This window comes from Monodelphis domestica, chromosome 4 (genome assembly GCF_027887165.1).
Source record: "Monodelphis domestica isolate mMonDom1 chromosome 4, mMonDom1.pri, whole genome shotgun sequence".
NCBI lineage: Eukaryota > Metazoa > Chordata > Mammalia > Didelphimorphia > Didelphidae > Monodelphis > Monodelphis domestica.
In genome coordinates this window covers 268575359-268719537 of record NC_077230.1, presented here as the reverse complement: position 1 = coordinate 268719537, position 144179 = coordinate 268575359, and positions in this window count along the sequence as shown.

Below are 144179 nucleotides of genomic sequence, written 5' to 3'. Positions count from 1 at the left end.
ACTGTTTACAAAGGATATTCTTTGTGGATGACTCCCAAATCTATATTCCCTACCCTGCAATTCAGTTCTTTAACTCTTAACAGTAGGATGGACATCTCCAACTGGTTGGTCTGTTGCCTCTGCTGATGTCTGTAAACTATAATTCATAATCATTTCTCTAAAAACATGCCATCCTCCAGACTACCCTCACTATATCAATAACACCATACTTCTTATCTTTGATGTAAGACCTTGGAATCATCCTTGAGTCTTTTTTTTACACACATATCCAGTTCTTCCTATATAAAATACCTTACCCCCCTCATTTCTCCCCACTCTTATTCATCCTCAATACAGCTATCAAAGTAATCTTCCTAAAACACAAATCTGATGTCACACACACACACACACACACACACACACACACACACACACACACACACACATTGACTTCTGTCTTCTCCATTAGAATATAAGCTCCTTGAGAACAGGAGTTGCTTTTCCCTTTTCATATATCCCTAGCACTTAGTATAGTAAATTAACATTTAGAAAGCATTTAATAAATCCTTGTTGATTAATTGATTTTCCATTCATACTGATTTTGCATTCGTCTAGCCCTATATCCCTTCTCGCATACATACTAGCTGCAATTTCTCTCCTAACAAGAGTCTTTGCTTCTAGTCTTTTTCCCTTCTAGTCTGTCTAGCACACCATTCTCAGATCAATCTTCCTAAAATAATCCTTGGCACATTTCTTTGTCATACTCAAAAACTTCTAAGTGCTTCGATACTGAAGTCCAAACATCTTGGAATCTTCATAATCTAAACCTAGCTTAATTTTTCTACTATTCCCCTACACAAATTCTTCCCTATAGCTAAACCATTCTATTATTCATTACATTCAAAACATTCTAGGCACATTCCCACCTCTAGGACCTTTGTTCACCGTTAGCCACTCATACATATGCACACACACATATGTTATACACACTCCCCTGCTAATTATCCTACACATACATACTCACATCTCCACTGCCCACATAGCTAAGTTCTATTATTTCTGTCCAGGTCTGTGTCAAAGCCTACAAATGAATTCTCCCTACATTGATCCAGCCCTTATAGGTTGATCTCTCCTTCCTCGGAATTCTTATAGGATTTGTTGTCTGCACTACTGTTATGCTATTGATACTATCTTTTGATGTATATACCCTTTTCCCCAATAGATTATTTGCCCTCTAAGGAAATGGCTATGTTTTCTCTCTTTTCTCATCATACCTCTAATGATGCTAGGCACATAAGCAGGCAATGAATTTGATTGATTATTCTGCTGCTGATACTTATGATGATGATGATGACAGTGATGATGATGGTCAAGAATGTGGCTCATCATTTCCTTTCCTCTCTGAAGATGTTCACTATTCTCATCCCCTTCCTAGATATCATTCCCTTATTTCTTATAAAGCAATTAATACCTCCCTCGCTTGAAAAAGACTGGCTAAATATTTTAGGATTAATAAGACTAATAGAATATAAACTCTTTAAGGGCAGAGAATATTTCTCGTTTATATTCATGTCACCAGATCCTAGCATAGGGACAGGAATGAAGGAGAGACCTAAGACATGTTTGTTGAATTCATTGGACCATAGATCTTTTTTTTTTTAAATCCTTTCCTTCCCTCTTGGAGTCAATACTCTGTACTGGCTCCAAGGCAGAAGAGTGGTAAGGGCTAGGCAATGGGGGTCAACTGACTTGCCCAGGATCACACAGATGGGAAGTGTCTGAGGCTAGATTTGAACCTAGGACCTCCAGTCTCTAGGCCTGACTCTCAATCCACTTAGCTACCCAGCTTCCCCTCATAGGACCATAGATCTTAAAGCTAGACAGAATCTCAAAGGCTTTCTAGTTCAAACCTCTCATTTTGTAGATAGTGAAACCAAGACCCAGGGAACTTAAGAATTTGCCCAAATTCACACAGTTATACAACAAAGGTAAAATTTGTCCCCAAATCCTCTGATTCCAAGCCTAGTGCTCTTTCTATGGAAATATATTTCCTGAATTGAAGTGCACTGAAATGGATGTGTAGAAGGGATACCAGATTGGCCCAAATGACATATAAGGTTCCTTCTCTCTCTGAGATTGTGTGATTTGAGTTACCCCCTCCAAAGTCAGTGGCATCTCAGGCCCTTCTCCTAGAGCCATTTTCCTATACCAATCTGATTTCTACCACTACTCCTTGTCAACCCACCTACCCACAAATGAAATCTAACAAGTTAGACAAGTAGTGTTTCAACAACTTAACTTGCAGTAATTTTCCCTTTGGGAAAAATAAGTAGCAAGAGCTAAACTACTGATTTAATTATGGTGCCATACCCGGTCTTTTTTAAAATCCACTAGTTTTTTAAAAATCCAAATGGCTGGGCCATGAAAAAGACAACATGGGCCACATTTCCATTAAAACCCCCAGCTAAGTACTATAACAGAATCCTTTCCAAAAGGCAAGGATGCCACAGTGAAATTGGGACATCTCTCCGCCTTTATCCAGAAGCCACTAAGAGACCTTGGATAAAGATGTCCCTTTTGTCTTAAGCCTGTCCCCAAAAGCCAAGCTGTTTTTCTTGAGTTGCTTGAAAATTCTGCCACAATCCTTTCTGCCTAGACAAAGCCTAGATTTTGCTGGCATTCTTCTGTCAGGCCAACAAAAAAGCATCCCTTCAAAATTCCTCCCTCACCAAGAGATTAAGAGGCAGAATCTTTTAAGAGCAGCTGAGCTGAAATTGCGCTCTCAGGTTTATTTCCCTAATGCAAGTGCATCTCTTCATCTGGATCCCCACTCTCTGGCAGAGTTAGAGCAAACAGGAAGCTGAATGCCTCCTAGAAAATATGGGGGATGCCATCCTGTCAACTGAAATTCATTGCTGCCAACCTCACTTGTCACATCAAAAGTGACCAGAGGCAGAATCGTAGGCCACTAATAGGATCTCTGAGCATATCCCTGAAGTGAGCCATCATGAAGCTCTGCGAGCAAGTGTTTGCTGATAGGAATTTATTCAACACTTTGGCTGAATATTTATTGAAAAGAGCAGGAGCAAGAAGAGAGAGGATTGAAAAGGTATACTGAATGAAAATTGGAGGGTGGGAAGAGTAGGAGGACAGGAGAGTGAACTGTAACTAAAAATGAGCAGTGGAAAGGGGAACTCAATGATGGACACATTAATGTTGCTTTGTATAAATGCACATCTTTTTGATGCCAGAAATTCCCACTCTCCATGGCAGGTTGGAATTTTATTTTGTAATACATGATGCCAAGTCACATGGGTGGGTGGTGAGAGTTTCAACTCCAGGTCTCTAGTGGACAGTAACACATGGAGCACAATTTTCAAACCTCGTCTAGGGCACCCATGTGCCTTTGTTCTCACTCTGAGTTCCAGCAAGCTCTTAATTTAGCAACACAGCAGTGATTTAGAGAAATTACTGAATAGTAATATAGCCCTGAAAATACAACCTAAGCAAACTGAAGGCATGCTTTTCGTGTGACCCTTTTCCCAATGGGAGTTGCCTTCAAATAAACTTCCATAAAACAAGGAAAAAAGGCAACATTCAGTGCCAATTATTACTTAACATTTCTTTCCTTAAGCCAAGCAATGAAGCAGAAAATTCTTCTCATGTTAACCCTAGGTCCATAGTCATGTTATGCATATTTTGCCCAGTTTCCATGTACTCCCTTGTCATTCTTAGCTCCTAAGGCTATATGTAAGCTTGCTCAGACTTTAGCTCTCAAAATGTTTTTGGCTCTTTCCAACTGGCAGAAAACCAATTCTGGGGCCCCAGGGGATATGTTCTTGACTGAGGCAACCTACTTTTGCCCATTCTTAGGAATAGAATAAGAAGCAAAGAAAGAGAAAGAGGGGGAGGAGGAAGAGGATTAAGAGTAGGACTGAGTACATTGAAAAGATACTACTAAAGAACCTCAGAACCTTCAAATTCAATGATCTGTGGTAGAACTGAACTAAGATTCAGGGCACTCTGCCACTAACTCTCTTATCATAGATGTCACTTAACTTTTGAAAGTGAAGTCTCTTAATCCAAAAAATGGGGATAATACTTGTCCTTCCACAATACCAAGTCCTTTTGACTTATGTTAAATAATAGATTTTTTTTAATTTTGAATATCAAAAGATAAATTAAATTTGTCAAATATACATGAGTTCAGCTCTATATCTCGAGGAATTGAAACAATCTCATACTACATAATCTAACTCTAGAGCAGGAGTCAAAAACTATATTTAAAAATATAAAAACTATTTTTGATTCACTTGCTGTCCAACAAACAGCAATGGGCTAGATTAGGGCCAGACCTTACTAGTCCCTACTTTAGAGTATTTGTTAATAATATAGCAACCATCATTGACAGATGCAAAAAGAATGCAATGATCCTTGTCTGATCATCTCTGCTGGCCATATAGTCTTTGTGCCACCTATTTTTTGTCCCAGAGAGCAAAACAGTTCAGAAAACATGACTAAGTTCTGTCCAGAACTATAGGCTGATTGAAATTACCATTGGATAGACTTCGGGATTTCAGGTCAGTAAAGCTTAAGTTCAAATCCTGTCTCAGAGACTTACTCTCTACATGATCCCAGGCAAATTGCTTAACCTCTCTATACCTCAATTTCCTAATCTGTAAATGAAAAAAATAAAGGCATTTACCTCTCAGGTTGTTTTAAGGATAAAATGATAAAATAAAACATTTTTAAAACTTTTAAAGAGTTATATAGATACTAGCTATTGTCACAATTTCTAAACTCAGCATAATAAAGGTAATAGAAGACTTTTTCCAAATATATCACAGATCCTTAGCACGTTCTCAATGCTATGAGTATGGTTTCCCTAGATTTCACCCAAACTTTGAACAAAGAATCTCCTACTGTTCTTGTGAAGAATATGGAGAGAGATGGATTAAACCACAAAAGATATGAGTTCAGAGCTGTTTGGATGAACAGACTCAAAAAGTCAATGGTTGTTAATGGCTTAATGCCAGTGTGGCAATAGATGACCAATGTTATACTCTGGGAATTGGGGCTGGCCCCAAGTTATTTCACATTGTTATCAATGATTTGGATAATGAAATATATGGCATTCCCATTAAACTTGCAGATGATACAATGTTAGGAGGGAAAGCTAACTCATAGATGACAGTAAGCAACAAGAAGGTGATAATTCTCTTGTGCTCTATCCTTGTCCAACTTCATCTAGAGTGTTCTGTTCAGTCCTGAGATCCAAGAATTAAGAAGAGCATTGACAAATTGAAGTGTCTAGAGGAAAGCAACTAGGATAGCAAGAAGCCTTGAGCCCACACGAGGATCAGAGAAGAGTCAGGAAGAAAGTGAGAGCTGGATTCAAGTGTCAGTCATATGGAGAATGGATTAGAATTGTACTGTTTTTCCTGGGAGGATAGAAGCAAGAGCTGTAGGTGGAAGTTGAAGTAACAAATTTAGGCTCAATGTCAAGAAAACCTTTTGGATGAGTATAGCTGTCCAAAAGTGAACACCAACTTGAGAAGTAGTAGGTTTCCAGTCCTTAGAAGTTTTTACTCTTTGAGGGCAGAGTGTCGCCAAACACCACACACAGATGTGAGGAGTTGGGATGAAGAGAAAGAAAGGGAAAAGAAGGATGAGTAGGGGAATGACTATGAGGAGAAGGAGAAAGAGGAAGAGAACAAAGAGTATACTAATGCTTCTTGACCTCTCTGATGACTTAACACTGGTGACCCAGTGCTTCTTGATACTTTCTCCTCTCTTAGTTTTCATGATACTTATCTCTCTTACTTCACCTGCTACTTTTGTGCCTGCTCTTCAGTCTCTTTTGCTGGCTCATCATTCACATAAGAGTCCCTAACTGTGGTGTTCTCCCAAATTCTGTTCTGGAACTTCTTATAACTCTCTCTTGGAAACTTCATCAGCTACCAAAGAGTTTAACTACTATCTCTATGCATATGAATCTAATATCAATATATTTAACCCATAATATGCCTCCTGAACTTCAGTTTCCATAGCACCATTTACCCATAGGACATTTCAAACTAAATATCTCAGAGGTATCTTAAATTCAACATATCTAAAACCAGATCCATTATCTTTCCCCCAAACCTTCCCCTAGTTCCAAATTCTGTCCTAGACATAATCTTTCTAGCATCTGGAGTTCACAATACTGATATTATCTTTGAATTCTTATTCTCCCCCTCCTCAAAAATTCAATCAGTTGCCAGATTTTGCCATTGCTATGTTCATCATAACATGTCTCACATTCAACATTTTTTTCTCTACTCACAAAGTTTCCACTCAGATCCTCATCATGTCTAGTCTACATTATTGCAACAGTTTCCTAATTGGATCCTTTCCTCAAATTTCTCACAACTCTAATCTATTCTTCACATTGCTGCCAAATTAATTTTCCTTACATATGAATAGGACCATGTGACTCCCCTACTAAATCAATTCCAGTGGTTTCCTATTATTTCTAGGATAAAATACAAACTCATTTGTTTAGCTTCTATTTTTCAACTGTTATATTTAATGTTTATCTTCATTCAACTCAACCTTCTCAGTTTTCCTTTTTAAAAATTTTAAAAATTTTAAAAATTTAAAAATTAATTTGTCCTGTCCCCTACCTGCCCCAACCCACAAATTTTAAATGAAAAAATAAAGCCTTCAATTCATAATTGCGTGATCTAGCCAAAAAAAATTCCCACATTCACAAACTCCAACAAATTTCCATATCCAAAAAGAGATGGCATTTTCTTTATTTTAAGTTCATCATCTCTTTGTCAGAAGGTGAGTGGCATGTTTCATCTTTATTCTTTTAGACTTGATTCATCATTGGGTTGTTCAAAACTCTATAGTCCCTCAAAATTGTTTTTAATTACAATGCTGTTATTCTCTTAGGTCTGCTCACTTTACTCTTCATTAGCTCATACAGGTATTCCCAGTTTCCTCTGAAACTATCCATTTCATCATTTTATGGCACAATAATATTTCATTACGTCAATATACCATAATTGGTTTAATCATCTCATGACAAGAAACACACCCTTGTGTTTCAAATTTTGGCTACCATGAGAAGAGCTGTTAAACTTATTTTCGTATACAAAGATTCTTTTCCTCTTTCTTTGGGTGTCTTCTGGATGTAAGGTTAGTAATAATGGTTGTTATTCTGCATACTCAGAGAGTAACAAAATGTCATCACTGAGTGCTGTCTTTTAATTGACACAAAAACTGGAATTAAGAGAGGCAGAGTTGCAGAAAGTAATAGTCATCAGCCTTACTCTCTCTTCCAAAGACATCAAATTCCAGTGGCATGATGGAAGTCAAGACAACTGGTGATGGCTTGGGAGGCAGTGGATGACCTTGACTTCTTTAATGTCTAACCAAACTCTAATTGCTCCACAGTGCCTGGTTTAGTCATCTTGATGTATATTGGAATAAAATGTTCTCACTTTCCTCTTCCTCTGGGAAAGTCTTCACAAGACTAGGGTAGATACCCCTATCTCACCAAAAGGTTTGAGGTCTGTTGGTTACCCTCAGTTTTTTTTAGCTCACCTGCTGAGACAGTTTACTAGGGTGTGGCCACTGAGCATGCAAAATCTTCTTAGGCCCAAGTGAGAACTGGATGGATGGCAAGTGAACACCAAAGGAGGAAAGCAGCCCTAAAAAGGACTCAGCAAGCCCACACACAAGAGATACCAGTCTTCCCTAAACACCCTATCTATCCCTAGTGATGATATACATGTGTCAGAAGGTATGCACTTTTATATACCTTGGGCAGACTTTAAGATTACTTTCCAGAATGTCTAGACCAAATTCTATTCTTAGGCATTAAAGTTCTCCACAATCTGTTCCCAATTTCCCTTTCTAACCCCAAGGACATAACTCTTTATCCTAGACTCTACACTAATCCAGTAAAATTAGTCTTCTCTCTAACTCTCATACACAATACTCCATCTTCTGTCTCACTGCTTTTTCACTGCCTTAAATTTTTGCTCATCATCTCACATTTTTTTCCATGAAGTCCTCTTTGTATCCTTCCAAGAGATATGCTCTCTTACACGTTGGACCTTTCATAGTATACACTATAAACAATGGTGTGCTGGAGCCAGCTTGTATCAGCTTTGAGAGCCACTTCTATAGTACTTTGATGGAAAAAGTGATACTCAAATAGAATCTTGAAGGATGGGTAAGATATTGACAGAAATGAGAGGAAGGCAAAAGGTTGGGAGATTAAATATTTACAGTGGAAAGAACAAGAGAGATCGGTGTCATATTGTCTGACACATGAATCCCCCATGCCAAAAGTGCCATAACACTGTTCATTAGGGATAGGAATAAGAAATAAACTCCACTTTTTGAAATCTTAAAGATAATCAAGAAGGATATTCTAAATTTATATGTTATTTTTCTACTTATACAGAAAAACTTAACATTCATTTTTTTTTTAATTTTGAGTTTTGAGTTCCTTCTCTCTCTCCCTTCTCTCTTCTTGAAAAGGCAAGACATTTGATATATATTATACATGTTTAGTCATGCAAAACATATTTCCATATTGGCTATGTTGCAAAAGAAAATAGACCAAAAAAGAAAGTTTATTTTTTTTAAATATGCTTCCAACTGCATTCAGATTTCATTAGTTCCTTCTCTGGAGGTAGATGACATTTTCCATCGTAAGTACTTCAAGAATTGCCTTGGTCGTTTGCACTTCTGAGAATAGCTGCCATTCACAGTGTTATAAGCAAGAGAGGGTTAAAGCAAGTTGCAGAGGCATGAGACAAACAGAGAGAGAATTCTGAAATGGGAAAGTAAGGGAGAGACAATTCACTAAGGTTTAGGGGTCTTTCTCTGGTTTCTAATAACAATAGTTGATCATCAAACAATATTGCTATTATCATGAACAATGTTCTTATGATTTTATTCATTTCATTTTGCATCAGTTCATGTAAGTCTTCCCAAGTTTTTATGAAACCATCCTGCTCCTCATTTCTTATAGCACAATAGTATTCCATCATAATTACATTGTGCAACTTGTTCAGACATTTCCCAATTGATGGTCATCCTTTCAATTTTCTATTGTTTGCCACCACAGAAAGAAATAATATAAATATTTTTGTTCAAACCTGGCCTGAGACATTTCTTGGCTGTGTGTCTCTGGGCAAGTCACTTAATCCACTGGAGAAGGAAATAGCAAACATTCCAGTATCTTTGTTAAGAAAATCCTATAGACATTGATCTATGGGGATCATGAAGAATTAGACATGACTAAACAAAAAAATTATATACCTAATCTATTCCACTGATTCCATTTCTTAGCCAGTATGAGATTGTTTTGATGGTTACCTCTTTGTAATATAGCTTGAGATCTAGTACTTCTAGGCTACCTTCCTTTACATTTTTTTTCACATTGATTCCCTTAATATTCTTAATTTTCTGTTCTTCCAGATGAATTTTGTTATTATATTTTTATCTCTAAAATAATTTTTAGCAAATTGATTGATATGGTACTAATAAGTGAATTAATTAAAATAGAATTGTCATTTTTATTATATTGGCTCAGCTTATTCATGAGTAATTAATATTTCTCTGATTATTTAGATCTATATTCATGATAAAATATTTTGTGATTGTATTCATATAATCCCTGGGTTTGACTTAGCATATAGACCCCCAAATATTTTATGTCATCTACCATTATTTTAAATGAAATTTCTCTTCCTATCTCTTCTTGCTGTACCTTGTTGTTAATATATAGAAATGCTGGTGATTTCTGCACATTTAATTTCTATCTTGAAATGTAGCTCAAGTTGTTATTTATTTCAACTACTTTTTAGTTATTTCTCTAGGATTCTCTTAGTATACTGTCATATCCTCTGCAAAGAGTGATAGTTTTGTTTCTTCATTGCTTATTCCAATTCCTTCAATTCATTTTTCTTCTTATTGCTATAACTAGAATTTCTAGTTATAATAGAATAATAGTGGTGGTAATAGATATTTTTGTTTAATTCCTCATCTTACTGAAAAGGCTTACAACTTATCCTGTTATGAATAATGCTTCCTTATGGTTTTAAATAGACACTACGTATTTGGTAGTAATAGGGATAAGACTGAAGGGGTACAGGTAGCATAGGGGAAAGAGTGACAAGTCAGGAGTCAGGAAGACCTCAGTTCAAATTCAACTTCAGACACTTGGCTGTGGGACCCTAGACATGTCATTTAACTCTCATCTGTAAAATGAGCTGGAAAAGAAAATAGTTAACTACTCCCATATTCCTGCCAAGAAAACCTCAAATGATAGTCATGAATTGTCAGACACAACTGAGAAATGATTGAACAATAACAAACAGTGTTTTAAGGAAAGTTCTACAATCAATAAGCATTTAGAAATTCCTACTAAGATCCCTTCCAGCTTTAAATATGCCCTGTATTATTCAGAATGAATGACTTCCATTGCCATAATGATGATTAATGGAAAAGGCTGATGACTAATATTTATTCTAGGGCATCTCTGACCTGATAGATCTATATAATATCATTTTTTCATCTCTCTTGGTATCTCTGCCATACTAAAAATATATTCTCTTGTTCAAGTGAGGGAAGGGAAAGTGGAAGGTAGTTACCTTGGATATTTAATGTAATAAACAAGAATGAAATTTAATTTGCTTCCTTGTGTTTTTTTTTTACCTTCTTCTGATTACTTTCCAACTTCTACTGGTCTCCCCTTTATCTTCAATCCAAATATTCCATTACTACCTAGAAATCTACTCTCTATTTCAGCCATTCTTCACCTCCAGTGGTGATCAATATCAGCATCCACAAAGCTATTCATATTCTACCACCCTTTCTACTTTCTAAGACCCCTAAATACCTAGGAAGAATTCCAGCATTTTTAACCTCTCTCTACATGATCCATTCATACTGTTAAGAGAATAAAGAAATCTTCCCTATGCTAAGAAATTCAGCACCTGCCATCATATTCTGCCTTCCAACCTCATCATGCCCCAATTATCTGATAGCTACTTTGGCTGAATGTGTTCCATGTTGATAATGAGCTCAGAGAGATAAGTCTGGGATAGTAATAATAATGAGAGCTTACATTTACATAGCACTTCATAATTACAAAGTATTTTCATAGGCTTAGAGATTTAGAATGGAAAGGAGCCTTGGAAACAAACAAACTCAACCCTTTCATCATACAGATGAGGAAACTGAAGTTTTGGAAGGCTGAAATTGCACATGTTCATGTTGCCAGCAAGACTCAAAGGGACACTTCGAATCCAGATCTCTAAGTTCAACATTCTATCCACTAAATTACATTGCCTATCAATTTTCATATGCCTTATTTCATTTAACTATCACTTTTTGTTGTTCACTCCTTTTTAGTCATATCTGACACTGTGACCCTATTGGGGATTTTCTTAGGAAGAATACTGGAGTGCTTTGCTATTTCCTTATCTAGTTCATTTTACAAATGAGGAAAGTGAGCCAGACTTAAGTGACTTGCTCAGGAGCCTAGAGCTATTAAGTGTCTAAAGATGGATTTGAACTCATGAAGATGAGTCTTCTTGAGACCATGCCTAGTGCTCTACCCATGACCCCAACTAGTTGCCCTAACCTCCTACTACCTTGAGAGGATGTCAGTTATCTTCATTTGAGGATGAGGAAATTATGGCTTTAATAGAAATTAAGTATCTTTTCAAAAGTTACAATACATGTTAGAAAAAAATTGAATCTATTTAAATATGAATATTTGGGGGATATTATCCATCTTTTATTTTTCTTTATATTCTCAGCTATTTTAATTTTTACATGTCAATACAATTTTTAATTGCTATTTTCTGATGTTTTGTGATCCAAGTTTTCTCCCTTTCTCCAGTGCTCTAGGGAAAGAAGTTTCAAGAGCAGGAGAAAAAGGAGTAACTAAGTATTAAGACAGCAAAGAAAGCCAGAGAAAAGAGGTAGAGATAAAGAAATGGAGCAAAGGATTGTATGGAGTTCTCTGCAAACCAAAGAAATTCAAGCCTGTCAAAGTTTTCAAGGGAAACAGAATTGTGACTCTCTATTCCAAGGATATTCTTGCCCATGGGGAAACAGCTGTTATTGATAAACACTGAAGCTAGTCTGTGGGTATATATATGCCCTAAGAAGGATGCTCAATCAGATATACAACCAATGGACTTAAACTTTGGGAGTAGGCACACTTGCTAGTCCAACCAAATAGAGCCTTCCGCTTTTCTTCACACTCAACAATCCATCTACCATCTCTGTACCATTGCTCTTACTGTCTCGCATGCTTAGAATGCACTCCTTACTCCACTATCTCTCAAAATCCCTAGTCTCCTTCAAAACTCAGTTTAAGCTTAAAGTTTAATCTTTAAAACCAGCCAAATTATTCTCCCAGATGCTAGTAGAGCCTCCCCTAACCCTTACTACCTTGTATTTATTTTGTATCTTTTTTATATGCTTCTACATTGTCTTTCCTGATAGAATTATACAACTTGAGAGCAAGAAGTGGCATTTTTATCTTTGTATTCCTATATCCCTAGGATACAGCTCAGTTTCTGGCATAGAAAGGATGTTTAATAAGTATTAATGATTGCTTGACTGATGGAAAGTGCACCAGCCTTCACTCTCTGGAATCTGGTCCTCCACAATTGTCTGGGGTATCTCCAGTGCAAGTGCCTTAATTCTCAGACTGTCTAAATTAGTGACATAGAGGGTCAAATTCAGCCTGGTTCCACCTGCTCCACCTCTTATGATTCCAAGGATCTTAAAAACTTTCTCTGGAGCTTAGGTCAACAATCTTAATTCACCCAGTCCTTGGTCTCAAGTAGTGTACATATTTCATGATTTGCTTTACTGCATTCATTGCAATCTTTAATTTACCTGTGCATTTGGCTAGATTGTTATTTTCTGAGGAAAACTACTTGAAAGTATGGGGATAGTTTTTTGAGAAATAATTCACCCTTTTGGTTACCCTCTTTAGTTACCTTTTGCATTAATTCTTTAAGGAGAGGACAATTTAATAAATTCTACTTGGTTGCTTAGAGGAACATTTCCCAGGCACCAATACTTTGACTAAATTAATTTATTAGAGACCAGGGCTGGGGAATGAGTAGCTGAAGTAAATAATTTATGATGTTTGATATAAATTCGTCAAGATTGTTCTGCTTTTTCTGAAAAAAAAATGCATAGTAATGCTCTCAAGATGTCTGAGTTATTTTTTGCAGCTTCGATCATGTGCTTCTTTTCATTGCCCACAATTGTGTTTTGAGCGAGATATTTGCCCAGGTATTTGATGCTTTATTCTAAAAATATTTTGTTGGGATTCTGCTTTATTTTAAGCCTTGCAAGATCTTTCCAGAATGTAATATAGTAGATTGGCTGAAATGAGGCAAAGATTTTTTCAGAGTGCCCCAGTGCTTGATAATCATTGATCTATTATCTTTCTGTTCTTGGCGGTTATCTTTAAATTACACTCATTTGGGAATTCCTCCACCATTCACTGGGCATTTTAGTGCATTGTTTCCTAGGATTCAAATGTTACTGTAACTAATCTGAGTTCCCTCTATTATCTTTTTGAAAAGAGGAACTTGCCTTTGAAAAATGAGCACTTCTAATTGCAGAGCAAGTTTATGCATGATTCAATCCAATAGTCTTTCCACTTTAATTCAATATGAGTTTCATCTCCTGCAAAGACACAGACATAATTTTCTATATTATAGTGGTTTTGAGGGGGTGGGATTAGGAGAATCAATGTAGCTATATCATGTTTGGGTTTCTTTATTTTTAAATTCCTTTATATTTAAAAAAATGAAAATTGTAAAAGAAGAAAATGCCTTATTAGCATGCAATGCAATAACTACCTAAAAGCAGCTAGAAGGCTCAGGTAAATAGAATACTGGACCAGGAAGGAGAAGATTTGGGTTCAAATAGGGCTATAGATATTTACTAACTTTATGATCCTGAGAAAGTCACTTAATTGCTATCTGCCTCAGTTTCTTTATCTTTAAAATGAGATTTAAAATAGCACCTATCTCCTAGGTGGGGATAAAATGAGATAAAATTGGTAAATTACTTTGTAAATCTTAGTAATATAAAAATTCTACTATTATTATTATTAACCTACTGCATTAACTAGAAGAGTGATTTCATTTCATATAATAAAATCTTGATGAGAAAACTATCCCCACCAATGCATTTCAGCATCTGAACTGAATTTCCTGGGGCACTGAGAGAGTGACTTGCCCAAGGTCACAAAGCAATTAATATCCACAACAATACTCAAAACCCAGATCTTTCTGACCTTGAAGCCTGCAATCCACCATACAACACTATCTCTTGATTTATAATACCTACTTATTGTAACCACTATCCTAATAGACTCTAATGAGTTTAGATTTTCTTGGAGAACTGCTACATAAAGTAAATTGACTTGATCACCTATTCTCCACATATTATTAAGATCTTCTCCAAACCTTTTAGTACTCTGCTAGTTTGTTTGTCTTTTGTTTTGTTTGTTTGTTTTTACTTTCAAACATTATTTTATTTGGTCATTTTCAAACATTATTCATTGGAAATGAATACTACTCTGCTACTTTTTGTGGAAGAAGATTGATCAGATATGGTCACTTCCCATCAAAGGTCTTATAGTCTAGTATATAAGACAAAACATAGAAGTTAATAAAAATAGAATTGCTAAGTCTCATAACTCTCTACATACAAACAATTAGTAATAATTGATAGTGGATTTCAAGCTTGAAGGAACCTTGGCAATTATCTATTCCAACCTCCTCATTTGACATTTTAGGAAACTGAGTAAATATGACTTCCAAGAGGTCAAAAAAGACTTACTCAAGTCACATAAGTAGCATATAAGAAAAAAAGAATTTTATCTCAAGTTCTCTTACTGAATCCCATACACTTTTCATTTCATTAGGCTCCAGTGTACTTTTCTCTAAGATGATTTAAACATATACTGATCACTTATGACTAGGATTGGAAAAGACTTCAAGGAGGAAGTGTTAAGTACCTTCTGATGAACTCTTTCCTCTCCATATCCCCTTGTAATTTATTTTATGTATTGTCTTCCTCCATTTGAATATAAATTCCCTGAGGACAGAGACTGCTTTCCTTTTCCTTATTTGTACCCCTATCATTTATTATAGTGCAGAGTATGTAAATATTGACATGACTACTGACTATTTCAACAGGTGGACACTTTAGGTTGACGGAATGGTGAGAGCAAAGGCAGCAAAGCACAATGAGAACTAGCAAAGAAAAAACAATATGTATATATTAAGCATTCTACTTTGTGCAAGTCACAGTATAAAGTTCCACTTCAATACTTTATTTCAGTGAGGGGTTGACTCTGGCTTCTTGAAGGCTATATGAGGAGTGTATAAGAAAGATATACCATGTGTCCCATGGGTAGTGGATAAAGTGATGGGCTTGGACTAAGAAAGACCTCAGTGCAAATCCAGCCTCATTCATTTATTGGCTATGTGACCTTGGACAAATCATTAAAGTTCTCTGGGCCTTCTCCGAAGTGAAGATGAACTAGATGAATTCTAAAATTCCTTTCTCCACTAAATCTATGTTCTCATGATTCCATGTATGGTACTACTGATAAACTATCTTCCAAGGGCCAAACTAGCTAAGGATGGAGAAATAATGCAATGAAGTAGTTGTTCATAGCAACTTCTGAAGTCAATAAAAAGCATGGATTTGGGGGTTGTTTTATCATCACACAATAAAGTTCTGATGATGAGCATTTCAAAAGCATCGCCTTGAAGAATTCAGTTTATGAAACTGTTTCTATTGTAGAGAATTAGGAGAGAAATTCTAAGAAGAACTCAGTAGGATTCTCCAAATAAAATTAATAGATATTGTAATACTCATAGATAAGGGATATAAGGAAGCTAGGATATTGCTTATGATTCTTCATTTGACTAAAGGCTACATAGGGCATGATCCTCCCTCTGTAATCCTCCTTACTGAGGTAAGTGCCAGGAGTCATCAAAGTACACGCTGTTTGACATGGTCCACGTGGAAACTGTGGACTGTAAAGCATCCCCCAGGAAGGATGGAAACACTCACTGAAACCCCCCTAAATGACTTTCATTATTAATATCCCCTTATTATTAGAATTGCTATGATTATTATTCTTACTTAGCCCCAGGAAAAATAGATGAGAGCAACATGCTTGCAGGGTTAATACAGATGTCCCACTCTGTCCCCCCAGAATATTACCAGGAGAGCCCAGTTATAAAATTAAACCTAAGGATCCGTATATACCTACTTAGATAGGACCCTCTTTTCTAGGCTTAAAAACTTTGGGCAAATCTGTGCTCTGAATTCCCTAACCTATATCTGGGTCATGTTGATTCTACCCACTGATACTGCCCTTAGCAATAATGTTTCATTGATTATCTCCCTAGGCTTCATGTCTGTTGTTAGGTTCCATGGAAACATTTATGTTGAGAATGAAACTGTGTGCCAAATAGATGTGTGATCATAAGGGTATAAAATAAAGTCAGTCCTCAGCCAAGGTGGAACTGTGAAACCTGTGCTGTAGGTTGAATGAGAAAGTTGTGTCCCATCCATCATTTCACCAACACTGTCCCACCTCTAAGACCCCTGTGGGAGGCTGGTCCACCCCACAGCAGGTAAGAATAAATTTCTTAACAAAAAAGCCATCTCAAAATGGAATAAACTTTCCTGGAAGGTAGCAATTTCCTTCTTAATAGAGATTTTTAAGCAAAGATTAAATATTGTAACAGACACTCTCCTTGAGGTAAAAGTAGAATTAGATGATCTCTGAAGTTCTGTTCTCTGACATTCAAGGATCTGTAAAGTAGCATAAAAGACACCATCAAAGACATGGGTAATTGGAAAGTTATAACATCTTTCATGCCACATCCATCATCTTTTTTTTTATTTGTAGCCTCTATGGGTCTTTGTAATAATAATATCATTTCACAGTTGAGGAAACTGAGGTTCAAAGAGCATGAGGTGACTTGTTCAAGGACATAGAGCAAGAACCTGGATAAGCATTGCATATGGTGAGAAGACATGGGTGGGCTATGCTCTATACTATCCTTTGGAAATTGTATCCACAAAAATGAGATCATGTATCCATCAAAGTACAGGGTGAGTGGTGATAAAGTATTAAATTAAATATAATAATGTGTCCAAAATGGATGGTTCAGACAATAATTGTTATAAATAATCAGGATGGGATGAGATCAATGTTGGCTGTACTTAGTAAGTAAGACTTCAGGAGAAAAGTCAAAGAAATAGGCTGCCATAGTAAAAAATAGATTGACCTGAAGTCAGAAGACCTCTGTTTTGCTCTACTATTCATTATTCATTTGTCTTGAGCCATACAGTTTCCTAATCCGTAAAATGGTGATAATAAGAACAAGACTCATCACAGGCTTATGAGAATCTAAGATAACAAATGTAAAACATGTCATAACCATAGAGTTACAGTATAATAACTTTAGGCAATAAAAATTTATTAATCATCTACAGTGGATAGAATGTTGGGCCTGGAAGTAGGAAATTGCTGTTGTTGTTTTTTAAAGTTGTGTCTGACTCTCTGTGACCTCATTTGAGATTTTCTTGGAAGAAATACTTGGCTGTTTCCCTCTTGAGTTTATTTTACAGATGAGGAACTAAGGCAAACTGGGTTTAATGATTTGTCAAGGGTCACAAAACTAGTGGGTGTCTGAAACTGGGTTTGAACTCACAACGCTGAGTCTTTTGACTCTGGCACTCAATCCACTGTACCACCGACCTACCCTAGGAGTCAGGAAGGCCTGAGTTCAAATTTCACTTCAGATATATACTAGCTGTGTGACCCTGGGCATGTCACTTAATCTCTATTTGCCTTAGTCCACTGGAGAAGAAAATGACAAACCATTCCAATATCTTTGCCACGAAAACCCCAATCCAGAGGGCCAGATGGCATAGTGGATAGAGGGGCCAGGCCTGAAATTTGGAAAACTTGGGTTCAAATCTGGCATCATATACTTCCTAGCTGAGTGGCCCTGGGGAAGTTACCTGACCCTGTTTGGGTAGCCCTTGCCTTTCTGTCTTAGAGTTGCTACTCTAAGACAAAAAGTAAGGATTAAAAAAATTGTGGACAGTATGGTCCATCAGGTCAATGAGTTGGGCACAACTGAACAATAACAGCAAAATGTTCTCTGTATAGTGATGAGGACTAGGGTTATCTTTCATATCAAATAGATGCTCCTCACTGAAGCACCAGTTGTGCTACCTTTTCAACTTAAAGAAAGTCTAATCCTCATTAATAACCACCCCTTGAGAGTTCCCCCAAAGCAATGATTGTAACTGGTCAGTGGAGACAATTGGCAATAAGCATCCAAAAGCCAATAGGTTGTAAATGCAATTTATGAAGAAGCCAAAGAAAGGCACAAACCATATGTTTCCAAGGAGACATCAATGGAGACTAGATCTATAATTTCATCTTTTCAAAAATTCAGATAGAAGATGTCCTCTATCAATGCAAGTCAGCACCTTCTCTGCCACTCATCTTAGAGCATTGCCAATAATTTCATCTATGTGGGTAACCCCTCCACTGATATGAGACACATATTCATTCATGATTGCTTCAAGACTTTCTCTGGATAAAAGCATTCATCATCTCGTGGCCAATTCTCTTTGGATGAGCACCCCCAAATTTATCCAGGCTTGATTCATGGAAAACAGATAGATTGTTCATTGCTAGGTCTCTAGTGTTTGGTATTATGTGCAAGAGCTTACTTTCTTCTCGAACAATCTTCAATAACACAACATCACAGTGTGGTGAAACACTACTATAATCCCTGTTACCGTGATGCCTGACCCTAATGACTACTTGATTCTGAGTTCTGAGACACAATAGGACTAAAACATGATTAGGTGTCCACACTAAATCCAATACCAATAAAGCACCAGATTGGGAGCAAAGGAGCACCAGATTGCCTAAGAAGTAGTGAACTGTCCCAAATCAAAGAGAGCAAATCAAAGTTTCTATGCTGAGCAGCTATAGGAGTGGGCCAATGAATGGTCACAGTTCTAGGTAAGATAGGGACATACAATCTTAAAAACAAACAAACAAAAAACAAAGTTACTTTCAAACTATGAAGAGATATAAAAGTAGCACTTCAGTGAAAGATAAGGAATACAGTGTCTACAATGACAGAAGTGATATTCTGCCTTTAGCAAACCATATCTGAATCATTGTATTAATTTCTAGGTATATAATTCAGATGGTGCATGACTAAATAAGTTCATATCTAGTGGAAGAGGAAATGTTTGATCTGGATAACAGAAATCTTGTAAAGTGAAAGTGAAACTCCAGATCCTGGAAGGATTGTTAACCATGAGAGAGAAGGTTCATACAAAGCTTGGCCCAAAAGGGAAGACCTAAAAAAAGAAGTAGAACATACAAGAATATAGATCTCTGTTCATTATAAGAACTTCTTGATATTTAATTGGTAATAAGAACTTAATCATTGATGTTCTTCATAAATCAAATGGCTATACCACTGTTGGGTTTATACCACAAAGAGATAATGAGGAAAAATACTTGTACAAAAACATGTATAGCTGCACTTTTTGAGGTAGCAAAAATTGAAAAATGAGGGTATGTCCTTTGATTTTAGGGAATGGGTGAACAAATTGTGTTATCTATTGGTGATGGAATATGATTGTGCTAAAAGCAATAATGAACTGGAGGAATTCCAGGAGGAATACATTGTGGTACAATCAAATGTAATGCACTTCTCTACTAGCAGCAATGCAATGATCCAGGACAATTCTAAGGAACTTATGAGAGAGCACTATTCACATTCAGAGGAAAAACTGTGGGAGTAGAAAAGCTAAAGAAAAACAACTGCTTGATCACATGGTTCAATGGGGATATTATTGGGGATGTATACTCTAAAAGATCACCCCAGTGCAAATTTTAATAATATGGAAATAGGTCTTGATCAATAGCACATGTAAAATCCATTGGAATTACGTGTTGGCTATGGGCAGGGGTAGGAGGAGGAGAGGAAAGAACATGAATCATGTAACCATGGAAAAAATATTCTAAATTAATTAAGTAAATAAGCTTAATTTTTAAAAAAGAAAAAAGAAATTAAATGACTTCTTGTCAGAGACATTGTTGACAAAATTTATGTTTCAAGTAGAGTTTGGATCAGATGGTCTTTGAATTCCTTTTAACTTTAAGATTACCTGAAATGAAATTAGCACCTTTGGTATCTATAGAAAGAAAGATCCCTTAGATGTCAAGCATTTGAGTGTAGTTGAATGCCCCCCCCAAAAAATATATATATATATATAATTTCTATTGCTTAGAGGGGGCCTTATACTTTTAAAACTTTTTTTTGTTTTAATTGGTTCATTTAATCCTCAGAGTAACTCTGTGAGGTAGAGGGGGTTGATATTATAATCCCTATTTGACAATTATACTGAGGACAGGAAGGGTTATGTGATTTGTCTAGTGCCATGCAGTGAAAAAGGGACAAAAGAAACGGAATCCCAGTTTAGCAATCTTTCCACTATGCCACACTGATTATTCTCAAAATTTCCCAGTCTTTACCCCATATCATGCACACATCTTTAATCTCAACAAGTTATGGTTACAATTGATGCCTCTCTGTCTATACAAAGTCATCAAACCATTTTTAAAAGATAATCAGGAAATCTGGAAGGACAGGAGTGCCCTCTTTCTCCATTATGAATGGCTACTCTTGCACTTATAACTGGATCCAGGATTCATATTCCAATGACTATATGTTATATTAAACTACATGCTCCCTGACATTTGCTAATGGAGGGCATTTTTCCAAATTCTTGCCCTCGGTTATGCTATAATGCTTGACTGGTATTTTGATGTTTTCATGTTTTCATCGATTAATTTCAATGAAGCTTCTCTCCTTGAAACTGTTGTTCTAATTTTCCACCATCTTTCCCAGAGAGTAATTTACTCATTGAAGGATTAGGGCAATTCATACTGCTATCAGTGATAAAATTATGCAGCATTTTTCTTCTTTGAAACTAAAAGGACTTACATTTTCTGCTCTATTCACATGCCTTGCTGACAACTCAATTAAATTGAACCTAATGTAATTCATAGAATCATGGAAGAATTGTAAAGCTGGACAGAACTTGATTTCACAAGTATTTATTGGTGTCTCTGACTAGCAAAGGCATAAGATATACCTCGAGATTCTATCTTTTCTTGGCTAGTACAACATTGTACTTTCCTGATCTTTCTTATACCTCTGAAAACTAAATTTCTATCTCCCTCTCTTCTTTCCAAAATGGTGTTACCTAAAACTCAGTACTTAGACTGCTGCCCTCTCTATGCCTTTCTTTCTTTGCTAATGGATCTACATTATAGTCTAAAATAGTGTATCAAACTGAGAATTCTTGATTTTTCCTCTCTGGTCTCAAATTCTCACCTGCACTTCAGTCTTTTGTATACAACTATCAGCATAAAATCTCCAGTTGCATGTTTTTCTTTTTTTTCTGATTCTAAACATTTTTATTTCCATATTATTTATTTATTAAGTGAATAATCATATAAAACCAAAACTCCAAAACATACCAAATTAAACAAGTGATAAATCATATACTTTTCATCTGCATTCCTGCTCCACAGTTCTTTCTCTAGAGTTAGATAACATTCTTTTTCAGAAGTCCCTTAAAATTGTTCTAGATTGTTATGTTACTGTTACTAGATAAGTCTATAACATTTGATCATTCTACAATATTGTAGTTACTATATATTATGTCCTACTGGTTCTGTTTATTTCACTCTGTATAGTTCATGTAGGTCTTTCCAGTTTTTTCTGATTCTGTTCATCATTCCCTATATATCACAATAATATTCCATCACCATCATATTCCACAATTTGTTCAGGCACTCCCCAATTGAGGGACCTCTCTTTAGTTTCGGATTCTTTGCTACCACAAAAAGCACAAATAAATATTTTTGTATAAACATGTCTTTTCCAAATTTGTTCTCTTTTGGATATGAACCTAATAGTGGTATTACTGGATCAAAACATATGCATTCTTTTATAGTCTTTTGGGTATAATTCCAAATCACACTCCAGAATGGTTGGATCAGTTCACAACTCCACTGCCAATGCATTAGTTTCCAATTTTGCTACATTCCCTACAACATTTATCATTTTCTTTTACTGTCATATTGGCCAATCTGATAGGTAGGAGGTCATATCTTAGAATTGTTTTAATATTTATCTCTTTAATCAAGAGGGATTTGGAATATTTTTTCATAAGATTATTGATAGCTTTAATTTCTTCTTCTGAAAACTGCCTATTCATATCATTTGAGCATTTATCAATGGGGAATAACTTGAGTTCTTTGTGAGATTTAAAATGGTTGAGGTCTTAAACTGTAGTGAGTTAAAATGGTGGAAGATATAAATTGTGATAGATATAAGAGAGAGTGAGTAAATTTGACCGCAGAAATATGTTTCACTACAGTGTCTTGGTTTTTAAATCAAATATAAGGTGGTCGCCAGGAAAATATTCCCAATTATTCAAATACCCATCAATTGGGTTTTATAGAGATTTTAATTAATAATACAATGAGTAATCAAAGAAAGAGAGAGAGAGAGTAAGAAAGGAATAAGTATGAAGGGCCTCAAGCCAATATGGCCTAGACCTGAGCCTTAAGAGAGAAATCAATCAGTTTTTTAACACTCACCACAAGGTCTGACTAAACAAGGATTTTAGTAACACCAGGCCAGCTCCATCTCAGCTGACTTCACCAGAGAGCCTTCCAGCGAGACCTCCTTAGAGATTGTCCTCCAAGAGCTTCCCTTCTCCAGAGCCTCTCTCAAGAGATTCTTCCCAAGCGGTCCTCATCAGAGATCCTCCAAAAGGAATTCTCCAAAAGGATATATCTCAAAAGGCTATCTCCTCAAGAGATTCTGCTTTTTCTTATATAGGAGTTTTTCTCCCATGTCACCTCCCCTAATTCCCTACATCTACCAATCACTGTAGACACTTTCCAAAGGACTGCCCATCTAAATTCCTGCTAAGTCAACCAAGATCCTCAGTAAGTCTGAACTAGAGAAAACACAGCTGAGTCAACTAATCTCATCAAGAGAAAACTTGCCAGACCCTTTTAGGTACCTAGCATCCCATTGCATCAATTCTAAAAACAGGCCTGGCTCAAAGAACTCCTTGCCCCATCATAAGCATGGATCCAAGTACTTTCTTTGTTTAGCAATGAGTTTTCTCCCCTAAAGCAGTCTTAAGTATGGGTGGAGTAGAGGTCCTCCCATTTCTGATCCTGGCGAGTTCCCACATCAAAATGGGAAATGTTTCTCAGTAGGGAATTTGTTCCAATTAAGAATTCCCTGATGGGGAAATTTTTAACATTCACAAGTCTGAGAGATTTCAAGATTTATACCTTATAAATTTTACTTAGTTCTTTACATACTTGAAAAATGAGACCTTTAACAAAGAAGTGTTTTCTAATTTTTCTCAGTTTGTTGTTTCCCTTCTAATCTTTGTTGCATTAGTTTTGTTTGTACAAAACCTTTTTTTAATTTAATTAAATCAAAATTATTAATTTTATATCTTGTAATATTTTCTACCTCTTATTTGATCATAAATCCATCCCTTCTCCATAGACCTGACAGGTAAACAATTCTATGTTCCCTTAATTTATTTATCATATCATTCTTTAGGTTTAAATCATACACCCATTTTGACCTTATCTTGGTAAATGTTGTGAAATATTGATTTAAATCTATTTTTTATATTATTTTCAAAAATTTCCAGTAGTTTTTTGTCAAATAGTTTTTATCACCAAAGCTGGGATCTTTGGGTTTATAAAACACTCAGTTACTAAGGTCATTAACCCCTAATCTATCCCATTGATCTACCCTTCTGTTTCTTAGCCAGTACCAGATTGTTTTGATGATTACTGCTTTATAGTACAGTTTAATATCTGATACTGCTAGCCCAGCATCCTTCACAATTATTTTTATTAGTTCTCTTGATATTCTTGACCTTTTCATTCTTCCATATGAATTTTGTTATTATTTTTTCTAGTTCTATGAAATAGCTTTTTGGTAATGTAATAGGCATGACACTGAGTAAATAAATTAATTTAGGTAGGATTCTTATTTTTATTATATTAGCTTGCCTACCCATGAACAATTAATGTTTTCCCAATTATTTAGACCTAACTTTATGTGTGTGAAAAGTGTTTTAAAATTGTATTTATACAAAAGAAAAGCATTTCCATGATCACGTGATCCAATGGGGACTTGATTGGGGATATAGACTCTAAATGATCACTCTATTGCAAATATTAATAATATGGAAACAGGTGTTGACCAATGATACATGTAAAACCCAGTATTCATGGCTATAGGATCGAGTTGGGAAAGAACAGGAATCATGTAACCATGGAAAAATAATCTAAATTAATTAAATTAATTAATTAAAAATATATAATTGTGTTTATGTAATTCTTATCTTTGTCTTGACAAATAGATTCCCAAGTATTTTATATTGTCAGGGGGATTTTAAACAGTTTTTTCTTTCTAAGTCTTGTTTCTCAGTTTTGTTGATAAATATATAGAAACACTAATGATTTATGTGGGATTATTTTCCACTTGTATGTTTTGACATTTCCAAATGTACTCATAATTTTCCTTCCAAACTACTTTTCTTCATCCATATTCTACTTTATCTATTAATTACACTATATTGTGACCTATTTATGCTATTTACTGATTTTATGCATTACTTTTATCTCTGAAGGTCACCACTTTTCTCCCTTAGGTCTTAAATGTCTGAGCCATCTTTGATTCTCCCCTTTCTATACATTCACTGTCATCATGTCCTATCATATGTTTCTCTCAAAAGGTCTTTTTCACAGTTTCCTTTTAAAAATTATTTTATTACATTTTTCTCAGATTACATGTAGATAAAATTTTAGCTTATACATATATTATGATCTAACATATATTTCCATGTTCATCATGTTATGAAAGAAGATATTTGTTGCATACACTAAAGAAAAAGTCATGGAGGTAGTAAAATAAGGAATAAGGTACCCTAATTTGCATTTGGACAAAGTCTGTTTCATCTATGGTGGTAGACATCCTTTTTTGATATGAGTCTCTTACAAATGTCTTGATTCCTTGCCTTATTGATAATAAAGTCATTTACAGTTGATCATCACACATTATTGTTGTTACTGTGTACAATATTCTCCTACTTCTGCTAATTTCACTTTGTACCACTTCATAAAAGTCTTTCTAGAGGGTTTTTTTAATACCCTTGTTTGTCATTTCTTTTGGCACAATAGCATTCCATTACAAGCCTATATCACAACTTGTTCAGCCATTTCCCAATTGATATATATCAGACTGCCATCATAATGATAAAGTTCTTGGGAGTTAACATGTGTCATCTTGCCATAGAGAAATGTAAATGGTTTAACCTACCTGAATCCCTTGTGATTTCTCCTTCATGTTTACCTTTTTATGCTTCTCTTTCAGTTTTCTGTTTGAATGTCAAATTTTCTATTGAACTCTGGTATTTTCACCACAAATACTTGAAAGTCCTCTATTTCACTAAATAGTTACTTTCCCCCAAAGGATTACACTTAGTTTTCCTTGGTAGAAAATTCTTAGTTTTAATCCTAGTTCCTTTGTCTTCAAGAATATCATACTCCAAGCCCTCCACTCCTTTAGCATGGAAAGAGCTCAATCTTATGTAATTTTGACTATGTTTCTACAATATTTGAATTGTTTTTGTTTTTTTCTAGTTGCTTGCAATATTTTGTCCTTGACCTGGGAAGACTGAAATTTGGCTATAATCCTGGTATTTTTCATTTTGGAATTTCTTTGAGGAAGTGATAATTGATTTGTTCATTTCCTGTTTTATCCTATGGACCGAAAATACAGGGCCAGTTTTCCATTTTAATTTCTTGAAATATTATGTCTAGGCTTTTTTAATAACCATGGCTTTCAGGTAGTCCAATAATTCCTTTTTTAATCCTTTACTTCCATCTTAGATCAGTATAGTATATTGGTTCCAAGGCAGAAGAGTGGTAAGGGCTTTAAGCAACTGGGGTTCAGAGATGTGCTTACAGTCACATAGTGTCTATTACCAGATTAGAATCCATAACCTTCCATCTCTAGGCCTGCTTCTTAATCTACTGAGCCACGTAACTGCCCCCTATTCCAATAATTCTAAAATTATCTCTTTTCATTGTGTTTTCCAAGTCAGTTGTTTTTTGTTTTTTTTTTTAATGAGATTTTCACATTTTCTTCTTTTTTTTCATTCTTTTGGCTGTTTTATTATTTTTTAATGCCATGGAATTCTTAGCTTCCACTTGCCAAATTCTATTTTTAAGGATTTTCTCTAGTGACTTTTGTACCATTTTACCATTAGAGTAACCCATTTTTAAAAATGCTATTTTTTTTTGGTATTTTGTGCTCTTTTTACTAAGTTGTTAATTCTCTTTCATATTTCCTTGCATCACTGCCATTTCTTTTTCCAATTTTTCCTCTACCATTCTTATCTCTTTCTTTAACTCTTTCAGGAATTCTTGTTGGCTTTATGTCCAATTAGCATATTTCTTTGAGGCTTTGGTTTTATCTATTTTCACATTGTTGTCTTCTGAGTTTGGTCTCTTCATTGTCACCATAATAGCATTTTACCAATGGACACATTTTTAAATTTTTTGCTCATTTCTGAGCCTATCTCTTGACTTCAAAATTTATTTTCAATTTGGAGGCTATTCATTTTAGGATGTGCAGGCACTGTTCCAAGCTTCAGGCTTTTCATGTTATTATTTTCAGAGTTAGTTCTGGGGGTATGCAATTTTTCATTGCCTCTTCCAAGGTAGTATCATTCAGGAGAAATGTGGTCATTCTGGTCTGGGCTCCGATCTTTACACAGGAAGAGCCTCTGCTACCTGGAAGCCACAACCACTAGTGCTCCTCTCTGCCTTGGAAGTGCAACCAGAATCCCTACTCCCCTGTGACCAATCCCATGTACTCCTGACCTGCCACCCTGGAACTGCAACCTAAAATTGTATAAGGGTAACACAGTTTCCAAACAACACAAGGTCCTGAACCTAGTTCCAGCAAAGAGTTGCCTATAATCTTTTTTTGATCAGTTGTCCTTATCATCCCTGAGCTAAGAATTTCTGAGGGGGCTACTGCTATGGCTGCCTCCAAAGACAAAGCATCTGGTGCTGCCACCTCTATGGTGCCAACTTGCCCCTACTCTGGTGTCAAAAACATCTCCTTGGCGGGGGGGAGAGGGCAGCTGGGTAGCTCAGTTGATTGAGAACCAGGCCTAAAGACAGGTCTTGGGTTCAAATCTAGTATCAGACACTTTCTAACTGCAACCCTGGGCAAGTCACTTAACCCCCATTGCCTAGCCTTTACCACTCTCTTACCAATACACAGTATTGGTTCAAAGACAAAAAGTAAGAATTTTTTTTAAAAATCTCTTGGCAACCCCCTCTGTTGTCTTAGGCAGTAAAAATGTCTCATCCCAACCTTTTGTGGGCTCTGTCACTCCAGAGTTCAGTATGAGACAATATTTTTTTAAGTTGTTTGGAGGAGATACTGGGAGAATTTGACTGGATTTCTGGTTCTATTCCACTATCTTGGCTCCCATTTTTCTATATTCTTTTTTAAATTTTTAATAATATTTTATTTGATCATATCCAAGCATTATTCATTAAAGACAAAGATCATTTTATTTTCCTCCCCTCCACCCGCCATAGCCAACGTGTGATTCCACTGGGTATCACATGTGTTCTTCATTCGAACCCATTGCCATGTTGTTAGTATTTGCATTACAGTGTTCATTTAGAGTCTCTCCTCTGTCATGTCCCCTCAACTGCTGTAGTCAGGCAGTTGCTTTTCCTCAGTGTTTCTACTTCCACAGTCTATCCTCTGCTTATGAATAGTGTTTTTTCTCCTAGATCCCTGCAGATTGTTCAGGGACATTACACCGCCACTAATGGAGAAGTCCATTACGTTTGATTATACCACAGTGTATTAGTCTCTGTGTACAATGTTCTCCTGGTTCTGCTCCTCTCGCTCTGCATCACTTCCTGGAGGTTGTTCCAGTCTCCATGGAACTTCTCCACTTTATTATTCCTTTTAGCACAATAGTATTCCATCACCAACATATAACACAATTTGTTCAGCCATTCCCCAATTGATGGGTATCCCCTCATTTTCCAATTTTTGTCCACCACAAAGAGCGCAGCTATGAATATTCTTGTACAAGTCTTTGTGTCCATTATCTCTTTGGGGTACAGACCCAGCAGTGCTATGGCTGGATCAAAGGGTAGACATTCTTTTATCGCCCTTTGGGCATAGTTCCAAATTGCCCTCCAGAATGGTTGGATCAGTTCACAACTCCACCAGCAATGAATTAATGTCCCTACTTTGCCACATCCCCTCCAGCATTCATTACTTTCCTCTGCTGTCATGTTAGCCAATCTGCTAGGTGTGAGGTGATACCTCAGAGTTGTTTTGATTTGCATCTTTCTGATTATAAGAGATTTAGAACACTTTTTCATGTGCTTATTAATAGTTTTGATTTCTTTATCTGAAAACTGCGTATCCATGTCCCTTGCCCATTTATCAATTGGAGAATGGCTTGATTTTTTGTACAATTTATTTAGCTCTTTATAAATTTGAGTAATTAAACCTTCATCAGACATTTCTATGAAGATTGTTTCCCAATTTGTTATTTCCCTTCTGATTTTAGTTACATTGGTTTTGCTTGTACAAAAGCTTTTTAATTTGACGTAGTCAAATTTATTTATTTTACATTTTGTGATTCTTTCTATGTCTTGCTTGGTTTTAAAGTCTTTTCCCTCCCAAAGGTCTGATATGTATACTATTCTGTGTTTACCCAATTTACTTATGGTTTCCTTCTTTATGTTTAAGTCATTCACCCATTTTGAATTTATCTTGGTGTAGAGTGTGAGGTGTTGATCTAAACCTAATCTTTCCCACACTGTCCTCCAATTTTCCCAGCAGTTTTTAGCAAATAGTGGATTTTTGTCCCAAAAGCTGGGATCTTGGGGTTTATCGTATATTGTCTTGTTTAGGTCGCTTGACCCTAGTCTATTCCACTGATCCTCCTTTCTGTCTCTTATCCAGTACCAAATTGTTTTGATGACTGCTGCTTTGTAATATAGTTTGAGGTCTGGGACTGCAAGGCCCCCATCATTTGTGTTTTTTTTTAATTATCATTTCCCTGGATATCCTTGATCCTTTGTTATTCCAAATGAACTTTGTTATGGTTTTTTTCTAAATCAGTAAAGAAATTTTTGGGGAGTTCAATGGGTATGGCACTAAATAGATAAATAAGTTTGGGTAGGATGGTCATTTTTATTATATTGGCTCGTCCTACCCATGAGCAGTTAATGTTTTTCCAATTGCTCAAGTCTAGTTTTAGTTGTGTGGAGAGTGTTTTGTAGTTGTGTTCATATAGTTCCTGTGTTTGTCTCAGGAGATAGATTCCTAGGTATTTTATTTTGTCTAAGGTGATTTTGAATGGGATTTCTCTTTCTAGTTTTTGCTGCTGAGCTGTGTTGGAAATATATAGAAATGCTGATGACTTATGTGAGTTTATTTTGTATCCTGCAACTTTGCTAAAGTTGTTGATTATTTCAATTAGCTTTTTGGTTGATTCTCTAGGATTCTTTAAGTAGACCATCATGTCATCTGCAAAGAGCAATAACTTGGTCTCCTCCTTGCCTATTTTAAGGCCTTCAATTTCTTTTTCTTCTCTAATTGCTACAGCTAGTGTTTCTAGTACAATGTCAAATAGTAGAGGTGATAATGGGCATCCTTGTTTCACTCCTGATCTTATTGGGAAAGCATCTAGTTTATCCCCATTGCAAATGATATTGGTTGATGGTTTTAGATATATACTGTTTATTATTTTTAGGAACAACTCTCCTATTCCTATGCTTTCTAGTGTTTTTAATAGGAATGGGTGTTGTATTTTATCAAAGGCTTTTTCTGTGTCTATTGAGATAATCATGTGGTTCTTGTTGGTTTGCTTGTTGATGTGGTCAATTATGTGGATGGTTTTCCTAATATTGAACCAGCCCTGCATCCCTGGTATAAATCCTACTTGATCATGGTGGATGACCCTTCTGATCACTTGCTGGAGTCTTTCTGCTAGTATCCTATTTAAGATTTTTGCATCTATATTCATTAGGGAGATTGGTCTATAGTTTTCTTTCTCTGTTTTTGACCTGCCTGGCTTTGGAATAAGTACCATGTTTGTGTCATAAAAGGAGTTTGGTAGAACTCTCTCTTTGCTTATTATGTCAAATAGTTTGTATAGTATTAGGATTAACTCTTCTCTGAATGTTTGATAGAATTCACTGGTGAATCCCTCGGGCCCTGGGGATTTTTTCTTCTATATTCTTAAAAATAGCCACGTCTGTAAAAAATTTGCTCCCCTAAGCATTTAATTTTCTCTGATTGGCTGGTTTCTTCCCATATTTCCATTTTAAGAAGGAAACCCAAACCCACCATGTCTTCATTCCCTTCCAGCCTGCATCTGTGATTCTTGTGTGACCTTTACCATTAATCTAGCATGACCTAATACTATGTACATTCCCTTCTCCACTTGTGCTTCCTTTTATCTGTGTCATCTTCTGTCATTAGACTATAAGCTCCTTAAAAGCATAGTCTTTCTTTCTGCTTCTATTACCAGCATTTTGCACAATGCCTGGCCTAAAGCAAACAGACTTGATTTACCTTGACAATTCATATCCGTGGAATTACTTGTGCTCCAGAAGAAGCTAACAATCGGTAATTGTGATAGCTCAGATTTGGGCATGGAAGCAAAAGCATATGTAGTCAGAGATGACTGATCCAAGACTTTTCTTTTAGATCTTTTGAAAGAACCAGGAAATCATTATACACAGAGACTGATACACTGTGGTACAATTGAAGGTAATGGACTCCATTAGGGTCAATGCAATGTCCCTTAACAATCTGCAGGGATCTAGGAGAAAAACACTATCCACAAGCAGAGGATAAACTGTGGGAGTAAAAACACCGATGAAAAGCAACTGCTTGACTACAGGGATGGAGGGGATATGACTGAAGAGAGACTCTAAATGAACACTCTGGTGCAAATACCAACAACACGGAAATCGATTTGAATCAAGAACACATGTGATACCCAGTGGAATCATGCGTTGGCTATGGGAGAGGTGGGGGTGAGGGAGGAAAAGAAAATGATCTTTGATTCCAATGAATAATGTTTGGAAATGACCAAATAAAATAATGTTTAAAAAATTAAAAATTAAAAAAAAGAAAGAACATCTCATCAATAAACATGTGGCATGGTTGTGTCATGTCCTGGCTATAGTCACCCTTCACAAGGCTGTTAACCTCTCAATGTCCTAGGCAAATTTTTAATACTATTAATAAAGAATATGGTGGTTCATCAATTGTGAAGATAGCTTCTTCACTGGAAATTGCCTAGACCAGAGGTATCAAATTTAAAAAGAAATAGATTTCTGTGGGCTGCAATTTGACTTCGAAAAGTGCAAATGAATTTTTTTGTGTTCTATTATATTTCAGTTATTCTTTTAAACATTTCCCAATTACATTTTAATCTGGTTCTAGTAACACTTGGAAGTATTACTGTCTGCACACACCTGGAGGCAGCAAGTTTGATACCTTTGCCCTAGACCAATGACATGACAGGTCTAACCCCCAACATTATCAACAAACTATTATATGTATCAGTTCTGTAATTCTATATGTCCCATTTACACCCCCATTCTCTCTAGTAGAGAACAAGCCAGTAAGCTGAGGTGTTTTAGCTAGAGGAAATTAATTCATCTTTCTCATCTATCACTAGGAAGGGGTTCAGACCCTCAGACCCTATATACTGGGCCACTAACTATTGTTAAATCTGTCTTTCTTCCTCCACATCTAGCCCTATTTTTATAGTCCATATTTATTCTTTTTTCCGCTTAGGTCTCCCTAGCAAAGGAAATTCCCCCACCTCCTTTAGTAATTCCTTGCTCCATCATATCACTAGCAAATTTAGGGGTTTTTTTTCCATGCATCTGACTTTTACTTCTCTACTGCAAGTGTGATCTTTGGTTCTGTCCTTACCTTAGTAGCAACAGAGAACATGCATGTCCCTGAACTGCTCCACTTACCCCTGTCACTCCTGATTTAAGAATTTGATTTATACTATTTTCTTTTTCAGAGGGAAGCTTAGAAGTTGGTTAGTGAATAAAATCTTCTCATGTGAAATGAATCTAAATGTTACTCTCAATGTTTCATTAAGAATTCACTTGGAATTTAGGAAAACCTAAATTTATTTTGTTTAGTTAAGTCATCCAAGTATCAGATTTTTGTTGTATTTTCTAAGACAAATGTAGCTATTACTAAAATTGTGTTTTTGCTTCAATAACATTAATTTCTAATACTCTCAACCATTTATATAGACAGATCATGATGTTCAAGCAAATAGGACCAAACCCTCTGACAGAAAACTTCCTCAGAAAGCCAAGGGTAGAGACAGAAAGACTGGAAGCTTATCTCCTCTAACAGTCAGACTTCTTTCCTGAGTTAGGCTGAAATCTAGAGATGATTTTCCTTGTTAAATAATGCCAAGTCGAACACTTGACTTGCTCAAAGTCACACTGTCCTCCTGGCTTGCAACAAAGGCATTGTAATTATACTGCTTTGTTTATATGGCAAGTCACTAGATAATGGGTTCTTAGATGTTCCCTGTCTTCTGAATATCTCTGGGAGGTAAATATAAAAGGAAAATAGAATTAGCTTCTTCTGGATAGAGAAGAAAAAAGACATGGCATGAACTGCATTCATACTTATTATGGCCTAACATCACATAGATAGGTAGATAGATAGATAGATAGATAGATAGATAGATAGATAGATAGATAGATAGGTAGGTAGGTAGAGACAAAAAAAGGGTAGTAGTAGAAGTAGAGGGAGGAGGATTAATAGGGGAAAGAGAAAGATGGAGACAGAAGTGGTAGAAATAGAGATGAAGGGTGGAGGTAGAGGTAAAGAGATAGAGATATATAAAGTTGAAGTATATAGTATCAAAAGGATTTGGATTAAGGAGAACAAAGTCTTCATCTTGGGTCTATACCTTTGGACAAGTCATTACACTTGTCTGAGGATCATTTTTTTAATCTATAAAATGAAAGGTTTGGATTAGATGATTCCAAAGGTTCCTTCCAACTCTTACATTCATGCAAGTGAATTCATCAATTGGCCAACACCTAGAAAACAAATTCTTTTCTTAGATGATACATTCATATAGGTTCTTTAAAATGTTTGCTCAAAAACCTAGGCACAGAAATTAAGCAGATATTGGGGGCAGATATTCTTCTAATCTATTTTGTTCCCTATAAGATTTCACCATAATATCAGTCCTTTTCTCCTTATTCCCCAACATTCAGATTTCTGAGCCTTCTGCATGCCCCATGGACAGAAAGGATGTGATGAGTAATTTCAGAAGGTAGGATCCAGGGATGAAGCTTTTGTTGACCCTCCAGGACAAATTAATTATAAGTCCTCATCAGGAGTTCAATCTACTCCCTCACTTCAGGAAAATTGGTAACATGGACACATCTACAAAATTTTCAGTGCTTTCAGAGGACATTATTAATAAGACATGGAAGACACAAGGGAAGTGTAAACCTTAAAATTTCTTAGACTTGTGAATGTTGGAAATTTCACCATTGGAAAGTTTCATACCTGGAAAAAATTTCCTACTGATAGTAAGAACTCTATTGGAATGTGAACCCCCTTGGCATGGGAGGATCCTTCTACTCCCTACTTGGGACTGCTTTAGGACAGAAACCTTTTACTGAACAATGGAAAGGCCTTTGACCTATGCTTAAGCATAGAACAGGAAGTTCTTTGAGTCATGATTGATTTTAGAATTGATACAATAGAGATACTTGGTATGACAGAATCAGGTCTTGGAACTTACAATCTCCACCCTACTCAGCCTAACAGGATTTAGGAAGGGCTGCAGCATAGATCAAAATTTAATTATTTGAGAATATGACCTTCAACAGACATGTGCAAAGGGGGGAAGACCTCTGGGCGGTCCTGGGTTAAGCTAGAGCCACCATTGGCACAGGGGAGACATCGACAGTGATTGGTAGATGTGAGAACTGAGGGGAGGGGACTTAGATGGTTTCCTTAAAGATAGCAGGGTCTGAGGACAGGGGGAGGCTGGAGGTTTTGCACTGAGGAGGTGGCTCTGGAGGAGGACTGAGGAGGTTGCTCTGTGGGAGGACCAGGATAGAAGGCTGGCTCTGAAGGAGGAGAATTCTCTGGAAACATTTCTTGAAAGGAGGCTCTCTTGAAGGTGGAGCCTGAGGTTGGCATGAGAAGCCTTACCTAGAGAGATCTTGGGTGAGTGATAAAACCAACTGACTGATTTATTCATTCTTATTCCTTTCTTACTTTCTCTCTTTTTCTATTGATTAATCAGTGTATTATGAATTAAATTTCTCTATAAAACCCAGTTGGCTTGGGCATATTCATAAATTGGGAATATATTCCCTGGCGACCATCTTATATTTATATAAAACCAAGACACAGTAGAAAACATATTTCAGTGGTCATAATTGATATATATATTTCCCTTGCCCCCAAACATTTTAATTATCACAGAAGACACTCTAAATCTATCCCCTATACTTGTGTTCATCTGTTGTGAGGAGTTCCAGCTTTTATATTTCCCACTTTCTCCCAGCATTACATTATGTGGCTCTACAAATGCAAAGATAAGAAAACTCATTTCTACATACTATCAGAGAGGGTTCTATATTTCCTGTGTGTGTGTGTGTGTGTGTGTGTATACACAGTGCAATAAATATATATATATATATGTACATATACATATATATTACAGTTGAAATCATCTTTAGCATTGATAAAAGAGTGGCATATTACCAATGATTGCTACTCCCTTCCTAGTGAGGCAGCTAGGTGGAGTGGTGGATAAAAGGATGGATTCAGAAAGATTTACATTTAAATCTGGCCTCGACCACTTACTGTCTGTATAACTCTGAACAAATCCATTAACTAGTTTACCTCAATTTCTTCAACTACAAAATGGGATTAATAACAGCCTCAATCTTCCAGGGTTGTTGTAAAATGAAATATTATTTGTTAAAGCACTTAGCACAGTGCCTGACTCATAGTCAACACTTTTAAAAATTTCTCATTCCCTCCCCTTTTTGACCTTCAAATCCAATTGCTCAGCCTTCCTTTATATGCTAACTCTGATTACCCACCCATTCTCTATAGCAAAACTACACCTGGAAAATCTTTGAAAGTGGAGATTATGGATTGTCTATCCTCACCCCAAAATGCTTAAAATGATACTTTGTCCCCAACAGGCTACCCAGTAAGAATGTTAGTGATAAGTTTAGCCATACTAAGAATAATTCACATTTCCATAGCCCTTTCACACATTATCTTACTCAAGCCTCAGAAAAAAACCTCATGATCAAAAATAATAAGTGACCACAGTCCATGGTATTGTATAAAAGAAAAAAGAGGATTGTATATAAAATGCATCTCTGCTATGTATATTCCTCAGAAACTTGATAAGAATATAACCACTTTTCTTTTTAAGTAGATAATAAATTTAATTTTTAACATTCAAAGATATCTTGCCTTTCTGATTCCTTCTACAACTAAGATCTACTAGCCTTTAAGTGTCAGAGGCAGGATTTGAATCTAAATCATCCTCTTTCTACATCTAGCACTCTTTCCACACTGTCCCTCAAGACATTGGTCAATAAAGAATTCGATCAACCTTTACATTAGAAATCCTTTGAAAGATAGTTATCATTATAAACTCCTTGCAGGGCAAAGAATTCAAATGACAAGGGCAAGATCACCATTACTACCATTAGGTGGAAATTTGGGAGTTGGCAAAGAATTCCCTTACAGCCAGGAGTTGAGTGAATGGTTTAATAACTGGACAGGGAGCTCTTCCACAAGAATCACTCATTGCTTTTAAATTATTTAAAAACCCTTCTGGTTTGAAAATCTTTTCCATTAAAACCATGAAGTATAACTGGCCAAATGTTGCCAAGCTACCCAGCATAGCCTACTGTATAGGCAGGCAAAAGTAATCTGAAGTGAACTTGATCCTATATTATGGATGAAACATAAAATAGCTTTAAAATATGCTGAGGAAAGAATAAACTCATGCTCCAGCATTCTCAGCAGTGATATGACTTGTAGGGCCTATATGGTGATTTGCTAGTAAATGTCTAATAATCAGAAGCTATCAAAAATGTTTACACCTCACCCTTTTATGTCTAATTTGCATTATTTACATTTTCTGCAGCTTTCTTAAGTCTAAACACCCAACAAAACAAAAAATCAAGCTCTGACTTGTAGCCCTATTCATTTCCAGGTATAAGATACAATCTGGCTCCAGCACACCTCTGGTATTGGCCTCAAACCAAAATATGCTGTTAATCAGTACTCAAAAATACACAGCAGCAAGGTATGTGACAGATAGCCAACCCAACAAAGTAAGGGCTACTTGGATAGTATGACAGTCCATAAAGACATCCATGCTTTTATCTCAATGGAAAAAAAACTGTATTTATACTTTGACTTGAGAGGAAAGAAGGAAAAGAGGTGAATATCACCCAAGGACAAAAAGCTCCCTACCAGAGACATCCACATTTGCTCCTTGAGTAGGGCCATGGGCTTCCTATATGCCTTCTATCATAAGTAAAATAAGTTCTATTTTTTCTAAAGTGCTCCACTTCCTTTTTTGATACATTGGCATTCTTTGTAGTCAGACTCTGCTAGTAGCAGTCATCATTCTCTGTGTGAGGATTGTGGGTTGAAGAACTGAGCACTCAAGTAGTCTTTTTGTAGTTGTTGTTTGACATTTTAAGGAATGACATTTTAAGCTACCAAGATAATATGCAACTCTGGAAAAATGCTGATAGTCTTGATGATAGAACATGAAAACTGAGCTTGTTTGCATATGAATTATTAATCTAACTCATCCTTAAACTCATTCATAAATTCATTCTTCTTCATCTTCTTTTTCTATTCATTGAATTCAATGGACTTTTAGTAGAGTCCAGCAGATGGCCACAGTCAGGATGACAGGGCAATAGATATATAGAGAGAGAGCAGAAAAAAACAGCTGCTCTGAGCAGTTATGGTACCAGCCTCTCTTCCTCTCTAAAGATACTTAGCTAGCCTACAAAGGCAGAAGTAGCCTAAATTTTGAGGCTAGTATTCCTAAACAGAGTCTCCTACCAGAGTTAACCATATTGTCAGGAGAGAAAACAAAAAATTCAAGTAAGAATTCTGCGTGGCAGTGTAGTACAATTCTAAGATGTCTAGTTACCTAAATGACTTACTTTGTGATTGCTTCTGTTCCCATGTTGTTTGTATGAACCAATCTCATCATTAAGCCCCTGCTATTATGTGCAAGGAACTGTGCAAATCTGAGAGGTTTGTTGTTGTTCAATTGTTTTTCAAGCTTTGGGATGTTCTTAGCAAAGATTTTGGAGTGGTTTGCCATTTCTTTCTCTAGTTCATCTTGCAGTTGAGGAAACTGAGGCAAACGTGGGTAGCTGGGTGAGCTCTCTTTTTCTTTAGCCTTTTTTATTTTCCTTTTTGCTTCAAGTTATTATTAATAAATCTTATTAAATATAATGCTTATTTTTGGATATTAATTTTTAATCTACATAGAGGCCAGATTTGAACTCAGGAAGATGAGACTTCCTGACTCCAGTCCAGGCCCTCTATCCAGTATACCACCTACCTGATGGATCCTAGGGATAAAAAGACCAAAAAAAAGTCACTGCCTTCAAAAATCTTAGATCTGTGAGAGTTTCATTCAGAGTTGTACTATAAGCATCAAAAGGTCTTAAGGCAAAGTTATAAATAAATCAAAGGACACTGCTGTATAACCTATTGACTGAATACTTGACAAAAATATCCTGAGTCCTTCGTTGCTTTAGGAAAGTCTATATAGGTGTGCAGAGAACCCTTGTAATGACATAATCAAAATCAACACAATAGTTATTTTTTATTTTAGATTTATTTATTTGTTACATCAAAATACACAGATGAATCCCTCCTGCCCTTCCCTTCCCTCATTAGAGAAGGCAACATGACAGAAAGATATCTGTATGTATGTATGTATGTATGCATATGTATATATGTACATATATATGTAAACTATGTCTTGCTTGTTTCTATTTATCAGTTATTTTCTGGAGGTGGACATACATAAGTCATTCTTCAAACAATATTTCTGTTGCTGTATATTTTGTATGTATGTTTCTTGGTTCTGCTTGTTTCATTCTTTATAACTTCATGTCAGTCTTTCCAGGTTTTTTTAAATTAACTTACTCTTCATTTCTTACTCCTCAGGAGTATTCCATCATTACCATGCCATAACTTATTTAGCCATTCCCCAATTGATAAGCATCCCTTCAATTTCCAGTTATTTGCCACAAAAAAAAAATTCGTGGAAGTACAAAATAGTTCTTGTTGATATAATTGCTACCTTATTCTGATGACCAAATTTTTGCCACCTAAAATGTGGTGTGGTGGATAGAGGACTAGGAAGTCAGAAAGATGAGATCAAATCCAGCCTCAGACACTAACTAGCCATTTGACTCTGAGAAGTCGTTTTACCCTGTTTGCTTCAGTTTCTTCATCTGTTAAATGAGCTAGAGAAGGAAAGCACAGACTACTCCAGAATCTGTGCCAAGAAAACCCCAACAGGGACCACAAAGAGTCAGATACCACTAAAACAACTGAAGAACAACAAAAATGTATTAAACAAATAGAAAATATAAATTCCATGGACAGGACAGCCCTTTTAAAGGGTGGTTTTCTCTATAATAAAGCATGATGGCAAGAATGTTGGGCATAGAACACCCTAGATTCAAATTCTAAAAACTTACTAGTTGTATAATCCTGAGTATCTTAACCCCACTCCCATGACTTCAGTTTCCTCATCTATAAAAAGCATGGATTGAATTATATAACTTCTAAAGTCTTTCTAGGTCTAGTCATTTCCAGATCTATCACTATGATTTTGTCCAGCTCTCACAGCCTCAGTTTCTTCATCTGTAAAGCTAGAATAATAATAATACTTATCTTACAGGACTTGTGAAAATAAAGTGATGTATTCAAAGCACTTAAGTCATAGTGACATATAAATGTTGATTTTTTGTTCCATTATTACTATTAATATCATTAACTCATTCCTTAACTGAGAGATTTCATTACAGGGATTATTTTGCAAATGAAAACATTGAAAAACCAAACATGAAGACAAGCAAAACATACTTCTCTTTCCTTTCACTAAATGTTTAATTTTCCTAAATCAATTTATTAAATGAGAGATTCAAAACATTCTAATAAAACTTACTTATTTTTCAGGTATATAAATATTCACATATATAGATGGATATTCATATATGCATACAAGAACTGAAATGAAGATTTTTTTTTCCATCACTCGCCTTTCAAAAGGGAATTTTCTGTCTAATTATTTCCATTTCGCCTATCATTGGTATCTTGGTGCTTTGACAAATGCATTCACTTAGAGGCAAAACATACATGCCAAGAAAATTACAGTTACTGTCAAGTTTGAGGTAATCTGTGAGTTTACACTTTTCTACTAAAAGCCCAGAATATACAGAAGTTGTGATGAGTCCAGGGTCTCAGATTAAAACTGTGCTTCTCCAGGACAGTATCTAACAGTTCTCCAAGCCAATCTTCCCTTATCTGATGTGAAAGCCATCAAGTACATGTTATCTCCCTCACTCCCCTTTCAACAGCATGATAGAGTGGGGAGTATTAGCTCTGGCATCAAGGAGATCAAGGTTCAAATCCCACCATTAACAGTTAAGAGCTGTGTGACTGTGGGTAAGATATAAGCTCTTTAAGTTTGTTTCTTCATCTATAAGATAGGGATACCAATACCTTGGATCATAGGTTTGCATAGGTGAATAGATTCAGAGCTAGGAGAAAACTTAAAAGTTATTAAATCCCACTCTCTCAGTTTACAGAAAAGGAAACAAAAGCCCAGAGCCTGGTGAAGTGACTATGTGACGAGGTCACATTGTAATGTATTTGAATCACTATTTGAACACAAGCCTTCCATCTTTCTTTGCTCATTCCATGGTATCAGATTTCCTCTCCAGGATGCATGAAAAGCCCTTGATAAACTTCAAAGTGCTCTACAAGTGTCCATTATGATCAACAGTAGAAGAGACTACTCATGGGATTTTCCACTGGTGGATGTGTCTATTGTGTTGCTTTAATGAAGAAGAATTTATTTCTCTTCCAACTTCAAAGTAGGTAAGAAAGTGCTGTAACATGACCCAAGGTCTCTCCAGTGGGGACATATTTATCTGCTGCTTGACTAGGGCTATGAGCCCACTGTGGGTCTTCAGTAAACCTGAGTATCTTCACCTTTATATTTGCTACCTCCACTGCAGTGAAAACTTATATATATATATATATATTTATATATATATATATATATTAAGATGCAAAGCCATTATAAATCCACAGCAAATAAACTAGCCAGAGATTAATACCAATGGCAACAATATAACAACAGCAGACATAAAAAATACAGCTGGAAACCGCCATAAACAGCAGAAACTGAGCTCTGCAGAGTACACCACTATTCAGTTCATAAAAGACCGAATGCTGTCAGCCCAGCCACATGAGGACAATCAAACAGGCTTTCCCAGACAGCCATGGCAGTTCATTGATCAGCCATGTCACTTTAGACAGCATTAGCAAAGGGAAATAGAATTCCTCTCTACGGACCATGAAGAAAACCAAACTGGACTATTCACCATTCCCTAAACTTGATATTCCATCTCTCATCTCCCATAGCCACAGTGCATTCCCTTAGCTATCTGGCATGCCTGAAATGTGCTCTCATCTCTGCTTCTAGGATTCCTTATGTTCCTACATGTCTGGGTTCTAATACCTTCTCTATGAAGCCTTCTCTGATGCTCCCAGTGGTCAAGTTCTTCTCAAGAGAACACCTTCTAAATAAAATCACTCAATTTCCTCCCATACAATTTCTAGTGTGTGCATTGCCAAACAACCTCCTTCATAGTTGCTTTGTATGTGTTCATGGGTGCTCCTATCTTCTCCAGTAAAATATAAGCTTCCTAAGGGCAGAGATTATCTAATTTTTGTCTTGTGCCTGGTACAGAGTAGGCAAATAATAAAAGCTGATTGGTAGATAATTAATCCCATCTCCCTTCTCAAATTTCTTGGTACCAAACTTATTTGCATACTGATGTAAACCCCAGGAGACTATAAATTCTCAGATGGCAAAAATAAACTGGTTTCATTTGTGTCTGTAGCCTCAGGACATAAATCATTTGTCATTATTCAGTTGTAATCAACTCTTCATGGCCCCATTTGGTGAAATAGTTTGCCATTTCCTTCTACAGTATATTTTACAGATGACAAAACTATGGCATACAAGGTTAAATGACTTGCCCAGGGTGTCCTCCCTCATAAGTGTCAGAGGCCAGATTTAAACTCAGGTTTTCCTGACTCTGGCCTGGCACTCTATCCACTGAGTCATCTAACTGCCCACCTAACAGCCTGCAAGAAATATCTGTTAGATTGGAATGGCTTGAATTGGATTGAATGGGTTGGATTAGACTAGATTGGATAGAATTATACTGAACAATGGAGAGGAAGAAGAAAGAGGACCTACTACACAGGAATATAGTAAAAATTAGGGAGTCTTATTCAGATAACTCTCCTGGTAAATAAACCATTAGCCACTGAAACACTAATTCCATTCAAAACCCATTCCTTAAGTCTATTAGATATGGCTAGATGGAGCTAATTAGGATGCATAAGGATAAATATGGTAAAAAATAGAATTTAATGAGTTCCAATTGCATCCTTCACTGGCATATACATATATTTATATATTTCACACATATACATACACATATGTAGTAGGTCATAGGATCACAGATTCAAATCTGAAAAATTGACTTTATTTCCTTCTTTTGTTCTTAGGAGTTTAGTTGTTATTGAGGAGTAAAAAGCTTCTTCTTTGGGCAATTAAGTATCTCAAGGGGATAGAATATAGGACTGAAGTCAAGAAGATTCATATTCCTGAGTTCAAATCCAGCCTCAGATACTTACTTGCTGTGTAACCCTGGATAAGTCATTCTATGCCATTTGCCTCAGTTTCCACATCTCTAAAGATAACAAGAGAAGGAAATGTCAAACCACTCCTGTATCTTTGCCAAGAAAACCCCAAATGGGCTCACAAAGCATCAGACTACAACTGAAAATGACTGCACATCTATGTTTCCTTGGTCCATACTGAAAACCAGGGAGGAACTGATGGTAAACCCAAAGCCTGCCACATTATCTTGCCTTGACCTCAGCTTCCATTGCTGCTTTCCCAGCAGTGATTTTATCAGGTAGTTTTACCACACCAGCTGCATTGAATTGCCCAGCAAATTTCAGTGATATTTGCTACAACAAGATCACAGTCCCAGCTGTTGGTGTCACTTCTTCATCTCCTTTAATTCCCCCTCCTTAAAATGGGGGAAAGCTGCCTAAGTATAGCGATACAATCTCTCACTTTTTCCTATTCTCCACCTGCTGTTGCAGGACATTTTCATCAGCAGACTCTCTCTTTAAAATGGAAGGACATGCAGCCCAATAATTAAATTTGCAGATGAGGCTAAACTAAAAGGCGTTGCAAAACCACTGAGGAGAAGGAGGAAACATAAAGGGACCAAGAGAGCTTAGAAATATGGGCAGGAAATGAGCAAATGAGTTTCAGCATGGAGTACTGAAAACTAATACAGCTGGGGGAAAGGAACCAGAAAGTGAACTATTTCATTTTCAAGGGAGAGACTTGGAAATCAGCAAGGCCAGAGAGAAGAGGGGGAAGGAAAAACAGGAAGGTGATATCAGACACTTAGACAGACTCACAGAGAAATGGGGCAGAAGTAAAAAAAAAGATACAGTAGGTTTTACTAGTTGCAGAAGGGTGGCACTTGGGACTGCATGATCACTTTCAGGTGTTTCATTAATGGAAAGGAATAGGTGAAGGAAGGTTACAGTCAGCAACAAAAACCATCCAAATCTAGTGTTGAATTATTAAGAAAGAATTTTAGATGAATATAGATCATCTCACCAAATAGTATAGGACAGTCCAAATAGGAATGAATGTTTGAAATGTGCAGTATTTCATACAGGAGGAAAATCATACGTTCTGGTGGTGATGGATAAAATTAGGTAGAAACAAAATAATCAAATGTTGATTTAGAAATTTGATAGGCACTTACAATTAGACAATTATGGCACAATCTTTACAAAGGAGTTTATTTTTGGTTAGTTTGTTTTTGTAACCCAGATCTGTGGTTTTACTAGTGCAGGGAATTCTTGGTATGGAAACTTCTTGCTCTGAGACAGATAAACAACTCATCCATAACTTGAAGTCTTATAGAGTTGTCTGGAGCACCAAGAGATCAAGGGACTTGTGCAGGGTCCCATAGCTAGTATAATATCTCAGATGCAAGGGCTTTAACCCAAGTCTTCCTGAATGCAAGGCTAGCTCTCTGTCTGCTATCTGTAGGAATTGTTATGGGATTATAGAAAAAGCATTAGACAGTATAAAAAAACTGATGATTTTAAAGTCCCATCTTCATAACTTACTATCTCTGACTTCAAGTAAAGTGCAAGTCTGCTAACCCGCTTTTATCATTTGTAAAATGAGTATTAGTCTAGAGGATCTCTCAAGTTTCCTTCTAACTCTAAGATTCTAAAGTTCTTTACATATCAATAACCAGGACAAAGTATTATGTTCATGACATCTAGAGAGAGAAAAAAAAGTAGTGATCAATCAAAAGGGCTTTGCCTGTTTGGGAGAAGGGGGGAAGGAGGAAGGGGACATGAGGAGAAAATTCACATTGAGGAGAAGAAATAACAGAGATTTTCCTAATCCATATTGTGAGGAAATATTGGTAAATATTAGTCCTAGTACAAAAGGGTTACTAAACTGACAACTCAGAGGAATGATATAGATATAACTTACCCAGATTTTTAGCAATGAATTTGAAAAAGCCTATCATGTTATTCTTGTGGAAAAGTTAGAGAGATGTGGCTAATTGATAGTATAGGTAGATGGTAATGTGGAAATGTGTTTTGCATGACTGCACATGTATAATGTATATCAAATTGCTCCCTTCTCAGGAACCGGGAGGAGAAAGAAGGAAGAGAGAGAATTGGAGCTCAAATATTTTTTAAATGCTAAAACCTCTTTTTATATATAATTGGAAAAATGAAATGAATTTTTAAGATAGCATAGGAAAATGGATTTGGAACTGTATGAAAGATGAGAACAAAAGAGCATTGATAACTATATATCTCCTTGTATTAGTGTGTCCATTTATGAGCACCACACTTTGGGAAGAATAATGATAAGCTGGAAAATTTAAAGGGTAGGGCAATCAGAGAAATGAATGGTCTTGAGTTTATATTACCTAAAGATTATTTAAAGGAATTGAATATATTTGGCCTACAAAGGAAGGGAGCATCATCTTACAAGATCATTTTTTCAGCCCTGGAACTCACACCTTATCAATACCTGCTGCCCTGAGGAGCCTCTTCTCTCATCAAAGAAGGTGTAGTTGGAAAGCCCCTTCCAGAACCTCCATTTCAGGAGACCATCCCCAGTCAGTCATTTCTTCATTTCCCATCTGATTGAACTCCTCTGAACCTCACCATTTAGGTTCCCATGCAAGGTACTTCCCCCTCTTCCTTGTCAGCAGCATCCTTTTGAGTGTTGTCTTCCCACATCAGATTGTTAACCTTTTGAGAGAGAGAACTTTCTTTTCTTTTTTTTTTATTCTCAGTGCTTAGCACAGTATATGACATATATTAGACACTCAATAAATTATTGACTGATTGATATAATTATTATCTTCAAATCATTTAAAGCCTGTCACTTGGAAGAAGAATTAGATTTTTTTCTACTTGATCTTCTATGTGTACATTGTGAACCAATAGGAACTATGTGTAGAAGTTACAAAGAGGCAAGCTGAACCTTAATAGCAGAGGAAATCAATTAGCAATTATAACTCTGCAAAAGAGAAACAATTTACTTTAGAAAGGTAGTTTAGTAGAGGCATCTAGATCACACAGGAGCTAAGTGGCCTGGCCAGAATTTAGGAGAGCAATTTTTTAAATTAAATTAATTAAGTAAAAATTTAATTAATTAAATTTAAAAAATCAATTAATTAAAAAATGAAATTAAAGGTCTAATTAATTTAATTTTTTATTTAAATTTAATTTTTTTTAAAGATGACATAAAGGATAGAGCATTAGATTTGAGGTCAAGAATACTTGAATTCAAATTCTGCCTCGGACTCTTACCAGCTTATGTAACCCTTGGCAAGCCACTTGACCCCTGTCTGCTTCAGTTCCTTCAACTATAAAGTTATTCATCTGTGCCCAACTCATCATGACCCCATTGGGGTATTCTTAGCAAAGATACTGGAATAGTTTCTCATTTCCCTCTCCAGCTCATTTTACATAAGAGGAAACTGAAGTAAACAGAGTTGTTAAATGACTTATCTGGGGTCACATAACCATTAAGTGTCTGAGGCCCAATTTGAACTCACAGATGAATATTCCTGAGCAAGTCACTTAATCCTGTTTCAGTTTCCTCATCTGTACACTACTGAAAGTTAGTGAACAACAGGCTAAAATGCTGGGATTAAATCCTATTGTCCACTGCTTTTAGTTGGCTCAGAATGAGTACTGGACTATTTATAAGAAATTCTGAGCCCTTGGGACCATCTTGCACATGTAAAGTGCTACATGTCCTCATGGTATTCCTGCTCTGAAAACATATGCATCCCTTTGATGAAAACCATGAGTGACAACCATGCCCAGAAAGAGAAAAAAGTATAGGCTCTTCTTCCCAAATTTCCCTTGGCATGACATGAGATGGCTTATTCTTTTTTAATGAGTTGGTACTTTTTTTCATAAAAACTCAAAAGACAAATCAATGAATATGTCAGTATTTGTGATATCTTCTTATGAGATTGGCGTTGTGGAGGAAGCAAAAGGAAAAAAATCTGACACAATCTGTCCTTGCCAACTCTAAAATCTTACTAGGGAGACATTTACACACATACACACAAACAAAAACATCTAGAAACATGAAGAAACAACTAAAACACTTTATAAAAATAACAAGAAGTCAAGTACAAAACTATGTGACATACCTATTCTTTAGGACTGTTAAAGAGACAAAGTTGAACAGTCATTCAGCCTGCAAACACTTCTTGTTGTTACTGGTGTTTGTTTTTCAGTTGTCTCAATCATGTCTGACCCTTCCAGACCCAAATATGAGTTTTCTTTGCAAAAAGTTGGAAGTCTTCTATTTTGTTGAATGCCCATACTTTCCCTTGGAAGTATATAGTCAGTTTTGCTGGGTAGATGATTCTTGGTTGGAGACCCAGCTCTCTTGCCTTTCTGAAGATCATGTTCCATGCCTTACGATCATTCAGAGTAGAACTTGCAAGGTCTTGTGTGACCCTGATTGGTATTCCTTTATATCTAAATTGTCTTTTTCTGGCTTCCTGTAGGATTTTTTCTTTTGTTTGATAGCTTTGGAATTTGGCAATTACATTCCTGGGAGTTGTCTTTTGGGGGTTTAGTGTAGAAGGTGTTCTGTGAGCTCTGTCAGTGGCTGTATTGCCCCCTTGTTCTAGAATCTCTGGGCAATTTTCTTTGATTATATCTTGTATCACCATGTCCAGTTTGGTGTTTATTTCTGGCTTTTCTGGGAGTCCAATTATTCTTAAATTTTCTCTTCTCCCTCTATTTTCCAGATCTATCACCTTGTCGGTGAGATATTTTATGTTCTCTTCTAATTTCTTGGTGTTTTAGCTTTGCTTTATTAGTTCTTGCTTTAAAGCCTGGTTTTCTTTTACAGTTTGGTCAAACTGGTTTTGTAGATGCATGAATTTCTTTTGCATTATTTCCCACTTTTCCTCCCAGAGGGCTTCCATCTTTTTGGTCATTTCTGATTCAAATTCTTCATGGGTTTGTGGAGAGTTTCTATTTCCTTTGGAAGATTTTGGAGAATTTTCTTGTATATCTTCTTCTATCTGCTCTGTATTTTGTATTTTGGCTCCATAGAATGTGTCCAAAGTCGCCCCTTTCTTCTTATTTTTCTTGGTATTTTGGGGCTTCTGTGCTTCTGTGGAGTTTGTCATCTCTGAATGTGGAGGATTAGCTTTTCTTATCTCTGTCTGGTGATCAGAGGCTTTAGTCCTGGGCAGATTGTGGGTTCTATGAGCTTTCCCTGGGTTAAACTGAATATGCCTCACTGGAACTGGAATGGAAGGGTCGGACCACGAGGCCACACTCTCCCCCGGCTCCCTTTCCGGAAGTTGCCTTCAGAATCACTGGCCGTGAGGCTGTTTCGTCGGCCTGCGGGGGGGATGGGCTGCAGCTTTCCCAAGCTCTAGGGCAAGGACTTTCACTGAGACTTGGATAGCAGGATCCAGCCCGTGAGGCTGTCTTGCCCGCCCTGAGGGTTGCTGTTGTTTAGACCAGCTCTCTGCAGCGGAAGCCCCAGGCAGTAACTTTCACTGGGACTCGGGTAGAAGGCGCTGAGGGTTCTGCTCTCTGAGCCCGGCCAGGCTGCGGCTTCCAGGAGCCTTGGACTCTGCGCTCCTACCCCTGAGGTCCGAGGGATCTCGGGTTCTGGCTTTTGAGGGGAGCCGTACCTTTTGAACCGGGTCCAGGTCCAGGAGGAGGGTTCCCAGGGTCTGTGCTGTTGATCGTTTTGAATTTCGGCGCCTTAGGAGCTTATCGTTTGAGATCGGTCGGGAAGGGTTTTCCGGAGATCTGAACTTTAGCTTTCTCTAAGCCGCCATCTTAACCGGAAGTCCCAAATATGAGTTTTCTAAGCAAAGATACTGGAGTGGTTTGTCATCTTCTCCATTTTTCAGATGAGGAAACTGAAGTAAGCAAGGTTAAGTGACATGCCGAGGTCAAATAGCTAGTAAATGTCTCAAGCAAGATTTGAACTGAAGTACCACCTAGCTGCCCATTCCTTAAGGATCCTCAAATTGTCACCAGGGAACAGATCAAGATCATCCTTCTTATCTGGACTTCCATCAAATTAATGAGATCATCATCCTCTATATATCTTTTTCTTATCCTCCCGTCCGCTCCTCCTCTACAAAACTCAGCCACAATCTTACCAGCATCTATCAAACATCTACTATATTCAAGGTGAACACCAAAGGTAGATGCACAACCCTAGAAAGGGCACAGCAAACCCTCACACTAGAGGTTCTAATTTTCCTTGAATATCTTCTTTTACTGGCCCTCAACTCCCACCTGTGGCTCCAAGAAGCTCTAGCACGCACAGCAACCATACCCTATTGTGTGCTACATCTTGGCCAATGGACTGAACCAAGTTGAGGGCAACCAGTGGGCCACAAACTTGTCAGTGTGTCAGTCAGTCAGTCAGTCAGTCAGTGGACATCTGCTATAAGCATGTGAAATTCCTCCAAATGAAATGGACAGATGAAAGCACCAGCCATGAAGATGGCTGAAGCAGGCATTGTGGAGTGCAGAGAGCTTGGGTAAAATTTTGAAGAAGCCATGGTCACCCACTGCATCCTGGGCCATCAGCAGTCATACTGACCTTAGTCTTGCCACTGGACTTTGATGACTCTGGAAGAAAGAATGAGGTCAATGACTATGCGCAACTCTGCCTCACTTAAATCCAATTCTCATACAAGTCAAGATATCATCCTATAATATTATTGGTCATCGTTGAAAAGGGAGGATAAACAACAACATGTACAAGGCGTTGTGCTGCCTGCTGAGGTTCCCTATTCTAGTGGACTAGGTTAGAAAGTATTATATTAGAAGTCATAGGATCTGGGTTCAAATCATGTTGCTGACACTTAATACCTATGTGACCTTGAATAACTATTTAACCTCTAAATCTGTTTCTCATCTCTGAAATGAAGGAGTTGGACTAAATAAGCTCTTGGACTGGTTCCAGCTCTTGAACTCTTATACTTCTGTAACTCTCATACCTCCCTCCCACCACCAACCAAGGTGGCTCACGGTCACCCGTTCCATTTGGCACAAGACTCTCATTATCACCTTCTTGGTCTCTGCTTTTCTTCTTTCACATGTCAGACGCACAAGATTTCTGTTTTTATACATTCTCATCAACATGGTAGGTGTCTCTGTCTCTTAATTACTGTGTCTTTATGCAATTTGTTGTATTGATCAGGTTACAGCATTTTGAAATGCTAAATCTTGCCTAGCATCCCTTGGACAGGGACATTTCCTAAGCAGACATTCCATATCCCTTTACCTATCAGGATGTAATTATTAATGTTCAATGAGGAAAATGATATAGCACTAAGCCAACCAGGCAGCTAACAAGGGAAGCAGAGCCTTACACAAACATGCAGGGAATGTGCCATGAACATTCTGTGCTTGATTTCACGTTAGACCTAGAATGAGAGATTTAGAGATGAAGTGGATATTTAAGGTCATGTAGTCCAACTTCTTCATCTGACAGAAGAGAAAAATTAGGTCCCAATCAGGGTAGCAATTTGTCCAAGGCCACATGGGTAGTAAATTAGAGTTAGAATTTAAATGCAGGTCCAAATGTAAATGAAAAATTCTTTTCATTATATAAAACAGTAGGGCAAAGTTTGTTGATAGTATCAGCACTAGGGGAGTAAAATCAGGCATAAAGGAAAATAAAGTCTTTATGATGACTTTGATGATGCTAATGGAGATGATAATAATGAGGTGATGACAAAATGCACATTTTTATTGTTTTTTGTGGTTTACTATGTGTTTCCTCACAACAATCCTGTGAAGGAGCTAGGGTTGCAATTATTACTCCCATTTTACAGATGAGAAAAACTGAGATAGCAGGTAATTTAAATGAATTGTACAGAGTCATATATGTTGTAAATATAAGCTCAAACCCTGGGCTTCTCATTCTAGGGCCAGTGCTCTTTCCACAGGAATAGGGTACCCCAATAGTCCTCACCTAATGTGGAACCAGATATGATAATCATTCTCTGGACTTCCTGGTTTCACCTCTGCAAATGCAAAGGTGGTGTCTCAGAGGAACTACAGGAATTTCAGGGGCCTCCTCTATTTAAATCCCAACCTTGTGTGAAATGATCAGTCACTCAGTCAGTAAACATTATTAATAAGATAATTCTGTTAATTAATATGTGCCAAGTAGTAAGCTAAGCATGATGTTTGCCAATAAAGGCAAAAACAGTACCTGTCCTTATTTTCTGAGTGAGATAATATATGGCTAACATTTAAATATCCAGGTACACACACATAGAAATAGAGAGAGAGAGAGGGAGAGAGAGAGAGAGAGAGGGAGAGAGAGAGAGACAGAGAGAGAGAGAGAGAGAGACAGAGAGACAGAGAGAGAGAGACAGAGAGACAGAGAGAGACAGAGAGAGACAGAAAGACAGAGACAGAGACAGAGACAGAGAGACAGAGAGAGAGATTATGACAATCCGTACATATAGAAAACTGTTACCAGATTTGAGAAGAAGGAAAACATTGGGAAAACATTTTGGTCAGATATTTGACAAAGGTGGATAGAATTCTAGACATTCAGGAAAACCGGACACCTATCAGCTGTTCCTGGGTATCATTTAGCCCCCAGTTTTGTCATTTGTGAAAAGGGAATAATAATAGCATCTATCTTTGTTTTGAGGTTTAAATAGCACATTTGTAAAGCACTTTGCAAACCATAAAATGCTATATAGAAGTTAGCTATGGAGAATGCTCAAAACTGCCATGGTTGCATAAGTTCATCTCTTCAGTATTTGTTCAGTGATTTAAAATGGTTGGGAATCATAGGACACTATTATTTTCTAACGATCAATATTATAATTTAGTGGGCAATGGAAGGATATATGATAGGTACAAATAGCCTACAGCCTTTTGTCAACAATGATTTTCATATAAGAAGGATCATGCAAGGTATCATCAGGTCATATAGGAAAAAGGGGAACCCCTAACAGGCCAAGTGATAATAGTTCTCTGCTATGCTAAAGGAATCCCAGGAGATGCCTCTAGCAAATTAAATGAATCCTTGAAGTATGGTGTTATATGAGAGAAAAAAATTATAAAAATAACAAAACATGGAATAGAATCATATAATATGGAAAGGATTAGAGAGGTCATATTCTGTACCAGGGACAGAAGTTCCTAAACTGATGTAATGTTGGGTCCATTAAAGCATTAAAGTACAGGACTCTCAGTTATATACACATAGAAATAGAGATAGATATGTGTATGTATCGTGTATAGGTCTAGCTCTATGTCTATGTCTCTCTCTCTCTCATCTGTCTATTAATTTTAGGGCACTAGAAGCATATTGTCCATCTTCTTTATATGTACGTATATAGACAATACTTTATGTACTATGTTTAGGTAGTAGGAGAGGAGCTAATGATCAAAATATAGAACAAAATCTGTTTTCTGCCATTTTGATTGATCAACAAGCAATTATTGAAGATCTATTATGTGCCAAGCCCTGTACAGGATGCTGAGGATAAGAAGACAAAAATGGACCAATTATTTCTCTCAGAGGGATTATATTTTATCTATTTTTAGAGACAAATCTGGGGTGGGGGAATCACCACTACTACCCATTATAGCCCAGTTCATCAGGAAAGGGATTCCCTTCTTTCTACTTATTGTGGGTAGAGGGGAGGTAAAGTGAAAGACAAAAAAAGTCGATAACTCAATTCTAAATTTAGTCCACTAAGATCCTTACGTGGTCTTGAGGCACTATATAAAAACTGAAGCATATCCACTGTAGTAGTTTACACCTGCCAAACTGAACTGCTACTGCTCTAGAAAAAAACAGACTGCTTGAGAAAAAAGAGTGTTTGTAGCCACTCCTTATGGGTCTATTTTCATAGAAGATCTTTACCATCAAAGGTGAGCAATACATTCTCTTGTGGTCTAGAACAATCTCTGATCTGATCCTCAAAAGAAACTAAAATTTTTGGAGTTTCCCTAAATACACCCAAAAAGAATTTCCAGTGTGAACCTGCGCCTTTCCGGGCTCCACTACTTAAGAATGTAAATTATTTACTTGTTTGGCGTTGATGTGTTGTTATTATATCTTGTTACCGCCAATAGGGATTTCTTGCACTGCATCTTTCCTATGGAGATACATTTTAATAAACCGTAAGAATTTTCAACCCTCAATTATTCATAGTTGCACGGGGAATACTTAAGATTCCCTTCACCAGAAAGGATGGAAAGAATATATGCAGAGGCATATGCATATGCTTCATTGCCTGGGGGAGTGCCACGTAAGGGGGGCTTCTGATTTGCATAGTCTGAGAGGTTGCTGCCTCAGATGCCTTAACCAGGCTCTTAAAGCTGGCTTCAGCAAGTTCGGGTTTGGAATATAGGGGGAAATATGGAACACATTTCTGAAATGTTACATGATGAAAGTCTTCAGAGGGTTCAGAAGAATTCTGCTTTGTAAGCTTTTTCTTTCAAGTAAGAAAGAGGGGCAACATGGCTAATAGATGGGAATTGAATTCTGGTTGGGTTTGTGAGTGTGTATGCAATGTACACATACATACATGTATGTAATGCACATGCATGTAATGTGTGCATGTGTGTTACATGCGTGTACACATGTGTGTGTGTGTTGCCTCTGGTAAATACTAGCTCTGTGGCTTTAGGAAGATCATTTAAACTTAGTGACAAAAGACCATACTCTAAGACTCATGGAAGATTTCCATCAGTGGAAAGATTTTCCACACCAGGAATTCACAATGAAATCCCAAGCTTACACATCATTACCCTATTTACCACACACAGGAAGGAAGGAAGGAAAGAAGGAAGGAAGGAAGGAAGGAAGGAAGGAAGGAAGGAAGGAAGGAAGGAAGGAAGGAAGGAAGGAAGGAAGGAAGAGAGGGAGGGAAGGAGGGAGGGAGGGACGGAGGGAGGGAAAAAAGAGAAAGGTAAGTCAGTTGGATAGGACCAATGGAATACACCAAATACATTGATTTTTGTGGGCATTTTATTGAGTTCAGAGAACCTAGAGAAATATCTGAATTGAATTGGAGACTTGACCAAGATCCTCAGATTAATTTTAATATTTAAATGACACTCTAAATAATAATTTTAGAATCCTAGAGACTTTGTGATGGGCACAATTTCAAAATCTAGGAATTCATTAAATTGTGGAACCTATAAAAACCTTAGAAGATCATCAAGTCATCAGGCTTCATATATATTATCCTAAATCATTCCAAATAAATAAAATATTATAAATAGGAATATTGTTATAAAATATACTGTAAAAATTATACCTAGGAATGATAGAGCATGGAAAGTTTGCAAAGCACTTTACATATATTATCTCATTTAAGCTTCACAAAACACCTGTGAGGTAGATATTCTAGGTATTTTACAGAACAAGAAAAAATGATACTCAAAGAGATTGTCCGTCATCAGTGGTCTCACAGTTAGTATATGCCACAGGGAGAATTTAAACCCAAATCTTCCTGACTCTGGGTCAGGGACCCTTCTCATTATGCCATACAACCTTATCTTGTGTTTCTTTAAATAAAAAACCTTAGAGAAAATAATGTCATAAACTCCTTCAGTAAACCTTTTCCAGAGCTGTAGATCAGTTTATTGGCTAAGTAAGACATGAGACTAGTCTCTTTCAGCTTTGTTATTCTAAATGTGTTTCATAAAAACAAAATGCATATGTGATTCAAAGTGGTTTATATGAAAAGGATATTAAAGGGCAAGAGGTAAACCACTAGACCACCATCACTGGGCACTCCAACTACCTAAAAATTCACTCTGTGTTTTGTTTTGTTGGGTTGTTTTGCCAAATATATACCAAATAAAAAAGTTAAACCAAGTTTTTTCACACAGTTTGACTAATTTGGGTCATTGAATTCATATATCAACCACTTGCAGCTGCTTTGGAGTAGGAACAAATATTATTTCCCTGATGAAGGAAATAGCTATAGAGAAAGACTGCCCCATCCCCATGAGATGGCAAATTCTTTTTGGTTGCCAGGATACATTCTCTTGAACTCAGGTGTTTGCATCCCAACCTGCTGTGTACTAATCCTTCTAAAGAAACTGCCCTATGGTGTTCCATCTTGCCAGATCTGAAGGACCTGGAAATGATTTCTCACTGTAGACTTGTCCAGGGAATGGCTTCAGCGAACATTCAGTCATGGGGACCAGAGCCATGGCACATGGCAGAGTAGATCAATGAATGAATGCCCCATGTTTATAAAATCAAATGAGGGTCCAACATTTTTCTCCAAAGCAGAGGGGAAAGAACCTCTAATCTGCCTTTGTCATTCTATAGTTTGCTGCAAGGCAAGTATGTTCTTCCAAAATTAAATATTGCTATTTCTACCACTGAACCTATATTTAACTTTAATTTCTGATCAAACTCACTGCCTGTGGAATGACAGAAAACTCATTATTACTCTGTAAAAAGCATTTCTCTTGATGACATGTACCTGAGAGAGAGTGAGAAAGAAAGAGTTGTATGGAAATCACAGGCTTGTTCAATTTTAGGCAAGTTCTGTGTGCATCTCAGAGATCAGTGATTTCTAAATATATGCAAAATGATTCCATAACTTAATATATGAATATTTAACTGAAGAAATTACTTTAGCCACATAGCCCCATTTACAAATGAACAATCTGATTAAAAGAGGAATTGATGTGTTTTTCCCAGAATTTCAAAAGAAATACGAACCAGATATTTTTAAGTTTCCTCTTGTGCCCCATTTTAAATCTGTCCCTAAAATGTCCTAACCTCCTTTCTCAATATATAACACATAGTGGCATTTGAAGTGAAGGGTGACTTTGTTTTCCTATACTCAGAGCTTGGAATCTCTAGGGCCCTGTCTCCTCGGCCCAAATTATCCTCAAAGTGAAAGTGCCCTCAACAAAGTAGAAATCCTCTGTAATCCTATTCCTGGGTCACTGGCATCTGTTTTGCAGTCTAGCTATAGAATGCCAGTCTATATTACATGAAGCTGTTATATTCTAGGGATACAACTTGACCCATAGAATATATGAATTCATGAAAAAAAAAAATATATATATATGATTCTACTGGATTTGAACACAAACCAGAAGCCTACCAGGATTTTCCAATTATCTGTATGCTTATGAAATCTTATTCTCATGGTCTCACCTTTATATCCTTTTCCCTATCATATTTTTTTCTATGTGCTCTCTGCTGCCATCATAGGATCCCATTCCTATGCTATACTCTAATTTTACTCTTCTTGTGGTCTTCTTCAAGCCTCAGACCTCATACTTACAACTCATCTCTTATAACTCTACTGAACCTCTTTCTAATACTCTACCCTTTTATGTTGAGTTTATTCAAGCCCTGGGTCTCAGATTATTAGTAACCAACCTAGAGAAGGGGTTCTCATATCAGTCTCTTTATCCCCAATTCACTGCCCAAGGTTAGGGAAAAAACTATTCTATCTATTCAAAATCTAAGAAAGAAATGACTCTTCTTCATCTAATTTATTGCCTGGAACTAAAGAGTAGTCATTAGTGATTCTATGTCAACTTGGAGGTTGGTCTCTAGTGGAGCACCCCAGGGATCTGAGCTTGGCTCTGGGTTATTTAACATTTTTATCAGTGATTTACATAAATGAAAAGATGGTAGCCTTCCTTCAAAAATTTACAGATGACATAAGCTGGTAGGGATAGCTAAAATTTTGGATTATAGAGCAGGGATACAAAGAAATCTTGGCAGGTTAGAATGTTGTTGGGTCATATTTAATGAGATGAAATTCAAATTTAATGAAATGAAAATACGTGCAAAGCCTTATGCTTGGGTTCAAAAAAATCATCTTCAAAAGGAAGAGATAGAAAAGATGTGATGAGATAGCAGTTTGCAAAAAAAAAAAAAAAAGGAGTTATCAAGTAGACTACAAACTCAACATAAATCAATAGTGATATATCACAGCCTAAAAAGTGAATGCAAATATAGGCTACTCTGAGAGGCAGAGTGTCAAGGACTAATGATGTCACAGTTCTGCTATTGTCTGCCCTGGTCAGATTAAATCTGGAATACTGTTTAATTCTGGATGCCTCATTTTAGAGTGGGCAGTTGTGAGCAGGAGAGACCAGAAGAGAGAAAGCAGAATGGTGAAAGACTTTGAGATTCAAAGCATATCAAGATCAGCTGAAGGAACTAGGAATGTTTAACCTGGAAAGAAAAAATTTAGTGGTGGATCATGATAGCTTTCTTTGGGTACTTGAAAAAGTATCATGTGGAAAAGACATTAAATGGTTTTATTTGATTCTAGATGGCAGATTTAAGAGAAATAAGTCCCTAATGAAGATTCCAATCACTTCACTAGTTCAGGAGTGCCTTATCCTGTTTCCCTTCCCTCAATATTGGATCTTGAAAACCCTAAGTCATGACAACAATAACTGCATAGACATACAAAGTTATTGATATCTTAATACTTCTGTTACCAATAATTGGGCAAAGCCATTTTGCCTCAAGGTTACTTGACATTTTAAGTAGACCAGCATCAAAATTCAGCAACATTTTAAAGTTGGTGAGTTGTGGCTCCACCTGCCCCAATTATTTACCTTTTAATTCTTAAGAAATTCCTCCTCTGCTTTCCAAACATTCTATGGGCTTCTCATCTTTTAGAAGGCCCCAGAGTTCCTCATTGGGACACTTCATCCCTGGGTGCTATCCACCTAGGTCCCTCACCTTAAAACTTCTCTCCTCTCTGTTCCATTCCTTCATATATGTTCTCTAATTTTGGATAGTTGTGTAATAACACAAGTCAATGCTAATGGGAAATAATGTAGTTCCATGTTATGTTTTCCCCATAAATGTGTTTTCCCATTTTTATTAGGACCTTCTTTGGCAAGCCAAAAGAGTCAATCTAGTGATGGGAATTTCACGTAGAACTTTGGGGAAAATGTTTCAAGTCAGGTGGCTGCAGAGGCAATGCAGTTTAGTGGAGAGACCTGGAACTAAAGTCAGAAGATCATGGAAATAGATCTGGAAGAGACCTCAGAGTCCATAGAACCTGATATCATTATTTTACAGTTGAAGAAACTGAGGCCCAAAGAGAATGAGTGACTTACCTTGGTTCATATGGTCAGTATGAGTCTTAGGCATGACTTGGGAACTGATTTTCATATCCTAGTTCTGTCCCTCTCAGTGTGTTCTGTAAAAATTAAATTTAGCCATCAATAATTAAAATATTATATGTTTAAGTTTTATTAATATCATTAGAAATAAAGGAATAAAAAGGTAACAAAATAAAAAGCCACTTGCCTATGGCTAATCAAACTGTTTAAAAACTCTGCTTATCACCACGGTTGCAATCCAAGAAGCAAAGAGGTCGAGACCAGGAACCCCAAACAATATATGTACCTATCTACATCACAACATATCGACAGAAAGTCAGTGGGCTCCTGAGAAATGCCATTTTAGGGTAACAGATTTCCAATTATAAATCCCCCCCCCCAGAGATCTGGTGGAAAACTGGTCTCTCCAATGGATCTTATAAACATAACCAACTTTTAAATTACAATAATTTGGGGATAAAAGGAAAAAGAACAAAACCAATTATTTCTAGGCACATTGACAAAAAGGCAATTAGGGGGCAGTTCCCTTTGGCTTTAATTTTTACAGTTCTTAGAAAAGTAATTCAACTCTGCTGGGTTGAATTTCCTCAACTGTAAAATTTCCTGAAAGTTTCCTCAACTATAAAATCAAAAGGACCAGATCTCCTCAAAGGTTCCTTCTGAGCCTATGATTTTATGATTTCATCTCTGACTATATCTAGAGCCATCCCAGGGCCTCAGGAATACATTTATTCCTATTATATCCTTGAGAATCATCATTCCTAGATGATATTTATAAGCATAAACTTCTAGAACATAGATTGAATTGGAATTTCTTTTCAACACACAGATGTCAACATTTTAAGAGAATCCAGGTTTGTTCTTTCTAGATAGAGGATGGAAATCATCATTAAATATAAGGACAAGAGTTGTTCTACTCATGAGCACAACTTTACCAAACCTCAACATTTACTGAAATCCTGAAGAGGGTATCCACACTGACTGTGCACTAGACCATGAAGAATAAAGCCATATATGTGCCACGGGGCAGACATATTATAACTTAACATTCTTTTCAGTACATGCATTTTGGATCAGTAATGTTTTCCTCCAGTTCCAAGGCCCAAGTGATTTATAAAGAAATAACTACACTCATAAAGATAGGAAACTGTAAACCAGCATAAATGTCAGTTTTTATATTGATATTTACATTCATCCCATCAAGAGACTGAATTGTTTGGTAATATGATTCAATATTTTGGGTCAAATATTTTGGTAGCATTTACAGATCAATAAATTAAACTCATTCTGAGTAAATGAACCAAAATAGCTTTGTTCTCCAACATGGAGCAAATTTAAAGTTTTTAGGAGGGAATGTTCCCTGTAGAATTGTTAATTGCAGTGATGCTATAATAATATTACATCTTAGCTACAACTGTGTCAAATTTTCAAGCATCTCAAAGGTTGTAAAATAGCCATTAAAATTCATTCCTGTTGGCAGTTTGGTCTGTAGAGCCTTAACCCACAAAAGTGCATGTCCAATATTTATGTGATTTCCATTTTAACACAACTATCTGAGTTACTTGCAATGCTATATCTCATATGACTTGGGTCTATTGTTATCCTCACAACTGGAATGGCAATTCCTTTCTCCCCCACCACCAACATATTTGGAATTTTGGAAGCAATTCTCACCATTTGGAGATGCTAAGGTAGAAAAACTGCATGTAAGAAAGTTCCATTTTTTCTGTGATTGCATGCAGTCAGGAGCCATATGATGGAACTGTATCATTCAGAGTCACTGTCAAAGGGTGCATTTCTACAAAGAAAAATGAGCAAAGTCCCTGTGGGAGGATGTGTACTGTAATGTGTTTCTTAAAGATAGCAATAGAACATCCTTTTCTTTATTTGGCCAACACATATTAATATCAGAAAAAGAAGGATGTCTGCTGGACTAACCCAAATATTATCCATGTGTCTGTTGGCAGAGAAAAAATCAAAGATTTGATCATAATCAGGGAGGTAACTTAAAGAGTCAATCCAAGATTGCCTCTTCCTTCTGTTCCATGTTGATTCCAGTTTATGAGATCTTATTTTTTACAAATTAAGTCAGAGCATGTTTATTTCTGGTAACTCCCTATATTTCCATGACCTTGTGTGTAAGAAAGCAATAGAAACAGCAGAACAAGAAAGAAAGAAAAAGTCTACTTTGGTCAGTGAAATATTTGTGACCTAAAAATATTTTGGGGACATTTTTTTTTTCTGTGTAGTAACCAAAAACTAAAAACAAAGTCAGTCCCCATTGCCTGGGGAAAGGCTAAATAATTTGTAGCATGTAGAAATAATGGAATATTATTACTCAATAAGAAACAGAAAATTATGGAACTAAAAGAAACTTAAGAGGTTTATAAGGGGGGAAGCAAAACCATGAAATATATATACTTTAAGATCACAAAAACATAAAAGTAAACAAAATTAAAAGAATTCAGATTGATATAATGACCTATATTGATTTCAGAAAATGATAGGAAAACATACTTTCTCCTTTCAGTATAGAAGTATGGTCTCAGAATGCTGCATGTACTCTCAGATGTGGTCAATATGTTAGTTTTTCTTTACTAGAATATCTTTTGGGAGGGGTATTATTTTAGCTCATTTTATGCTGCATATTGTGTGTCATTCTGTATTCCCATGTCTCATACATTTGTTTATTCCCTCATCAGTTCTCACCCTTCCACTCTCAATTAGATAGTAGATTCTTTGAGAATAAGATTTATATTTCCCAAAGTGTTTTTGAGGAGTGATTGCATAAGGTCAATAAGAAAGCTAGCAACTCTTTATTGCAGGACCCCTGCTCTTGGAATATGGGCATTGATGGTCTTTTCCATTTCGTCACTTTCTATATCTACTGGCATGACCTATTCTCTAGTCACCACCCTCAACTTCACCCCTGCACAGGTATCTTTGTGAGCATGCTTGGAAAGGAACAATGGAGAGGTTAGTAACATAGCTATCCAACTCTAGCAAGGAAACTTCTAGTTATTAAGCTCCTATTTACTTTGGCCTAGAGCCACATAATATGGTATCAATATTCTTCCCTCTTTTGCAGCTCTCCATTTACAATGAAGCACACAAACCAAAGTAGCTATGAAAGATCTTATATTTATCTAAACTGATAAAATGCTAATTAAAATAAAAAATATAAATGCATTTCAAAGAACCTAGAGAAATGTAGGGTCAACCTCAACCATTTTGGATGAGGAAAGGTGGGAAATAATGTGCATAGTTTCTTCAGAAATGAAAGAAGAGTACAATCAAATCAGTCTCTCTTCTCAGCTGGAGGAATATCCCAATAGATCATAGTGGGCAATGATGACTCTCTAAGACCCAAATGTGAGCCAATCCTTGCCACCACCTTTTTACTTTGTTTCTTGTCTTTCTTGTCACTATCCCTCAAATCAACCAGCATTTCTCCAGTTCTCTCAACTCCTCAAACAAAAAAACAAAAGTACTGCATCTGAATTCTCGGACAAGTTACTCACTTCTCACATGTTGCTCCATTTTTGCCTTCTGAAGCAAAAGACTAAAGGTTAGAGGTAAAATTAAAGGTTAAAGACAAGAATTTTGAAGAATTACCCATTCCCCTCTTTAGTGTAAAGGCTGTGACTAACCAAAGAATTCCATTCTAGACAGCAACTTCCTCCCAATCATCTTATTTCTCTATTTCATAGAGGTGACAATAATTACATTAATTTTATCTTTTTCCCCCAATGCACAATGCTTTGAGCACACTAGGTTTGCTGGGCTATTTAAATTGAATTGAATGCTAATCCCTATATCTGAAAGTCTATTAACTTGCCTTCATTATCCAACCAATCATCACCCTAAGCTAAGACTAGTCTTCAAGGTCAATCAAGCTGATCTAGGTACTAGCAGTCAATTTTTCAGTCCTCCCACAGATGGTGTTGGAGAATGGGTTGGCATTCTGTAAAATTACACCTGCAAGTCCACCCACCTCTAGTCATATGCCCTCAGTAACCTTGTAATAAATACATCTGAAAGGCCATATCCTCCACAAAGCCTACCTCTTTACCCACAACTCATTTCTTCAGCTACTCTTTCATCTGGGTAGGGGAAGGAGGAAACAGATTTGAATGGGGGAAAAAAGACAAAGTATCTAGCACTTAGCTTTTTTCATTAGATTAGTAAAACCCTACAACAGGGATTACTACTCTAGCACAGATTTGGCACACAGCTCACTGTAAATGAGTCAATTTATAAGAGTGTTTTATCTTGCCTAACCTCAAAATGATAAAAGGGCAAGGTGAGGAAGTGTCCAGCAAATTCCCCTGTCTCTGATGAAGTCATCCAGCCTGGTGCTTTGGGTCTTTTGTTATAATTAGAATTTCAGGAGAAGTTTGGTATTTACAGTTGGGAGTATTTCCCTGCTGGTTTGCAGTTCATTTTGTTTCTCATTAACCTTTATAAATATTCTAGTCGGAAATATGCTTTTATTTAGAATACAACATTTCTTTAAGCAGAAGAGAGTTTCAACTCTTTCTTTCATCTTCTTTCTCTCTGTGTGTCTCTCCTTTTCTAGATGTTTATCTGTTCCTTCCTTCCTTTCCTTGAGTCTCAAGGAGTATTTCAAATTATCTTTCAGATTATCTCTACACTTTCCCAAACAGGCACTACTTCTGTGGGGAGAAGGCATTGGGAAATCTCTTCTACAAAATGTAGAATCCAGTACTGCTTTTTGCTGCTGCCTTCCCCATCCTCAGGGCATAGACTGGGTGAAATGGTTTCCAAAGCATCTTTTCTTAGGGTAGTTATAGATGCAGGGCCTCTAGTCATAGAATTATATGCTTTTTTCAAAACCTACTGGTTCCATCTTCAAACATGAAAGGAGCAGGAAGGAAATCCTCTAGGTACCATCTATCCCTTTAGTCATTATTTCCCTGGTTTCTCCCTTGTTTTAGGGAAAACTTAAGGGGTAACTTCAAAGCATTGCTACATATTACAACAATTTTGAAACAGTTCATAAAGAACACATCATTGGGATATAGAGCATTTTGGATGATAACAAAGAAGCTTTTAGAGTCAAATAAATAAATACTAAGGGCTGAAATTTTCTAAGCACCTATCAAACAAGAAATAATCATCCATTTAGTTGGGAATAATACAATACCAATCTTTTTTATGGCCCTCTTATAGAGAAGGATATTCAGGATCCAGAGAATAATACCTAAATTGGCTTTCAAGTATTTATGCATCCATTTAATTAGAGCCAACAAAAAACAACTGTTTGGTCAGAGAGTGGTGCTTGTGATAAGCAAATGAGATAACATGTAAAGCACTTTGCCAACCTCGGGACAAAGCAAATCAATTCTACCTTCATAAGTTTCCCAGATATGTATGTCCCCTTCTCTCCTCTGAAATTACCATCATCCTGGTGCAGGACTTCATCACCTCCTGCCTAGACAATTACAATAGCCCATTGGTGGATCTTCCAGTCTCAATTCCCTTCTCTCCCTCCTATCAGCTGTCTAATTGATCTTCCTGAAACACAAGTCTGAGTATGTACTCCTAATCACCTACAGATTAAAAATCTAAAACTTCTCTTTGGCATTCAAAGCCCTATAAAACCCTTCTACTGTATAATTGAATATGTAGTTTTTTTGTATGTACCTTTTAGGGTAACAGAATTTCAATTTTGATAGTTTATATTTCATCCAGAAGTTATCTTTTCTCTTTTGTTTGTATTTTTTAATATTTATGGTTCCTCTTGCCTACTGATTCATATACCCCATAACTCAGCGATGCATCCCTAAGTTATCCCTGTGTTTTTCAATCACCCTCTTCCAAGGGTACATATAAATATTATTATTTTAAGTTGCAAATTCAAATTCTTTTTGAGAGTAATTTTAGGTTAAGAAACACACTACCTTTCCAAATCCAGAAAATGAACTGTTTGGAGAAGGCACCATGAAGATGCCTCCACAGACCACAAGCTGCAAGAGAAAGATCAAGAATGAACTTTGGGTGTGGTTGATTGAACATTTAATTTGTATGTATACTCTTATGCCAAAGGAGACTGCCCCCTAACTGGCTTTTTGTCAATGTGCCTAGCAATCATTGGTTTTGTTCTCTTTTCCTCTTATCCTCAAATTATTGTAATTTCAAAGTTGGTGTGTTTACAATACCCAATTGGAGAGACTAGTCTTCCTTGGCTCTTAGGGAAAATTGTATAATTAAAAAATCTGTTACCCTAAAGGAGAACTACATTTCCAGAGAGCCCCTGACTTCCTGTCATTACGTACTTCCTGTATATAGGGAATAAATATCCAGGGGGCATTGGTGGTAAGGTGGGGATTTTAAAATGGCTAATCAGCCATGGGCATGTGGTTTTTACTTTGGATCCTCTTTATTCCTTGATTTCTAATGACCATTTTAATAAACCTCCTACAATGTAATATTTTTTTATTATTTGAGATTAAATTTTAAAATTTACTGTACATTTCCAGTCTTCTTTCACCTTACTCCCTGCAATATACTATGTGAATCAATAACACTGACTTCTGGTACTGGCTAAGAGACAGAAAGGAGGATCAGTGGAATATACTTGAGGAAGTGACCTCAGCAAGACTGTCAATGACAAGCCCAAAGATCCCAGCTTCTGGGACAAAAACCCACTATTTGACAAAAACTGCTGGGAAAACTGGAAGACAGTGTGGGAGAGATTAGGTTTGGATCAACACCTCACACCCTACACCAAGATAAACTCAGAATGGGTGAATGACTTGAACATAAAGAAGGAAACTATAAGTAAATTAGGTGAACACAGAATATACATGTCAGACCTGTGGGAAGGGAAAGACTTTAAAACCAAGCAAGACATAGAAAGAGTCACAAAATGTAAAATAAACAATTTTGATTACATCAAATTAAAAAGGTTTTGTACAAACAAAACCAATGTAACCAAATTGAGAAGGGAAGTGTTATAATTAAAATGGTTGATGTAAACTGTAGTAGTTAAAAGAGTTAAGGGTATAAACTGTGATAGATATAAGAGAGGGTGAGTAAATTTGACCACAGGAAATATGTTTCCACTACAGTGTCTTGTTTTTAAATCAATATATAAGGTGGTCGCCAGGGAAATATTCCCAATTATTCAATATACCCAAGTCAACTGGGTTTTATAGAGATTTTAATTAATAATACAATAAGTAATTAAAGGAAAGAGAGAAAAAGGAAATAAGTATGAAGGGCCTTAAGCCAACATGGCCTAGACCTGAGTCTTAAGAGAGAGAGATCAGTCAGTCTTTTATCACTCACCACAAGGTCTGTCTAAGCAAGGATTCTAGTGACAGCAGGCCAGCTCCATCTCAGCTGACTTCACCAGAGAGAGTTCCAGCCAGAGTCCTCCTCAAAGAGCCTTCCAGCCAGAGACTGTTCCAAAGGGCCTCTCTCCAGAGACTCTAGAGGGACAGAGTCCCCTCAGAGGAGCTCCAGCGAGACCTCCTTAGAGATTGTCCTCCAAGAGCTTCCCTTCTTCAGAGCCACTCTCAAGAGATTCTTCCCAAGCGATTCTCATCAGAGATCTTTCAAAAGGATTTCTCTCCAAGGATCCCCAAGCCTCTCTGAGCCTCCAAGGATCCCTTGCTCAAGAGATTCCTTTTCTTATATAGGAGGTTTTTTCCTATGTCACCTCCCCTAAGTTCTTCCATCTACCAATCACCGTAGATGTTTTCTAAAAGACAGCCCATCTGAATTCCTGCTAAGTCGACTAACCTCCTCAGTAAATCTGAACCAGAGAAAACACAGCTGAGTCGACTAATCTCATTAAGAGAAAACTTGCCCGACCTTTTTAGGTACCTAGCATCCCATTGTATCAATTCTAAAAAAAACAGGCATGGCTCAAAGAACTCCTTGCCTTATTATAAGCATGGGTCCAAGTACTTTCATTGTTTAGCAAGCAGTTTTCTCACCTAAAGCAGTTTTAAGTATGGGTGGAGTAGAGGTCTTCCCATTTCTGATCCTGGCGAGTTCTCACATCAAAATGGGGGATTTTTCCAGTAGGGAATATGTTCCGATGGAGGATTCCTCAATGTGGAAATTTTTAACATTCACAAGTCTGAGAAATTTCAAGATTTACAGAAGCAACCAATTGGGAAACAATTTTCATAACAAAATCCTCTGACAAAGGTCTAATTACTCAAATCTATAAAGAAGTAAATCAATTGTACAAAAAAATCAAGCCATTCTCCAATTGATGAATGGGCAAGGGACATGAACAGGCAGTTTTCAGTCAAAGACATCAATACTATTAATAAGCACATGAAAAAGTGCTCTAAATCTCTTATAATCAGAGAGATGCAAATCAAAACAACTCTGAGGTATCACCTCACACCTAGCAGATTGGCTAATATGACAGCAAAGGAAATTAATGAGTGCTGGAGGGGATGTGGCAAAGTAGGGACATTAATTCATTGCTGGTGGAGTTGTGAATTGATCCAGCCATTCTGGAGGCCAATATGGAACTATGCCCAAAGGGCGATAAAAGAATGTCTGCCCTATGATCCAACCATAGCACTGCTGGGCTTGTACCGCAAAGAGATAATAAGGAAAAAGACTTGCACAAGAATATTCATAGCTGCGCTCTTTGTGGTGGTCAAAAAATGGAAAATGAGGGGATGCCCTTCAATTGGGGAATGGCTGAACAAATTGTGGTATATGTTGGTGATGGAATACTATTGTGCTAAAAGGAATAATAAAGTGGAGGACTTCCATGGAGACTGGAACAACCTCCAGGAAATTATGCAGAGAGAAAGGAGCAGAACCAGGAAAACATTGTACACAGAGATACACTGTGGTACAAGAGAATGTAATGGACTTCTCCTTTAGTGTCAATACAAAGTCCCTGAACATTCTGCAGGGATCCAGGAGAAAAAAACACTATCCACAAGCAAAGGACAAAGGGTGGGAGTAAAAACACCGAAGAGAAACAACTGCTTGGCTACAGGGGTGGAAGGGACATGAATGAGGAGAGACTCTAAATGAACACCCTAATACAAATACCAACAATATGGAAATGAGTTTGAATCAAGGACACATGTGATACCCAGTGGAATCGTGCATTGGCTAGGGGAAGGGCGGTGGAAAAGAAAAGGATCTTTGTTTCCAAGGAATATTGTTTGAAAATGACCAAATAAAATAATGTTTAAATTGAAAAAAAAAAGAATAAAGGAATTATTCCTTTAAAAAATATATTTTAGAACAAAAAAAAAAATTCTGGCCTCCTTTCACCTTGGGAGACCTTGAACTAAATACTCTACCTCTCCAATCTAGACATTTTCCTTCTTTGTCCCCCATACCTAGGTTTTGGTCCTTCCTTATTTCCTCTTCCTCATTTTTCAGCCTTCTTTCAAGTCCCAGGTAAAAATCTGACCTTCTACAAGAGGACTTTCCTGATCACTCTTAATGCTAGGATTATCCCTCTGTTGATCATCTCCAACTAAACCTGCATTTATCTTTGTTGTCTCTCCAATACTTATCACAGTGACTGCACAGAACATATACTTGATAAATGCTTCTCGACTGACTAATGCTGACTGATACAAGGTAGTCTAGACATTGATCAGTGTCATATAGAGTAAGTTAGGAAAAAGAAAGCTATCCGTAGAAGACATATTCTCAAGTAAGCCTTTGATGGAGTCATAGGATCATGGATTTAAAGCTGGAAGGGATCTTAAAGGTCATCTAAGTCATCAGCTCTCTGATTTTATAGATAATGGGCACAGTACACATTTTTGCAAGATCTCAGAGCCAGAAAGGCTTAGACAATATTCCTGTAATTGGTCAAGTTTGAAGTGCACACATGAACCCAGCTGAGTCTAGGCATGTTCCTAACAAGGAAGTTGGACACTGTCAGAAAATGTTTAAAGTCTTGGGGATCCAAGATTACTGGCATTAATTTAATTATTATGAGATATATAAGCAAAGACTAGCCTAACTGATAGTCAGCCTATATGAAATCTTTCAGATAAGACCTGCTTGAATGCATAAAGGAATGAATGAAGCATCAAATAAAATGAGTAAAGTAGAAAATTTGATTCATGATTAGAAGTTAATTAAATAAAAGTCCCTATAAAATGTTATTGAGTTTAAAGAAAAATTGTGCTAGTTGAAATGTTTGCTCAGTAGAAGTATTTGGAATGAATGGAATTAATTTAATTATTTTGACCTGCTAACATGTTTTTTTTTTCTTTTTAAAAAAATTGAACTAGATAAAACCTAAGATGTCTCATACCTGGGGCAAATTCATTAGAGGGGATACCCCAACTCTCAGGAGAGTTCATAGCCCAGGTCCAGAAATTCAGCATTTTTCCAGACAGAATTGAAAAAAGGAAGACAGGCCAGGGAAAGGAACTCCATTTGACCAAAAAAAAAAATCTCTGCAGGTATTATACTCTTAGATCTGTACTAAGGTTTAATCACCAGGTCATTATTAAAGAGTAGGAGAAAACCATGAAGCAAATAGGATGATCACTTGGAGAGAGTCCCTTACTGGGATGAAAGCCCAACAACCAGGGACCAAACACCTTGTAGATGTCAGCACCCTAGGACAAAGCTTCAGTTACACCACACCAGTTAGAGATCTTATCCAATCTTTCTTACAGTTGTTCAGTGCCTAACTGCACACATGAGTCAATCCATTTTAAAATGGACATAGTTCCATATGTGGGTCTTAGCTTTCCAAAAAGCGATTGACCAGGAAAGAAGAATTTCATTTTGTGAGAATAATCCAACCCCAGAAGTAAAAAGCTACCCAACATTAGAACTCTGCCCTTGGCAAAATGTCTATTTCACATTGTTCTTTTGTGTTATTCCAGAATTATGCTTCATATGATGGTCTTCAAATATCCAATTGCTGCAATACAATGGGAATCAAGGAAAAGAAGATTATTTTTTAGGGGGAAATGTTTTGCAGCTGTAGCATCATTTAATAGCAATTTTGCAAGTGCTACTCATTTTGGTGCTAATAATCTGACACATGCTAGTGCTAGAGACAGAACTTGGACTGTCTGGAAGAAGGAAATAAACTTGTTAATTAGCGCCTTGTTTGTAGGTCTGCTGTGAAGAAAAATAATTTGTTAACTTAAGTAAGACCCTGGGCTTTCAAAATGATTGAAAATATTGAGTGAGCTTAGCCTGCCCCCCCCCCAGGGACTATAAATCCTGTATAATTCACACATACTTGTGGGATTCAAGCACATAATTTCTCACTGATAAGCAGCAAGGACTACAATAAACTAGGGAAAGTTCAGCCTCTAAAAAATGATCACAGTTGACAACAAAAGTACAAACATGACTCTAATTAATGAATTTGCTATTAACTGTTCCTTGGTAAGAAACTTGGTCCAAGTTCATTCTAGTCATAATGTACATAAACCACATAAACTCAATAGCCAGGAGCCCACAGAGACTGACCCATTGAAAATAAAAAGAAAATCAAGATTTAACTTTTTTTTTTTTTAAGTAGGAATGAAACTCTCCAAATAAATCTATTTCATAAACATTCATTAAGCATCTTCTAGGTCATAAATAAGACAACAGTCCTTCCTTGGCCAAGTAGAATCACAGTAGAGCTTAAGTTCTTAAAGCCAAAAGACAGCTTTTCTTTTCTGTTTGTTTCCCTTTTTTAATATCTTCTTAGCACTTGACACCATGCCTTTAACCAAATATGTAATTATTAAATGCTTATTTAATTAAATTGAACTTCATTGAATTGATTTAAATTAAGAGGTGTTCAATCTGTATCCAAAAATTACAAGATGAATTATAATATATATATATTGTTTTATATTACAATATATTGTATCTAAAAGGGGTATAAAGAAAGAGATTTGAAAGTAATCAACAAGGAGAGGAGAGATCACTTGGGAGAGGGAAGGGAGAAGGATATCAAGAAGAATTTGCTTCCTGGGAAAGGTGCCTGGAGGGCATTCGAATCAAAAGGAACAATGTGAACCAGAACAGAGAAGTGGGAAAACAGTGGATTTATATGGTTCTCCCTGAGCTCCTAGAAATATTAACAAATCATTCTAAAATCTAAATCCCTCAGAGAAAAGTCAGAATTTGACTTCTATGGATATAGGGCTACTGCCTTTGTGGGTAGGAAAGACACATAAGCACACTGATATAAAGAATGACTTTGGAAGCATGAAGGTCCTCAGTGTACATTTTAAGCTTATCTTTCCATTTAAATGTGATTACTTTTTCTATCAACACAGTATTAACCATTCAAAATAATGCTGATCAGACATCTCTTTCACAGTGGGATTATTTAACATATATTAGAAATAAGTTTGCTCTAATGAAAAAAGAAAATTCAAGCAAAAACAAAGTTGTTTATTTTTTTTTTGGCAATAACACCAGCTCTGCAAATAACTTCATTAACTAAAACAATGCAAACTTTTCTCCAACTGCAAAAAGATTGGAATTCTCTTTCTCTCTCTCTCTCTGTCTCTGTCTCTCTCTTGTCTCTGTCTCTGTCTCTGTCTCTGTTTCTGTCTCTGTCACTGTCTCTCTCTCTGTCTCTGTCTCTCTGTCTCTGTCTCTGTCTCTGTCTCTCTCTCTCACACACACACAAGTAAAAGAATGAGATTGGCAACTATTTTTAGGCTGGGATATTTTTTGTCTACAGAAAGATTGCATGTAAAAAGTGTATATTAACTCTTCAAAAAGCCTTTATGCCTAGTAAAACAGATTTTGACAACAAAAGCAGAGAACACAGCAACTTGAATAAAAAGATGGTTTTATTGTTAGCAATGAAGCATTTAACAATGTCTGTGACTACTTCTGGAAGAGAATGAGGGAAAGAGGGGGAAAGAAAGAGGGACAGAAGGGGAGAGAGAGCTAAAAGACTTAAGCCTTCATTTGCATCCTAATTTTTACTGAAAATAGAATTTCTATCCCATCCTCACTTAAAATCATGGGATAATTTGGGAATCTAGCTCTGCTTTTTGTGCCTTGATATTACTGAATGGAAAGAAAACAGTCCCATTTGGGAGCTGTTTATTACAATAACTCTTGGGGCTGAAGTGATAGTGGTACAGAAATAGCCAGAGAATGATCAGGACACAGACTGCACCAGCTCGACAAATAACTTTGATTTTGATGATGAAAGTGATAATGTGTAATGGTTGCCTATCATGATGGCCCCTGTACCTGTAATAAATTCTCTGGTGAATGGGCAATATTCCCCAGCAGACAATCTCATCCATTTTGGCAGAGAGGAGAAATGAGACAGATGATAAAACATGTCTTTGGTCCCTAGTATGGTTCTAGCAGCCAGCTCCATGACAGTCCATTTGCTTCTCATCATTTGTCTGATTGGCTGATAGACCTGAAAGCAAAGTAGGGGGAAAGGGGCAATCCGGGAAAGAATTCTATCCATGGAAAAGGGAACCCAGATGCCTGACTTCCCAGAAACCTGTTTCCTTTCCCTTTCCCATATACAACATGAACACTGATTCCCTTAGTTAACTAGCTTTGCCACCCCAACATGCAAATGGAAAATGATCAGATTAATCAACCAATCCAGATCTCATTGACAGTTATCTATCAGATGCCTGGTTAATCTTCTTTTCTTAAAGAATCCAGCATCAAGATCATGATTCTTCTGTTTAACCTTAACCTTATTTTCCCTTATAATAGGAGACATCAACATGAATATTGTCATTGTTGTTCAGTCAAACCATTTGTGGTTTTCTTGGAAAAGATGCTGGATTGGTTTGCCATTTTTTTCTCCAGATCATTTTACAGAAGATGAACTGAAGAAGAGTTAAGTGACTTGTTCAGGGTCACACAGCTAGTATGTGTCTAAGGGAGAATTTAAACTCAGATCTTCCTGACTATACGCCTGGCACTCTAACCACAATGCCACCTACTTGTCTTATACAAGAATGGTGATATTCCCTCAAATACCTTGGCCTCTAAATTCCCTACTTTCCTCAACAAGCAAGACTTAATCCTTCACTTAGTCTACCATACCTAAGGATAGTCATATGCTTGATGTCATCTTCACCGAAAAGTCTTCTTCTTTGATCAAGAATTCTGAAATTCCTTTATCCACCCATAGTCTCCTATCATTCCATATCTCCCTATGTCAATGTTGGCAAACCTTTTAGAGATGGAGTGTCAGGCCCTGTCCTACCCTACCCCCTATATTTTTAAAAATATATCTTTATTTCTCAATAAACTCAAAGCTTTTTTATAAAGTTTTAATACATTTTTGCATTGAAAAAAGAAAGTTATTTTATCCACATTGACTGAGTAGGCTAGTGACCATTAATAAAAAAATAAGTAATCCTACACATCTTGAATTGCCAAAAAATAAAGAATTCCAATGGCTAACTGTTTCACAAATTTAGAAAACTGAAAAGAATTTTCTATTTTGTCTAATAGACTAAAGGTGAGTTTTTTCTGTATAAATATTCATTTGGAAAGAAAAGTTTAAGAAAACTACTTTTAAAAAGTTGGGAGTTTCTTCATCCTTAAATAAGATAAGTTTTAGACAAAAAGAAAACCCACACAAACCCACATCATTTAATTTATCTACTTCATTAGTGAATGGTCTTTTAACCTTCCCATTCATAGACAGGTGTAGATGAGTGCTCTGAACCTTTGTTTGTTCCAACTATCATATTTGGCTTTTTTTTAATTAGAAAAATAAAAGAAACAAGATTTAGGCACTCAAAATATTTGGTTTTAGCAATAGTAGTCTTTCTTCTTCCTAATTTGCTCTATTATATCCCTCTGGAAACATTTTCTAGTATCTTGGCCAAGTTTCCCCTTGGTCCTCTAAATGTTAATTAGGTGAACTGGAATTTGTTCCAAAGCCAGCCATGACCAGAGTAGATACTGTGCTGTGCCAGCTCCCCACCAGATACTAAGTTCATGCTGTGCCCCACCTCACCCTAACCCCAGACAAGGGAGAGAGGAAGTAGTCCCATTGGGCTGCTGGGCAAAGGGGTGGGTGATGTGAAAAAAAGTCATCAGACACAGTAGAGAGGAGGAACTCTTCCACCTGAGTCCCTCTGCCTTTCTAGTAATGAAGTTGGGGGATTGGGAGGGAGGGTGGCCCACATGCCCACAGAGAGCGCTCTGTGTGCCATCTTTGGCACCCCTTCCATAGGTTCGCCATCACTACCCTATGCTACTCTTCTCATATACCGTAACTTCCTTGGAGTACTTCCATCTCCACTGTGGTCCTCCAAGACACAGACACTGTTATTCTGATATCCCTTTCTACCCTTCCCAATCTCAGGTCTATAATTTTACTTTATTCAATAATTCCTTGCCCCCTTGTCCTATCATCATTCTAGTCTTGCCAAAATCTAACCCTGTATTACTCCCTCTGTCTCTTCTGTTCCTTCTTATATGCTTGTGAATGATGCTAGAAGTCACACAACCATCTTGATGGGGTCCTCTACAAATGTTTGTTAAATAACCTGAATGGGACACTCACTGCAACAGACAATCCTTTTGTGATTCCCTAATTGATTCCCTGGCACTTGGGTGGCACAGAAGTTAGAATACTAGGTCTGGAGACAGGAAGATCTGAGTTCAAAAGCAGTTACAGACACTAGCCGTGCAACTCTTGGTAAGTCACTTAACCCAGTTTGCTTTCATTTCCTCATCACAGAGAATTAGATATGATTGAAAATTTAAACAACAAATTGATTCTCTATTGTGCTCTCCCAAGAGCTATTCTAAAACTTCCTCTTCATTTTTCAAGTCTCAAATAGTACTCCATCCCCTGCCTTCTTAAGCTAGGGATTTTTCTTAAGAGTTTAATGAGAAAACAGATTTTCTTTGAGTCTTCATTTTTGTGTTTCTCTTCACCTCAAACCCCTAAAGAAAATTCCCAATTCTCATCTCCTTTTCTCCAGCCTCTAATGTCCTTTTTCTTAACAAAATCAGCTCTATTTGTACCCTTTATATCATTCCTTTCTATCCTTCCATCTCTACTGTCTGACTGCCCCTGCAGTTAGCCCCTCCTTGATCACACACAAACACACACACACAGAGTAGCTAGTGTCCTATGTCTCTCCTCTTTTTTATTTACAGCCAAACTCCTGAAAACAATAATAATAATAATAAGTAGCATTAAGGCTTACAAAGCATCATATGTCATCTCATTTAAGCCTCACTACAACTCTGTATGGTAGGTGTTGTTATTACCTCCATTTTACAGGTAAGGAAATTGAGACTGAGGGATTACGTGATTTGCCCAAGATCATACTTCTAGTGTCTGAGTCAACATTTGAACTCAAATCTTCCTGACTCCACACCCAGCACTCTACCCTAGGTAGTAGTGGTAGTCTCTCGGCGACCGAGAATGACTATTGTCTTTGTGCAGTTTCATCTATGGTGTACCCTCATGTGGCTTTGGAGTCCAAAGGCTGAGGCGCAGAGTTTGTGGCACATGGGGCATGGTGTCAGCATTCACGCGCAGCGGCAAGACGACAACGTCACTCATCTTCAAAGGTGGTGGAGGCATGGTTAATGTGGGTTTGCCAGCTGCTTCTGTCAGAGGCAGCGAGTTCTAGTTGCTTTGGTGTAATGCCAGCCCACTTCAAGTTTGACTTTAGCTGATCCTTGAATCTTTTCTTCGATCGTCCTTGTTTCCCAAGTCCAGCTGACAGTTCACCATAGAATACCTGTCTTGGTATTTGCTGTGGGTCCATGAGGATGACGTGTCCAGACCATCATAGCTGGGTTTTGAGGACCAGGACTTCGATGCTGGTGGAGTTGGCTCTGTTGAGGACTTCCTGGTTGGTGATTCGGTCCTGCCATTGGATCCTCATGATTGACCGGAGGGAGTGATGGTGGAATTGCTCCAGCTGTTTCATGTGCTTCCGGTAGTGTCCATGTCTTGCAACCATACAGGAGCGAGCTGAGGACCACTGCATTATACACTTTGAGCTTCATTGCAATGCTTACACCTCTGTGTTGGAGGACTTTGCAGAGCAGCCGCCCAAGTGCCTGGCTGGCCTTTTGGATCCTGACATTGATCTCATGGTCTAGGGACCCGTCGTTGGCGATGGTGCTGCCCAGGTACTTGAAAGTGTTGACGTTAGAAAGCTGTGTGCTGTCGATTGTAATACACGGCTGGTTAGTTGGCCTCCCTGGTGCAGGATGGAACAGCACCTCTGTTTTGCTGAGGCTGATAGTCAGGCCAGTTTTGTTGCGGTGGACAACCTGTCCACAATGGTTTGGAGATGATTTTCTTGGTGGGCCATGAGAGGACAGTCATCTGCAAAGAGAGCTTCCAGGATGAGTCTCTCTGTTGTCTTTGTTTTTCAGTCAGGCGGCGAAGGTCGAATAGTGAGCTATCCAGTCGGTATTTGATGTAGACACCCAGGTCTAGATCCATCACATCATGTCGTAATACTTGGGTGAAAAATAGGTTGAATAGTACCAGAGTGAGGACACAGCCTTGTTTCATGCCATTGGAGATGTTGAAGCGATCGGAAGTCTCTCCACCAGATAGGACTTCCCCTATCATGTTGACACGAAAGAGCTGGATCAGTTTGATGAATTTTGCTGGGCAACCAAGCTTGCTGAGGATCACCCACAATGCGTCCCTGTTCACTGTGTCGAAACGCCTTTGTCAGGTCTATGAAGACAATGTAGAGACTCAGGTTCTGCTCAAGGCATTTTTCCTGCATTTGCCTCACCGTGAAGACCATGTCGATGGTGCTGTGATCTGGTTGGAAGCCACATTGTGATTCAGGCAGGTTCTGCTCTGAAACAGATGACAGGAGTCTGAAGACTGCTTCGGCTGAACAGATGGAAGAAACCAATAAGAAGGTTCAACAGCTGAGAGGGCGACGCAGCAAAGCACTGTGGAGTGCTTAGGGCGTGTTGGAGAATAAAGGACAACACGGCCATCCAATGCAGCTGAGGAAGTCTCCAGACGTAACAATTTTTCATGCCACTGGACCCAGGCTTCCAACGCCGAGAGAGTGGGACTGTCTCTGTGCATTGGCTTTTCCACTTAAATCTCTTTCACGCACAAGTATCTTTGTGCACACTCATCTACCCTAGGAGGGAGAAAAAAACAACTATCTATATTCATTATCTCCATTTACTCTTCTCTTAATTGACCCCTTTCCATTTGACTTCTGACTTTCTCCCTCAATTAAAACTGCTCTTTCTGAAGTTATTCATGATCAATTAATTGCCAAGTCCAATGGACTTTGTCTAAATCTTCCCTCTTCTTGACCTGTATGCAGAATGTTTTGCTATCAACCACTCTCTTCATATCAGCCTCTCTAGGTTTTTGTGGCACAGATCTCCGAGGGTCCCTCCTTTGTATCTACCTGCTACTTTCCATTATTGAGGGGGATCACCATCCATGTCCTACTCTTTACTAATGACTGTATTCCAAGGTTCTGTAATAGGCCCTCTCCTCCTCTCTCTTTGTTTTCACTCAGTGATTTCATCAACCCTCCCTCTTGGATTCAATCATAATGTCTATGCAGGTGACAACCAGATGGATCTGTCTCTCTCTTTAGTCTTTCTCCTGAACTCTAGCCTCACATCAACAACTATTGGATCTTTCAAATTAGATGTCCCATAATCATTTTAAAGTCAACATGACTAATATTATCTTTCCCCTAAAAACTACTCCTCTTTTGGATTTCTCCATTTTTGTCAAGGGGATTGCCATGTTTCTAATTACTGAGATCCACAGCCTCTGAGTCCTCCTTGATTCTTCATTTTCCCTTACCCCACACACCCAATCAGTCACCAAGTCATGTCAATTCTACATTGTTCTGAGGCAGGCTTAATCTAATCTAGTTCAGTGACTGAGTTTCAAGGGTTAAAATAGAATGGAATTTACAGATCATTAAATAAAATAAAAACAACTTCATTAGTAAAAGGTTCAAAGACTACAACCTCAACACTGAAAGAAAACAAAAAGCTATTCCCCTCCATAGTCAATATAGTATCAGTCAGATAAGTGAAGAAGGCATCCCTCTCAGAACAGAAAGAGGTCTGGTGAAATTTCTGGCACAATTTTCTCCAAAATTAGGTCTCATACTTGAATAAGTGCCAAAAAACCAAACAGCCTCTGTCCCCAGAAGTCAGGCTAAGTCACCTGCCACTGGAGCCCTAGCCCAGTCCCAAGAGCTCTCTCTGCCATTACACAGTAGAAAAAGAACAAGAAAGAAGAAATAGAGGCAAAAGGAAAAAGAAACAGCAGAGGTTTTGTCTGGGGGTACAAACTCCTCTCCCAAGGATGCATGGGCACAGCAGTCAGATCACTCATCTTCAGATGGCAGTGCCCCACTTTCCACTCCTTTGTCCTCTAGACATTCTTTTTTTTTAGTTTATTTATTTAATTAATTAATTTAGAATTAGAATTAGAATTAGAATTAGAATTCATGGTTACATGAATCATGTGTTTTTCCCTCCTCTCCTCCTGCCCCCTTCCCATAGCCAATGAGCAATTCCACTGGGTTTTACATGTGTTCTAGACACTTTTTAGGAAGAAACTATCCTAATCATCCTAGAAGAAAGGAAACATGACAGTTAAAGGGGAGCCTCCCTCAGCTATATTCTAAGACTGGTTAATGCAAAAACCACAAGTATTGATCTTGGTTCTTCCTCAACAACTAGTACAATGGTCTACACTAGAAAGTGTATTAAATTGTTAACTTGAAATGAATTGAGTTTAGATCATAGATGGAAAGGACCTTAGGCACTTTTCAAATGAGGAACTAATGCCAGAAAGAATAGGTGAATGGCTCTGTGTCACACATCTTAGAAATACCTGAGGCAAGATTTAAATCCAGGACTTTAAGACTCCAAATCCAGTACTCTGTCCATTATGAAAGTGCTGGAATGAGCCGGAGAAACAGAAGTCAAAAATTGCCCTCTCTGATGGGCTCTGTGCCTACATAGTCAGATTTTCCCCCTCAAATGATTTTTTTAACCTTTGTATGGCTACTGAATGATGGGACAGTTAACTTCATGAAGAGAAGGGGGCAGAAGGAACACTAACATTGGCAGAGATCTCCAATTCCTAAACCAATTGGAATTTAATAAATAGTAGATGAATAACTACTTCCTCGAATAACAGCTTACTGGTGACTATAGGGAGAGAGAGTTATTGAATAATCCCACCACATAATATGTTCCATATGAATTTTACACTGGCTGTATTAAGTATTTATTTTCCCAGTAGGCAATATGCTAGTAATAATATCACACATTTGAATGACATTTTATATTTTTCAGAGCATTTTCCTTTCTACTACCTTATGCAATCCTCACAACAGCTATGTGCGATAGAGAAAGCTGGTATTATCACATCCATTTTATAGAGGATCAAACTAAGTCTCAAAAAGGTTAAGCAACTGTGGAAGTGATGTGGCACAGTGGATGGAGCACTGGACCTAGAGACAGGAAGCCCCGAGTTAAAATCCAGCCTTAGACACTTAGCTAGGTGTGTGACCCTGAACAAGTCACTTAAGTTTTGTTTGTCTCAGTTTCCTCCTCAGAGAGATAGCACCCAGGATTATTGGGAAGGTCAAATGAAATAATAATTATAAAGCACTTAGAACAGTTTACCAAGCCATAGTATGCACTACATAAATATTAGCTAATATTATTATCTTGCAAGAGGATTCATAGTAGATAAGTGGTAAAATTAAGACTGAAATACAGTACTTCTAATTCCTAATCCTATACTCTTTTTAATATGCCACACTGAGGTAACAAAAAAGCAACATTTTCTTATAATAAAATATAATATAATAAAACATTTAATATAAATAATAAATTAAAAATATAATAAAATACTTCATATAATAAAAACTCAGTTTGGGATAATTTATAGTTGGGAAGTTCTTTAAAACACATCCAACCCAAATCCTACATTTTGGAGAAGAGGAAATGGGAGACCTAAAGAGGATAAGTGACCTGTCCAAGGTCAAATGATCTGACAGTTAAGAAATAAAAAACCTAAATTTCAAAGGTAGATCCTTTGACTCTGAATCCAGTACCCCTTCCACTTCATTGCTTCATCTAGTCCCAGCCAAATTCAAAGAATTTCATAACCTGATCTCCTCTTCACTTTTTTCTCACATATTACTCAACCACATATACTCTGTGATCAGTGAATCACCGTCTTCTCTCCTGTTCCCCACACAAGACTCTCTGCCCCTAGGTAAGATTCCTAAGTCAAGGGTGGGACAAAAACAAAGGAGTTAGTGATAGAATCCTGGGATCTTAGAGGCCATCTAGCCAACCCAGCTGAATGTCTTCTCTTCCTTTGTTGGCAGCAAGGCCTGAGAACTGGTTTGATTTGACTTCCCTTTCTCTAATACTGTTCTGCTTCAGTGTCTAATTAAATAGCTTGATGGGTTTTTTTGTCTTGATGAGAGCTAAATTCAAATTTCTTGTTATTCAGGCAAATCTTCCTGTAAGTTTCCTATCCCCAAACCCTGGTACCAACAAAGAGAATAAAGCAGCCCTTCTGTAGCCTACTTAGTCCTGTTTTTTTTTTTTAATTACTATTCATTTGGCTATGTGGTAAATATGGGCTAATACCAGATTCATTAGGAAAACCTCACCAGAAAGTCAACCCAAATGAACTTTCTGTGTTCGAGCATTGAGCATTTGCCAAGGATAAGCACCCAAGTAGGACTGCGGCCATGCTAAATATTAATAGGAATGGGACTTAAGTGTGGAGACTCTCTGAGGGCTTCAGAGTGAGGCAGGACCTGCATTACAGGATGAATTCTGCTTCTATCTTCCAGGACTCTTACAAACTGAAGTGGGCCATTTGCTCATTTTTCCTTCCTCTGCTTCAGCTTATGGCTTAAACTGACAAGCAAGAAGGCTATGAAAAGACATGCTGACTCTGGAATTTCTCACCGTCAAGTGCATTTGGTGGTTTAAATTTGTGTTTGAGAAAACTCGAGGTTATGTGAAGACATGCTTCTTGTAGGGAAGGCTGAGTGGAAAGAGCTCTGGCTTTAAAATCAGAAGGCCTGGCTTCGGTTCAGAGCTTGGATAAGTCCCTTCATTCCCCTGAGCTTTGTTTCCCTTTATCTGCAAAATGAAGGAGTTGGACCCAAATGACCTCCAAGTTTTCTTCAAGCTCTAAATAGATGATGGAGGTCTGCAAAGGTGGCAAAGCCGCTGTTCTCCAGCTTGGGAAATGATAATTGTTAGCATTTATAGAGTTCTTTAAGGGCAGTGAGGTGGCACAGTGGCTAGAGAGCCAGCCTAGAGTCATCTGAGTTCACATCTGGCCTCAGATACTTACTAGCTGTGGGACCCTAGGCAAACCACTTAACCCTCTTTGCCTCAGTTTCCTCATCTGGAAAAGGAAATGGCAAATCACTCCAGTATCTTTGCCAAGAAAACCCCAAATGGGGTCATAAAAAGTCAGATGTGGCTGAAATGACTGAATAATAAAATATGGTGCTTTAAAGTTTGCAAACACTTTATAAATGTTGTTTTATTATATCCTCACAACAATCCTAGAGTGGCAGGTGCCATTATTAGTCGTATTTTTTAAGAGAAGGAAACTGAAGTCAGAGATAGATAGACAGACAGATGATAAAGCATTTTTTTAAGCTTTTACTATGTACCAGGCACTGGACTCAGCATTGGGAATATAAAAACCAAAGAAAAAATGGTCCCTTCTTTTGTGGATGTTTATATTTTAATATGGGAAAGACAAATCATAAAAGAGCATAAGGAGGAGGGAATAAGGGCACCTTCAAGAGGGGCAGGAGAGACAGCATGAAGGGAAAGCCCACATGGAGAATAAAGGCAGTGTATTTTGCTCTCATATAATGTGGAGGTTCCATGTTTTGCTGAAGGGTGACCCAGCTAGTATGAGGAAGAATTTGAGCCCAGTGTCCCTGACTGCAAATACAGTATTCTATTCCCTAGACAACACTGCCCAAATAACAGGAATGGCCATCTTAATTTGAAATCAAGACATCTAACTCCTAACTAGATAATAGAGAATAGGGAATGGAGGAAGGAACAGTTATTTATTTAGAGTTTACTATGTTCCAAACACTTGACTAAGTGCTTTCCAAATGTTTCATTTGAAGCTTGGGACAACTCTGTGAGGAAGGTACTATCATTATGCCCATTTAAAGATGGGTAAACTGAGACAAGCAGAAATTATTTTCCCAGGGTCCCACAATAAGTATGGGTCTAAGATTAAATTTGAACTCAGGGCTTCTTGATTCCAGACCTACTACTCTCCCCACTGTATTGCCCAACTGCTTGATAGCAAGGCCTCACTGTAAGAACCAGTAGAATGAGTATTTCAGTAGTCTAGGGCCTGACTTCCTCTTTGAGGATACACCTGCCCTCCCCTTCAATTATTTTTCATTTTTATTTTGTTGGGAATGAGGACAGAATGTTCTGGAAGAAGGCTTGGACAAAATCTTCTGCCTTTGGACAAATTGTATTTGTTTAATCCTATGCTCTGTGCTCTAGGATATTTTCTTGTCCCTGCTCTGCACAGAAGACAACTTGACCCTGAACCTATTGCTTCCAAATCTGGCAGTTTTCCTGATTTGCAATTAGGATTAGTACTCTTTGGGATTTCTGGGTTTGACCTCTCAACAGGTTTCTGTTTGCTCCAGTTCAATCTTGGGATAGGACCATGCCATACCTACTCCCCTTTCTGTGGATTTGCTGACTCTCACCTATTAGGTACCAGCTAACCCCTGGTACATGCTGCCTCTCCTCCTTATATTCCTAAAAGGAAAGAGAAGAGTCAATCATGCTTTACAACTGTAAAAGGGAATTCTTTGTTCTCTTTGAGTTTACATTTGTGTAAGGGAATCTTTTATTACCTTTATCCATTTTGAGTTAGCACTTTTGTTAACAATAATTTAAGTACCCCTATTTAGTACCTAACCAGACTGTGAAGACAGGATTAACTCTCCTTTGTCTACTTTTGAATTGAATCAACAAAAGTTTGACCACCCTACTTAGTACTAGGTGGAGGAGCTCTCCACCCTTTCAACTCAATCAGCTAAGGAAATGAGCATTTACATCTCTCAAAAAGGTGAGAAGTGGTTCCCATAAACACTGCCCCCTGGGCAGTACTGGACATTTTGGAAGCTGTGGTTGACCTTTGTGAAAAGGGGAAGGAACAAGAAGTCACTATAAAAAGATCCTGAATTTCTGGGACCAGGGAATTCAACTCCAAGAAGGAAGTTGACTTCAAGAAGGAGTTGGATTTCAAGAAAGAAGTCAGCTTCAAGAAGAAGGTTGGCTCAAGGAAAGAAAGTCAGCCTCAGGAGTCACCTTCACCTTGAGTTATCATCTTGACTTGCCTATCAGAGGGAATTGGGTGAGTGGATAGCTTACTTTCCCTTCCTGTCTTCTGGAGAGAGTTAAATTCTTGTTGAAGGTCAACAAGTCCTAGCTGAGTAGAGCATCTGAGCAATATTTAGTTAGATAAACTGTCTTCTCTACCCTTTTGTATTTCTCTGCTTTCACTCTTTCCACCTCTTTTGTAAATAAAAGGAAATGAGACTTTGAAGCAATACTTTGAATTGGTGACTACATATTATTTATAAATTTCATTTATTTTAGTCAAATCATTAAAATTTAATTCTTACCCAACTCACCCAAAGCAGGCATGCATTTCTTGCTCAGACAACAGCATAGCTTCTCTCTCCCCTGTAGTCAGCACCCACTAACATGAAACTACCACAATAAGGAAGCACAGCTATGAGTGGTGTGCAGAAGCCTTTTTAGAAGGGAAAGGATGGTTTGAAAATCAGATAGAACCAGAAAGATGAGTCTCTCCCTTTCAGGAATGCAAAGGATTTTCCAATTGTACTATTTACTTTGGCTAGCTAGAGCTATAGTCTCTAGAGGACAAATCTCAAATTATCTTTTTTTGTAAGGGTAGCAACTGATTGAAAAACAATTTTTTCTCATATTCTTGGCTAGAAGGCTTCCATTCTCAGCTTCCTTTTGTTCTGAGTTGGTCTGAATTTTATAGACAACCCATAAAAAACATCACCAAGTTTCTTCGTCCAATCCAAATATACTTCCTATGCAACATCACTCCAGTTCAACCAATAGTTTTCAAGGACATCTAAATTGGTCAAAGACCCCCTTCCCTCACTTAAATTAAGGCTTATGTTTGTTTGACTCAATTGAGAAGTGTTCTTTCATACCTGGTTAATGTATGAAGGTATAGCACCTTTATTTTAAGTGATGTACAATAACTCTTATCTGGCTTTTATTTGTTAATATATATATATATATATATATATATATATATATATATATATATATATATATATATTGACTAGGTGAAACATTATTCTTTGCCAAGAAAAACATGGCACTTGAGCACTTAAATTGACAATACTATGGGAGAATTGTGCCTGCAAAGTGTCCTTTCTATGTAAGCAGCTATTTTCTTGCCTTCTGATCTGAAGTACAGGCAAGACCTGGGCATAGGTGACCATCTGAAGAGGAGGTTGTCTATAAGGAACAATCAAGGCTGTTCTATTGTGACAGAAAGAATCTTTTTCCTCCAAGCTGATGCTTATTATGTGGAGCTAATGAGGGTGCCTTTGCAGACAATGGAAGGCCTTGGGAGCACAACTCATTAAGGAGACTAAAATTTGTGTCACTACTGAAGCAAGTAACAGCTTGGTCACACACTTGGGACCCTGGATGCTTCATTACATAATTTACAAAAGATCTGGAAAATAAAATTCTCACCACCAAAATGTTTAGAACTAATAAAATAGTTGACATTGGAAACAGATAGAATTTCATTAGTTGAAATGTCATTAAAGAAGAATCATTGCTATTTCCTTTGCTGAAATCTTCACCTTAGAACAATGGGACTTTTTCTTGTGATTTGCAGCTGAAATCCCCTATGTGTATCATTTTTTCCATTAAAATGTGAGTTCCTTAAAAGTATGGACTGCCTTACTTTTCAATTTGTATTCCCAGAACTCAGCACAACATTTTCCACAAAGTGTTTAGTATATCCTGTTTCATTCATCCATCAGAAAAGGACAGTTAGATAATTCAGTTTGTGCCATGTTTCCCACTATTGCCAAACTTTGCATGGGGTAATCAACTGCAACCCTGCCTAACTTTTAAATATTAAAAATGATTGGGGCTGGCTCCCTGAAATCTATGTACAAGAAAACTCTCCAGAACAGAGGTGTCAGACATAAGTCATGAGGGCTACCTACAGGTCCACAACACTCCATTTCAGGTCAAACCAGATTAAAATGTAATTGAGAAACATTTACAAAATCAATAAAAATACAACAAAACACAGATAATGCTAATACATGGTTTTCTAAATGAAAATAATTTGTCCTTGGGGGTCCATATATATATATATATTTTTTTTTTAAACTCTACCTTCCATCTTAGAATCAATACTATGCATTAGTTCTAAGGCAGATCAGCAAGGACTAGGCAATGGGGGTTAAGTGACTTGTGCAGGGTCCCACAGCTAGGAAATATCTCAAGTCATATTGGAACCCAGGACCTCCAATCTCTAGGTCTGGCTCTTACTGAGCCATACAGATGCATCCCCTGATATATGTTTTAGTGCCCCCCCTTTTCTACTTGAGTTTGACATTACTGTTCTAGAAGGTATTTGACAGAATAGACCATAATTTCTTATCCAATTATATAAATAATGAACCTCTTGCAGTTTTAATAGAATTATCTTCCCCAATATATAGACATAAATCAATAAATAAGAACTTATTAAATGCCTAGTATGTTTCAGACACTATACCAGGCACTAGGGAAGCAAATACAAAGAATGAAGCTGTCTAATTTGTTGTGATAGTCCTCCCTGAAATAGAAATTTCATCTCTTGAATCCTTGATCGACCTAACCAAGGCTAGATAGAGAAGAATCAACAATCTAAGAATCCTAGAGTCAGTATGGCTATCCCTAAAATGTGATAGACTAAGATAGTTTGGGGCTCATGCATTCTATCAGAACTTGCATAAACAGTAATACACCTTGAAGCAAATGGAAGATACCCACCAAGCTATAGCCTCAATGTTGAAAAAGACATTCTAAGAAGAATGTGGTGTCTGTATCATAACTCTTTTTTATTATCTCTCTCTCTCTCTCTCTCTCTCTCTCTCTGTCTATATATAGATAGATAGATAGATAGATAGATAGATAGATAGATAGATAGATAGATAGATATAGATATAGATATATAGATATATAGATATATAGATATATAGATATATATAATGTCCCAGCTATACCACAACAGATGACAGATCAGTCTTCTTTTGATGTCAGTCATTACTTTTTCTTCAACTTTATCATGTTTGAACCCTGAGGAGTTCTGGTCCTTCTACAGACTTGTAAGGCCATTGCATGATTCCATGTAGTTGTACTTCACTTGGTACTGCCTTCCTTTGAGGGCTGGGGATGATGGAAGCCACTAAAGTTGTTCCCTATTGGACTTTTCTCCTCCTCACTTTGTGAGTAGTAATAACGTTTTGTTAACTGCTATCTCTAAGGCTCCTGATTTTTTGTTCTCAGTTCTCTTGCACTATATATAAAAAGGAAAGAAATGGAGAATAAGAAGATACTAGTGAACTATCTTAATGGATGGGAGATTGCTGAATGGGAAAGAGGAGATGCTGAAGACCAAGTACACCTACTCCCAGTTTCACAAGGGGCCCTTTCTAAATAAATCATATAAGCTTTAGCCAAACCCTCTTCTTATTGGAAATGATTCTATTTCTAAATAATATCTAGGATACAGAGAATTCCAGGAAGCCCAGTTAGAGGACTGGGACATAAATTGAAAGGTAAGAAAATATTCTCTTTTCTGGGAAAGTTTCCAGACCTAACCCTTTAATAAGGTCAGAGTATGATGAGGGCCAACCTGAGAAAAGAAAGGAGCACTGGTCTTAGAGTTAAAAGACCTGAGTCCATTCAAGGTTGATTCTGTCACTTATTAGCTACTTGTCAAAGGATTAGATTCTTCAATGTTTCATTGAACTTGATTCTTAAGCTGAAAAATGGAAATATTAATGTTTGAAATGCCTTCTTCACAGGCCTATCATGAGAATCAAGTGTAAGGAAATCTCAATAGAACAATGAAAAGTTACTGTGTCTGTTATGCATTAGATACTGTCCAAGGTACAAATGCAAGAAAGTGGGAGTGATTGGTTTCAAGGATCTTATAGTATACTGAAGGGAATGCAATATGTTCTCTCTTAAGTACATATATATATATATATGTGTGTGTATATATATATGTATATATATATATACTAAATAAATTTAACTTGATGGGGAAATGGCACTGATAATCAAAGAAATCAAGAAAGAAAGACATGAAAGAGGTAACTGACTGAACTTTGAAGGTTATTAGGGATTCCAAAAGTCAAAGGTGGAAAAGAGAATTCTAAGAATGGAGAAGTAACATGTGAAAAGGCAGAGAGGTAGAGGTGGGATGTCATGCATGAGGAACAGGAACTGGACCAGTTAGGTGGGAACAAAGAGTGCAAGGAAGAGAGTGATGACTGATAAATCTGGAAAAGTAGCTTAAGCTTAGATGATGAATGGTTCCAAAGGGCAAACCCAGAAGCTTATATTTTATTCTAAATCAACAGGAATCCACTTGAACTTTCATTTTTTTTAAGAAAGTAAGACCCATTAGGAGGGACAAGTATCCAAAATAAAAAACAATTAAGATACTGGAAGGAATAGGAACTCCATATTAAAATCCATGTTGAAAAATATGAAGTAATTGGGTTGTAGTTCTACATGCAGGATAATTTGAAAGAGAAAAGAATTCAATGAGTTTAGAAAAAGGATAGATTTGAATCTGGGATCCAATATTATGCACAGGATTTTATATAAAAGTAGAAAGTTCTCAAGAATGAAATTTGGAAGACACAAACAGAAACAATTATAATGAAGAGGAAGAGGAAACTGTCTCAAGAGAACAATGTAAATAAATAGCCAAGTCATAGGTCAACTTAGCTTTTTAGAAAAATGGAAGTAATGACAGATAACTGAGGTGGAATACAGAAAAGTAGCAGGGATCTGGAAGAACTCTGTCAGCAACAAAAAACCTCAGAATGAGGGGAGTTTGGCAGTTAATTCAAAGGATGACAAGAAAAGGCATGCTGCTCTGTTGGAGAAAAGAGTAAGATCAAGGAAGGGATACCATGTCTGACAGGATAAAATGATATAACAGACAGTAAAGAACTACTTAACTCTGCTGTTTTTTTCTACAAAAAGTATGATTTTTGGAATCTAATATATTAGAAACATAAGATAATGTTTGTAATAGATAGAACAGAAATGTTTAACGGGCACTTATAACTCAAGACAAGAAAGAAAATGATAAGCCAGTACCACGATGCCTTCAATGAGTTTATCACCAGACACAGGTGAACTAAATTTCAGGATTCTGAGTTTGATGGAGGAAGAAGAGGGGAGTGGAAGAAGAATAGAATAGTGACTGCAATTTCTGCTACTGTCAATGATCTTGGAAAAACTGTGGAGATTGAGACAGGAGACAATATGGTAACAATAATAGTTGTTGTTATACCTACGGATTATAGAAAACTAGTGCCAGGTACTGTGTTAAATTCTTTATATTTATGACCCCATTTGATCCTCATGACAACTCTTTCAGGTAGATCCTAATATTAATTTTATAAATGTGGAAACCAAGAAAGGCAATAGTTAGGTGACTTGCCTAGGGTCACATAACTAGTGAGTGTCTGAGGCTGAATCTGAACTCAAGTCTTTCTGATTCCAGGTCCTGTGCTCTACCCAAGAATACAGTAGAAAGAATGCTGGCTTTGGAATCAAAGGTCCTAGGTGCAAACTTGACATCTGATGTTGCTTGTGTGACCTTGGGCAAGTTGCTTAACTTCCCTGATCCTCATGAGGAGATTAGACTAGACAATTTCAGAAGTATCTTCTAGTTCTACATTTATGTTTCTGGGTAAATGAGAACTACAGTTAGACAAGTGTCTGAATTTTTAGACAAACAGAGGGAGGGGGAGGGAAGGAGAGAATGAAATGGAGTAGAATCTTCAAATCCTAGGTCAGGAAGATTTGATTCCTAGAAAAATTCCTAGAAAAATTCTCACACAGCTACACTGATTTGGGATTTCTCTGATTGACTTCTCTACTATGCCTCTGAGTTGGGTATTTTCTTCTCCTCACTCCACCTGTCCTCCACCTTCCTCTCTACTCCCTCTTTTAGCTGCCATTAATGTGTTGTCTTCCCCCATTAGAATGTAAGCAAAAAGGTTACAACTGGCTAAAATGGTGACCTGAATAAAAGAAGATAGAATCAAGAATTAGGATTAGAATTCTGATTTCATTTGATATGTGATTCCATTCATTATGAAACTTCCTCTTCTACCAAGTCCAGACAGTATCTTCTTTGCAACCCAAAGTCTTTGAGAATTTCCTAGAGAAGGAAGAAATTAAATGACTTGTACAGGGTCACACTGCCAGTATCTGTCAGAGGCAGGATTTGATCCTCCATGACTCCACAGGCCTAATCTCTCTATAACATAATACTGCCTCTCTCATGGAAATGGAATCTAATCTAATCAAGATAAATATGAATTTCTGCATTTGGGTTTCAAAAGATCCAGTGTCCAGGGTCACACACAGTTAGTAAAGTTCATAAGTACAGTATGGGGATAAAAGAGTTTTAACAATAAAAAAAAAACTTTGAAAAATCTAAGAACTCTGATCAATTTCTAACAGTTGTCCAGAATACTGATAGGAAAGCCTGGTACCCACCTCCTTACAGAGAAGCGATGGTCAAGAAGTACAGAATTATATGTATATGTGTGTGTGTGTGTGTGTTTTCAGATGTGGCCAATACATAGACTATTTTGTTTAGTTCTACCTATTTGTCACAAAGGAAGATTTTATATGTAATTGGGCAAGGAGAAAATTAGAGAGAAGAAGACAAAAATGATTATAGTACCTAAGAAAAGAAGAAAAGAAAAAAGGAAGCTCACAGAAGTATTTTTTAATACAGAGAACAGAAGGAAATTTGGAAGGAAACAGAAGAGCAGAACAACTAATATGTTGAATTTTTTGTATGCTTTAAAAAAAACAAGCAACTCATAATAAATATTTGTAGCTTCTTACATTTATTTCTATTCTTTGCATATGGAAATATTCATATGAATTTATTTTTGTCAATTTTTTATAATGAAAGTAAAATATTTTTAATAGACATGTACAGGATAGAAGTAAAGCTAGAAAAGAGTACATATTAAAAAGATGATGCATTTTCTGGTGAATTGTAGCCTTGATATAAGTCAACACTGTGATATGGTAAAGAATGTAATCTGATGCTACATTAATGTCCAGAATGAGAGAGATGATAGTGCAGTAGTATTCTGCCATTATTAGACTTCATTTGGAGTTTGGGGTTCATTTCTCAGTATGATATTTTGGGAAAGACATTATTATGGAATGTCCTCAGCTCCCCTACTTTCCTTGGTGATGTCAGAGTTGATAACTGATATCTAATAGCTATGTCCCAAGGTCTACTTTCATTCTCAATGTCATAGCTAACACCTGATACCTTCAAGCTGTTAGAATGAGAAGGGGCCATAAATGAACTGTTCTTCCACCTCTCAGATTGTGACAGTTCTACAATGAATGTTTCCCAATGGGTCACAGATTTGAGGGAATGACTTTCCTTTGCCAAATAGAAGGGAATATTCTTGATTCAGTGACCTGTCCCCTGAGGAGTCACATGGAGTGGACTGAGGAATGTGAATTTCAAGTTCCCTAAATGGAGGTCATACTCCCCTTGTTCCAATCTGACGATTTCTAAGAGTAGAGCTTTCAAGGTAAAAAGGCAGGCATTGCATCATTCTCTTATAAAAAGGGATAGAGCCCACCTAAAACTAATTGTTGGTTGACCCAGAACCATAGGCAAGCTTTCTGGATTTTTTCATCTATTACTTTGTTCAAATGAATAGGTAATATGATTAACAAATTCTTGCAACAAAAAACTCCAAAGATTTAGATAGAAGTAGTATAAAGAGATTATAGATATAAATTTAAAATAAACATGCAATTTGAGTTGGAGGGCCATGTCTATTTAATTTCTACTATCCCATCTGTTTCTAATATTTTATAATAATCAGATCCAGCATTACTGAAAAAGAGAAGAAACTAGTAAGAGCACTTTAAATACTCCCTGTCTACTGGTGGTCTATCCTTTCTCTCTATCCTTCCGCTTCTGGCCAATAACTTGGATGCTTCATTCAGTCATGCCCAGGAGACACAACCACCAAAAAACCTAAGTCAAATGTGGGTATGAGGGATGTTTCACTTGTAGTCAGAGTATGCTATAGCCAATTATGTGTCCTTGTATAACCTGTTTTCTGTACCCAGTTTGGGTTACAACCAGTCTTATTTCACAGCTGTAGAGTAATGTAATGAAATTTAGTATAAAAAAAAAAAACTGGACTGAAGGTCCTATAAGGACTGATTAGAGAAATTAGAGATGTTTTATCCATTGATTGGGAACTTAATAGAAGGTCAAACTAGCTGTTTTCAAAGGCTATCATATAGAAGAAAGACTAGACTTGTTCTGATTGGAATTAGAGTCTCCTGCTACCCAGGAGCAATGGGTAGACATAAAAAGGATGTTCCCAAATCAGTGCTATCACATATCCAATTGAGTGTTTGGGTACATATTTGAGCAGTTGATTGGCACAATGAATAGAATACCAGGTCTGGAGACAAGAAGACATGAGTTCAAATCTGGTCTCAGACACTCACTGTGTGACCCTGAGCAAGCTATTTAATGCTTGTTTAACTCAGTTTACTCATCTGTAAAACAAGGATAATAATAGCACCTACCTCCCAGAGTTATTGTGAGCATCAAATGAGATAATAATTGTAAAGTGCTTAACAGAGTGATTGGCACAAAGTAAGTATAAATATTAGTGGTCATCATTATCATCATGAGGATATGCTCAGGCATATGCACATGTATTTAGAGAAGCAGGGTGTCCTAGCTGATAGACTGCTAGCTAGTCAGGAAGATTTGGGTTCAATTCCTCCTTTTGATGCTACATTAATGTCCAGAATGAGAGAGATGATGTCCTTCTGACACTAACTAGTGATATGATGCTGGTCAAGTCATTGAGCCTCTCCATGTTCTAAGCAAGTATCTAAGTCTAACAATTGTAACTGCTGTTCTGCATTGATAAAGTAGTAGTCTTCACCAAAAGATCCTTAGGTCAATGAAATTACAGGTGCAGATTGTTAAAAGATGTCTATTCCAGTGCAGATGCCAGGCTTCAAGAACATGAGGCCTCTTCCTTCCCAAACACAGAGAGGCATGAAAGAAGGACATTAGTGAAGACTTTGTGTATGTCTCCAGCATCATTCATTCATTTCAGCCACCACATACACCTGAGTAAAAACTGCTAGCACATTCACAAACATAGCCTCAAAGAGAGGAAGTTCTCCTTCCCCAGATCAATGACTTCCACGGTGTCACAAGAGAGCTAATGTGGCAAAAAAAGAAAACTCACTCACTGTTATCAGCAATGCAAGGATGCAAGACAACTCCAAGGGAGTCCTGATGAAAAGTTTATCCACCACCCAGGAAAGAACGGACAGAGTCTGAGTGGAAATTGAAGCATGCCATTCTTTCTGTTATTTCTTTCATGATTTTTTCTTGTGTAAGAAATATGTGTACTCTTTCATACGACAATGAACATTTTATTAAAGGGAGGTTAAGTTGGATTCGAGGGGTTAAGACTTTTAGTATTGAGAGGGGGAAAGAGAGGAGAACCTCCCTTCTCAAAGCGGGATTCAGGGGAGACAGCTGATGTTTAGGGTTGGCTCAGAGAGAGGAGAGGGGATTTGAAGATTTTCCCCCTTCTGCCTTCCCTCCTTAGCTAAAGTTACTCTCTTCAATTCGCTCTTGTCCCTCTTGTCCCCCCTCCACTACTCAAGACCAAAGGATCTCCCCTTGATCTGTTTGTTCACTCACACTCAGCTTGGGGAACAGATAACTTTTTTAATGTCACTCAATCAGGATAATACAAAGGAAATAAGTGGCAGTTAATAATGGGAAGGAGAAGTGGGGAAAAGGGGTCTCTGTCTCTATCTAAAACCCTTTTCCTCCCTCCTTGAGTTTGGGGGGAACCCAGGCTTTGGCAGCCTGAGCCCCTGAGAGAAAATCAGGTTGACTCACCCCTGGGCAACAGTAGCTTAGGTAAAGTCTGCTCAGGTTTCTCTTCAGAAAGTCCCTTCAACTGGGAAATGTTGGAGAGAAGGATTTCTAGTCACCAGCAGGAAAAGTGGGTAACCCTCAGGAGAAAGTCTTTTTTTTTTTCACCCTCTCCCTTCAGCTTCTCAAGACTGAGAGAGACCAACTCCTCTACCAGTCAGTCTTCTCCTCCAGATTCCAATCCCTTGGGGCCCCTCCCCTGCTGAGGTGATCAATTTCACACACTCTTCAGCCTGGCACTTTTTCTTACCTTCTATGTCTATTCTAATCTATCTATGTTACTTATTGTTTCCATATAACCTCCCCCCTCCCAAAATAATAAATCTTATCCTAATCTGTCTATTTGCTAATCTAAATTTCTACCTTATGCTGAGACTGAGTTGTGGGATGAGGGTTAGGATTATGCCAATAAAGTTTTACAATATAACAATTTCTTAATACAAAGGTTATTCCTATTGCAATCAATATAAAATTTAAATCTTAAGTAAAATTGAACTATCCTATGCCTTATGTAATACTAATTCCAATATAATAATTCATAACAATTATATGTATATATATATATATAAACTTGTATCTCAATGAAATCTGATTTATTCTGTCCCTATGTTACCTCTCTAGATACGAAATTCCCTTTTCTACCCTAAACTACTCTGTCCCTGTCTGTTAATGGTTAGTATTTTAACTCTCTCCTTTCTATCGCTATTAATGGATTAGATCGTTATTATGCTATCTATGTATATATCTGAGTTTTCTGCACATTTGCATATGTTACATGGTTATTTACATACAAATATACATCCTCTGATAGTAAAGATGTATTTACAGATATATAATTTATGGGTTGTCCTTCTTTACGGCATAGCCCCTAATGTCAGTGTGAAATTTGTTCGTGTTCTAGATATGTTGTGGTGGATGAATATTTATTCCAATGTGCATGTGAATGTACTTCCCTATATGTTGAAGTTAATGTGATCGGCAATTAATCTTACATGACCCATTTTCCTGATGTTCATTCCCTATAATGTCTTTGATTCAAAGTTCTTTCCAGTTGTCAGTGTACGTTCCATCCTTTGGTGTTGCTTGAAGTTTGTCACAGGTCTGGATATCTTTGCCTTTACAGGATACATACTTGCTTGTCATCTCACCTTGAAAGATGATCTCAGGTATCTGGAACTACAGGATCATGCATGTGTGTAAGATTAATGTGTATGTGCATGTAAGAGTGAATATGTTGATGCACATGAGGATTTTTGTGCCATCTTCATGTGTACAAGTGAGATTTTTTTTATAGAATGCATTTAGGTATGTTTCTTAATGTGTGATTTAAGTCAATTATTATATTCCTATGTGGATGATTGTAGAGGTTAATGATATTTTAGTCTAGGATTGAGATTGAAATTTGTATATATGTTTACTAATTCTAAGGGATTCTAAATCCACCCAAATAAATTCCCAGGTTCCACAAGGAACCACTTCTCCTGTGTTTCACAGGCTATACTATTCCTCCCTGATCTAACTAACCCAAATTTATACTATCTGTCTTGGGCATTATTCTGTTTCGGTTTCACTGTCTCTTCATAGTATCTCTATTTCTTCCTGTGCTATTTTGTTGGATTCATGGGCTCTATGTTTATTTATCAAGGGTTGTTCTTAGGGTGTCTGTGTTTGAATGGATTCTTGGGATTCCATTAAGTTGTCTTTTAGCATGTTATCATTGGCATAGTGATGTTTAACGTGAGATGAGTGAAACCTGTTAAATATTATTATTAGGTATTGCACGATAGCACATATACAACATATATCATATTAACTGCTGTCTCAGGGAGGAACGAAAAGAGAGGGAAGGAGAGAAGGTAGAAGGTAAAATGTTAGAAAATGATCATTAAAAATTGTACTACATGTAATTGAGAAAATATAATAATAAAAAATTAAATTAAAAGATAACACTAACTCTAGATGTAAAAGAACTTGACTCCAGATCCCAGCCTCTGACATGTACTACTTGACTTTGGGCAAATTATTTAACTATCCTGGGACTCGGTTTCCTTTCTTATTAAATGAAATTTTGAGCTAGATAGCCTCTGAAGTCACTCCTAGCTCTAAATAGATGATCCAGTAGAAAAAAGAAAAGGGAAAAAAAAAGCTCAGTGTTTATGAAACAGCACTGAACGCCCTGCATCCTCAGGGTATCTTCAGTTTATTGAAGTATGGTATAGCAGGAAGAGGATATTTTCAGAGCATTCCTAGGTTCCCCATCTCTAGCTAGCTAAACACTCAATCATCTTCAAGCCAGCCAGAACAGTTTAACAACCAGGTTAAGTCACCCATTGAAATGCCTGATGCTGATTGAGATTGATGAAGTAAGGAAGAAGTGATGTTCCTACCCTATTTTCTCATATGTTCCAAAAAATTATAGGACCCTATCAATATCAAATTCCTGAAGGGGGTCCTGGCATATACTTTTTATTCCCTGAGAGTCCATAGACTCTTAAGGCTTAGAACAAGTGCTATGTCCATCTATCTTGTATCCTCTAGTGCCAGTGCCTTCTGTTTTACTTCCCATAATTACTTTGTATGTTACTTTTTTTTAATTTTAAACATTATTTTATTTGGTCATTTCCAAACATTATTCACTGGAAACAAAGATCATTTTCTTTTCCTCCTCGCCTCCCCTCCAACCACCTTTCCCTCTCCCATAGCCGATGCACGATTCCACTGGTTATCACATGTGTTCTTGACTCGAACCCATTACCCTGTTGTTGGTATCTGCATTAGAGTGTTCATTTAGAGTCTCTCCTCAGTCATATCCCCTCAACCCCTGTAGTCAAGCAGTTGCTTTTCATTGGTGTTTTTACTCCCACAGTTTATCCTCTGCTTGTGGATAGTATTTTTTAGATCCCTGCAGATTGTTCAGGGACATTGCATTGCCACTAATGGAGAAGTACATCACCTTCGATTGTACCACAATGTATCAGTCTCTGTGTACAATATTTTCCTGGTTCTGTTCCTTTCACTCTGCATCACTTCCTGGAGGTTGTTCCAGTCTCCATGGAATTCCTCTACTTTATTATTCCTTTTAGCACAATAGTATTCCATCACCAACATATACCACAATTTGTTCAGCCATTCCCCAATTCATGGGCATCCCCTCATTTTCCAATTTTTGGCCACCACAAAGAGTGCAGCTATGAATATTCTTGTACAAGTCTTTTTCCTTATTATCTCTTTGGGGTACAAGCCCAGCAGTGCTATAGCTGGATCAAAGGGCAGACAGTCTTTTATCAACCTTTGGGCATAGTTCCTTATTGGCCTCCAGAATGGCTGGATCAATTCACAACTCCACCAGCAATGAATGTGTCCCCACTTTGCCACATCCCCTCCAGCATTCATTACTTTCCAATGCTGTCATGTTAGCCAATCTGCTAGGTGTGAGGTGATACCTCAGAGTTGTTTTGATTTGCATCTCTCTGATTATAAGAGATTTAGAACACTTCTTCATGTGCTTATTAATAGTTTTGATTTCTTTATCTGAGAACTGCCTATCCATGTCCCTTGCCCATTTATCAATTGGAGAATGGCTTGATTTTTTGTACAATTGATTTAGTTCTTTGTAAATTTGAGTAATTAAACCTTTGTCAGAGGTTTTTATGAAGATTGTTTCCCAATTTGTTGCTACCCTTCTGATTTTGGTTACATTGGTTTTGTTTGTACAAAAACTTTTTAATTTGATGTATTCCAGATTATTTATTTTGCAATTTGTAACTCTTTCTAATTCTTGCTTGGTTTTGAAGTCTTTCCCTTCCCAAAGGTCTGACATGTATACTATTCTGTGTTCGCCTAATTTTCTTATAGTTTCCTTCTTTATGTTCAAGTCATTCACCCATTTTGAATTTATCTTGGTGTAGGGTGTGAGGTGTTGATCTAAACCTAATCTTTCCCACACTGTCCTCCAATTTTCCCAGCAGTTTTTATGAAATAGTGGATTTTTGTCCCAAAACCTAGGATCTTTGGGTTTGTCATATACTGTCTTGCTGAGGTTGCTTGCCCCCAGTCTATTCCACTGATCCTCCTTTTGGTCTCTTAGCCAGTACCAAATTGTTTTGATGACCACTGCTTTATAATATAGTCTGAGATCTGGGACTGCAAGGCCCCCTTCCTTTGTATTTTTTTTCATTATTTCCCTGGATATCCTTGATCTTTTGTTCTTCCAAATGAACTTTGTTATGTTTTTTTTCTAAATCAGTAAAAAAATTTTTTTGGAAGTTCCATGGGTATGGCACTAAATAGATAGATGAGTTTGGGTAGGATGGTCATTTTTATTATATTGGCTCATCCTACCCATGAGCAGTTAATGTTCTTCAAATTGTTCAAGTCTAGTTGTAGTTGTGTGGAAAGTGTTTTGTAGTTGTGTTCATGTAGATCCTGTGTTTGTCTCAGGAGATAGATTCCTAAGTATTTTATTTTGTCTAAGGTAATTTTGAATGGGATTTCTCTTTCTAGTTCTTGTTGCTGAGCTGTGTTGGAATTATATAGAAATGCTGATGACTTATGTGGGTTTATTTTGTATCCTGCAACTTTGCTAAAGTTGTTGATTATTTCGATTAGCTTTCTGGTTGAATCTCTAGGATTCTTTAAGTAGACCATCATGTCATCTGCAAAGAGCGATAATTTGGTCTCCTCCATGCCTATTTTAATGCCTTCAATTTCTTTTTCTTCTCTAATTGCTACTGCTAGTGTTTCTAATACAATGTCAAATAATAGAGGTGATAATGGGCATCCTGGTTTCAGTCCTGATCTTAATGGGAATGGATTTAGTTTATCCCCATTGCAGATGATATTAGCTGATGGTTTTAGATATATACTGTTTATTATTTTTAGGAATGACCCTTCTATTCCTATACTTTTTAGTGTTTTTAATAGGAATGGGTGTTGTATTTTATCAAAGGCTTTTTCTGCATCTCTTGAGATAATCATGTGGTTCTTGTTGGTTTGCTTGTTGATGTGGTCAATTATGTGGATAGTTTTCCTAATATTGAACCAGCCCTGAATCCCTGGTATAAATCCTACTTGATCATGGTGGATGACCCTTCTGATCACTTCCTGGAGTCTTTTTGCTAGTATCCTTTTTAAGATTTTTGCATCTATATTCATTAGGGAGATTGGTCTATAGTTTTCTTTCTCTGTTTTTGGCCTGCCTGGCTTTGGGATTAGTACCATGTTTGTATCATAAAAGGAGTTTGGTAGAACTCCCTCTTTGCTTATTATGTCAAATAGTTTGTATATTATTGGAGTTAGCTGTTCTTTCAATGTTTGATAGAATTCACAGGTGAATCCGTCAGGCCCTGGGGATTTTTTCTTAGGAAGTTCTTTGATGGCCTGTTGGATTTCTTTTTCTGATATGAGATTATTTAAGAAATCTATTTCTTCTTCTGTTAGTCTAGGCAATTTATATTTTTGTAAATATTCATCCATATCACCTAGGTTGGTATATTTATTGCCATATAGTTGGGCAAAGTAGTTTTTAATGATTGCCTTAATTTCCTCTTCTTTGGAGGTGAGATCTCCCCATTTCATCCTTGATGCTGTTAATTTGCCTTTCTTCTTTCCTTTTTTTAATTAGATTAACCAGTACTTTGTCTAGTTTGTCTGTTTTTTCAAAGTACCAGCTTCTAGTCTTGTTTATTAGCTCAATAGTTCTGTCACTTTCGATTTTATTAATTTCTCCCTTAATTTTTAGGATCTCTAGTATGGTTTTCTTCTGGGGGGGGGTTAATTTGTTTGTTCTCAAGTTTTTTGATTTGCATTTCCAATTCCTTGATCTCTGTCCTTCCTAATTTGTTAATATATGCACTCAGCGATATGAATTTTCCTCTAAGTACTGCCTTGGCTGCATCCCATAAGGTTTGAAAGGATGTCTCGCCGTTGTCATTTTCTTCAACAAAATTATTAATTGTTTATATGATTTCTTCTCTAACTATCTGATTTTGGAGTATCATATTATTTAATTTCCAATTAATTTTTGATTTGGCTCTTTATGTACCGTTACCGATCAATATTTTATTGCCTTGTGATCTGAAAAGGCTGCATTTATTATTTCTGCTTTTCTGCATTTGAGTGCCATGTTTCTGTGACCTAGTGTATGATCTGTTTTTGTAAATGTGCCATGTGGTGCTGAAAAGAAGGTGTATTCCTTTTTGTCCCTATTCATTTTTCTCCATATGTCTATTAACTCCAATTTTTCTAAGATTTCATTCACCTCTTTTACCTCTTTCTTGTTTATTTTTTGGTTTGATTTATCTAAATTTGACAGTGGTTGGTTCAAGTCTCCCACTAATATGGTTTTACTGTCTATTTCCTCCTTCAATTCTCCTAGTTTATTAAAAATTTGGATGCTATACCATTTGGTGCATACATGATGATTAGTGATATTTCCTCATTGTCTATACTCCCTTTTAACAAAATATATTTACCTTCCCTATGCCTTTTGATCAGGTGTATTTGTGCTTTGGCTTTGTCAGATATCATGGTTGCAACTCCTGCCTTCTTTCTATCAGTTGAGGCCCAAAAGGTCTTACTCCAACCATTAATTCTAACCTTGTGAGTGTCAACCCGCCTCATATGTGTTTCTTAAAGACAACACATGGTAGGGTTTTGGGTTCTAATCCAATCTGCTATTTGTCTACATTTTATGGGTGAGTTCATCCCATTCACGTTCAAAGTTATGATTGTCATTTGTGGATTTGCTGGCATTTTGATATCTTCCCCTAGTTCTGACCTTTCTTCTTTAGCTATCTCCTTTGAACCAGTGATTTACTTTAGGTCAGTCCCCCTAGTCCCCTCCCTTGATATGCTTCCCTTTCTAGTCCCTCCCTTTTTATGCTCCCTTCCCCTCCCCCCTCTCCTTCCCTCTCTTTTTATACTCCCTCCCCCTACCCCTCCTTAATTTTACTTTCTTTCTTGCCCTGTTGGATAAGATAGAATTCAGGATCCCACTGGATCTAGATGTTCTTCCCTCTCAGATTTGATTTCACTGAGAGTAAGATTTAAGTAATTCTACTTCACGCTCTCTTCCTCTCCTTCTCATATGAGGGTTCTTCCCTTCCCCTTCCCATGTGTATCTTTATATGGGAAAGATTATACTATTAAATCCCCCCCTATTTCTTGAAGTAAATCTTAGTGTTATCAATGGTTCCCCCCCTCCTTTTTTCCTTTCTTTGCCCCCACTTTCTCCAAATCTTCTTAATACCCCAATCTTTCTCTATGCATGTTTCTTCTAACTACTCTTATGATGATACAATTTTTGAGAGTTACAGAAAACATTTTCCCCACATATTAATATATATAATTTGATGTAAATGTAGTCCTTATAGAAGAGAGTGTGACTTAAAAAGATAAGATTCATCTCCTTTTCCCTTTCTTTCATATTTACCTTTTCATGTTTCTCTTGCTTTCTGTGCTTGGATATCGAACTTTCCACAGAGCTTTGGTCTTTTCTTAGCAAAAGCTTGGAAATCTTCTATTTTGTTGAATTCCCATAGTTTCCCCTGGAAGTATATAGTCAGTTTTGCTGGGTAGTTGATTCTTGGTTGGAGACCTAGCTCTCTTGCCTTTCTAAATATCGTGTTCCATGCTTTGCGGTCTCTTAGTGTGTTAGCCGCTAAGTCCTGTGTGATCCTTATGGGAGCCCCCTTATATCTGAAGCTCCTTTTCTTGGCTTCTTGTAGGATTTTCTCCTTTTCTTGGAAGCTCTTGTATTTGGCAATTACATTCCTTGGGGTTGTCTTTTGGAGATTTAGTATAGAGGGTGTTCTATGAATCCTTTCTATTTCTATTTTGCCCCCTTGCTCCAGAACGTGGGGGCAATTTTCTTTTATAATCTCCTATAGAATAATAGCGAGTTTATTGTTTATCTCTGATTTTTCTGGGAGACCGATAATTCAGAGGTTGTCTCTTCTCCCTCCTTTTTCCAAGTATGTGACCTTCTCAGTGAGATATTTTATGTTTTCTTCTAATTCATTAATTTTTTGGGTTTGCTTTATTGATTCTTATTGTTTTATGATCTCACTTTCTTTGAGTTGCTTAATTCTGGTTTTGCTTTTCAACTTTGTCTGCCCTTCTATTGGATGCTTTGAGCTCTTTTTCCAATTGAGTAGTACTATCTGTCAGACTGCTGATCTCTTTCTCCCATTTTTCTTTCCAGGTTTCCATCTTTTGGATAAGTTCCAGCTTGAGATCTTCCAGAGCTTGTTGATCGTTTCCATTTTGGGAGGCATGTTCTGATTTTTTTTGGATTTCCTCCTCATTCTCATCTTTTCCTTGGGTACTTCCACCGTAAAAGTTTTCAATAGTCACCTTTTCCCCTTTCTTCCTGGAGGCTTGATTTTGGGCCATGTGAGCCATCCCTTTGGTGGTTTTATTCCCCTTTCCTTTTTGGTCTGGGGTCTGGGTGATATGGGCGGCTTTTCTGTGAATTTAGGTTGCCTCAGACTAGTTCTTCCCAGCCTCCGAGGTTTCTTAGAGCACTGGGGCCCTGATCACAGCCAAACTGCCCAGGTGTTCAGCTCCGCCCAGATAATCTGCGCGTGGTCCACCCCTGGTGTTTAGCTCCGCCCAGATATTCAGTGCAACCGCCCCAAGTACAGCTCCAAGGACCCCTGTGCTCAGCGCCGGGTTCTCCCGTGAAACTGGCCTGAGATGTTTTTTCCTGGAAGTCCCCAGATCCCAAGGTCCCTGGAGTGCCCCCCCAGACAGAGACATTCCCCACTCACTTGCTGTCCCAGTGAGAGCTCCAGTAGCTTACTCTGGTTTGGTGGGGGAGGTTGGGGGGAGAAGGGTGGCTCAGTTCACGTTTCTGTGCAAGCTTTACCTCCTTCTTATTATAGTGTGGAAATGTTCAAACCCCACGTACCTTCACCTCTGTGGGGTACTGGGGAGTACTGGGGTGTCTTTCTGTTCCTCCAAAGGTGATTTTTATGCTCCTTTGATGTAGTCTATTTTGTTCGGTGCCGGGGAGAGGAAGCTTGTGGCGTCTAGATTGCAGCCATGATTACCCGGAAGTCTGTTACTTTTTTTTTTTATTTTCTTAGGCATATGCATGTTGTTTTCTTCCAGTAGAATGTAAGTTCTTGGAAGGGAAGGACTGTTTTATTCCCAGAACCTTACACAGTATCTAAAACATAGCAATCATTCAATAAATTAGTAGCAAACGAATGAGTAAATAGCAGCCCTGAACAATAAAGTGTTGCCCAGTCAGAAAAGAAAAACAATGCAAACCACCAGCACCCTATTGCAGACCTTCAAATGTTATGGAATCTATAGTATATATACAACTAAGTGGAGCTATTACTAGGATGGGCTTTTTTGAGATGCTATTATGATGCGGCCAAATTGATTTCCTCAAGCAAATCATTTGCTCAAGGGAGAGGAGGTAGGGAAGACTCCAAGTCCCAAGATAAAGAGCAAGAGAAAGAGGGGCTTTTTCAAAGATGCTGCTCTACCAGACCAAGTTCAAATCCAAGACGGATAAAGATTTTTAGACCTCTTTCTGCCTTCATAGAGAAGGTTCTATTCATATAATATATGTATATTATACATGTATACTGCAGTGGAATTGCTTGTCAGCTCCAGGAGGAGGGGAGGAAGAGGGGAGGGAGAGAACATGAATCATGTAACCATGGAAAAATATTTTTAAATGAATAAATTTAAAATATACATATATATATATATATATATGGAGAGGGGGGTCCTTTTGAAACCCCACTTCTCTGGTGAGAGGTATGCTGTTTCTAGACTTCATTCTGCCCAAAAAGAGAGCATTTTCGCATGTCCTATAGTACCACAGCAAAGGCTTGACTGGTGCAGGGTAGAAGGCATGCTTCTACACTACAACTGGCCCAGAGAAATGAGTAATCAATTCCCAAGCATCCCCATGATAAGAAATGGGCTTGGAAGTAATCTCCTAGACCAATTCAGCTGCCCTTCCATCTATCCCAGCCCCTACACAACTGAATTTGCCCCTTAGATGTCAGAATTACTAAATATAGCTCAGTTGCTGAGAAATAGCAACATAAGGGTCATGGCAGTGAATAGTAGTCACCCACAGAGTGTTTCCTTTTGAGAAAAAGGCCTCATGCTGACCGTGAATCTAAGACAATGAGCTGCAAAAATCCCAGGGTCTGAAAATAGAACTTCTTTTTTAAAAAGCTAGACTTTCCATTCACACACTGCAATAAGGCCAGCAGGAATTCATTTGGTCTCTTCAGTCATACCCACAGGTACATGGTCATTTCACTGCCAACAGGATCATTTTCAAACAATAAGGCCAATGCTACCTCTAGGTGGCCAGGTGGCCAATAGGGAGATAATAGCATAAAACCATTATCCTGGACTCCCAAGCAAAACACCCACTATTGAAAGAGAATATAGGATTTAGCAGCTAGGATGAGCTAGATGTCTCAGTAGATAGAGCACTGGGCCAGATGTCAGGAAGTCCTGAATTCAAATCTGGATTCAGATATTCAGTAGCTCTGTGACCTTGGGGAAAGCCAATAATCTCTGTTTACTACTGGAGAAGGAAATTGAAAACCTTTCCCTATCTTTGTCAAGAAAATCCCATAGACAATATGGCCCATGGGGTCACAGAGTCAGATAGGACTGTATAACACAATAGCACTTGGAGATCTTGGACTGCTTAGATTGACCATCAATGTTGAGCTAAAGATATTCGAGTGGATCTAGAGCAGAAAGCCTGGAAAGTCATCTCATTCAAGCTACAAGCATTACCTTTTATAGATGATAAACTGAGGCCCAAAGATGCCTCTATATCAGTTTGTTTGATTAGATAAAAAGCCACTTTGAACAATAGTTATGCATACATACAATAAATAAATACAAATATGTACATGTATCTATGTATACATATATACATATTTATATGTATCTATATATGTACATTTGCCTTAACAATAAGATCAAAGAGTAATTCACAAAAGAAGTTATTTAATTTAACTACAATTTATAGAGCATTTTAAGACTTAAAAAGTGTTTTGCCCCCAATAACCTTATGAGGTAGATAAACTAACTTTAATCTGAACTGGCTTAATTAGAAGGAGCATTGAACCCAATGGAATACCTACTCTTATTTTATAGATTTAATATTCCAGTGAAAAATAATCTGTCCTTTCTTTTTTTCTCTCTCAATTATTTTTCTCCTCTTTCAAATTTTCTCAGTTCCCCTATATGGTAAGGAGTTCAAATATTAATATGAGACAATTTATTTTTAATTATCTGTAACATGCAAATTTTCCATGATGCTCTAATCTCCCTGTGGGGAAGAGCTGCTAACAAGCAAAGTTTCCCCTATAGTATGTGTGGGTTGAGAGATGGGGGTGGGCTGGTAGTAAGGGTAAAATGTGACAAAGCTGTTGTTAATCAACTCCCATTGCTTCATCACTCTTCAGCTGATGTGAAGGAGTGTGCTGTTCTCTGACTTCTCCCTCCCAGGAGGTCACACATGTCCTCTCACTCCTATGGGAAGGGGAAAATAGAGATGAGGAGAAGGATCAGTGACTAGGGGCAATAGTCCTAATGAATCAATTTGGCATGCCATGGAAAAAGGCCTGTGTCTCATCATCTGATTTCAGCCATGCTCCTTCTTTTGCATAGCGGAACAGTAAGTTAAAATGCTTTTGTTTCCCAAAGGAATGCCATGCCCCAACCATTCTGAACAAATCATTCTCACCAGGCTCTGACATTTTCAGACATTCGGCTCATTTCTCAAACTCCCATAATTAAACCCCAAACTATCTTGGAATGATAAAGAACTCTACTTATGCGTATTAGACAACACTGTTACACCAAGAGTAAACAGGGAAATTGGATACAGAAAGCTTAGCTTTCCAAGGTGCATAGACATATGGAATGAGTTTCCAAGGCCAAGTGGTAAAGGACAAATGTGGCTTATGAACTTCATTGCCATTTCACCTGGTTTCCAGGAATGGTGAGGTGAGAACTGGACTGACAAAGGAAAAGAGGAGATTAGTATTTAACAAAAACAAACCAGTCAACAGATACTTTCCTGATGTTGAAGTGGTTTATCCATATATCTCTAAGCCCTGGAAGACAATTTAGAGTGATGACAATGACCAAAACAGTACATGTTGTTCTATCTTCAGCTGGATGTACTTTCATTGCCTTTAGTCACAGAATGTTCCCATGTCTTCAAAGGACAGGTATAGATACTGCCCACTGAAAACACCTTAGCTACAAAGGAGATAAATCCTGGGGGAAATGATAAGTAGAGCAGGGAGGGCTATGGGATCACAGATTTGAAGCTAGAAGAGATCTTAGAGGTCATCGAGTCCAACCTCCTCATTTTACAAATGAGGAAACTGAGGCCCAGAAAACTAGAACTAGGATGAGAAGAGGTCCTGCAAGATATCTAATCCATTTTTTTTTAATTTTACTGGTGAGGACATTTATGCCCAGTGAGAATGGTCTTTTCCAAAGAAACACAGGTAATTTAACAGAGGCAGAATTTAAACCGAAGCCCTCTGACTCCAAATCCAGTACTTTGCACTGATTTTTTGCACATTTTCCACTTTGCTTTATCTCTTAAGAGAGGAAGTCCAAGAGAAAGCACCTAGAATTTTTCAGAAAAAGCCCACCAAGCCATGCATCTAAGGCATAGCTGTGGAGAATCATGTTTTTATTTCTTTCCATGTTCCCCTTTAGAAAGCAGCTCATTCCCTCTTATAGCATCAGCTACCATCTGTACTCTTATAATTCTCAAATGTACATCTCCAACTCCTATCTAGGGATAAGCAGTGCTTATAGGGAATCTCCACATTCCTCAAACTTAACATTTCTAATTTGAGCCAGATCTCTTTCCCAGCTATCCCCATGCAAGGAAACATGCTGGCTGGCTTGCAGAATAAGTTTAAGGGGCCATAGTCAGATGGGAAAAGGGTAATCATCAGGTTAACCTAGATTCAAGATTCTCAGCCACTACCCCCTATACTTATAGTCTGCTTCTCTATGACTAACTCCTTAGAGATGTAAACCTTTCAATTCTGGAACTCCTTATATGGCCCATCATATCCAAACTATCTTCAGCCACACTTCAGTTTTTTCCTTGACCATATTACCAGTCCCTTGTCATCCCACAAAACACCATTTGTACCATACCTCTTTTCCCTTAGCCCCCTTTCTAGTTCTAGAACTGTATTCAAATCAGTTCCACAAATACTACAAAAAAAGATCAGACAAGCATCAATTAAGTGTTCACTATATCCAAGACACCATGTTAAGCACTGAGAATACAAATACAAGCAGAAAGATAGTTCCTGCCTTCAAAGAGTTTATATTCTAATGAAAAAAAGAAATGCATTAAAGGAGGCTGAAAAACAGAAGAGGGAACCAGGAGACAAAGATACCATTTCCTGATGTCCATCCAATCAAAACAAAAAGTTGTGGTGCAAAGGGTACTTTCAGTGTGTGAATTTTCCAGGGCTAGAGTAAGCTTTCAGGATAAAAAGGTTTCTAAGGCATGGTAGAGGAAGTATGGAGTGTGCCCTGGAAAAGAATAAGAAAAGATATCTCTTTTTACTCCTAGATGTCTCCACTCACCATATCTGTAATTTTTCAAGCAAAATCCCTCTCCTTGGCTACTTTATTATCATGTAATCATTGTCATTAATCATAAGCTCTTTGAGGACAGGGACTGTTTTTGCTTTTGTATTTTTCTCCATATCTTGGCACATAGGAAGCACTTAATACTTTTTTAAATCATTCATTTGCTTAGTCACCAATTCCATTCCTTGATCATTGCCTATATAGTGCTTTTCCTAGCTTTCCTGATTCTAACCTCCAGTGTGCCTTACCATGACAGAGAAAGCTCTGGGATCTTGACCTATCGTCCTATTTGCTACCTACTTCTCACCTTTCACCTTGAATTCTGAACTCTGTGTTTGATACTAGCTTATACTGTTTCTGAATTCTGTTCCTTACTGGACAATTTAGCTTAGAATTCAAGTTTAATTTATAACTCAGCTCTGATTAACCTGAAAGAGACGGTTCAGTAGTCAATGAGTTAATAATCATTTATTAAGCTCTTACTCCTTTCCAGACACTCTGCTAATTACTGAGGGATGCAAAGAAAGGCAAAAAAAAATACTCTCTGCCATGAAGATTACATTCTAATGAGGAAAACAGCATGTAAATAACTCGTTGCACTCAAGATGATACAAAGTAAATGGAAGGTATTCTGAGAGGGTAATTCATTTAGAGCTGGGAGAACCAGGAAAGACTTCCTGTAGAAGTTGGGATTTGATCTGTCTTGAAGGAAGTCAGGAAAACCAAGACAAGGGGCAGAGGAAGAGTATTTCAGGGCATAAAAAACAACCATGCAGAGGTACAGAGACTGGAGATGAAGCATTGGGTTCAAAGAAGGGCTAATAAGCTATTTTGCTGGATCACAAGTATATAGAGGGAAGCAATGTACAAGAAGTCTAAAAAAAGATAGGAAGGGAATAGGTTATAAAGAGCCTTTAAAGCCAAACAGAAACCATTTTTCTTCTTAGTATCACCTTTCTTCCAGTTTTGCAGATGAGAAATTACATGACACTTGGCACACAATTGAGCACACAGTAGGCATTTTAATAAGTCCTGGCTGATCAGCTGACTGCTGGGGAGTGAATTTCACAGTAAAAGTGTGTCCTGTATGACAATGAGGATTTAAGACTGCAATTCTACTTCAGGAAGAAGATAAAGTGAACTAAACTAATTTTAATAGTAATTCTTTAATAATGGTGGCTGCGTGTTAACAAGAGAAGTATATCACTGGCTTTTGTTAAACATTCCTCTCCTTAAGATATGAACTGTTCTATTTTTAAGCAGCTAATATTAACATTCACTGAACACCAGCAGTGAGTTAGAAACTGGATAGAGCATAGACTCACTCAATGCCTCAATACCATATTAATCAACAATTGGCTAATTATGTAGCAAGCTCACAATCTCAATGAAATAAAATAAACAGTATACAAAAATATAGTGAAGAGTAGAAATAGACTGGGTTGGGGAAGGGACTGAGTAACTAAGACACCATAGCTCTGGTGTATTTCAAGCCCATTCATTCTGGCTCATTACTGAAATTATTCTCATTCTCTCTTCTTGGTGTCCTAAGCACAAAGATTATAACTTGGGGACTTGATGCTAGAAGAAATCTACCCATGTCCCTGAGGAACACCAGGCCCAGGATCAAGGAGGCCATCTCTCCTCTCTGGTTTCACAGAATAATAAATGAGCAATTAGAGAATCTGCAATGTGTATCGAAGATTAACCATGTATGCAATAATGATCCACAAGCTAACAGAGATGAGAAAAATTATAAGATGCAGCCTCTGAGCTCAAGAAGCAAACAGCCTAGTTGGGCGGAAAATAAATCCTAATTAGTGAAATTAGAGCAAGGGTTCTTTACCTTTTTGTGTGGCATGAACCCCATTGGCAGCTTGGTAAAACCTAGGAACCCTTCAGAATAGTGTGTTTTTTTCTAATAATTGAAGGAAATGCTAAAACTCAGTTAAAAGTAAATGGATTGTGTCAGGGTAACCCTGGGTAAGTCATTTAACCCAATTGCCTAGCCCTTATTGCTCTTCTGCCTTAGATTCTGTACTTAGTCCAATTCAAATACAGAAGGTAAGGGATTTAAAAAAAAATAATAGAAATAAAAGTGTAATTTTTTTTCCCATACAAATTTACAGACCTTCTGAAATCTATTCTGTGTGGTCTACGTAAGCTCCAAGTTAGAGCCCCCAACTAGATTCTGGAGTTTACATCATAGCATAAAGCAATACTAAATTGTGTATAGACTATAAGCTTCTTACAGGCAGGGACTATATTTTCCCCTTCCTTTTGTCTTTACATTTAGTTGGTGACTAATTAACAAATGGTTGCTGTGCTAGGTTCAGTTGGTAACAACTATAAAGGGAGGAAGATTCTAGAAAAAGTGTCTTTACGAACCTGTTCACAAATCTGTCTGTCTAGAAACTAATGAAGCAAACAAACAATGTCAGGACTAAAGGGAAATCATTGCAAAGTCAAGGAATGAAAGTGCTTTGGAACTGTTCTGACTTAAATGCCTATCAAGAGTCTCCAGTGCCCCAGATGCACATCAGGCTAAGTATACATTTGGAAAAGCAGAAAATACCTGGGCAAAAAGGCTGGCCTTTAAATTGTGATTAATGTGAAGACTGAAGAAATAAAACAGGAGACCCAGCCTACTGCCATAGTTTGAATCAGTCAATACCCTCACTATGTGAACCAAGTGGAAGAGGAAAATGACTGTCTTTTATGGGCTCTGTGCTAGAAGGGTTCAAGTTCAATGAAGTAAAAGTTCAATTGACCAACTCCTACATGGAATGTGGTATAATAGAAAGGACATTGTACCTCAGGTCAAGGGACCAAGGTCACTCACACTTGCCTCTACCACTACCCCAGTGACCTTGAGAAAGTCACTTTACCTCAATTTCCTCATCTATAAAATGAGAATAATAGTATATACACTGTGAACTTCACAAGGTTGTTGGAAATGCTATAAAGAATATTCAATTCAGTAAGGGCACTATGTATGTATATAAGGGAGATAATTTAATGCTTTTGTCCACAAAAGTCTTACTCTGATCTTTCATAATGTGTTGGAGGGAATGAGGGAAGATTGAGTCCCTAAAGACTATGCCAGCAGTGCCTGTGCAAACAAACTGGAAAGGCCTCAAGAATGGTCTGAGAATGTCTGCTGTCCAAGGACAGAAGCAGAGTCCAAAATTTGGAGTAGAGGACTTAAGGTCAAATTCTGTCTCTTCCATTTACTACTTGTAACCAGGGGGTCTGGAGAGGTCAAGATGAGGAACTGTTCCTGCTGACTGTGGGCAAAAGAAAATCAGGAAAAATTCTTGGGGGATTTTGGTGGTGGTGGTGGTGGATGTTTGTTTTCTTTGTTTTCTTTGGGCTTACTTCACTGAACTTTGTAGTATAGTTTCCTGGAAGCATGTCTTTTCCTGCTTTCAGACTGCACATGCCTCATCAAGAGTCTATATCATATCTGTTTGTGTGTCCTCTGTGCCAACATAGAGTCTCTTAAATATACCTAATAAATATTTTGTATTTAATAAATATCAAATACTGGCAGGTGTATTAGAAATGAATAATCTGTGGAACTATTTCTGGTTGCAGTGAATGATATACTCTGGCTTTACTAGAGAGCTACTAAGGGACACTTCAAGGTGCCTAGTTGTGATGGAGATTGTAAAATGGAGATTTGAACCCTGGACTTCAATCCCCAGAAGTCCTTGGTACTTCCCAGAATCCCAAGTTTTTCACCCATACCCTTCTGCCTCCCTTTCCCCTCCCCTGGTCTTAGTCAGCCATCTTCTAAGTAACTCAGAAAAACTATGAGATTTCAGAAAAAAATTCTTTACTTTTCTTTTCTCAACTAAGGGGATTTATTGGGAACAACAGGATGGAGAACTGAGGTAAGATGAGGTGAGAGGTATGAGGGTTTCCTTAATCTGCAAGGAAGGGTTATGAAGGTTTTGGGAAATGTCAGTCTTGTCATGACTGTGACACAAAAGTCTGTCAGGGAATTGGAGGACAACTGTTAAATCTTCTTTCTTCTTCCAATCACACAAAACCATCATCAAAGGTGAATCTCTTCTCAGTCTAATTCGAGAAGACCCCCAAAGGGTCCTTCAACCTGGGACAGAAGCTAACAGGGATCAGTTTCTCAGCTTCTTTCCCCTTCAGCCAGAAGCCAAGGGAGACTCCAAAACCAAGAGAAATAGTTCAAAGCTAGAAATCCCAGCATCTTCTCCACCACTCTGTCAGAGCCACCAAGGTCTCTCAGTTCCTCTCCTGGCCAGGCTCCAACTGCCTTTCCTGGGAACATTCCATTTGGAATCTTCACCTTAATTGACAGATGATGTCCCCAGCTTTCTGTCTTGCATGCTTGAAATTCTCTCTTCCTCCATGCCTCTTCCACACAGGTATTTAATAAATGTTTGTGAAATTAACCTAGGATCTTTGTCCGATGGTAAGTTAACTGGAGAAATGTAACCACAACCATACTAACAATTCCAATTTCCAGCTATGTCTATTAAGGTCTATCCATCTTTTAAATGCCTTCAACTCCATGAAACCTTCCCTAATTTTCCCTGTCCCCCAGTCAGTAAAGAAAGATTCTTCTTCTCCTCAGAGTTTATAAAGTACTTGGTTTGAAATACTCTTATTTACTTATAATCCATCCTTCCCTAAGGAATTTAATTATCTGTGCCTATGTCCAATTCGGAGGCAGCCAGGTGGCTCAATGGATAATGCTGGTTTTGGAGTAAAGAAAAGCTGAGTTCAAATCCAGCCTCAGACACTTCCTAACTGTGTGACTTTGGGCAAGTCACTTATCCTCTGTTTGCCTAGAAGCCAGCAAGATGATTCCATAGATAAGATAGTTGTGCTGGAGTCAGGGATGAATTCAAATCTAGCTTCAGACATGTACTAGCTTATGACTCTGGACAAGTCACTTAACCTCTGGGTTTTTCTTAATCCACTAGAGAAAGAAATCACTTCAGTATTTTTGCCAAGAAAAACCATGGACAGCATGGTCCATTGTATCATGAAGAGTCAGACATGACTAAGTGACTGAACAATAATAACAATGCCACATTCCACAATTGGTTTGTGAGTTCCATGATGACTAACATTGTCTTTTGATGTATGTTCATCAGCATAAGTATTCAGCACAGAAAGGATTTAACACATTTTTGATGAAGCTGATCCATGGGTAGGAAGCAGATTTGTGACACAGAATGTCTAGGATGCCCTGGGAAAATGTCCCAAATCTTGCACCTAAACAATCAAGGAATCCATTAGTTAAGCATTTATTCTTTTCCAGGCATCATGAAGGGCATTAGAAGGCAAAGACAAAAATTAAATCCTTCCTATCCTGAAGGACCTTGCATTCTCTTAGAGCAATTGACATGTACACATAAAATGTGCCCTCACATCAACTTGGGGAGGCAAATTCAGTTTGGAGGAATGGAGGAGGCTGACAGAGTTACCTGATTGGAGAAAGACCACTCTGTGTATGACAGGAGGGCTTACTTGGCTATAGCAGGTGGACAGAAAAAAATAGGTCAACTGTTAGCTTCCTCATTTAACTAATTATTCCTTGCTAGATTCTATTGGTTCTCCAATGTTGAAGGCATATCAGTATCGTCAAAGCTCTGGGGGAAAGCCTCTGTCATACCACCTACTGAAAGATTATTATAGGAAATAATCTAAGAAAAGTAAGAGTTATATGGAAAAAACGGTGAGTAGTTTATTTCACAGAATCAGCTTTGTAAGAATAGTATAAAATAAAGCAAAAGAAGTAGGGCAAAGGCATATTAATGATGAATTAAAATGGCAGACTAATGAGGAAGCTAGGTGGCTCTGTTCTTAGTCAGGCCTAGAGATGAAGGGACCTGAGTTTGAAGCTGACTTCAGACTCTTCCCAGCTCTATGACCCTGGGCAAGTCACTTAACCTCAATTACCAAGCCTTTACTACTCTTCTGCTTTGGAACCAATAGCAATCAATTCTAAGACTGAAAGTAAAGATTTGTTTCTTTGTTTTTTTTTTATGGCAAGCTAAAGAGATTAGATTATATTTGGAAGTCAGCACTGAAGAGGTGTGAAAAGTTCTGTATTATAAAGAACATTAGTCGAGCAGTTGTGTAATGGATTAGAGGCAGGAAGACCAATTAGAAGGTTATTGCAATCATTTGGATATTAGGGAAGACCATTTCTAAGATTATAGAAGCAGGAATAAAAAGAAAAAGATTTAGAACTGGAAATGATTCCAAAGGTCTTCAAGTACAAGCTTTTCATTTTATAGATGAAAAGTGTAAGTGACTTGCCCAGGATCACAAAGCTACTAAATGTCTTCTTTTTATACCTAAATATTTCAAATCCAGGGCTCTCTTCTAGACTGATGAAAGAAAGATGGAAAGGATAGAACCAACATGACAGTGACTGGTAGACTAGAAAGAGGGGTAGTGAGGAAGAGATAAAAGAATATATGCTCTCTATACTTTGTATCCTTTATGGTTTGGTTCTTGGAATTCTTTTCTGGAATTTTTCTGGAATGTAATTGATTTTTTTTTCCATTTTTAAAAAAAAACCCATTATATTGTAAGCTGCTTGAGGGCAGGAACTATCTTCTACCTTTTTTAATGTCCCCAATGCTTGGTATGGTCCCAGGCATACAGAATGTACAAAATAAATGTTAATAGATCAATGCAAGTCCAATTCGTTTTTTAACCTTTCTGGAATTTTCTTTTGTGGTATTCCACTGTTGGGGGATTTTATAGGGTTGTGTATTTCATGAAGCATTGGTTCAATTTCCTTTGTTTTGTCATCTTTATTTTGAGATTTAAATATTCCTTTCCCTCCATTTCTAGTATTCTCTGATTTATCTCCTTTTGCTTTAAGTCCCTAATTGAATATTTTCCCCCCTGGAATCTTTAATGGTTTTAGCCTGTTTTTATTGTTTTTTGTTATTATATTGCTCTCTCACTCCCTTTCTGACTCCCCCCCTCTTTAGTGATGAATTTCCCTGGAGGCTTAGGCTGAATTACTGCTTAACCCCTCTCTCATTGGATAATTTATTCTTTGCTAACCCAATCCCTCTCAAAAGCAGCTTCTGGACATGACAAAATTGACACCAGATGAATTCCAGGTTCCTTTCCATTTAGCTGGGAGCATGACACACTAGTTCTCTGTATTAGTTCTGCCTATTCTTTCCTTTTGGGCTGTGTCTGCCATATTTTTCAAGGTTAGAGAAGGTGTGGTGGTTGCTTTACGGTCTCTACAGAGTTGAGAATCCCAAGGCCTATGGGGCCACTGTAGGAAGAGAGAATTTATTCTTCTCCCACCCCTCTATTTTCACCCATTTTCCTCATAAGACAGGAAAAAATCTAAGTCTGTCACTTGTACTTGTTACAATGAGGTAGGACCTCAATAGAGTTTCTGCCATAGGAGGAATCCCTGAATAAGTCCAAAACATAAACCAATGGATGAATTTTTATAAACTGATGAAGCATGATGGTTGGTGTGGGAATGGTGCTGAGTGAGTGTCTTGTCAACTCATAAAGCTATTAATTGTTGGGTGTTGTCTTGTTGTATGGATTCACTTGAAATTATTTTACCTCTGAGGCAAAAGACTCCTTAGGAAATTTTAAGAGTTAGTTGGACTAGTGAAAATGTTTAGCCTGCCTTTTGATCATATAACACAAAGTTGTCAAAGCCCAATATAAGTACTGAAGACAGCTAGAAGACTCAGTGAATAGAGGTCTGGGCCTGGAGTCAGGAAGATCTGAGTTCAAATCTGGCCTCAGATACTAGTTGTGTGACCTAAGCAAGTTGCCTAACCCTGTTTACCTGTAACCATGAAAATGTGGTTTGCCAAGACTGTGAATTGACAAAACTGTAAAGGTTTTGGCCAAACTGTAAAGATAATTTTTAGTGTCTTGATTTAAAATCTAAAATTAAGTGGTCTCCATGGGAAAATTCCCAAATATGAAAATACCCAAGTCAGCTGGGTTTTATGGAGATTTTAATTAATATAAATGAAGGAATTAAGGAAAAGGAGAGAGACAGAGTAAGAGGAAATAGTAGAAAGGGCCTAGTACAAATGGCCTAGACCTGAGCCTAAGGGACAGTGAGTCAGTCTTTATCACTCACCACAAGATGGTCTTCAAGCAAGCTCTAATCCTTACTTCAATTCCGAACTCCAACTATTTCCAACTCCAACTACTAACTCCAACCCAAAAACTCTTGGAACTCCAACAAACTCAATTTCAAACTCCCCTTCCTTTTAAAGAAATTTTCTCTTGTGTCACCTGCCCTAAATTTTCACATCTACCAATCACAGTAGATGCTTTTCCCCCAGGACTGCCCATTCTTAGTTCATGTCTTCTTTTGTACTCACCTTCTCTGGTTAGATAAAATCCTCTGAGTGCTTCACACCTCTTTGTTAAGCTTGCCTTTTGTAAGTTGCTTGACCTTTTAGTGATTAATTTAACCTTTATAGATACTTAGCACATTTTGTATTAGATCTAAAAACAGACTTAGCTTAAGGTTCTAGCTTTACTATAAGTATGTTATGGACTTTCATTGTTCAATCAGGAGTTTTCAACTTTACCTTCCCCTAAGGCACTGTCTGAGTAGGGTGGAGTAATTTTAAAAGTTCCCAATACATTCCTGATCAAGTACCTCCATTGTTAAAAATGGGCAATAGCTTAATAAAATCTTCTGAAGTAGAGTCTGAGCAGTTTTAAGATTCACATGCCTCAGGTTCCTCATCTCTACCAGTCTTGGAAATGCTATGGTTCACAGTGTCCTGAATAGTCAGTCACAACTGAATGACTTAACAAGTACAAAACAAATATTACCTCCTCTAAACCCCTACTCCACTCAGAAATTATATTTCACTCCTTGAATCTCACAAAGCACATATTTGTTCATCTCTTAAACATTTAACTTTATATCATTTTGTTTTATTGTCATTTCAGTATGTTTTTAGATCACAGGTTCTTCAACAATAAATTGTCTCATCTAAATGTCATACATCTTTCAGATCCTAACTTCATGCTGTGTACATGGCAAATGATAAAAAAAATGTTGAGTGAGTTGAATTCAGGTGCCAAAAATGAAAACAAAGTTTCAAATATGAATATCCATGAATTAAGATTACCCTGACAGAAATCATGAAGCTGGAAGGACTTATTAGACTTTAAAAGAAAAATAGCAAATTTGGTTTGAACTTGGGGTGCCATCCAAACCACCAGATTATATTGGAAATGAATGCTAAGTCACAGAGTAGCTAAGTTGTGGAGTAGGTAGAACAACAGCCCTGAAGTCAGGAATATGTAAGTTTTAATCAGTCTTTGGATACCTACTAGCTATGTGATCCTGGGAAAATGACAACTTCTATTTGCCGCAGTTCCTCATTTGTACAATGGGGACACACTGGAGAAAGAAATAGAAAATCCAAATGCCTTTGTCAAGAAAAGCCCATGGACATCATCATGTAGACACAAATTAACAACAAAGCTAAACTCAGATCACAGAATAAGTTATACTTTGCAAAAAGTTGTTAATTATAAAATATTTATATTATTTTTCCTTCTTTTTTTTGAAAATTTTATTTAATTAGATGATTTAGAATATTTGTCCATGGTTACAAGACTCATATTCTTTTCTTCCTCTTCCCACACCCTCTCCCATATCTAATGCAAAATTCCACTGGGTTTAACATGTGTCATTGATCAAGATCTATTTCCATACTATTGATATTTGCACTAGGATGATGTTTTAGTCTTTTTCCCCAGTCATATCCCCATCGGCCCATGGGATCAAGTAGTTTTTTTTTCTTCTTTCTTTTCCCATAGTTCTTCCTCTAGATGTGGATAGTGTTCTTTTTCATATGTCCCTCCAAATAGTTCTGGATCATTGCATTGCTACTAGTAGAGAAGTCCATTACATTTGATTGTACCGCAGTGTATCAGTCTCTGTGTACAATGTTCTCCTGGTTCTGCTCCTTTCGCTCTGCATCAGTTCCTGGAGGTCATTCCAATTCACATGGAATTTCTCCAGTTCATTATTCCTTTGAGTACAATAGTATTCCATCACCAGCATATACCACAATTTGTTCAGCCATTCCCCAATTGAAGGCCATCCCCTCATTTTCCAGTTTTTTTTTTTCCACCACAAAGAGCGCAGCTATGAATATTCTTGTACTAGTCTTTTTCCTTATGATCTCTTTGGGGTACAAACCCAGCAGTGGTATGGCTGGGTCAAAAGGCAGACAGTCTTTTAACACCCTTTGGGCATAGTTCCAAATTGCCATTGGAAAGAGAGGGACAGAGGAAGCTGATGACCTATAGTCATCCTCTCTAGTTCCCAAAAGTAACAGGAAATGTCTTTATTTCTACTTCAGAATATTTATTCTTATCCTAACACCTACTCATAATCAGGACCACCACTATTTGCTCAACCAGTCAATAAAAACATTTATTAAGCACCAACTAGGTACCAGGTACCATGCTAAGTGCTAGAGATACAAAATCTGTATTTAAATTCCTGGGGGGTATACTTCCTATTAGGAGAAGGTGAGATTCTAGTTGGGACTTAAAGGAAGGTGGAGAAGTCAGATGTCAGAGAGAAGAGAAGTATTTCAGGCATAAAGGACAGCCAGAGAAAATACCCAGAACCACGAGGAATGTCTTGTTCATGGAACAGAAAGGCAACCAGTGTCACTAAATTGAAGAGTATGTGTCAAGGAGTAAGATTTAGGAAGACTAGAAATGAGTAAGAGAATAGGAAGAAACTAAAAACAATGAAGGACTTCAAATGCCAAACAGAATTTTGTAATTGATTCTAGAGGCAATAGGAAGCCATAGCCACTCATATAAAACACAAAAAAGGCTTGTGGCTTTATTCCAATAATCTCACAGTCCTTCTTTAGCCAACTTTTTCTTATTTTCCTGCCATCAGCTGTGCCCTAAGAAAACTCTTACTGATGGGGTCAGCTTTCATGTCCCAACCACTTCTTTCTGCATTTCTTTGGTCACATATCAAGTCTGACCTCTCACCTGAGTTTCAGGGTCCTATTTCCAATCACCCACATTACTTCTATTTAGCTGTCCTGCCATTGCTTCAAATCCTACAGAAGCAAATTGATCACTTTAGCCCCTCCCTTCCCAGAACCCTAGCTATTCTCTCTAAATATTCTTAGTTCTATTGATTCTTCCAGTCATTGTGGCTAAAATCCGGATTGTCCCGGCATCCTTGGCTCTCCTACTCTATATCCTGCCAGTCACCAGTCCTATCAGTTCTTCTATCATGACACCTCACAAAATGACCCCTTCTTCTTAATTCCCACCACTGCCACTCCTTAGTATAGACTTTAAGATTTTAAGCCTGAATACTACCATAGCCTCTTAACCAATGTCTAACTCAGTCTCCTCACATAGTATTCCATTCTACATGCCAGAATCATAAGAATCATCCTAAAATGTTAATATTAAGGGTATTTCCCCTGCCCCAACATCTACCACACCATTTTTACTTCCTATAGAAGCAAGCACAACCTCACTACCCCTCTATCATTCAAGATCAAGCAATTGATAGTACTCAAGAGGAGAACTTTTCAGAAAAAAAATGATCTAATTAGTGATCAAAGAGAGCAAATCAGCCACTGTCAATGAATCCATCGAAGAAGCATTTAGTAAGTATTCATCATGTGCCATGCACTGAGCTAGATACTGAGGTTTTATTGGCAAGGAATGAAATAATTCCTTTTCACAAGGACCACTTATTGTAAAAGAAGAAGATCAAGCATATTGCATACATCATAAATGTAAAATGAATAAATGCAAGTAAAATTAAAAAAGTTAAATAAAAAGTCATCTGTGAAGTTGTATACCACTAGGTCAGGGCAGTAAGGAATGGTTTAATGCAGAAGATAATTTTTAAAGGGAGATAGTCTGGGCTCTCGAGGAGTTCACAAGCTAAATGGAGGAGACAAGTCATTGGTGAGGTGAATGGAAAGGTCCAGAAGTCTAAAGGATTCTGAAGCAGTACAGATAGCAAGGATAGGGGTCCTTAGAGTGTTTTTCAGGGTAAAAGCCAATACCTGGACATTACAAATGGCAAAGCCCAGAAGACTTTGGGATCAAATGTCAAAGAAAGGTATTAAAAGTTCTTCCAATGCCTAAAAGAAGGTATCTGCTTAGTGGAGTGCAACTATTACATTCTGATAGGTATTTCTATACCTAACCGATAAATAAACCTAGCTTTCTCTGGAGAAGTATTTCACTGGTTAGTTTGCTGGACCAATTATTATCTTTTTTTTTTTTTGGCTCTGCAGAAACTCCAGCTCTCAATCTTTCCGCTGCCAAGGTCTTCAAAGACAGCCCTGAATCTGTCCAAAGAAAAATAGCTCCATCACCTCAAGGTAAGTGTTTAAACTCTGTCACCTGTGTTAGCAACTGGACCATAGCTCCTTTGCTGCTTAAGTGCCAATTGTCTCTAAGAATGCCTTCAAACAGGGATTATTCTGTAATCTGGAACACACACACATACATTAGAGAATGGGAGCAGGTATTTATAGTAATTCACTTCTCTACACGGTGCTATTCACTGGAACAAAGGAAAAATACCAACTCTGATGATTCCGTAAGAGCCTGAAACTAAATGCAATTCTGGAGTGACAACAAAGTGAGAGTCAGGAAACACTGCTGCACTATGAAGAGGTAGTTTGGGGGGATGTGGAGAGAATGTGAATGCAGAGTTCAAACATTCACAGCATGAGTCTAAACTAAAATGTGAGAAGGGCAAAAAAGCAAGTCAAAAGGACTGGAAGGAGAGAAGGGAAACTGTATGGTTTGAAAACAGTGGTGGTTAAATAAACGATCTGGTTCCCATGAGCGGGGGAATGGGTGGAGATTCAGTTTAATTGAGATTTATCAAGGAGTTTATCAGTGATACTAAGCTCCACAAAGGCACACAAATGAAGTAAGACTGCTTGCCTATGGAGCCTACATGATTGTGAAGAAGGGGAAGAGGGAAGGGGAGAAGGGAAATCATGTATCATTACTTAGGCATAAAAATATGTGGTACAGGAACAGCTAGGAAGAACAGTAAATAGGTCTGGAGATGTGAGGTTCTGAGTTCGAATGTGACCTCAGACATTTCCTAGCTGGGTGACCCTGGACAAGCACTTGACCCCAATTGCCTAGCCTTTACCTCTCCTTTGCCTTGGAATAGATACTCAATATTGATTCTATGACAGAAGATAAGGGGAAAGAGAAAGAGAGAGAGAGAGGGAGGGAGGGAGAGGGAAGTGAGGGCAGGAGTGGGGAAGGAATGAAAGAGGGAGGGAGGGAGGGAGGAAGGAAGGAAGGAAGGAAGGGAGGAAGGAAGGAAGGAAGGAAGGAAGGAAGGAAGGAAGGAAGGAAGGAAGGAAGGAAGGAAGGAAGGAAGGGAGGGAGGGAGGGAGGGAGGAAGGAAGGAAGGAAGGAAGGAAGGAAGGAAGGAAGGAAGGAAGGAAGGAAGGAAGGAAGGAAGGAAGGAAGGAAGGAAGGAAGGAAGGAAGGAAGGAAGGAAGGAAGGAAGGAAGGAAGGAAGGAAGGAAGGAAGGAAGGAAGGAAGGAAGGAAGGAAGGAAGGAAGGAATCAAGGAAGGAAGCAAGGAAGCAAGGAAGCAAGGAAGCAAGGAAGCAAGGAAGCAAGGAAGCAAGGAAGGAAGGAAATATGTGATACAATATGTTGTCTTCCAAATAGAGTATGAGATTCTTGAGACCAGAGACTATCTTTTTTTTTTTTATTTTATTCCCAGTGCTTCACAGAGTAATTAGGGAATGGTAGGCACTTAATAATCATTTCTTTTATTCAATCAACCATCCATTTATACTTGGATAGGATGTAGTAACACTGTGGGGTTCTTGCCCCCAAAAGTGCCCTCATGAGGGCACCTACCTTAAGCGAAAAATTTAAGTAAATTCCTCATCCTCCTGTTTTTTCCTACAGAAAAAACCTTTTACTCGTGACAATTTTTCTTCTTTATATAAAGCATTTAGTTACTATTGCTGTTCTATCTCTAGTCTGCTGTCAAGGTAAAAAATAATGAAATTAACTAATTTATGCTAAGATATACTCATTAATCCTCCATTATATTCCTATTTCCATGGGTCATTGTGGCCAAAGGTGACTGAGTTCTCAAAATTCTTTCCAACAGAGTGAAAGTACCAGTTGATCCTGAGATAAAAAAAAAAGATTTTGAATATAAGACTAACAATAAAATATATTTCTGGCAACTGAGGAACATCCTTATCAAATTTGAAAAAGCTCACCAAAGTAGGCCATTATTGTTTAGTCATGTCATACTCTTCTTAGTGACCCCATAGACCATACTGTCTATAGGGTTTTCTGGGGAAAGATACTGGAGTGGTTTGCCATTTCCTTCTCCATGTGATTCAGGCAAACAGAGGTTAAGTGACTTGCCCACCCAACTAGTAAGTGTCTGAGACCACTTAGACCTTCCTGACTCCAGCCCTATATCCACTAAGCCACATAGCTGCCATTAGATGGGTCCTGGACTGATGGTAATGTAACTTTTAACCAAGACAGCTTTCAGAGATCATTGACTAGGAGGAGCTTGGCAAAGTGAGAGGTGATGCTCAAATTGACCATCATACTTCCCTATAGTATTAAACTATTGAAGTAATGGTCAATGTATTATCCTGAAATTTTACATTTTAGAAAGAAAGCTTAGAATAGGGACTTTGTTCAGAGGAAGAAAAACAGAATTTAGATGTAGAAGTGTGTGCTATATTTGGAAAAGATTCCCTTGGGATGCTTCAACTGTGCAAGGACTATGGGGTCTGCTGAGGTGAGGCAGAGGCAGGTTTCTGGGGCATTTCTGTCTGGGTTTGCAATTACCAAAGGTATTTGGGAGAGTAAGAGAGGAAACAGAACTGGTATGTTTCTTTTTTCCAAACCAGCTTGCATGTACTGAAAGAGAGAGAGAGAGAGAGAGAGAGAGAGAGAGAGAGAGAGAGAGAGAGAGAGAGAGAGAGAGAGAGAGAGAGAGAGACTTGGCAAGACTAAAAAATACAAAGGCCAGCTGAGGTTCGGAAAGGTATAATAGGAGTGTATCCTGACTTAGGGTTTTAGGATTTTCTCCTACTTGGTGTCTTCCTTGTGTTGAGTAGTGGGTTTCTTGGGGTATCTCTGTAAGTCTAAGATCATGTGCTTGCCTTGCTCTAAGGCATACAACAGAGAATAGAAAGCTGAATAATGTTGAAACACTATTCCAGATTCAGTCCATAGCTGCCTATCTGATTATACCAGCTAAACTCATTCTCACTCCTTATTCCCAAGAGACAGAATGCCTGGCAGCAGGCACCAGGATGAATCTTTAATCCAAAGAATGACTTAGTAAGGGTGGCATTTCAGGCACTGTGACATATGGCAAGAATACAGAAATAGTTGTGCCAGGTGGACCTTCCTGGTAACTCTGGAATCTCTGGGGAGATAGTTACTTCTTCTGTCCATATGAAAAACTGGGCCTATCTCTTTGCTTATATAACACGGAAGTGGCCTCAAGATCAGGAGATTTGGAAAGAAACTCTAGTCATGAGACTTTCATTCAAATTGCACTAGGACTATCAGTTTTCTATGACTCAGTTTCCCTAACTGAAAATGGGGATCATGTCAAAGACATGGGGGTCCCTGAAGAAGAATGAATTATAACTACTCAACTACTAATGGACTCATTTTAAACTGTTAGCTCTTCTTTGATGTTTGAAATACCCAGCCAATAATAACGAGATGTGATGTGACAACGAAAACTCTCCAATTTAGCAAGATTCATTTTGCAAAATCATTGCGAAGCATCTGAATCGCTGCCTAGCTGAGTAGAACAACATCTGGCAAACAAGCAGTGATATATTATAATGTGTTTAGCACCATATGGCAATGTGTCTTCAATGTCACCTGCAGGTTGAAATGAAAGCCCATGTTATTGCTATCCCAGGAAAACAACAACAAAAAAAGCAGGAGAGATTCTAGAATATGTGGCAGGGGTGCTAAAAATGTAGTTAAATAAGAAAACAAATGTTGAAATAGCAACAAGTTATGACAAAACCATAGAGATGAACAAATTTAAAGCCTTATGCTATCATAAAGGCCAACAGACCAAGGCTCCATCCATTTTATCATAAGTACTGGTATCACTGACCCATTAAAATTAACTAATAAACTGTCATGATGGTCAGCTAGAATACCCACCTTGGGATGTGAAGTATAAAGTTCAATACAACTGACTAGAACATATACAAATGAAGGAAACTGGTTTTCATGTTTAATCCTCGGAAACAGCAGTGACCATATACTCCACTTCCATTTGGGATTATTACTCTCTGAGTTATGTTCATTTCTCCGAGCATCAGTTAATACAGAAAATTAATAATAATTTTCTCTGAATTTTTCATGATCTTCTAAGTAGATTTGAATGGGAAGTCAGGAAGTTCCTTGAGGAAAGGTACCACTTTCCAGTTTGCTTATATATTTCCAAAACCCAACCCAATGCCTAATACAAAAATAGGCACTTAATAAATGTGAATCCCAACTTAGAGCTAGTTGGGACATCAGAGATCATCTCAGCCAACCTCTTAATTTTACAGATGAAGAAACAGGCTCAAAGTGATTTAATGATTTACTCAAGGTCACACACTTTGTAAATGTCAGTTCCTCTATCTCTAAACCTAGTCCTCTTTTTGCTCCATCATGACTAGATTACATAGGATTTGATTCTGCATTTGTTTTCTCCTGGAACTGTTTGAAGTCATTCTGATCTTCACTTAATGAAGTTCACCTCCTAGTAAGTTCTGCAAGTTCAGTGAAAGTCCAATTCCTTATAGATTTATTGTCTTCAAATCCTCTTTTCATGAAAATTCCTCAGATTATTTATCTGTGATGATTTATGTCTAGGCTGTTTATTTTCTTATCCAAAGAGAATATTCTATTATCTTTTATCCACTGAATCTTCATTTTCTTCCAACACCAAGTGATTTATGGTATCTATTTTGTTTTTGGTGAGAATGAAGGCTTTTGTAGCTCAAACATATGTTCATGGCATGGTTATTTTCACAGGGAAAAGTATGTTATATCATTTAGTCATAACTTAGTCTTCTTGTTCCAAAACAGGTCTTTCCAGAGCAGGTTATCTAATTGGGAACATACCTGAATGGAAGTCAAGAGCCCTAGAGACCTAGTTCTGCCATTAATTTTCTATGTGACCTTGGACTTTCCAATTCAACTCTCTGAACCTATATGAGCTCTAAGATGCTTTCTAGATCTAACATTGTCTAAGGGCTAAAAATTGTCCTCCTAATTTGATTTTCTGACTAGACTTTATTTGTCCTTCTGCCTAAATTAGTAAACATTTGTGACAGTAGAATTTTGGAGGTAGTGTGTTAAAATAAATACAAGCATTTGAGGGAAAGGGCTACATTGAAGAGTTATTGGCCTCTGAGAACACATGTCAGTCCCAGGGCTTTCAAAGGGGAAAAGAAAGAGGAAGGAGGAAAGTAGGAAGAATAATTTGAAGGTCATTGTCAGCTTCCCCAGCCTGCCTAGCAAACAACATTATGTTATTATGTAAGCAATTAAAGGTTAAGACTATTGGTGAATTCATGTTAAGCCTTTCAGTGCCTAGCATAGAGCCTTGTCCACAGTGAGAAGTCAATATACATCTGTTCAATTGAATTAATTTAATTTATGGAGTGAACAGCATAACAACAAAAGCTATACTTGGGTCAAGGCACTGAAACATATAAGGGTGCTAATAGCATTTCCAGTACCAAAGCATCATAGAAACAACAGAAATTAGCACCTAGTTAATGAGAAGTAAAGAGGACAACTTCATCCTCCTGGTGGTTGCCATGTAGGTAAGTATTCTTCTCCTGATGCCAAACTATTCCTTGCCTCACCAATCAACATCAGCCTTCAAACCTTGCATGGCCTTAGGGTCTTTGGCACCATTTCCCTCCCACAAACGAATTTAAAGTTAAATGATGCAAAAAAATAATAATAAACATAAAAATTCACAGAATCCTTTAATATTTGCAAAACCATTTCCCTATATGAACTCTGGGAGAGCAGTAAGGAAAGTATTATTATATTTCTATTATATGTGTGGATACTGTGACTTAAAGAAGCAGATAGAATGCTGGACCTGGAGTCAGGAAGTGACCTCAGACCCTGGCTGTGTGACCTTGTTTGCCTTAGCCTTCTCAACAGTAAAATGGGGATAATAATAGCACCTATCTCACATGGTTATTTTGAGGATAAAATGAGATCTTTATAAAGCACTCTTCAAAAGGAAATGTTCTACATATCCTACCAGCACATAGCAGGCACTACAAATGCATTTAGTCCTTTCCTACTCCTCCCACCCCAGAGATCTAAATGGTTTTCCTCATTTCTAGGGTATCCCAGCTTGTGAATGCCAGCCAGGATTCAAACACTACACTCCTCTGCCATATCTTCATAGCCACCGAGCCCAACTAGGACTTTATCTGGAATAGTAAGTGCTTAAGAAATTCTTATTAATTGATTTATCACTTGGCCACGAGCCTTATAGGGCCAGTACACCAAAGCACAGAAATACATGGTTTTCCCCATACATATACAAAGTCATCTCATGGAGGCAACTTTCCACCAGCCATCTCCCTCTTGGAAAGCTAGAACTCCTTATTCTCCAAAGTGTATCATAAGACAGCACATCACCTGACTACTAAGGCTCCTCACTATTTAAAAAATGTTACTAATCAAACAAATGAATACACATGTACACTGGGTGATGGAAAAGTATTTTATCTGTTGGCAAACAAATTAAGGTCTTACTCATTTATTTGAGTTGTTTCCTCTGGGCTGAAGATATCAAATGAGCCAACGTGCTCCTTTTGAAAAGACTTCTTGATTGCTTGCTTTTATATCTACAGATAAACAGATACCCTAGCAAAAAGGTTATTTTAAAAAGCATTAACCTGAAGACCAGGCAGCCATCAGTGTCTCTCAATGGGGATGCCTAGTTTGCCATCTTTATTCAAAAAATGTTTGGAGCACCACCACGGTGCTGAGGACAGAAGAATCACACAATCTGGGATTGCTACTCCCTAATCACCACTTAATTTTCACTTTAGTTCTTACAAAATGAGTGCAAAAAATGAAAATGAAGTAGCAGCTGGAGAGTCAAGTCCACAGCTATGTGGTGCCTGATGTCTGGTTTGGCTCTTCAAGAATAAAGGCAAATTCCCTGTGACAGGCACAGGCCTCCAGCCCACTCTGGGACTCCTGGCTGAGGGGCTCTGTACACTCAGAGCTGAAGTTAAAAGAAGATAAATAGAGCTGATCTGACTATGTAACAAATGGACACTAATCCTAACTGACAGATTCAGCAGGTCCCCAACTGCTAGCCACCAAGAAACTAAGAATTTTAGTAAATTCAGAGGACCTCAGTTCAAATTCAGCCTCAGAAGTGATGTAAACCCCCAAAAGATTTTGTGTTGGTCATTTAGACATTTGGTTTATTTGGAAGATGAGAGGTGGCTTAACATTTTAATCTTTTCAGTGCCTTTTTTTAGTAACTTCCACTCTTTAGATGAATTATATTTTTTAAGAAATTATGTATAGGGGCAGCTGGGTGGCTCAGTGGATTGAGAGTCAGGCCTAGAGAGTTGGGAGGTCCTAGGTTCAAATCTGGCCTCAGATACTTCCCAGCTGTGTGACCCAGGGCAAGTCATTTGACCCCCATTGCCTAGCCCTTACCACTCTTCTACCTTGAAACTGTAAATCTTGAAATCTCTCAGACTTGTGAATGTTAAAAATTTCCCCATCGGGGAATTCTTAATTGGAACAAATTCCCTACTGAGAAACATTCCCCATTTTGATGTGAAAACTCACCAGGATCAGAAATGGGAGGACCTCTACTCCAACCATACTTAAGACTGCTTTAAGGGAGAAAACTCCTTGCTAAACAAAGAAAGTCCTTGGATCCATGCTTATGGTGGGGCAAGGAGTTCTTTGAGCCAGGCCTGTTTTTAGAATTGATGCAATGGGATGCTAGGTACCTAAAAGGGTCGGGCAAGTTTTCTCTTGATGAGATTAGTTGACTCAGCTGTATTTTCTCTAGTTCAGACTTACTGAGGAGATTGGTCGACACAGCAGCATTTTTTCTGATTCAGACTTACTGAGGAGATTGGTCGACTTAGCAGGAATTCAGATGGGCAGTCCTTTGGAAAGCATCTACAGTGATTGGTAGATGTAAGGACTTAGGGGTGGTGACATGGGAGAAAAACCCCTATATAAGAAAAGGCAGAATCTCTTGAGGAGAGATCCTTTTGGAGAAATCCTTTTGGAGGATTTCTGATGAAGATCGCTTGGGAAGAATCTCTTGAGAGAGGCTCTGGAGAAGGGAAACTCTTGGAGGACAATCTCTAAGGAGGTCTCGCTGGAGCTCCTCTAAGAGGACTCTGTCCCTCTGGAGGCTCTGGAGAGAGGCCCTTTGGAACAGTCTCTGGCTGGAAGGCTCTCTGGTGAAGTCAGCTGAGATGGAGCTGGCCTGGTGTCACTAGAATCCTTGTTTAGTCAGACCTTGTGGTGAGTGTTAAGAAACTGACTGATTTCTCTCTTAAGACTCAGGTCTAGGCTATATTGGCTTGAGGCCCTTCATACTTATTCCTTTCTTATTCTCTCTCTCTCTTTCTTTAATTCCTCATTATATTATTAATTAAAAAATCTCTATAATACCTAGTTGACTTGGGTATTTGAATGATTGGGAATATTTCCCTGGCGACCACCTTATATTTGATTTAAAAACCAAGACACTGTAGTGAAACATATTTGCTTCGGTCAAATTTACTCACCCTCCCTTATATCTATCACAATTTATATCTTCCACTATTTTAATCACTATAGTTTAAGACCTCAACCATTTTAAATCTCACAAAACAAATACACAGTATTGATTCCAAGATGGAAGGTAAGGGTTTTCAATTAAAATATATATATATATATATATATATATATAGGAAAAGTGAAAAAAATTCTAAATCGTATTAGAATAAATCATTTTTTGCAATGTCTAACAAATGGAGATGAAATTACTAAGTGCTTTTCTTTTAAAGCAACTATATGTTACTTTATATAAATATATACTCAGATATTTATATATATAAAATAATAATTTATTTATTTTAATTAATTTAATTAATAAAAATAAATAAATATATATAATATAACTATATGCCTCTATAAAGTTTATAGAGGCAACCCTAACATATAATTACTTGAAAAGAAAGAGAGAAAAAAAGAGGAGGGGGGGTGAAGGAAGGAAAGAAGGAAGGAAGGAAGGAAGGAAGGAAGGAAAGAAAGAATAGAGAGAGAGAGAATATCAAGGTTTTATTTTAATGCTCTATTGAGTGACACAGAGGATAAATTGCAGGGCCCAGAGTTAAGAACCTAAGTTCAAATTCAATAACATTATCTGTATGATCCTAGACACATCACTTAACCCTCTGCCTCAATTCCTTCATCTGTAAGATATTATTGTGAAGACATAATAAGATAATATCTGTAAAGTACCTTGCAAGCTCTGAAGAACTATATAAATGCTAATTACTATTATTACTACTAATAATAAATTACAGAACCAGACTGTAATTACTTGGTTAATCTAACCATTTGGCCTGAAACTGATGAAACATTTACAAACCTATATGCATATATTTTCAAAGTGTGTACATATCCATGTGTATATTATGTACATTTTGTTTTGTTTTTACTTAGTGGCTATCATACAACTACAGGCAGCCAATCTGGATGGTATAAAAAAAAAAAACATTCACTGTTTCTTCAGGATTTTTTATGTGGTCCTGAAGATTCAGGATTCAATTGGATTGAATTTCTCAAACACCTCATTTCATCCATGTGGACACAAGATTAGTGTCTCTCTAATTCTTGTTTAGGCTGAGAAGACATAGTTCCTAATTTAGGAAGCTAAATGAAGGAGGACAAGGAGTTCTATCCAAAAGAAGGAAAGCTATTTTCCACTTGTCTATAACAAATAAACTCCATCACTTTTTACCTAGTTTAAAGAAAAACTTTAACTACTCTAAGGTCACCAACCATTTGTCAAATACTCACAGGTTGATAGGACCCTAAACTATTCTCTGCAAAACCATTTTTCCTTCAGTTTATGAAGGTGATGCTGCTTTTAGGGAAACCTGTTTTTTTGTGTTGTTTTCTTTTGCTCTTTTTTTGTCTCTTGTTTTATTCAATTACCCTTAAGAAAGAGCTGTTTGGTAACCAAGAAGCCAACTAAAATTAATTAGTTGTCTTTTAAAACCAAATTTTCCCCTTGAGGCAGGAACTCATTTTTATGACAAAAAAAGGTTGAGAAGAAGTTTAATTAATGATTTCCACAGAATTCCTCATTTTGACTCAACATTCTGGTTAGATTATTACTGTTCCATTATTTCAGTCATGTCCAACTCTTTGTTGAGCCCATTTGATGTTGTTGGATTTTTTAAACTCTCACCTTCTGTATTAGAATCAATATTGTATATTGGTTCGAAGGAAGAAAGAAGAGTGTGTGAGGACTAGGCAAAAGGATCACACAGCTAGGACATGTCTGAGGTCAGACTTGAACATTTGAACCCAGGATCTCCTGTCTCTATACTAGGCTCTCAATCTACTGAGCTACCCAGCTGCAAATCACACACACACATTTTATGTTTTCTTGGCAAAGATACTAGGGTGGTCTGCCATTCCCTTCTCCAGTCCCTAAAGACCAGAATTAAGCAACTGGAAGACAGTGAGCATGCAAAACAGCAAGAATTAATAAAGCAAAGCCAAAAATTAATGAATTAGAAGAAAACACAAAATATCTCACTGAAAAAGGTCACAGACCTGGAAAACAGAGGAAGAGGAGACAATGTGAGAATTATTGGTCTGCCCGAAAAACGAGAGATAAACAAAAACCTAAATGCTATACTACAGGAGATTATAGAAGAAAATTGCCCACACATTCTGGAGCAAGGGGGCAAAATAGAAATAGAAAGGGTTCATAGAACACCCTCTATACCAAATCCCCAAAAGACAACCCCCAGGAATGTAATCGCCAAATTCCAGAGCTTCCAAGAAAAGGAGAAAATCCTACAAGAATCCAAGAAGAGAAGCTTCAGATATAGGGGGGCTCACATAAAGATCACGCATGACTTAGCAGCTATAACACTAAGATACCACAAAGCATGGAATATGATATTTAGAAAGGCAAGAGAGTTGGGTCTCCAACCAAGAATCAACTAACCAATAAAACTGACTATATACTTCCAGGGGAAAGTATGGGCATTCAACAAAATAGAAGGTTTCCAAGTTTCTTTCAACAAAATAGAATGTTTCTTTGCTAAGAAAAGACCAGAACTTAGAGGAAATTTTGATATCCAATCAAAAAACGCAAGAGAAACATGAAAAGGTAAATATGAAAGAAAGGGAAAAGGAGATAAATCTTATCTTTTTCTTTAAGTCAAACTCTCTTCTATAAGGACTACATTTCCATCAAATTATATATATTAATATGTGGGGGGAAATGTATTGTGTAACTCTCAAAAATTGTATGCACCATAAGAGTAGTTAGAAGAATCATGCATAGGGAAAGATTGGGGCATCAAGAAGATTCGGGGAAAGGGGGAGGGCAAAGAAAGGGAAAGGGAAGGGGGGAAGCATCAACAATACTAAGATTTACTTCAATAAATGGGGGGGAGGGACTAAATAGAATAATCTTTCCCATACAAAGATACACATGGGAAGGGAAGGGGAAGATCTCACATATGAGAAGGAGAGGAAGAGAGTGTGAAGTAATATTACTTAAACCTTACTCTCAGTGAAATCAATCCTGAGAGGGAAGAACATCTAGATGCAGTGGGATCCTGAATTCTATCTTATCCATTACGGCAAGAAAGAAAGGGAAATTAAGGAGCGGGAGGGGGAAGGGAGTATAAAAAAGGAGGGAAGGAGAGGGGGGAGGGGAAGGGAGCATAAAAACAGAGGGGCTAGAAAGAGAAGCATACCAAGGGAGGGGATTAGGGGGACTGACCTAAAGTAAATCACTGGTTCAAAAGGAGACAGCTAGGGAAAAAGGTCAGAACTAGGGGAAGATATCAAAATGCCAGGGAATCCACAAGTGACAATCATAACTTTGAATGTGAATGGGATAAACTCACACATAAAATGTAGACAAATAGCAGATTGGATTAGAACCCAAAACCCTACCATTTGTTGTCTTCAAGAAACACATATGAGGCAGGTTGATACTCACAAGGTTAGAATTAAAGGATGGAGTAAGACCTTTGGGGCCTCAACTTATAGAAAGAAGGCAGGAGTTGCAATAATGATATCTGACAAAGCCAAAGCACTAATAGACCTGATCAAAAGGGATAGGGAAGGTAAATATATTCTGTTAAAAGGGAGTATAGACAATGAGGAAATATCACTAATCAACATGTATGCACCAAATGGTATAGCATCCAAATTTTTAATGGAGAAATTAGGATAATTGAAGGAGGAAATAGACAGTAAAACCATATTAGTGGGAGACTTGAACCAACCACTATCAAATTTAGATAAATCAAACCAAAAAATAAAAAAGAAAGAGGTAAAAGAAGTGAATGAAATCTTAGAAAAATTAGAGTTAATATACATATGGAGAAAAATAAATAGGGACAAAAAAGCACATTTACAAAAACAGATCATACACTAGGTCACAGAAACATGGCACTCAAATGCAGAAAAGCAGAAATAATAAATGCAGCCTTTTCAGATCATGAAGCAATGAAAATAATGATCAATACAGGTAAATGGAGAGCCAAATAAAAAATTAATTGGAAATTAAATAATATGATACTCCAAAATCGGTTAGTTAGAGAAGAAATCATAGAAACAATTAATAATTTCGTTGAGGAAAATAACAATGGTGAGACATCCTTTCAAACCTTATGGGATGCAGCCAAAGCAGTACTTAGAGGAAAATTCATATCCCTGAGTGAATATATTAACAAATTAGGCAGGGCAGAGATCAATGAATTGGAAATACAAATCAAAAAACTTTAAAAAGAACAAATTAAAAATCCCCAGAAGAAAACCAAACAAGATACCCTAAAAATTAAGGGAGAAATTAATAAAATCGAAAGTGATAGAACTATTGCACTAATAAACAAGACTAGAAGCTGGTACTTTGAAAAAACAGACAAAATAGAAAAAGTACTAATCAATCTAATTTAAAAAAAAAAGGAAAGAAGAAAGGCAAATTAACAACATCAGGGATGAAAAGGGGGACCTCAACTCCAATGAAGAGGAAATTAAGGCAATCATTAAAAACTACTTTGCCCAACTATATGGCAATAAATATACCAACCTAGGTGATATAGATGAATATTTACAAAAATATAAATTGCCTACACTAACAGAAGAATAAATAGATTTCTTAAATAATCTCATATCAGAAAAAGAAATCCAACAGGCCATCAAAGAACTTCCTAAGAAAAATTCCCCAGGGCCTGATGGATTCACCAGTAAATTCTATCAAACATTCAAAGAACAGCTAAACCCAATACTATAAAAACTATTTGACATAATAAGCAAAGAGAGAGTTCTACCAAATTCCTTTTATGACACAAAAATGATACTGATCCCAAAGCCAGGCAGGCTAAAAACAGAGAAAGAAAATTATAGACCAATCTCCCTAATGAATATCGATGCAAAAATCTTAAATAGGATACTAGCAAAAAGACTCCAGCAAGTGATCAGAAGAGTCATTCACCATGATCAAGTAGGATTTATACCAGGGATGCAGGGCTGGTTCAATATTAGGAAAACCATCCACATAATTGACCATATTAACAAGCAAACTAACAAAAATCACATGATTATTTCAATAGACTCAGAAAAAGCCTTTGATACAATATAACACCCATTCCTATTAAAAACACTAGAAAGCATAGGAATAGAAGGGTCGTTCCTAAAAATAATAAACAGTATATATCTGAAACCATCAACTAATATCATCTGCAATGGAGATAAACTAGATGCATTCCCAATAAGATCAGGAGTGAATTCGACATTTTACTAGAAACACTAGCAGTAGCAATTAGAGAAGAAAAAGAAATTGAAGGCATTAAAATAGGCAAGGAGGAGACCAAATTAACACTCTTTGCAGATGACATGATGGTCTACTTACAGAATCCTGGAGATTCAACCAAAAATCTAATTGAAATAATCAACAACTTTAGCAAAGTTGCAGGATACAAAATAAATCCACATAAGTCATCAGCATTTCTATATATTTCCAACACAGCTCAGTAGCAACTACTAGAAAGAGAAATCCCATTCAAAATTACCTTAGACAAAATAAAATATTTAGGAATCTATCTCCCGATACAAACAGAGGAACTATATGAACACAACTACAAAACACTTTCCACACAACTAAAACTAGACTTGAACAATTGGAAGAACATTAACTGCTCATGGGTAGGAAGAGCCAATATAATAAAAATGACCATCCTACCCAAACTCATTTATCTATTTAGTGCCATACCCATGGAACTTCCAAAAAAAATTTTTTTACTGATTTAGAAAAAACCATAACAAAGTTCATTTGGAAGAACAAAAGATCAAGGATATCCAGGGAAATAATGAAAAAAAAAATACAAAGGAAGGAGGCCTTGCAGTCCCAGATCTCAGACTATATTATAAAGCAGTGGTCATCAAAACAATTTGGTACTGGCTAAGAGACAGAAAGGAGGATCAGTGGAATAGACTGGGGGCAAGCAACCTCAGCAAGACAGTATATGACAAACCTAAAGATCCCAGCTTTTGGGACAAAAATCCACTATTTCATAAAAACTGCTGGGAAAATTGGAGGACAGTGTGGGAAAGATTAGGCTTAGATCAACACCTCACACCCTACACCAAGATAAATTCAAAATGTGTGAATGACTTGAACATAAAGAAGGAAACTATAAGAAAATTAGGTGAACACAGAATAGCATACATGTCAGACCTTTGGGAAGGGAAAGACTTCAAAACCAAGCAAGACTTAGAAAGAGTCACAAAATGCAAAATAAATAATCTGGAATACATCAAATTAAAAAGTTTTTGTACAAACAAAACCAATGTAACCAAAATCAGAAGAGTAGCAACAAATTGGGGAACAATCTTCATAAAAACCTCTGACAAAGATTTAATTACTCAAATTTACAAAGAACTAAATCAATTGTACAAAAAATCAAGCCATTCTCCAATTGATAAATGGACAAGGGACATGAACAGGCAGTTCTCAGCCAAAGAAATCAAAATTATTAATAAGCACATGAAAAAGTGCTCTACAGGTCTTATAATCAGAGAAATGCAAATCAAAACAACTCTGATGTATCACCTCACACCTAGCAGATTGGCTAACATAACAGTTATGGAAAGTAATGAATGCTGGAGAGGATGTGGCAAAGTAGGGACATTAATTCATTGCTGGTGCAGTTGTGAATTGATCCAACCATTCTGGAGGGCAATTTGGAACTATGCCCAAAGGGCAATAAAAGACTGTCTTCCCTTTGATCCAGCCATAGCACCGCTGGGCTTGTACCCCAACGAGATAATAAGGAAAAAGACTTGTACAAGAATATTCATAGCTGCACTCTTTGTAGTGGCCAAAAATTGGAAAATGAGGGGATGCCCATCAATTGGGGAATGGCTGAACAAATTGTGGTATATGTTGGTGATGGAATACTATTGTGCTAAAAGAAATAATAAAGTGGAGGAATTCCATGGAGACTGGAACAACCTCCAGGAAGTGATACAGAGCGAAAGGAGCAGAACCAGGAAAACATTATACACAGAGAATGATATACTGTGGTACAATCAAAGGTAATGGACTTCTCCATTAGGGACAATGCAATGTCCCTGAACAATCTGCAGGGATCTAAAAAACACTATCTACAAGCAGAGGATAAACTGTGAGAGTAAAAACACCGAAGAAAGCAACTGCTTGACTACAGGGGTTGAGGGAATATGACTGAGGAGAGACTCTAAATGAACACTCTAATGCAAATACCAACAATACAGAAATGGGTTTGAGTCAAGAACACATGTGATACCCAGTGGAATTGCCTGTCTGCTATGGGAGAGGTGGGGGGAAGTGGGGGTGGGGGGAGGAAAAGAAAATGATTTTTGTTTCCAATGAATAATATTTAGAAATGACCAAATAAAATATTTTTAAAAGAGAGAGAGAGAGATGTAAACATATACATATTCAAACATGTGTGTATATTACACATGTGTATATTTTTCGTTTTTTAATTCAAGATAGCAGCAAATAATTGTTCATTCCTTAATTCAAGAAGCATATATAAAGATGACAGCAGCATATGTAGCAGTAAATTCAGTGCCTCAGTAGATAAGATGAAAGTATGACTTTAAAATGCTCAGCAGCCAAACACTTACATCTAACCACAGGCCAAAGTATTTAATTCTCTAGTCAGTCATATACATAAGTACTTGGTTTATAATTCAGAGATCTTACAGTGAACCTGCTGAGTTTCCAACTCTAATGAAAAGCTCCCTACCTCCTCTGGCCAAGAATTCCTGACACTGACAGATAGATGCAGATTCTTCCTCTACTTGTGTAAATAAGTTGGGAGCAAGCCTCTCAAAGGGACACTATAAGACATATGTGGCTTTAAGCTCTACTGATTGATTCTGCCCCAACTGATTAGTTCATTTGGTTTAATCTTATCACAAAGAAAACCATAAATCTTCAATTCATTCAAATCTCTCAGTCTCCACTGTCATACCCTTTACCTTCCATCCCACACCCCACATACACACATATGAAATTGGGGTCAGGCAGTTCTATTTTCTGTAATCAGAATCCATCCTTAATTTTGATAAACCAACTCAGAAAATAAGCCCTAGTCCACAAAATGGTACAGGTGGGAAATGAATAGATAAACTCACATTCCTTCTTGTCACTATTAAAACAACTCATTCGAAATACTCTTCTGACAGTGGGAGAACATTACTTTGTACTTTCCCCCAAATATTTAAAAGTCTTGGATTCAAGATTCTGCTTTGTGTATTACAGGGAGACCAAGATGATGGAACGTTAGTTGTCCATCTATGCAGGGATATCCAGTAATCTATATTTTGTATGGGATTCACCAGGTAAAATTGGGAAAACAGGATGAATTTCATCCCTGAATTACCAATCAAACCTTTCATAAACAGTTAATATAATATATACAAAAAAGTCAAGCCAGTTTCAAGAAGTAATCAATAAAAGTCAACAGAAGTTTGAGGTAGGCCTATATTTCAATTACCTCTGATTTTTGTCAGTGTGGTATCTCTTCCCCCAAAAGAGATGGTAAATTCTTCCATGATTTAGCAGAAGGCTTCTGAGAATGTCTATGCCTGAAAAATTCATTATTATGGGAACAAACGATCTATTGAAAAGCCTCTGGAGTATAGAGCAATAGAAAATAAACTGACTTTGGAATCAGAAGACCTAAGTTCAGATCTTGTTTCTACTACTTACTACTCACGTAACCTTAAGCAAAGTACTTTACTTCTTTAGGAATTTTTGGTATTATTTTTCTTTTATCAGTTTGATGGTCCCCCCAGATCCTTTCTGCCTCTAAATGCATGGTGTCTTAAATAATCAAACTGATCTTTAAACAACAGATAGCCTTTCTTGGGGTCTGAAAACCTTTCCAGCTTTGCTGAACCTGCCAAGGTTTCTGTTCCCCTGGCCTTGCCTTCTGGAACACAGGATCACTATCACAACTCAATAAGGTATCAGAGAAGGACCTTAGGGAGGAACTATGCAAAACAATAGAAAAATAACCAAATGGTTAAGAAATTTAGGTAATCCAGTTTTACATTAAAACAATAATGAATATGCAAGTTCTGTCTTATGGACTGAAAGGTTGAAGCAAAAGCAAAAGCAGGATGTCTCACAGTTTAATTAGTCACCCTATTTTCTATTCACCTAAAGAACAAAGGACAATGAGCTGGGTTGTTTCTACATCCCCCCAAGAGTTATCTGGGAAACCCACCAAGTGCCCACACAGCCTATAGCACAAAGATTTCTGATTAAAAACCAATTCACATATATAATCCAGTTTATTTTTCACAACTGACCACTTAAAAAGGAAGTGCAAGGAAATATCAGTTTTACAGATGTGTTTACAGAAAGAGAAAGGACAAGTGACAGATCTAAGGTAGCATAGGAAATTAGCAGAGCTAGATTAAAGCCCAGGTCTTCTGATTCTTAATACAAGACTTTTTCAACTATAATACTTTGCTTCTAGTCAAGTAACTAAGTTGCTTGGATTTCTCATTAAAAGTGTCAGATTTCCCAGCATTATTGCCATATACCAAAGCCTTTCCTAACAATTAACTACATCATCTCTGCATATGTGGGATGTAACATCCAACCTCTGTTCAGATTAGCTGACATGTACCTAAAACCACAATGAATGTCTCGAGCCCAGGTGGTTTTTACATGTTATGAAGTCCAATACACTATAGCCCCTCAAGACTGCTGAAATTACAGGAATCCAATTCAATTCAATAGTCATTTATTAAGCATGTAGGAATAGATGGGGTCTAATTCAACAAGCACATACAAGGAATGGATTAGATGGATTCCAGCTAAATGATTTGTAAGGAATACCCAGGTGATGAGATCAGATACATTTGAATATCCATGTGCATACAAAACACTTCCGTAAGCATTGAAGGAAATGAAGACCAATAAGAAAAAAAATAATACCTACTATAAAAAAGTCTTACATTATAATTATGAAACAAGTTGTGGTATATGATTGAAATGGAAAACTACTGTGCTATAAAAAATTATGAGAAAGATGATTTCAGAAAAATTTGGAAATTTTTATATGACCTGATACAAAATGAAGTGAGCAAAATCATGAGAATATTGTACAGAATAACAGGAATATTGTATGATAAACAATTTTGAATGACAGCTATTCTTAGCAATATTGTAACTCAAGACAGTCTCCAAAGATTTATAATAAAAACTAGCATCTCTTTCCAGAGAAAGAATTAATGAGGGCAGAGCTAAAATGGCCCCAGAGTAACTGGAGCTTTCTGAATCTCCTTCCAACCAATCATTACAAAGTGTCTCAAAAGAACATAAATCAAAATCAGACTAGTAAAGGGGCTCTCTCATGGGATACAGCCTTAAAGGTAGGCAGTATTGGGGGATTTCCATGCTATAAGGGGGCATTTACATTTATCAAAGTATGAGCTGATCTCCCCTCCCCCATACCACCTACTGAGCCAGAGACAGAGTGAGGGCCAGGCAATCTCTAAATTCTCAGGGGCTAGCTGAGGGCACCACAGACTTACCTCTGAGAGCAGTGCAAGGTCTTGACAGTGAGATTTGGGACCTGAGGCTGAAGAGTGCAGAGCCTGGGCAGTTAAGCTCAGAGATAGCACAGACACAGCCTGGGCCATAGCAGAGGCAGCAGGGACTGGAAAAATTGCCTCAGGGGAAAAACCATTTTAAAGCACACTCTACAAAGAACTGCCTGAAAGATACCACCAAGGCAAAGTCCTGTGAGACAGAAGCTAAGAAAAGAATGTCCACCAACATGCAGGAACAACAATCCACTAGTAGCAAAAGAAATAAGCAGCAACAAATAAAAAGCCTTTAACCCTTCATAATTTATATAGAGAAAAAGAGGAAAATACAGAAGCAACAGCAGAGAGTGACAAACAAGCAAACATGTAAACTTTCCCAAAAAATGGAAATTTGGCTCAAGATCTTGAGGAACTCAAAAAGAACTTCAAGAATCAAGTAAGAAAGATAAAAAGAAAAATGGGAAGAAACATGGGGAAAAGAAATAAAAGTAATACAAAAAGAAAATAAGAGCTTAGGAGACAAAATTGCCCACATGGAAAAAGAGGCACAGAAATCAAATGAAGTAATAATCAAATTGAAGACCATAATTGACCTTCTGGAAGTCATGAAAAGCCAGATAGACCAAACCAAAAAGGAAAATCAAAAGATCATAGCTTAAAATGAGTCTTTAAAGACTAGAATTGGGCAAGTGAAGATAACAATCCCACAAGAGCAACAAATAATAAAGCAAAATCAAAAGAATAAAAAATAGAAGGAAACATGAAATATCTCAATGAAAAGATAATTGACCCAGAAAACAGATCCAGGAGAGACAATTTGAGAATTATTGGTCTACCAGAAAGCCTGGGGGGAAAATTAAAACCTTGACATCACATTACAAGAAATTATCCAAGAAAATTGTGCTGATATTCTTGAACAAGAGGGCAAAACAGACATTGAAAGAATCCATAGATCACCCCCCAACATTAAATCCTCAAAAGACAACATCCAGGAATGTAATAGCCAAATTTAAGAGCTTCCAGGCCAAGGAGAAAATATTGCAAACAGCTAGAAAGAGACAATTCAGATTTCAAGGAACCCTAGTTAGGATTACACAGGATCTGGCAGTCTCTACACTAAAGGACCACTAGAAAGATAACAAATTAAAAAACCTCAGATAAAACTGAAGTGGAAATCTTAGAAATCAAAGGAGAGATTAGTAAAATTGAAAGTAAAAGAATTATTGAACTAATAAATAAGACTAGAATCTGGTACTTTAAAAAAAAACAAATAAAATAAAGGACTGGTTAATCTAATTTAAAAAAAAAAGAAAGAAGAAAATCAAATGAACAATATCAAAGATGAAAAGGGTGACCTAACCTCTAATGATGGGGAAATTAAGGTAATTATTAAGAACTGTTTTGCCCAATTATATGACAATAAATATTACAATCTAGGTGAAATGGGATGAATATTTATAAAAATTATCAATTGCCCAGATTAACAAAAGAGGAAATAGAATTCTTAAATAATCCCATATCAGAAAAAGAAATTGAACAAGTCAACAAAGAACTCCCTAAGCAAAAATCCCCAGGGTCAGATGGATTCATAAGTGAATTCTATCAAACATTCAAAGAACAAATGCCAATACTATATAAACTATTTGACAAAATAAGCAAAGAAGTTCTTACACAAATATTGTACTGATTCCAAAGCCAGGCAGACCCAAATTAGAGAAAGAAAACTATAGACCAATCTCCCTAATGAACATAGATGCAAAAATCTTAAATAGAATACTAGAAAAATAATCCAGCAAGTGATAAGGAGTGTTATTCACTATGATCAGGTAGAATTTGTGCCAGGAATACAAGGATTGTTTACTATTAGAAAAACCATCCATATAATTGACCATATCAACAAGCAAACCAAAAGAAATCACATGATTATCTCAATAGATGCAGAAAAAGCCTTTGACAAAATACAACACTCATTCCTATTGAAAACACTACAAAGTATAAGATTAGATGGGCCTTTCCTAAAAATAATAAACAGTATATATTTAAAATCATTGGCAAGTATCATCTGCAATGGGGATAAAATAGAAGCTTTCCCATTAACCTCAAAAGTGAAGCAAGGATGCTCATTATCACCTCTATTATTTAACATTGTACTAGAAACACTAGCAGTAGCAATTAGAGAAGAAAAAGAAATAGAAATTGAAAGGATTAAAGTAGGCAATGAGGAGTCTAAACTATTTGTCTTTGCAGATGATATGATGGTCTACTTAAAGAATCCTAGAGAATCAACTATAATAAGTAAACTAACTCTAATATGGACCACACATAACTATTTAATAATAACAATAATGAGATGGCAATAGTTTACTATAATCAGCTAAAGCTGTCAGGGCCAAGCTTGTTTTGGGCAGTGGACTAAAGGCCAAATGCAGTCTAATACAACTTGAATTTATTATTCAGGAGAGGTATAAAAAGGAAAACAGAAGGTAGGAATAAGATATGAAACTAGGAGAATATATATTAATATATTATGTCTAAAGTTCAACCCCTATGCTAATATATCTAAATAAATCCCCCCCCCCAAAATAACTCCTCACATAGTTTCTTCTTTTCTGAAAACAGCCCTGACTTAACTATACTCTCTGGCTCAAAATGAAATTCTATTTTACTAGCTTATCCTAAGCTAATTTATAAACTCCTCAGTTGATATGAATTCTGTATCTTCAAAGACCTCCTTAAAATAATATATTAAATCAAACTTTCCAATATAACTATCAGTTTCTCTTTACAGTGCTCTTCTCTCTGACTCCACTCCAATGGTCCAACTGTCTGTGACAGTTCACACAAAACAGCTCTCTAGCACCCCTCAGTTTCTGAAGAGAAAAGCTTCAATAAACACACGTTTTCTCTCAGCTCAGTATGAATCTCAAATCTCAAATCAAACTGTCTCAAATATCAAACAAATCTTCTTTCCTCTCAGAGAAAGACCCAACCACCAACTCTCTCCAAAACAAGTCAGAGAGACTGGACCCTGAACTCCCAACTCCCTCTCCCTTATCCTAGGCCTCTTAAAGTAACCCCTGCAAATTCTGTGTTTTCCTTCTTAAAGGGGAGGGCATAAAAGTGGACAAATCCTTTCTCTGACTTTAAAACCTTCTCTAAATTAAATTAAATAAATTCTTATCACAACACAACTAAAAAGCTAGTGGAAATAATAAACAACTTTATCAAAGTTGCAGGATACAAAATAAACCCACATAACTCATCATCATTTCTTTATATTTCCAACACAATGCAGCAGCAAGAGTTAGAAAGAGAAATTCCATTTAAAATCCCCCTAGACAATATAAAATATTTAGGAACCTATTTGCCAAGACAAACACAGGGATTATATGAACACAACTACAAAACACTTTCCACACAATTAAAACTAGATCTAAACAATTGGAAAAACATTAGTTGCTCATGGGTAGGATGAATGAAAATAATAAAAATGACAATCCTACCCAAATCAATTCACTTATTCCGTGCCATATGTATCAAACTAACAAGAAATTGTTTTATTGAATTAGAAAAATTTGTAAAAAAATTCAATTGGAGAACAACAGATCAAGAATATCAAGAGAACTAATGAAAAAAGAAATGTGAAGGATTTGGGCCTAGCAGTACCAGATCTTAAACTGTACTGTAAAGCAGTGGTCATCAAAACAATATGATACTGACTAAACGACAGAAGGGAGAACCAATGGAATAGACTTGAATTTAATTACCTCAACAAGATAACATGCGATAAACCCAAATATCGCAGCTTTGGGGGAAAAAACCCCACTATTTGACAAAAACTGCTGGGAAAATTGGAAAACAGTATGGGAAAGATGAGGTTTAGATCAACATCTCACATCTTATACCAAGATAAATACAGAATGGGCAAATGATTTAAATATAAAGAGGGAAATTCTAAGTAAATTAGGTGAACATAGAAGAGTATACCTGTCAGATTTATGGGAAAGGGAAGAATTTAAGACCAAGTAACAGATAGAGAATTTTACAAAATGTAAAATGAATATTTTTATTACATTAATTAAAAAGTTTTTGTACAAACAAAACCAAAGCAACCAAAATTAGAAAGGAAACAACAAATTGGGGGGAAAGTCTTTACAACAAAACCTCTCACAAAGGTCTAACTTCTCAAATTTATAAGGAGCTAAATCAATTGTACAAAAAATCAAGACAGTCCTCAATAGATAAATGGGCAAGGGACATGAATAGACAATTTTCAGATAAAGAAGTCCAGACCATCAATGAGCTCATGAAAAAGTGTTCTAATTAGAGAAATGCAAATCAAAACAACTCTGAGGTACCACCTCACACCTAGCAGATTGGCCAATATGACAACAAAGGAAAGTGATAAATGTTAGAGGGGATGTTGCAAAATTGGGACATTGCTGGTGGAGTTGTGAAGTGATCCAACCATTCTGGAAAGTAATTTGGAACTATGCCCAAAGGGCGACAAAAGAATGTCTACCCTTTGATCCAGCCATAGCACTGCTGGGTTTATACCCCAAAGAGAGAATAAGGAAAAATATGTGTACAAAAATATTTATAGCCATGCTCTTTGTAGTGGCAAAATACTGGGAAATGAGGGGGTATCCATTGATTGGGGAATGACTAAACAAATTGTGGTATCTGATGGTGATGGAATACTACTGTCCTGAAAGGAATGATGAACTGGAGGAATTCCATGTGAACTGGATAGACTTTCAGGAATTGATACAGAATGAAAGGAGCAGAACCAGGAAAACATTGTACAGAGAGACTGATACCCTGTGGTACAATCAAATGTAATGGACTTCTCTACTAGCAGCAATGCAATGACCCAGGACAATTTTGAGCTACTTATGAGAAAGAACACCATCCACATCCAGAGAAAGAACTGTGGGAAGAGAAATGCAGGAAGAAAAAAACATATGATTGATCACATGGTTCAATGGTAATATGATTAGGGATGTTGACTTTAAATGATCACTCTATTGCAAATTGTAATAAAATAATGTAATAGGTTTTGAAGAATGTTATGTGTAAAACCCAGTGGAATTACTCATCAGCTCTGGGAGGTAGGAGGTAGGTGAGGAAGGAAAGAACATGAATCAAGTAACCATGGAAAAATATCCTAAATTAATTAATTAAATAAATATTTTATAAAAGAATTGATAGAATCTGAATGCAGACCAAAGCATACTATATTTTACTTTCATCCCTTTTTTGTTCAAATTATCTTCCATAAAATTATTAATATGGAAATATAGTTTATATTGTTGTGCTTATAAAATCCAAATCAGATCCTTGCCATCTCAGGGAGATGGGAGAGGGGAAATGGAAAAAGGGAGAAAATTCAGCTCAAATTTTGTTTAAATGGTCAAAAGTTGTTTTTATATGCAATTCAGGAGGAGGGAGGATGGGAGAGAGAGGGGTAAATAAGACAGATTTTTGGACATAGCTAATATGAGAATTTGTTTCTATTAAATAAGCATATTTACTATAATTTATTACATATTTATAACAAATCACAGGTATTATTATGTTGTATATACATATTATGTTGTATATAAATAATAAATAATAAAATATTTAATTGTAAATTAAATTAAATTAAAAATAAAACAATAATAAAACAATAATAAATATAAAAATAAATAATAAATAATAAAAGTTAAAAAGCTTGCTTTTGTGGTAGAGAAATAGTGTCACACAGATCATCCTTTTCTATTTCACATTGTATTAATGAGATATAACACAGATATTATTGAATACAAGATTCTTTCAAGAGAGGAATAGAGCTAACATCTATGAGTAATTATCAGAGGTTTCCTGAAGTATATGGTGGAAAAGAAGAGAATCTAAGAGAAAGAAGTAAAGAAGAAAGGAATTCAAAGCATGGAAGATGACCCTGCAAAAGCCCTACTGTAGAATACCAACCTTTGATTTAACATCTTTCTAAATTGCTCAGAGAATATAGTTAGGTAAGAATTTCAAGTTTGCAGGATTTTTTTTTTCCTTCTTGTTGTTGTTAATGTAATTTCTGTGTGTGCCTGGAGGCTATGGCAGTGATGCATGTTTTTTATCAATTCAATCATAGTAATGACTAGTTCAAGCCCTGACAGATATTTAGATTCCTAGGGAGACCAAGAGGAATGGGGAAAGAAAGTTAGATTGAGAACTCCCACAACTGCAACTACTGGGCAGGGGGATCTATATTGTGAAATCAAAAAGCAAATTGAACTGTAGGCTGAATTTAATTGAAAAGACTGGAAACCTTCAGGCTACATGTGTCGACTGAGGTAATATAGCCATCTGATTGAGGCATAGACCAAGGCCCCCAGGAAAGATTGTAGTTATGGGTGTAGGAAGGATTCCCAATCCAACAGTCCATCATACCCCACCCAGCCACTTGTCTGAAATTGTAATATCATAGATGTATGTTTTTGGGTTAGGGCATCTTACAAGGGTCTCTGTAAAGAAAAAAACAAAACAAAAAAATTAATTGAATTCAAGTATTGTTCCCCATTTGTAAATTAGTCAATCATTGGTAAAAGACTTGAGGGAATGGAATGCAGAACAGGTACCTGTTACTAAGAATGGGATAAGGAAAGGTTAGAGCAGGGAGGTCAAAGGAGGTCTCTCTGGTAAACCTGGAAACCTGGTATAATATCAGGAATGTGACTATCAAAAAAAATGGAAGAGGGATACAAAAAGTGCTCAAGATAAATAATAATGTAAGACAATGTTTGCAAACCTATGGCATACATGCCGGAGGGGACTGTTCCCCTCCTCTTCCCCAAACTTGTGAGAACATTTCTCTCATTACCTGCCCCTCTGCTCAGCAGCCCAATGGGAGTCTTCCTCCTCTGTCTAGGATAAGGCAGGGGACTCACATGTGGTATGAGGGTTGAAGTTTGAGCACTCAGTCTCTAAAAGGTTCACCATCATTGGTGTAAGAGATGCCCTACATACCTTTCTAAACTCCTTGAGGGAAGGGACAGTTATATTTTTGACTTTCTACTTTTTAGGGTTGTTGGCATATACTAGGTGTTTAGTAAATTCTTTCTGATTAATTGACAATTGAAATTGTCAACTCTATATCATTCAAGGAATCATATAATTTATATATATATACATATATATCTGAAACTGTATAGAAAATAAAAATGATTCAATATTTAACAAATGTTCTTACAGAAACTGGTTATATGACAGAAAAAGAACCTAGGCTTACATCTCACATTATATAGTTCAGTGAATTCTAGCTGCATGACAAGCTTAAGGTTTTTTTTTAACTATAGAAAAAAAAATTAAGGGCATGGGGTGACATTTTCCCCATTACAAAA